General features: G+C 36.1%; 7 protein-coding genes across 10 annotated transcripts; 6 read left to right on the forward strand and 1 right to left on the reverse strand.

The window, feature by feature from the left end:
* Positions 1-12,807: 12,807 nt before the first annotated feature.
* On the forward strand, positions 12,808-16,337 carry LOC114186056 (spindle assembly checkpoint component). Its single transcript, XM_085673664.1, has 9 exons — positions 12,808-12,934; positions 13,032-13,201; positions 13,410-13,472; positions 13,559-13,578; positions 13,671-13,715; positions 13,816-13,877; positions 14,780-14,916; positions 15,011-15,097; positions 15,576-16,337. Exons 1-9 carry the CDS (start codon positions 12,856-12,858, stop codon positions 15,705-15,707), a joined length of 795 nt encoding a protein of 264 aa, XP_085529790.1. The 5' UTR covers positions 12,808-12,855; the 3' UTR covers positions 15,708-16,337.
* A 21-nt stretch (positions 16,338-16,358) lies between these two features.
* On the reverse strand, positions 16,359-34,222 carry LOC114185529 (sulfatase and phosphatidylinositolglycan class N domain-containing protein). Of its 3 annotated transcripts, none has more exons than XM_028073295.2 (18): positions 33,916-34,222; positions 33,642-33,833; positions 33,176-33,331; positions 31,680-31,973; positions 30,479-30,696; positions 30,304-30,378; positions 30,011-30,077; positions 29,361-29,683; positions 28,492-28,725; positions 28,219-28,406; positions 26,699-26,840; positions 26,502-26,610; positions 20,289-20,391; positions 20,011-20,188; positions 19,059-19,157; positions 18,924-18,982; positions 17,672-17,777; positions 16,359-16,940 (listed from the first exon to the last, which is right to left on the reverse strand). In XM_028073295.2, the coding sequence occupies exons 1-18, from the start codon at positions 34,127-34,129 to the stop codon at positions 16,776-16,778; spliced, it is 2,922 nt and encodes a 973-aa protein (XP_027929096.1). In that variant the 5' UTR covers positions 34,130-34,222; the 3' UTR covers positions 16,359-16,775. The 3 variants fall into 3 exon arrangements, with proteins under 3 accessions (XP_027929096.1, XP_085529788.1, XP_085529789.1); XM_085673662.1 differs by having other exon boundaries at positions 33,920-34,207; XM_085673663.1 differs by lacking the exons at positions 33,176-33,331; positions 33,642-33,833; positions 33,916-34,222 and adding an exon at positions 32,797-32,977.
* Positions 34,223-48,397: 14,175 nt separating this feature from the next.
* LOC114184513 (uncharacterized) lies at positions 48,398-48,940 on the forward strand. Its single transcript, XM_028071821.1, has one exon. The coding sequence runs from the start codon at positions 48,398-48,400 to the stop codon at positions 48,938-48,940; it is 543 nt and encodes a 180-aa protein (XP_027927622.1).
* Positions 48,941-49,405: 465 nt separating this feature from the next.
* On the forward strand, positions 49,406-52,038 carry LOC146886267 (uncharacterized). Its single transcript, XM_085673369.1, has 5 exons — positions 49,406-49,528; positions 49,721-50,107; positions 50,602-50,756; positions 50,886-51,154; positions 51,680-52,038. The coding sequence occupies exons 1-5, from the start codon at positions 49,406-49,408 to the stop codon at positions 52,036-52,038; spliced, it is 1,293 nt and encodes a 430-aa protein (XP_085529495.1).
* A 19,327-nt stretch (positions 52,039-71,365) lies between these two features.
* LOC146886268 (uncharacterized) lies at positions 71,366-74,365 on the forward strand. The gene is made up of 9 exons (XM_085672881.1): positions 71,366-71,630; positions 71,717-72,258; positions 72,340-72,652; positions 72,741-73,042; positions 73,148-73,371; positions 73,449-73,610; positions 73,685-73,789; positions 73,865-73,940; positions 74,024-74,365. Exons 2-9 carry the CDS (start codon positions 72,001-72,003, stop codon positions 74,132-74,134), a joined length of 1,551 nt encoding a protein of 516 aa, XP_085529007.1. The 5' UTR covers positions 71,366-71,630; positions 71,717-72,000; the 3' UTR covers positions 74,135-74,365.
* Positions 74,366-84,239: 9,874 nt separating this feature from the next.
* LOC146886269 (uncharacterized) lies at positions 84,240-84,867 on the forward strand. The gene is given in 3 exon segments (XM_085673370.1): positions 84,240-84,403; positions 84,477-84,582; positions 84,799-84,867. Coding segments are annotated over 3 exon segments (339 nt in total).
* Positions 84,868-108,034: 23,167 nt separating this feature from the next.
* LOC114185203 (protease Do-like 9) lies at positions 108,035-120,016 on the forward strand. Of its 2 annotated transcripts, none has more exons than XM_085673731.1 (9): positions 108,035-108,685; positions 109,447-109,646; positions 109,748-109,928; positions 111,946-112,137; positions 114,221-114,453; positions 118,385-118,486; positions 118,587-118,637; positions 118,714-118,782; positions 119,460-119,890. In XM_085673731.1, exons 1-9 carry the CDS (start codon positions 108,151-108,153, stop codon positions 119,541-119,543), a joined length of 1,647 nt encoding a protein of 548 aa, XP_085529857.1. In that variant the 5' UTR covers positions 108,035-108,150; the 3' UTR covers positions 119,544-119,890. The 2 variants fall into 2 exon arrangements, with proteins under 2 accessions (XP_085529857.1, XP_027928594.2); XM_028072793.2 differs by having other exon boundaries at positions 108,038-108,685; positions 118,714-118,818; positions 119,461-120,016.
* Positions 120,017-139,079: the final 19,063 nt, after the last annotated feature.

Below are 139,079 nucleotides of genomic sequence, written 5' to 3' on the forward strand. Positions count from 1 at the left end.
ATCGTGCAGCCCCCACACGTTTTCTAAAAGAGAAATCGTGCACCCCCTTCACGTTTTTCCCTTGAATCAGCGGTCAAATTGTCAAATGAAGAAATCGTGTAGGGGCCACACGTTTTTAAGTATGAAATCGTGCAGGGGTTAACGATTTCTATTGTAATCGATTACAAAATATTCGTAATCGATTACAGAATTAATAAGGGAGTGCAAAATTTAAAAGGGAAAAAAGTGTGGGGTGAGGACGTTTTCTTTATTAGAAAACGTATGGGGGTGTGACAATTTCTCCCATTTCTAGTTGCACCCTATTTTCTCTTCCAAAAGTCATCCAGCAACTTCATTTGTGGTACGTGAATGACACGTGTGCACTATTGGTTAAGCTATACAAGTCCTAACCTTAGAAGGGACCCTCAAACCAAGCATAAGGCTTCCGGACAACCATCCACTACAAGATACATAACGAAATGGATTAATCAATTTCGTTATCCGGATTTGATTAATCAATTTTTTTATCTGGATACTAATCCGGATTTTCGTTATCCGAATACAAATCCGAATTTGATTAATCAATTTCGTTATTCGGATACAAATCCGAATTTGATTAATCAATTTCGTTATTCGGATACAAATCCGAATTTTCGTTATCCGGATTTGATTAATCAATTTCGTTATCCAGATACAAATCCGGATTTAATTAATCAATTTCGTTATCCGGATACAAATCCGGATTTTCGTTATCCGGATTTGATTAATCAATTTCGGTATCCGGATACAAATCCGGATTTCATTAATCCATTTCATTATGTATGTTGTAGGGGATGGTTGTCCGGAAGCCTTATGCTTGGTTTGAGGGTCCCTTCTAAGGTTAGGACTTGTATAGCTTAACCAATAGTGCACACGTGTCATTCACGTACCACAAATGAAGTTGCTGGATGACTTTTGGAAGGGAAAACGGGGTGCAACTAGAAATGGGAGAAATTGTCACACCCCCATACATTTTCTAATAAAGAAAACGTCCTCACTTTTTTCCCTCTTAAATTTTGCACTCCCTTATCAATTCTGTAATAGATTACGAATATTTTGTAATCGATTACAATAGAAATCGTTAACCCCCTGTACGATTTCATACTTAAAAACGTGTGGCACCTATACGATTTCTTAATTTGACAATTTGACCGCTGATTCAAGGGAAAAACGTGAAGGGTGTGCACGATTTCTCTTTTAGAAAACGTGTGGGGGCTGCACGATTTTCCTATTTTCGTAATTTTTAAAAAAATTGCCTATTTTCGTAATAACGGAGATGAATTTGCCTAGAAGTGAAAAGAAACCTCACACCTTAATATTATCCATAGAATGCACATCCATGGCGCACCTCCATTTTTTCAAACAATTAAATTTATTCAATAAAGGGACCACCAGTTCAACCATGATTTCAAATCCTATCTTGATGCATTAAAACCTCTCTCTCTTTTTTTTTCGTAGCTTCTCCTTTTTCTTAGAGACGTGAGGAGGGGCAGTTTATTTTTCATCTCTGGCGAACTCATGTTGTAACCGTTCATCACGTTTCCCTTCTCTCTCCTGGGAACAAAAACACAGCAACCACCGCAATGCGCCTCCGCCGACCACCGTCCTCATTCGCACGACCACCACGCCCGTAACACCGACACTGTTAGTGGCGTCATCCTCTCTAGTGCCTTCTTCATGTCAGTGAGAAGGTTTTCACTGCTGCATAACCGGCGCCTCTCCTCGTCTTCAGTCTGGAACTCCTAATTGGAAGCCATGGAAAACTCATACCAGCTTGCTGTCGCATACGAAAAGTTGTGCAACCGAGCACGCCGCCACGACGACACCGAAAGCACCAATCACGCCAACGTGACATTGCTGCAAAAAACTGTCGCAGCCCACGCCTGAGCTGCACGTGATTCGCATATGTTGGACGCTGTCAAAGATCTGGCGGGCTTCTACCAGCAGATGAAACTGAGAGGGTTTGAAGGAAACACAATAAGGGTTTGAGGCAAGACGTCGCTGTTTATGCCTGTGGCCTCAACGAGAGGTTTTGTTGTATTGGATTTGTGAATTGAGGAGGATAGGTTTGGTTGGGAATTGTCTTGGGTTTGGGGTTTATTCCCCTTTCGCCACCACAGTAAACCCATGCTTTGATTTTGGCTTCTCTCTATGCTTGTGCTGTGTTATGTGCTGTGTTAGGCTTCTCTCTAGGCAAATTCATCTCCGTTACTACGAAAATAGGCAATTTTTTTAAAAATTACGAAAATAGGCAAATCGTGCAGCCCCCACACGTTTTCTAAAAGAGAAATCGTGCACCCCCTTCACGTTTTTCCCTTGAATCAGCGGTCAAATTGTCAAATGAAGAAATCGTGTAGGGGCCACACGTTTTTAAGTATGAAATCGTGCAGGGGTTAACGATTTCTATTGTAATCGATTACAAAATATTCGTAATCGATTACAGAATTGATAAGGGAGTGCAAAATTTAAAAGGGAAAAAAGTGTGGGGTGAGGACGTTTTCTTTTTTAGAAAACGTATGGGGGTGTGACAATTTCTCCAATTTCTAGTTGCACCCTATTTTCTCTTCCAAAAGTCATCCAGCAACTTCATTTGTGGTACGTGAATGACACGTGTGCACTATTGGTTAAGCTATACAAGTCCTAACCTTAGAAGGGACCCTCAAACCAAGCATAAGGCTTCCGGACAACCATCCACTACAAGATACATAACGAAATGGATTAATCAATTTCGTTATCCGGATTTGATTAATCAATTTTTTTATCTGGATACTAATCCGGATTTTCGTTATCCGAATACAAATCCGAATTTGATTAATCAATTTCGTTATTCGGATACAAATCCGAATTTGATTAATCAATTTCGTTATCCGGGTACAAATCCGAATTTTCGTTATCCGGATTTGATTAATCAATTTCGTTATCCAGATACAAATCCGGATTTAATTAATCAATTTCGTTATCCGGATACAAATCTGGATTTCATTAATCCATTTCATTATGTATGTTGTAGGGGATGGTTGTCCGGAAGCCTTATGCTTGGTTTGAGGGTCCCTTCTAAGGTTAGGACTTGTATAGCTTAACCAATAGTGCACACGTGTCATTCACGTACCACAAATGAAGTTGCTGGATGACTTTTGGAAGGGAAAACGGGGTGCAACTAGAAATGGGAGAAATTGTCACACCCCCATACATTTTCTAATAAAGAAAACGTCCTCACTTTTTTCCCTCTTAAATTTTGCACTCCCTTATCAATTCTGTAATCGATTACGAATATTTTGTAATCGATTACAATAGAAATCGTTAACCCCCTGTACGATTTCATACTTAAAAACGTGTGGCACCTATACGATTTCTTAATTTGACAATTTGACCGCTGATTCAAGGAAAAAACGTGAAGGGGGTGCACGATTTCTCTTTTAGAAAACGTGTGGGGGCTGCACGATTTTCCTATTTTCGTAATTTTTAAAAAAATTGCCTATTTTCGTAATAACGGAGATGAATTTGCCTAGAAGTGAAAAGAAACCTCACACCTTAATATTATCCGTAGAATGCACATCCATGGCGCACCACCATTTTTTCAAACAATTAAATTTATTCAATAAAGGGACCACCAGTTCAACCATGATTTCAAATCCTATCTTGATGCATTAAAACTTCTCTCTCTTTTTTTTCGTAGCTTCTCCTTTTTCTTAGAGACGTGAGGAGGGGCAGTTTATTTTTCATCTCTGGCGAACTCATGTTGTAACCGTTCATCACGTTTCCCTTCTCTCTCCTGGGAACAAAAACACAGCAACCACCGCAATGCGCCTCCGCTGACCACCGTCCTCATTCGCACGACCACCACGCCCGTAACACCGACACTGTTAGTGGCGTCATCCTCTCTAGTGCCTTCTTCATGTCAGTGAGAAGGTTTTCACTGCTGCATAACCGGCGCCTCTCCTCGTCTTCCCTCTGGAACTCCTAATTGGAAGCCATGGAAAACTCATACCAGCTTGCTGTCGCATACAAAAAGTTGTGCAACCGAGCACGCCGCCACGACGACACCGAAAGCACCAATCACGCCAACGTGACATTGCTGCAAAAAACTGTCGCAGCCCACGCCTGAGCCGCACGTGATTCGCATATGTTGGACGCTGTCAAAGATCTGGTGGGCTTCTACCAGCAGATGAAACTGAGAGGGTTTGAAGGAAACACAATAAGGGTTTGAGGCAAGACGTCGCTGTTTATGCCTGTGGCCTCAGCGAGAGGTTTTGTTGTATTGGATTTGTGAATTGAGGAGGATAGGTTTGGTTGGGAATTGTCTTGGATTTGGGGTTTATTCCCCTTTCGCCACCACAGTAAACCCATGCTTTGATTTTGGCTTCTCTCTATGCTTGTGCTGTGTTATGTGCTGTGTTAGGCTTCTCTCTAGGCAAATTCATCTCCGTTATTACGAAAATAGGCAAATTTTTTAAAAATTACGAAAATAGGCAAATCGTGCAGCCCCCACACGTTTTCTAAAAGAGAAATCGTGCACCCCCTTCACGTTTTTCCCTTGAATCAGCGGTCAAATTGTCAAATGAAGAAATCGTGTAGGGGCCACACGTTTTTAAGTATGAAATCGTGCAGGGGTTAACGATTTCTATTGTAATCGATTAGTTTGACTAACCTAAGACCCTAGGACTCAAAATATGATTCAACCACACTCAAATGATGTTTAAAAACACTCTACAAATACTAATTCTATGAAAATGTGAAAATGGCCAAAAGTGAGGAATATAGCATAATATGCTCAAATTAGCTATTCTAGAATGGAAAAATGAACACTTTGACTAATGAAAAGTAACAAAATTCAAGTCACATCAACGATGAGGAGAAGCAATTACCAAAGCCGGAACATGCGAGACTTCTGAAGATTTTACTATAAGATTGACATCAGATATAACGAAAGTGTAAAACAGGGGTAATCTTGAAAAATGTGACATCAGCAGAAACTATATATCGTTGAAGTTGAGGAGAAAAACAATGATAGCCCTTTTAAATGCATGAGTAACCAAGGAAAATACTTTTGAGATATTTGGCAGAAAGTTTATCTTTACTTAGAGTAAGGTCATGGACAAAGCATGTTCAACCAAAGACACAAAGATAAATAGAGTAAAGATCTTGTTTAGGATATAAGAGAGTGGAAGGAACCTAATTATTAAGGAAATAAGAAGCAATGTGGTTGATCAAATAACATGTTATCAAAATGGCATCTCCCCATAATCGAATAGGAATATTGTGGTAAAGAAGAAGGGTATAGGAAACTTCAACGAAGTGTAATTCTTTCTTTCAGCGACACCATTTTGTTGTGGTGTGTGAAAGCAAGATGTTTGATGGAGGATACTATGTGAACTCAAAAAAGACCAAAATTAGGAAAACATATATTCATGAGCATTTTCAGTGCGTAAAATTTTAGTAGATGTGCCAAATTGATTTTGAATTTTAGTTGAGAAACCTTAAAATAAAATAAAAAAACATCAGAATGATTTTTCATCAAGAATAACCAAGTACATCGGGAGAAATCATCAATGAAAGTAATGAAGTAATAAAAACCCAAAGTAGAACAAATACAACTAGGACCCCAAATATCGGAGTGAACTACGACAAAAGGTGATGAAACACTTTATTAACTCAAGTACCATGGGTATGACGAGTGTGTTTACCTAAATGACAAGACTTGCATTGAAAAGATGAAATGTGTGAAAGATTGGGAAGCATGAGACTCATTTTGGTTGGACTAGGATGACCTAAGCGTTGACCACAATATCCATCATGACTTGAATGTGAGCTTTTGGAAGCCATGTGAAAAGTACCTGAAATGGGCTACAAAAGGGGCGCTTGTGTGTGTGATTAAAGGAGACAGAGGGTGCATCGACAAATGGGTTGTGTCGAAATAGTGAGCAAAATGTAGGTGGAGATAGGCGAGTGAGACAAATGCGCTAGGAGGAGACCGCACATTAGGACATGTATAGCAGCGTATCAGAACAACGAATGAAGCGTGATGGTTATTGGAGGAAGACGGTCCTGATCGCAGTGGGCACCAAAGGAAAAAGAAGCTCGGTGACAAAGCAAAGGGGCACACAGTAATTATGGGTATTGTTGACCCAAAAATTGTGTGTCTAATGCATACCACACAATATGTATTTATACTATTGAATAAAATCAATTACAATAAAGATACATAATAATTTGGAATCAATCATTCTAATTTCTAAGATTATGTAATAGTTGATTTTCCAGAAATATGTAGCATCTGATTATATGATAACAATGATTTAACTCTCGTTTCTTATGTTTTCCTATTTTTATGAAATTATTACTTCTATTAAAAACTAAAATTAAATAAAAAACATGCAAACTTAATTGTTAAAATCTTTAAAAAAAATTAAGTTTATCATTTTTTAATAGGTAAATAACTTTTCTGATAATTTAAATAATTTTAAGTAATATTTATTATATTTACAAAAAATAAAAGAATTCATATTGAAATTCGATTACTAAGAAACTAAAAAAACTAAATTTCAATTGATTTTCCAATAGCGTTAACAATGATTGAAATTCAAGTTCTTAAACTGAATTTTGACGAGTCCAGATTTTTTATTGAGTTTTGTGATGTTGTTCTCTATTGAGCACTAAAAATACACTATGTTGGTGCTGGCAAAAGTAGGAGACAGGCTTAAAGTTAAAACAAGATTTTGATGATGGCAAAGAATCTCAAAGCCAATTGGAAGACAATTTGAAGACAAGTGTTTTTATGTTTAAAGTTATCTTGTAAATAAGTTAAAGTAGCTTAAATAGACTTAAAATTAGTAGCATACTCTTAAAGCTTTTGGACTCTCTTATTTTTGTAAAATTCATTGTGATAATTGATTATCACTTAGGATAATCGATTATCTTAAGTTGTGCTAAAATTTTTCAAAAACTCACTAAAATAATCGATTATCTCCCTGGATAAGTGATTATTTGTTCAAACTTTTGTTTTTATAAATCGCACTGGAATAATTGATTATCATAAATGATAATCGATTATCCCTAGCAGTTTTAGACTTGACTTTTCAACTTCTTAACTCAAGTTTCAAATGGCTTTAAATAGAACTCAGTTTTTCATTTGTAAAACTACATTTTTGAGAGCCAAAGTTATAGTGATGTGTTTTCAAAGAGTTCTCTTAGCGTTCTTAAAAGAGCTTTGAAAAGCCTAGTGTGAGTAGATTGGGTGATAACTTTTCCTAAGGGGGGTTCTTGGGAGATTAGGTGTTGTTGTTAGGAAAGCTGGTTAAGTTCTCTGTGTGATTTAGAGAAAGTTTACTTTCATCTCTTGGGTCTTCAAGAGAGGTGTTTTCTTTTTCTTATTCTCTTTAATTTGATTGTACTTTGATCATTATAGTGATTAAGTTAATCTCTTTGTTTAAAGAGATTAACAACTGGACGTAGGATCTTTTAATCTAAACCAGTATAAATATATGTGTTGAATCTTCTTCCCTATCTCTTTAATTTATCTGTTGTTGCATTTCAAGGAACTAAGGATTTAATTTAAACAGTAAAATTTGGAAAAATTTTAAAAGTATTAATTTTATTAATAAATCAATTCACCCCCTCTTGGTTTTTGTCCATTAACAAATTATTTTACTGCTTCATTACAACAGTTGGTACTTTAAAAATATTTTTAATATATCTTAAAATTTTATAATTATTATCCATCAAAGTGTTTTAATGATGTAGCAAAAGAACATCACAAAAAACTCAGCAGGAAATCCAATTTCAATTTTGACTTACTATAGTAGAGTGTTGTATGTATATAATTGGAACGTGTCATCTCTCAAAATGTTTGGTGCAATCGTGCTACTTGGAAAAAATTTCATCTTTTCATATCTTTATTTGTATTGCTTTCTTGTACACAATTAGAGATGTTAAAATAGGTTTCAACCCGTGAGCCAATCCGGCTAACCATGGGTTTGAGCCAGGTTGGGTTGAGAAAAAAATCAGTTTTTTCAAAAGTAGGTTGAACTCAACCCGACTCACTTAACCCACGAGTTAAACGGGTTCAAGCCGGGTTGACTCACTTAACCTACCAACATTTTTTTACAATTTTTTTTAATAATTATTTACTATCCCTAATTATATAGGTTCAAAATTTCATATTTTTAAATGCTAGAATGTTGCTCAATAATATTTGAGTAGTTTGAATGTTTAATTAATTTGATTGTAAAGTTATATACGTTGATACTTTAATATTTAACTATACTTTTTATAGTAAATTACTCAATCAATTATCTTATAAAAAAAATTCTACATTAGCATGACAAAAATGTGTAGTTTTTTAATTTATATTTTGTTGAATAGCATAATAGAAAATGTGTAATATTAGTCATGTTTTCTTGAACTATATAGATACTTCATTGAAAATAATTCATCATATATTGGTGGTGAGCATGATGAAGATATTGGTTCTTGATTTTATTGTAATTGTCATCTCATGGATTGCTTAAAAAATTATTTAAATATATGAATACCTAAAAATAAATATATAAATACTTTTTTATGTGGATTGGTGAGCCAACCCACTTAACCCACCAACCCGTGGTGGGTTAAGTCGGGTTACAAATTTTTTGGCTCACCATAAAGTGAACCAGGTTAGGTTCACTCTTTTTCAACCCGGCTCGTGGTGAGCCGGTTAACTCACTTTAACATGTCTATACACAGTGCTATAATATAGTTGCCAAACTAAATGAGGTTATTTTTCAAAATACAGGTAGAAATAGGTTATTATTAGTGAACAAAAGCAAAGGTTTATAAGCTAATTTAAATCAAACATAAATTAGAATAAAATTTTTCTAAGAAAATATACCAAACCAATACTTTCACTAAAGTCTGGTCAATTAAAAATTCAATTCAAATAAATCTATTTACCTTACAAATCAGCCTACTTAAAGAACCGTAAATGAACATTTACTATTTTTCTTCTTATTTTAAATTTGCTACAATGGATTCAAACCTTTATAAGGCCCATTTTTTTCTACATTATGATATAAGGGCTTAACCTTGTCTATTGGGCCTAAGACTAGCCCATAGGTGTTAGTTTTGAAATGGTTGAAAAGCCAAGAAGGGGGGTTGAATTGGTTAGTTAAAAATTTAGGCTATCTTTGTAAGCTAAAAACAACCTTTAATTGAATCAAATAGATCACCAAGTTGGGATGCAAAAGGTGCTGGACAATATACTTTCAGTCGATCAAAAGTAGAGTTAACAGATTGATTTTACTAAACAGATTATGTTCTGGTATAATCAATCGATTGAAACAGGAAAATAGTCGACTGAAATACTGGGAAAAATGCAGAAATGCGAATTCAAGTTTTAAACCATAAACAATGCACAAGAATGATCAAGACAGGTTCTAAATGATTATGCAAACATGCTCAATGCTGCAGATGTCATGAAAACATGCAAGATCATGAAAAAGATTATTAAAGCACAAGTTCTTTGAACTTTAAAATGAAAATGCAAGAGAGAAAGGTTAGAGAAGACAGAAGACACGTGATTTTTATACTGGTTCACTCAAACCTGAGCTACATCCATTTTGTCAAGGCAACCTGAGCTTGACTTTGTACTATTTCAAAAGATTTACAAAATATCCACCCTTACACTTTCAAAATATGCAAAAACACCACAAAAGACTCTTGAATTATACAAGAATCACACCAGCACAGCAAGAACCCTCTTGCAGACCTGGAATACCACTAGGCACACACACAAAGCTTGAGAAAGATAAAACCTCAGTGGTAGCACAACCCAGCCTACCACAAACCACTTTCTCCAAGCTTCAAACCAAGCCAAAAGCTCCAAGAATTGATCCAAGATCAATCTTCAACAACTACAACACGTATGATCACGAAGGAGAGACTTTCCACAATTTCCAGAATAAAATCGTGCTCTAAAATGATCAACAGACCTCTCTTTCGAGAATCACAGCTTTTATAGTTAAACTGTTACGAAATTCAACAGGTTGATTTTCAAATCAATCGGTTGATTTCACTTTACTTAAGTGAAATCAATCGATTAAAAACCAAATCAACTGATTGAATTTGTTGTAGTTTAAGACTACTGCAGCTAACCTTTTAACCTGTTGAAAAACTATTCAATAGACTAAAAGAGACATTTTAACTTGTTGAAAAACCATTCAACAGATTAACAGACACACCTAAGACCAAAAACATCTAATTTATGCTATAAGGTATACAACATGAATTACAAACTTAAAATACACTTTCTAAATTATGTAACTACATGGAGAGTACACGTTCCAGCCTTGATCAACATAGATATCATCAAATCTCTTTTCCTTCATCAATGTAGGCTTCATTCCAATGATAATGGTTTCAAGATAGTTCAAAAGAGCTCCATTCAATCTTCATCAAATCTTTAAGAAGCAAATCACCTTGGCTTCTCATGTCAACAATAGGGTGCCCAAAGCCCCTTACCAGCCCTTGTCCAAAGGCAAGGGGACCTTTCATTCCAGCCCCAATTCACTTTTGTTGTCTCATTTTCTAGAAACGGACCAACTCCCTCCTCCCTCTTAGAACTACATATGTGAGCTCTGCTAGGGCACAATCGGAGCACCCACTATTTCACTCTAACATCTTTTCCAGATAAGTTGAACTTGAACTTTACCCCTTTCTTTCCATTCCAGTGTTTGGTGTTGAAACCTTATGCTAGCCTTTGTGCATCTGTTTTTCTAGTTTTCCTGCACTGGTTGGAGTTACAGTACTCCTCTCTTCACCTAGGACTGTTATGCTTACGTTTTAGCTCCACTCCAACTAAGGGAAGCTAGGGTTTTCAAGTTTTGTAGCATATTGCTTGTTTTGTTTGTGATTCGTGTTTCAAATGCCTAATTGATGTTGTGCTTACATAAAACTGAGCTAGATGTACCTTGGACTGTATTTTTGGATGTTGCTCGCGTGAAAATAGGAGAGACCTACTAAGCTCGCCTAGGCAAGTGTGTTTTACGCCCAAATGACAAGCTCTCGCCTAAGGGAGGAGCTCTCGCTTAAGCGAAAATAGCAGTAGCTCGCTCCCTCCCCTGTCTCGAGTTGTCGCCTGAGCGAAGGTCTCTCGCTTGAGCGAGAGCAATCTCACCCGAGCGAGATGGGCTAGCTTGAGCGAGAAATCGAAGTGCCCTTTGTTTGAAATCTCGCCCAGGTAAGAGCTATTAGCTTAAGCGAGGGATTTCTCTTGCCTGAGCGGAAGCTGTTAGCTTGAGCGAGGTTGACAAGAATATGCTTGAAGGCATGTATGCTTCCATGTTTTCAGTTGTTGGTTGCATGATTTGTTTGGATTACCCTATTTAAAGCATGAAGTGGGTGCATATGCATGTATTATATTATTTATGGACTGGAATTGATGAGCTTGGTATGAATAAGTGCATGAATCATGATTGGTTGATTGGTTGGATATTGGCATGAGATTGTTATGCTTGATGAATCTATGGTTGGTTGGTGAGACATGGCTACGGTATGAGATTGATGTAATTCCATGAAACTCTTGGTGAGATTTCATGGTGGTGTTAGATGTGATGGACGTAATTCCATGAACCTCTTGGTGAGATCTCATGGTGGTGCCATATGTGATGGACGTAATTCCATGAACCTCTTGGCAAGGTTTCATGGTGGTGTCGTAGTGTATATGATTAGGTAAGCATTCAAGTAAGGATTGCATCCTGAAACTCTAAAGAGGCAATTAGTCTCACGTAGAGCAGACTGACTCTAATGGTGAGAGTAGTAGGAGGCCCTAGTCTTTGGCAGAATAATGGACTTAGATGTTTGAAGGCTAACATTGTGCGTAGTAGGGTGAAACACATTGGCAATGGCTCTACAGAGCAGTAGAGGCCACCACAAGTGCAAACATCTAGTGAATCCGACCGATTATATGTATCCGGATAAATTAAGTCTTAGAGTCTTGCTTGTTTGCTATCACATGCTTGGATGATTGATGTGTACTTACTTTTAAATTGCATGCTAAATTGTATGATAAAGATCTTTTTACTCTAGCTTACCCTCTTGCTTGTGTCTGTCTTCTTGTGTGGTTTTTCCTTTTTGCAATGATCACCAATCCTTGGTCTGAGCAGATATGGGAACCCCTGGTGATCGCAGTGATCATGGAAATGTTGCAGCGTAGTGGCCATGCGTTGATGTTGAGCTCATGTTTGGAGGACCTCTATTATATTGTAATCCCTTGCTTATGAGCAAGCTTGTAGGCATCTGTTGAACCTTTTATGTTTTGTTCCTGACATTGTGCAGTACCTTTATCTCCTTTGGTCTATTTGGAATATTTGGATGACTGTGGAATCCTTTATACTTTAAACCTCGTGTTCTTTAGATATTATAAAATATGCGATGTTTTATTTAATTAGATTTATCTATTAAATAGGAGGTTACAACCTCACTTTTTTTAATGTGTTAATAATATTTGAGTACATAAAGTGTCATGCTTAACACGTATAAATTTTTCTTATTCAAAGGTTTTGTTGCAAAAGTTATTTTAAAATATATTGCAAAATAGTATCATTAATTGTCCGGTTAAACCTTAAAAAAATGTAAACAAATAGCACTTGATTCTCATAAAGCCTAACATACTTTATTTTCATCTCTATTTTGATTTTAAATTATCACAAAATATACCCTTAAACAAACTTATTGGCCAACCTTGAGAAAAAAAAAAAATCTATTACTATTAAATAGGTCAAATTTAGTTCAGTCTCTCGTCTATTTACAAATAAATAGAATTGAGAAGCGTTTAAATTTGGTTTACGGAAGGTTCGGTAGAAAATGGCGGGAAGGGGAAGCGATTCGCAGAAACAACTGTTCAGCCTGATCCGCAATTTCGCCGCTGAGAAATCTCAAGGAGGTATTTCTGTCGCTTCGTTTTCAATTTCTCCATTTGACAGAAGAACAATGACGATGTGCATTTGATTCTATTGTGTGTTTGAAATTGAATGGCGAAGAACGAAGAGTGGTGACTCTGAGAAAGCAAATCGCTAAGCTCTCATCGGAACTGAGCGTGGCCTATGAGGAGCTGGAAAAGGCCAAGCGCTGCAAAGAAATGGTCGAACAGGATCTTAAAGGCTTCGAAGTTCAATTGATGTTGAGTGAAGCTTCGAATCAAACGCTAGAGGTTACTTAATGCTTAATCTGCCTGTTTAAACAAATTTTCTATAACAATTTTAGGACAAAAAATTGCGATGAGTTTTTCCTAGGTTAAAATTAACTTTTACGTTCTTATTTTTCTCTGTGAACTTCTTCTAGAGAAATTTATCAAATCAGAAAGTTTTTTCTCATCTATTCTCTTACTTTCTTTTAATAGAGTTCAGTTGAACATGCAGGCAAGGGTATCTTTAATTCAAGACCAGATCTCTGCCGTTGGATCTGATTCGGAAACTCTCAAGGTAACTCATTCGCGCCGTTCTAATGGATTTCAATTTGTTGCTCTATAACTTGTCACTGACTTTTTGTTTGTATGTTGTATGATCAGTGTGAAGAAGCAGCTTTGCGGTAAGACGTCGCCATTCTCGTGTTCTTTTCACCATTTTCCAAGTTAAATTGTTTTCTCAGTTGACCTACAAATCTTCCATGTGTGTTTGCAGAGAGCAATTCTTCCACAACATGCTTCATATGAATGGCAAGATAAGGTTGTTCGCGTTAATAAAAATATGGTGCATTAGTGAAATTTACCATTCATAATGGAAACAACTTTACCACATACAATTACTTATCCCTCACTAAATGCAGGAAATTCCAAGAAAGCATCATTACTTGCGACATTGATCCAGTAGATTGCACTGCTTCTAGAGGTACTGATATTCTTTTCACCGTTATAGTTTATGCTTTATATGTAAAGATACAAGTCATAAACACAGAGCTGCAGAATTCTTTGTTGTAGTCTTTCTAGTATGAGACTATAGTTTTTACTTAGTTTCTGTTCCTTGTCACAAAGTGCTCTTGTCATGTTTGGAAAAGAACCAAATTGTATTCTTTAGTACTCATATTGGTGACCTCAAGCAGTAGTCTCGTTTGTAAATCATTTTAATTCAGCAAACTTCTCTCGTCCAAAATTTCTGCCGATAGTTATTACTATCTTTCAATACAGAAGATATGGATATACTAAACATGAAATAAGATTTTATTCCACTCATTAAATTTTAATGAGCATATCAGGTAATATTGGCAACACAAATTGATATATATATATATATATATATATATATATATATATATATATATATATATATATATATATATATGCACACACACACGTTTGTGTGTGTATGCATTTATTTTTTATTCTGATTTTAGTGAGGATTTCTTCAAGCATTCACTTGTCTTTGTCTACTTTCGAGTTGTATCAGAACTGTTTGATCTTTGGCGGTTTCAAATTTTATTCCTGCCATCTAGTAAAGGGAAAAGTCAGTAACAATCTCCTGCCTGCCCATACTGGTAGTGGCCTCACCATAAATTTTATTCATGCACGCCTGCAATTTTCATCACATGTACGTCACACTTCCCCCTCCTAGTTTCCAATAATATCATTGATGATCCTGTTCCTCCCACTGGTAGCTTCTGGATCTGCGGTAGACATCCTCATTTCTTTGTTCTTTACCTTTAAATTTTAACGTAGTGTATTCTTATACAATTAAGCTTTTCTAGATAAAGACTTTTGCCTGGAAACTCAGGATGCAGTTTGATATTGTTTTAGATGAATCACAAGTAATAATGAAAGAGAATGACGCTGAAGTTTCTTTATGTGACCTCGAAAGTACACTGTCAGAGGTGATATCTCAAATTGCTAAAGAAAATGAGGAATACCAAGAAGAACAAAAAAATTATAAGAACGTAAGTTAAGAATCAAATACTAGAATGTCTTGTTTCCTTTGCTATCATTATTTTCTTAGATTTACCTCTTTCTCACGTTAAGGAGAACCTGCAGGTTCAGCAGCAATTGATTGATTGTGAAAGAAAGGTGTCTGTAATGGGCATGATAGTCATGGAAACAAAAGAATTGCAGGATCTGACCATATATCCTTACAAATATTCAGTTGTTTCAATAGGTTTGGCAATCTCTTCTTCATATGTTATGCAACCTAAAATCTTAAAATTAACTAACTGATAGAGTATAATCGCTATCCATCAATATGAAGGTGATGTAATGTTGTGAGTTTGTTTCATTGTCATGAAAGCACTACTTTGACGACGCACGATTGCACATGACGTCGGTCATTTTAATGGGAATGTTTCATTATCATATAAGTTAGAATGCTCCGTCAATAAAATCTTTTTCATCGTTTTTCATGTTGAGTTGTAGCCTAGAAACTATAGGAGGCAAATTTGAGTGATGCAACAGTGTAACTAACCAAAATCCAGCTGATCACTATCAAGATTTGCCGTTCTGTAAATCTCATAAAACATAAAATAGAATCGTAAATTTTATTGCCAAAAATACTGTGCATCCCTCTTATTATTGGATCATTTGTGTTATGTACTTAACTGGAAACAAGCAGTCTTCTAAATTGGAAGGGGCATACAGTTCACTTGGTGATGAGCTACAAGTGAGATGTATATGTCCGAGTTGTCGTGTGGACAATTTGGATTCTTTCAGTGAAATTCTGGCAAATATGGAGAGATGATATTTTGTAAGTAATCATCTACTTCACAATCAAACATTTAAAATGTTGCTAATATCTCATTGGAGTGATAGAGGAGCTGAACTCTGTGTGGTTTAAATTCGGATAAACCTTTCATTCTTAAGATAAATGACGACTTATTCCTGTCAAAATAGCATGCAGAACAACTTGTAATGCATTATACTAATTTTTCTCTTATATCTGCCTCTCGTTCTGTGTTACTACTGATCAATAATATATGTCAAATTTGTAATTTCTATGTTGTATGATGAGTTGGAATATGATTTTATTTAAAATTAAACCTAATTTTCCAGATTTCAAATAAATAATTCAAACTTGTGCATTCAATTTTTTTTTTTGATTATTTTAAATGTTTGAGCATTCAATATTTTTACATGATACAGTGCAAGTTTCAAAAGCACGATTCATTTCAAATTTGTTAGCACCTTACAAGCAAGTGATCCATCACATTTTCTTTTTACAATTTTAATTTGTATATATTATATTAAATAGTATAAAACAAAAACAAAAGTCATAATAAACTTAGTAAAATATTTGACAGATAGGAACGGCTACAGATATCTTCCCTACCTAGCCAAAGCGAATATTCATGATTAAAATTGGGAGACATATTAAGATGGATAACCACAGACGTACACGAACTTTTAAAACTTTTTTACGGGAACTTCTGACAAACTATTTCTTTTCAAAAAAAACAAGAATTCATTTTTAAATTGTCATCTCAAAGTTCAACCATTTTAACCATTTCTCTTTAGATAATCTCACTAATCTATCGATCTGGGTGAAAAAAAGAATGTTAATGATACATTGACCACAGTAAACCACATTAAACAATAACTACATCACCCGGATCTGGACATCTACAGCTCATATAACAAGAGGCCGTAATATAAAGAAGATGGAAACGAATAAAGCTATGGAAAACCAGTTGAAGTGCCAGTTTCAGCTCCAGTAAGTCAGCCAGGACAGGTAAGTTCTTCTATGGACCTCACAAAAATGTAACTTAGCCAATGTTGGTCATAAAACCATTCAGAGTCTCTCTGTTGAAACCTAATTTGCCTTGCGTGTCGATGGTACAGCTGAATTGCACTGGATGTCTTTTGTGTATGTATTTGTGAGGGCAAAGAGTAACAGAACAAAAACAACTTGGGCACTCATGATGCCAAAATGACTGATACTATTTCCAATTTCCATCCAACTTCCCTTATTCCTAACCTGTCAACCACCAAACTCAGTATTGGGAGACTGTATATATATGTATGAACTATTTAAAAAAAAATGAGACTGCTAAAACATCACTATGTTGTTGAGGTATGAATAGCATATCTATACTGTTAACATTTCAGGACTTGATTGAGAAAATATTCACGTAAGCAAATCAAGAAGCACACATTTAGAATTTTAATCTGCAGCAGTATTAAACAGGCACCCCAAATGCAATCCCTGTATTACACACATCCTCAAAAATCAGATAAGGATCATTTGGTACCACAAAATAGAACCTTCATAAAGTGTTGAATATTTATGGATTAAGGATTAAATATAGCTGACTTCAAAATATTTAGAAGAAATGTCAACTTAAAAAGTTTGTTTACTCATTCGGCACTTCTTATTTATGGATTACAATAAAAATATTACTTAGAAAAGTACAGTAAACCCAAGTCCTGACCTGAACCCTAAAATTAAGGGTGATTATTTTACAACATTACCATTGTATATTCTTTCCTTTATATGGACCAGAGAATAATATGTTCTTCATAGCCCAGCTTTTTACAATGTCTCTATATCTATCTATTCTAATTTTTAAAATTTTTAATTTACATTTGCCAACTATTGGTATTTCCTTTTTAAGCATAGTCATTTATACTAGAAAAGGGAAATTATTGAAGTGAAAACAGTCCTTTATTTCAATTTATAAGAAATTAAAAGGAACAGGGTGAGTTTACCAGGAAGAAGAAGTGAATGGTCATCATGTCTGAGAACAATATAACAAGAAAATAGCATCCCATCCTTGGAACTTGGTTTAGTTTGGTAATCGCACTAAATACACATCTGCAGTTCAGTCCATTGCAAGCAATATAAGATAGATAGTTCTATAAAAATGTTAGAACTACTACAACTATCATTGCTAATAATGTTAGTGAAAATAAAAAAGCCCAAGAAATTGCTAATATTGTAAAGTTCAATAACAAAGCAAAAAACAGCATTATGAATTATGGAATTTCGAATCTACAGATTATACCACTGAATATTCTTTCTCCCTCTACCTTATTTCGAAACAGAAAATGTTCAGAGATTTAGCAAGTTCTATCTATTTGGTTAAATAAAAATGAGATGTACTCAACGATGTGCAATATTTGGCTACTGATCAAACTAGGCAATGGTGATACCTTTAATGTCTAGTTATACATATTTAAGGCTTAAATATTTTTAGTCCCTCAAATTTGGAGTTTACTTTGGTCCCTCAAATTTAAAGTGCCTTGCTTTGGTCCATCTATCCCAAATAGCATTTAAGATTTTGCTTACACGCCCAACAAATTACAAAGTCATTTACATAACTGATCGGAAGAAGTGGCAGCAATGCTAGAGTTAGGTTAAACTAGTGAAATATAAGTAAAAGGACATATTAGTAGGATATGTTTCTTCTGGCCTGTACTCCAAATTGGTTCAAATAGATACAAGCAGGAAAACAACGTGTACGCTAGCTCCACCACTCTCAATCCCGGTGTGCTACAATTAAGCTTGGGTTGTGCTTTACACTGGGCACGGTTGCTATCAATAACAACCTACTTAGTCTTCTACATTTTTTTCATCAAACAACCAAACCATGCATTGTTTTCACTTTTACAGCATTAAGATAAGAGATTAAGCATAGTAAAACATTATTTTTTTCAAATTACAAGGACTGAAAAGACAAATTTTAAATTGGAAGTACTGAAAAAGAACTTATCCCAAATTTGAAGGACTAATATATTTAAACATATATTTAATTATGTGTATATCTTGCAAGATGTGATTCCTTCACCTCTTTCTTTTCAATCCTTGAAGGACATGTAAATCTATAGTGGGCATATCACTTGGGATGTTGCACTTATAGTAAAAGAAATAAGACACTGATTTTAAGAAAATCACGTCCCAGAAATAATATTGTGGAATAGTTATAAATAACATTACATGTAAACTTGCAAATGCACTTACATAACAAGCATGAAGGGTATAAATAACTTGAAGATAAGTAGCGCTGCCATAAGGAAGGGCTGCATTAGAGAAGAAACATATCAGGTCAAAAACTTTATTAATGATACTTAAGATTTCAAAAGAATTTTTACTTACACTAAAGATGGTAATGAACCGATAGACTGATGAAATCTCAAAACTCGCAATACTTGCAAAATTTCCCGTTCCAAAGAAGGCAACATTGAATAAAACCATCTGCATAATACAATAGTTCGTTTACATGTAAAATCAACCAGCAAACTATCAATTATATGAAATTATTAGTAATCACTTATTTAGAGCTCATCGGATTTACATTATGAAATAAAAACTATGCATAATTCTAGATGCATTAGTTCAACCTGAGTCTTAATAAACACTACAAGGTATCAGCTAAATGAAAACTACATTTTCTTTTATTAGGTTTTTGTATACGTCTATTACTGCTTATGCGGGTTAATGAACGTTCAGAGAAAACGCAAATGAAACAAAGAGAAGTTTATCATGTTCTAATAAAATCAATTTTACACACCTACCAGATTGCAACAGACAGCTATATATAGCCTTGAGCTAAGTATGTAACTAAACTAACTGACTAGAGATAAGTTAGGTGTTCAGCTGTCAACATAGAAAAATTTCTAACAGTAATGACTAGCGACAGTGGTGATCATCACATTGATAGCAATAATGACTGTTGTGGCAATAGTGGTATTAGTAATGATGGTGACAACAATAGTTGTGGTAGTACTAGTATTAAAAAGAACCAAGTAGTTGTTGTAGTATGGAATGCTCAATGGTAACAACAATAGTTGTATTGTAGTAGCCTTGATAATTGGTTTTTAAGGGTGAGTTCCCCAAGTACATGGGTGTTATTCTATTATCAAATGTCCTTAGTCAAAAAGTAACAGCGTGAACGAGGAAATGCGTGACTTTGGATGTAAATTGGTTTTTTGTTTCCTTATTTTTTTTGCTTTTGAAATCTCAAGAATGTTAACTAAGCTTTAAAACAAGGAAGTTAAGATTTAACTATATATTATAAAGGGAAAAAACAGGAAAGAACTAAACTTACAAAGACCAATGGGATCCTTGCATCAGATAACTGCAAAGATCTATAATCAGATCCATGGATAAGATCATTAGTGGAATCTGAAGACTTATTCACAATATTTAAGTTGAGAAGCGTATTTTCAAATAATATCCACGCCATAAGTACAAGAGCAAGAGCAGCATAGAATATAGCTTCATATCTGCACAAGTTTCAAGAGGTACAGGTAAATACAAAAGCATCAAGACATCAATAAGACTACAAAAGCAACTGAAGAAATAGACTGGTGAATGAGATAATACCCAATGGAGAGAAGAAGGAATGGAGGTGCAAATCCAAGAAACATGGAAGTAAGTCGAGATAATAGGCTATTTTCCGAGAACAGCGGGAGAACCATTGAAAACCCTGAAGAATTGATCAATATCAATCAACAACAGATATTGAATCAGCAAATTTAAATATCTCATGCACAGGTAATTTATTAATTAGAAACTATGTTAAATATGTAAGAATGTAAGTATCAAACAATCCTACAAGTTTCTAAAACTATTGTACTAGAAGAGTATTGCTTGTAGCTTTGAACATTCAAATGCCAAATTGTATTGTGCATACAAATACAAATAATAGTTGAAATCTATATCAATTACCCTAACCAAATAATCCCATTGAATTTTTTGATACCATGTTGAAATAAAAGAGAAAGTCAAAGGCCGAAATACTTTGAAAGCTGTTTTGGGTTTGCTAGGTATGTTAAATGAAACTGATTTCTGATATATTTGAACTCAAGTGAATATAGAACAGAATTTCAAGTCTGGTAGTCTCGACCCTAATTCAAGCGAAGGAATTTTTGTTCAAGTGAGAAGATACTACTGTTAGAATTATTACTTCTATTGTATCATTAACCCTATGTATAGGGTGTAGAGTGTGGGAAACTATCTACGGTTGCATCTACTGCTATATCTAATTATGCACCTAGGATCCTAGTGCAGTCTCTTCGTATTCCATGTACTTGTTTTATTATAAATAGATGAGAGGGAGAGTGGTCTTCCAAGTCCACTACTCATATATTTTCACTCTCAATCTTAAGTTGGTATCAGAGCGGTCGATCCCGCTCTGGTTTCTGTCTCATCTGGTCCGCCACCATCCGTCACCGCTGTCCGCGGTTGACCGCCGTTAGTCACCACCACTATCCGCGGCTGTCCAAGTTCATTTCATCTCGTTTTAGAACTACCCATTGTCTTTTTGAACTACCCAACACTGTCAAACAACATTTCAACACAGTCCGCCGCCATCTACAGTCCTACGGCGCCGTCAGCCACCGTCCGCCGTCGTAGTTCCATCCAGAAACCACGGGATCTGGACCGCCTCTCCGAGCGACAGCCAACCCCACCGGTGCCGAAGGCAGAGTCGTTGCCACGCGCCTCCACGCGCGCCATCTCAGTCCGCTACAGTCAGGCGTGTGTCGTCCACGTGCCGTCGTCCAGTCGCCAGTTCATCGTCGCACGACCTCCATAGCCGTCCCTGGAGCCTCCTCTACCCGTTTTGACCTTCAAAACTTTATTCCGGTGAAGTCCAGTAGCACCCCTTGTGGAAATCTCGCTAGGGTATTCGAAAATCGTCACTGTTTTCCGAGATCCTCTCTATTTTTTTTATTCTCTTGATCAGATACGGCCACTGCAGGTACTGGGAGTGCTATTTCATTCTCTGGAAGCCCCTGCATTACTTCCGAGAAACTAAATGGCCAAAATTACTTATTTTGGTCCGCTGTCGTTGAGATGTGGTTTCTCGGTCAAGGACATCACGACCACCTTGAGAAAGATGGCAGCCACGTACCTTTTGAAAAAGCTGAACAATGGAAACAAGCAGATTTCCAACTATGTGCTCTATTGTGGCAATCGGTGGAACCACGACTTTTGATGTCCCTATGGGCCTTCAAAACATGCCACTCGTTTTGGAAGAGAACTCAGAATATCTATGCAAATGATATCCAGCACCTCTATGATTCGGCGAACAAGTTGGCATCTCTGAAAATGACTAACCATGATATGATTTCGTTCATGAATGGCGCTCAATCTGCTGTGGAAAAACTTCGAATGTTTTTGGAAGTCGACTCTCTAGATGAAATAAAGAAAAAGCTTGACAAGTACTATATAGTGATGATCCTCCGCGTTATACATCCAGACTTTAATCATATCCGAGATCAGCTTTTGACCTCTCATGAGGTTCCTTCCATGAACACTTTGATCTCCCGCATGATACGTGTTCCAACTCTTCAAACTCCAGAAACTCTTGTTGTAATGGAACCATCATCTGTCATGGTCGCCACCCGAGGAAGAGGAGGACATGGAACTAGAGGAGGTGGACGCGGAGGTCGTGAGCGTCCTCAGTGTACGTATTGTAAAAGGATGGGTCATACCCAGGAAAACTACTAAACTTTACATGGTTTTCCTGCCAAAACAGCCAATGTCTCCCAGGCAGAGACTACTGACTCCAAGTTCACTGAGAACGAGTATCAAGAGTACCTACGACTCAAGTCCAACAGCTTGGCACAGTCATCTCAAGCTCCAAGTACATCAACTGCTTGCATCTCTCAATCCATGGAAGGTCACAATTCATGCGTAATTGACTCTGGTGCTTCTGATCACATTTCTGGTAATACCTCCTTGCTCTCAACCATTTCATTCCAAGAAAAATCTCATTTTATAACCCTTGCGAATGGTTCTAAAACATCCTCAAAGGGAGTCGGTCAAGCCATCCTATCTCCCTCTTTATATCTAAAATTTGTCCTTTTTGTCCCTAATTGTCCTTTCAATTTAATTTCCTTAAGTCAGTTAACCAAAACATTGAATTGCTCTGTAACCTTCGATAACAAATCTTTTGTTATACAGGAGCGTGGCTCGAGGAGACAGATTGGAGAAGGATATAAAGCGGGCGGATTATACCATTTTGGATCTCGTCCACGACTGTCATGTGCTGCAGCTCCCAATCCTAAAATGTTACATGATCAGCTTGGTCACCCTCACCTGTCCAAGTTAAAGAAAATGTTTCCTGAACTCAGTAGTCTCCAGACCTTAGAATGTGAGTCATGTCAACTAGGAAAACATGTTAGATCTACCTTTCCTAAAAGGTCTCAATCAAAGTGTACTTCTAGTTTTTTTGTCATCCATTCCGATATCTGGGGACCTAGTCGTGTCTCATCTTTTGGCTTTAGGTATTTTGTTACTTCCATTGATGAATATTCGAGATGTACTTGGGTTTATCTTATGAAAGATCGTTCTGAATTGTTATCCATCTTCACATCCTTTTTTGAATGAAATCAAGAATCAATTTGGTCAAGTAATCAAAATCTTAAGAAGTGACAATGCAGAGAGTACTTTTCGTCTGCTTTTTCTAATGTTTTGAGTTCTCATGGTATCCTGCATCAGTCTACTTGTCCTCATACACCACAACAAAATGGTATACCAGAAAGAAAAAATAGACACTTAGTTGAAACTGCTCGTACCCTTTTGCTTAGTGCCAACGTTCCTGTCCATCACTGGGAAGATGCCATCTTAACTGCAGGTTTTCTTATTAATCGGATGTCATCTTCCTCTCTCAATCATAAGGTCCCTTTCTCCATTTTGTTTCCAGATAATCCTCTCTTTCATACTTCTCCTAGAGTTTTTGGTTGTGTATGTTTTGTTCATGACATGTCTCCAGGGTTAGACAAGCTTTATGCTCGCTCTCTTAAATGTGTTTTCTTGGGCTATTCACGATTTCAAAAAGGGTATTGATGTTACTCTCCTGAAACCAAGAAATATTACATGTCTACCAATGTTACATTTTTTGAACAGACCCCTTACTTCTCTCCATTTGTTCAAGATGTCCATGTCATACAGCAGGTCCTTCCTATTCCCATGGTTGAGTACAATATTTCCAATGTCCCTGTCATTCCAAGTTTCGATCAAAGTCCTCCTAAGCCATCATCTCCACCTATTGATTCTCTCCAACACAGGACGCCCACGAATAGTCCAGTTTTTCAAGAACATGGTGAATCCCCTACTTCAGATTCTTCTCCCTCGTCTCTTGATCCCACGACTCCTAGTGAAGGTGATTCAGGTTGGCCCATTGCTCTCAGAAAAGGTACTCGTTCCTCTCGAAATCCACATCCCATTTATAATTTTCTTAGCTATCATAGATTATCGCCTTCCTATTGTTCACTTTTATCCTCAGTGTCCTCTATTGTTATTCCCAAAAATGTGAATGAAGCACTTGATCATCCTGGATGGCGACAAGCCATGATTGCAGAGATGTAGGCTCTTGAAAGCAATCATACTTGGGAGCTCGTGTCCCTCCAATCGGGCAAGAAGGCTGTTGGTTGCCGATGGGTGTATGCAATTAAAGTTGGCCCTAATGGGCAGGTTGATCAGCTCAAAGCCCGATTGGTTGCAAAAGGGTACACTCAAGTTTATGACCTTGACTATTGTGACACTTTCTCTCCCGTGGCCAAGATAACTACTATTCGCCTCTTCTTTGCAATGGTAGCAATTCGTCACTGGCCACTTCATCAATTGGATATCAAAAATGCCTTCCTTCATGGTGATCTTGAGGAGGAAGTTTACATGGAGCAATCTCCTGGATTTGTTGCTCAGGGGGAGTCTGGTATGGTATGCAAATTGCATCGCTCTTTATATGGCCTCAAACAATCACCACGAGCTTGGTTTGGAAAATTCAACTCCATTGTTCAGAAATTTGGGTTAAGACGCAATGAGGCAGATCACTCAGTCTTTTACAAACATACCTCTCCTAGGAAATGTGTCTACCTAATAGTATATGTTGATGATATTGTTATTACAGGAAATGATACTGCTGGAATATCTCAACTGAAGGAGCACTTGTGTAAACATTTTCATACCAAGGATCTCGGAAGCCTCAAATACTTCTTGGGCATTGAAGTAGCTCAGTCAAAAGATGGAGTTGTAACCTCTCAAAGGAAATATGCTCTTGATATATTACAAGAAACAGGTATGATTGACTACAGACTAGTAGACAGTCCTATGGACCCAAATCAAAAGTTAACAACAGAAGAAGGCGAATTATTCTCCGATCCAGAGAAATATAGGAGGCTTGTTGGAAAGTTAATTTATCTCACTATTATGAGGCTTCATCTATCTTTTGCAGTTGGAATTGTTAGCCAGTTTATGCAACTCCATTTCTTGGACATTGGAATGCCATCATCCGTATTTTAAGGTACCTCAAGAAGGCTCTAGGACAAGGTTTGCTATATGAAGATAAAGGAAATGTTCAAATCTCTGGGTACTGTTATGTTGATTGGGCAGGCTCCCCTATTGACAGATGCTCTACTATGGGATATTGTGTCCTCCTTGGAGGAAATGTTATCTCTTGGAAAAGTAAGCAAAATGTAGTGGCCCGATCCACCGCTGAAGCTGAATATCGGGCAATGGCATCTCTCACGTGTGAACTCATATGGGTAAAGCAATTTCTTCGAGAGCTTAACTTCTGTGAAATTCATACCATGAAGATGTACAGTGACAACCAGGCTGCTCTCCACATTGACTAAACACACAGAAATTGACTGCCACTTTGTTTGAGAAAAATTGATGACCAAGGAAATTTGTACTGAGTTCGTTGGGTCAAATGACCAACTTGCAAATGTGTTGACCAAGTCATTAAGGGGACCTCGGATTGAGTTTATTTGTTCCAAGCTTGGTTCATACAATTTGTATGCTCCAGCTTGAGGGGGAGTGTTAGAATTATTACTTCTATTGTATCATTAAACCTATGTATAGGGCGTAGAGTGTGGGAAACTATCTACTGCTGTATCTACTGCTATATCTAATTATGCACCTAGGATCCTAGTGCAATCTCTTCGTATTCCATGTACTTGTTTCATTATAAATAGGAGAGGGAGAGTGGTCCTACAAGTCCACTACTCATATATTTTCAGTCTCAATCTTAAGTACTACATTTGAGGCTTGTCTCTACCAATTTTTTCACTCAAATGGTAGATTTTTTCGCTCAAACGAGACAATTTTCACTCAAGCTATAAAAAAATTATTTCTTTCTTTTCTTCTTATGTGTTGTTTATTTGTTTGCTTTTACTTTAATTAATTTAAATGTGAATGTTAACAAATGTGATAAGTGATAAATGGATGAAGTGTACATGAACGAGAGTGTATGATATGGTGTGCAGTTATTTTCAAAGAGGGAATACTATGTTGAGATATTTAGGTAATGTATTGAATTTGAGATTTTGAAGGAGATGATCCAGATTTTACTTGGCACATTCGAAAATTTCCTTCCTCATTTTCTAAGTTTACATTTGTCCCATAATATATATATATATATATATATATATATATATATATAAACAATGGTAAATTAACATGTGAAAATTGTGTATTTTGGGATAGAACAACAAAATAGTGGGATGGCACCTCCGATGAAAAAATGTCTGCATGGGACAAACAAACAAATTCAAGCAAACAAGGAAGAATCAAAACTTCCATCTATACCAGCAACAGACCAATTTATCAATTGGTGGGATGCAAGCAACTCTTGCTTTTCAGCTCTGTGAACAGTTGATAAATACACCATGACTGAAGACAAACCAACCAAAAGAGCCTGGTGATGGACAATTAAAGGAAATTAGTCAAATTGTGATACATAACTAAGGTTCCAAACTCAATGGCACAGATGTTATGATATGCACCTGTAAGTAAAATAGAGATGAAAAATTGGAACTTTTCGACTTGCAATTGCATATGCTTTGCCAATACTTCCTGACGCCCGCATGATAATCTAGCCATCTTGCAATTATTGCAATAATGATAATAATAATCCCACTACAAACACTGCAAACATAATAATTTGATATGCTTAATTTTTTAGGTTGAGAATGTGTTGAAAAAAAATGGTGGGATGCAAAAACAACAAACTAAGCAGAAGAAAGAAAGAACCTTAACATGAGAAAAAGTAAAATGTTGTTCGAGATCACTCTTACAAGGCATTAAGGTAGCATGCTTTTTGTACTAGTGTTTGCACAGGATGAAACAGACCATATATGTTATATCCTATGTTTGGTATATTTTGTTAATAGAACAAAGTGGACGAGGCTTCCAAACGTGGTACTATATGGTTCAACGGAAAAGGTGGAACCGTGTGGAACAGAACAGTAGCATTAAATTAATTGTTTGAATGACAAAAGTACTAATAAGTTTTACTTCTCTTTTCCTTCTCGTTGTCTAGTAGAATGACAGAGATAGCACATCTATTTCATAATGTTGCAGTTAGAGAATGGATTACAAAAGTCTCAGTTAATTGCACTCTTTAAATAACTAATTTCAATAACATTTCTCACGTCCTTTTTGGTTTGTATATACAAAAACACCTCCACTAAACGAAAAATTTAAATTAGAATTCAGGGAGGGAGTGTGAAGATTGACTTGTCACAAAACATATTAATCATTTGATACTATATTATAATTTTGTCAAAATTTTATTTTATTTGGTTTTCACTATAGTTATCAAAGCCTTAGAAGATGTGAACATATATTTTTAAATTATAAAAATTATTATTCAAGGAAATATGAGGGCTGTGACCAAAAAAATTAATGGGCACCACCAGAACATTTTTCCTTGCAATGATGACTTGAAATGGGAGGAACTCTGAAAAACAAACTTCTGCAGTGTTTTGCAATCCTAAGAAGACACAATCCTCAATTCCAATGTTTTTCTTTTGCTTTCAAATAAATAAAACATTAATATATTTTTTTAAAAACTAAATAAGCAATTTATGCTACAAATGAATATCATAAAAATATCATGCGTAAGTTAAATTTAAATTTTTTTAATTAGTATCACAAAGTGTTTTAAAATTTTATTTTCACTATTTTTTTCCACTCTCTTTTCCACCCATACAAAACAAGTTAAGGGAAATTTTCCTACGCTTTTCCCTCTTATTTTATCTTCCCAAACAACTATTTTTTTACCAATAACAGTTTTATTCTTTACAATTATTTTCTTCCTAATTCCTTCTTAGTTTCATCTGTAATCTAACAAAGAAAAGATGTATGTGTATGTCTGTGTTGATAGACAATTTAGTAGGTACCAACATAAGACAAAACATTGGACCATGTTTTGCCTTATAGCCACCAAACAGTAACAAAACAAAATGTCCTTGGGACTTCTTTTGCATTATGGCAAAATATATATTCAGTGGAAGTGACTTACACTAATTCATTGTTGTCAGGGATTTCTGCTGGCATCAATGTGAAAAGAGACAAAAACCAGCACGCTATGCAAACATATATTGGTATACCAGATCTCCAGGGGATTGACTTAAAGAGATAAACTGAAGCAGTGGCCCCAGCAATCAAAAAACACCATGTATAGAGCTTCCTCTCTGTGAAGCTGTTAACCTACAAATGCAAGCCAAATAAATATTCCTTTATCACATAGATTAAGCATTACGAGGTTACAGAATACTACAACAAATGCTCGTACCAGGAACTCAAGAATGAAAACTGAGATAGCAATGGTGGCTAGAAGCTTGATGATATAATTCATTCTCCTTCTAGATACTTGCTTCCATAATGTTTTTATAAACTTGTATTCACTGATTATTTGAACCCATAAAAAAGAAGTCGTAATCATATATGCATGGTAAAGAGGAGGAGACTGCTCCAGCAACAAAAGCAAGCAAAGCATTCCCGTCAAGATAGACCCATATAGATATATCTGCAAAAGGTAATTTATTTATATATTTATATAATTAGTTGATGGAAACTAAAATAAAACAATTTATGCTCATGAAATCAATAAAATCAATCATCTTCAGCCAAGAATCTTAATCAACTGACTTCCATATAATTCATAAATATTCATATCCTTAGAAAGTGAACTCTAATGCTAACTCAATCTCACAAAGTTAGTTTGTAAGGTGAGATTTACATCCACTAATATACTATAATTTGGCCATATCTTTATTCGATGTAGAATCTTTAACACATCTTCATGCCGAGGACTAGACATCTCATGTGTGGAAACTAGATAGTTGTGGGTTTTTCGATAGTGGCCTAAAAGTGGTGGCATGATAAGCTCAACAAAACATTATTATAATTGACTTTGATATCATCTCAAAAAGTGAAGTATAAGCCTAATTATATCTCACAATATCAATTTGTAAGGTGAGATTTGCACTCACTTATATACTATAATCTAATCATATCTCTAGTTAATATGAAATCTCCAAAATATATAATATGTACATGCTTCCCCATAAAATATCCTTTATTTTCTTCCTCATGATGTAATATGCAACTCAAGAAATTAAGAAATATCATTTGGAAAATCTAAGCTTACACAAACATTACTTTTCCACGGTAATTTTTCTGAACTGTTGGCTCCATTCCAAAAGAATTTCCTGGCAATGACGTATAAGACTGCAGAACATGAAGAAGAAGATAGATCATCCAACCAACATACCCAAGGGTAATTACAGACATGAGCATCAGCCAGTCGTAAGTCTGAAAATAGTGAAGCCCTTGCAGAGCCAAACTTCTGAGGTTTTGGGAAAGATCCATTGCAGCTTCATAATCTCTAGCTGATATCAGACCCTCAATTTTGTCCAGTGTAGAAGAATAATGAGACAGTGGTTTGAAAGGTTTAAAATATAAAGAATTTGACTGCTTCATATCTGATGTTGTCAATGAAAAACTTTGGTAAGGAACTCTTCCATCCATTTTACTCTATCGTTTTGTTTGAAAGAGAAATGACATTTTTAGTTATCACTTTCATATTAACATTTTGCTCCTGAATTGGCTTTGTGAAAATCTTTATATTTTCCCATTAATAGTTAATGCATTTGGCACATTCTGTCTACACAGAAAACTATATCTATAAACACACACAAGTTTGCATGCTTCAAAATCCTTTGACACAACCGAAGCAGAAGAAACCATGCTGAAATCAAGGAGAAAATTGGTACATATCAAAGATAATAATTAACGTAAGCAAAGGATACATGATTTGCGAAGAAACTGGTTCAGTATTTCTTTTGTATTGGATAATACAGCTTCAACTTCATCAGCCTGAAACATAATAAAATTACATCTCAGATCATCCACCCATTAATAGTCCTTTTGTCATGTAGAGAATTTTTACTTTCCTATATGCTTTAGTACAACTATGACAATGAAAATACATAAAAGATTAAAACATTCTGATGAAAATAATTAATGAAACACACTAGTCAGCTATCATGAAAATTAACAATAAATTCTTCATCAAACACAAGTCAAAACAAGAGGAAGATACCTTGGTCATGTTAATGTAATCTAGGGGTAAACTTCCAACTGAATTAACAGGACATGGCAGACCAAGCAGTGTAGACTGTCAAAAAACCAAGTATATTAGATAAATGAAACCAAAGGATGGTTGAAGAAATATACACTACAATATGAAACCCTTAAGGAAAAATAAATTTTACAACCATGAGGGGTGCAATATCAGCCTGATTGACATCCACCCTTTCTATGTCATGCAAGCCCCATTCAACTGGTGTTGGTGCATCATGCACATGATCATCAACAAACTTAAATCCACAATCAGAATGGTTGCTGCTAGATATTGGCTTTGGATACTTAACACCAGCTCCCCAAGCAACAAGCGGAGTATCAGTGTTTGAAGGATGCCCATCTCCATGGCTTCCTATGATTAGAAGTTACATAAAAAAATACATAAAACCATTACTTTAACACACTGTATTTCAAAACAACAATCAAATAAGAATTATTATAGGAAAAGCCACAAAAAGAAACTCAAGTATTGAGAAAATGAAGATTCTATCAAGCCCAAGGCAAGGACTAACGCTGGAAGAAGTAACTCAATGCATCATTTCATGTCTGTCTCCATATGTGGGAATAAATAGTAAACAGGTGGGATGGGAAAGCATTTTAATCACATGGTTTCCAAATGTAAAACTAAAAAGAGCCATGCAAGTTTAGAGATAAAAATTGAAGATTGCAACATAACTCATGTTCAATAGTATAGGTATTTGGATCTACAGTATAAAGTTAAAAAAATAAAAAGAGCTGTAATCAAAGGATTTAAGCTAGGTGAACGAAATGGAGAAATGGTTTAGGTGTTTTTGGTTGATTTGTCAACAGGAGCTACATGGGCCAACCCCACATGGTACAAAAAGGCTTTGGTTTTTCCTTTCTTTTTCATTTTGTAAGAATTTAGAAAAGTGATAACAAAAAGCAATAAAGAAAAATGGAAGCTAAAAATAATCCAAGTGTCAGAGTTGTGTTTTAGGACATTATCTTTCCAATTTAACTCATGGAATAAAGAGCCGATTGGAAAAACCTGTTTGGGCTTATGAAAGCAGCTTTTTTTACCTTCGTCTAACCTCACTTTTAGCTTATTTAAGCAGGCTTCACAGTCACAATTACAAGCAAGCTCTTATTTGATTAAAATATGCAATCTTGATTCAAACTAAGCATGGTTATTATTCGTTTACTTGATGGTCAATATTAAGAAGCTAATAAGCGGTAGATATTGAGACATCCTTTTTACAAATAAATACTTGCTTCAGCAAGTCTCAACATCTATTATACTTAAATCAAGTTACTTTTGTTTGAGATGAGGTAAAATATTATCCACACACATATATGATAAGAATGATTTGCAACCTTTGTCACTCATCCCATGATCTGCAGTAAAAATATATGCTGTACGATTGTCCTTGAAATAATCTTGAACAAGATTGTAAACACTTTCGGCTACATGGTCAACAACCTTAACATTGTTGAGATAGATGGAAGAATAGGGCTTATGTGCATGGCCATTAGAGTCACATCCAAGCAAGTGGAGGAATACAACAAGATTATCCTGCTGAAGCAACTCCTTTAATTTTGGGTCTTCTCTGGAACTATTAAGAAGGCTTTGAAATTTGTCTAGAGACCACATGTCCAGGAATGATGCATCTGCGTGAAGAATCAACAATACTAAATTGATGAATGAATGAAATTAAGGATTAGAGAATTAATGAAGTACTTTTGTGAATGGTAAACATTTTATTTTCCAGTTAGTATACTACAACCTAGGATCCCGGTAAAATCTTACTAGCAGGAAAAAACTTTACAATATAGCATTTTGACCACACCAGTGAATATTTTACATGGTAGGAACAAGGTCAAATATTAGACCTTTTCCATATTTTTCAAGTACTTGCATGCATGAAATTATAGTAGAAAGACAATAAAGACCAAAAAGGCAATAAAATAAAAATACATGAATAGCCACATTTGATGTCAATGTCTATGAGGTGAAAATCATTAAGTAAAGCTGTAATGTTTAGACAAAAACTGAGTTTCTCAATATTCAATGCTACTGGGCCAGTCAACTGATGAGAAACAAAAGCTAGTTAGGGCTGGGAAGGCATCAACAACTAATTATTGGAATAAGTAGTAAGAAATAGCCAATAACACACCAAGCATCTGTCTAGTATAAAGCTCATATAAAATAACAAGAAGCAAAGTTTGAATATTTAGAAAGTCAGAAGCTCATAATCACCAACAAAAAGCATTTTATTTTAATTCAACAACAAGCAATCACATGCTCATAATCATTCAAAAATATTACAGACACTACATGCTATTTTATGAGTGAACTTAACGGAAAAGAATTGATAATCGAATAACTTCTGGTCACAAATTCAGTAGTCCAAATGTGAAGAAGCTACTAGCTAGACAAAAAAAATGCGGACAATGAAACTTGTAATTGAAAAAGACGTCAGTAGAGTCCAACCTAGGCAAATAGGTTTCAAACCCAGGAAAAGAGAAGGCAAACTGTGATGGACAGAAGAAAATGGTGTCGCTAAATGAATAACTTCAGTGACACCTTTCACGGCGGCAACAAGGTACGAAACACTAAATTCACATATCTTTCTGCGAAGTTTTAAGGACCAAATCATCAATTTGAAAATACAAAGACCAAAATTAAGATTGGAAAAAAAAAAAGTACAGGACCCAAAACATATTTTTCCCCTTAAGTTTCTAATTCCATTGTTTAGTAAGTTCGCACATTAAAACGAAGAAGACTAGGATGAACCAATTATCTTAAAAGCTTAACATGTTTAATATGTGTATTAAACAAAAAATAAAAACAGTGATCGATGACGTCAAACCAGTTGCAAAGTCTTCAAACTCATGGGGGTAAGTATCCCAAGTGGAATGCTCCAAGGCACTACAGAAAATGGGAACTATATCAGGACTCCCAAAAGAAATGGTATGCCGGCTTCTGTTAAACACCGAATCGAACTCAACAGGATTAGCCTTCCACCCTGCAAGGAGCCAAAACCACTCTTTAAGCACCCACACAAGCAATAAGAAGAAAACATAAGCCAATTTTAACTTCATACGCAAACTAAAAAATAAAATATGTGAGAAAGCTTATACAAATTAGCTTATAGGATAACTTCATTTCATTTTAATTTTTTTCTTCTTTTTTGTCTCTCTTTGAAGTCTTTAACCATAAGTGTATCCAAAACGACTCTGGTCGTGTTTAAGGTGACGACTGAAGGAAGAAAAAACTACGGAAGCGTTTTCAGGACAACAATGTCATGTCAAACAAAGAAGGAGAAGGAAACCAACCTTTTGTAACTGCACTGGGATCTTCATAGAAGCCAGCAATTATGGAAACATGACCAGGCCTGGATTCAGTGGGAGGCCTAGCATGAGAAACCCCCCAACGACCCTGCCTTTCGATTATGCCCCTCAGAAACGGCGCTCGGTTATTCCCTTCCGCGTCAAGCTCGAAAAACTTGTCAGCGCGCAAACCATCGGCTGCGTTTCGATTTGAATACGATAAGCATTTGATTAATCAATTTAGGTTAAAGCAGAGAGAAAATAATGGAGCTAACGGTACCAACGAGGAGGACGAGGCGTTTGGCAGGAGCAGCGAAGCGAGGAGTGACGGGATCGACGCCATGGACGATGGGAGTCTTGAAATAGATATCGAAAATGCTGAGCATGTAAACGGCGTGAAGAACGACGCCCAGCGCCACCAGCCATCTCTCCCTTCTCCTCAACCACTTTCTTCCCCTCTCCTCTCTGTTTCCTAAGATCCCATCGCTACGCATTCTTCTTTTCTTTTTTTACTACTTCCGAGAGTGATGAGTATACGAGCACTCACTGAACAGCATTGGAGGTGTATATGTGCAAGCAAGTGTTTTGCTTACTCGCAAGCCGAGTTAGAAATCCGACTTTAGTGGGTCCAGAAATAAAATATATGAAAAACAAAACATGTTTCCATGTTTGTAACTGTGAATTTTTTTTAAAATTAGAATATGTTTATAATATAAATTTAAGTTTAAAAAATATAATTAAAATTTAATATAAAAATTTCTTTTTATAAATTTAAATAATGATACTTTTATTTGACTTATTATTGTACTCGAATTTATTTTCATTTGAAATAATGAAACTTATAGAACCACCATTGATACAAATGTAAAAGGTAAAACATAGTTGAAGGAAAAGAAAGAGTATATATAGTTAAGTTCACATAATTTGAACATTGAAGATAAGGATGCTATGTTGTAAGCGAAAAGAAAAAATCTTTGATAAATATTGTGTGAACTTAAGGAAGATATCAAATATTGTGTTAAATCTTTTTTTTTTACCACATTTTCCACCTGATATAGAAGTGAAAACGTGTTAAAACGATATAAACAACTCAAATGCTAGCATGAGAGGTGTTTGACATGTTAAAAAAAATTAATGTAATTGGATTAAAAGAACTATAATCATTCATTTTTAAAACTTTGGAACATAAATGTATCAAAGTTTCAGATATAAACAAATTTTAATTTTGTATCAAAATTCAGGGACTAAAAACATATTTAACCCAATATATATATATATATATATATATATATATATATATATATATATAAACTTTCCCTTTCCATATAATATAAAGTAAGGTTAAGTATGTTTTTAGACCCTGAACTTTGATCCAAAATTGAAATTCGTCCATATCCGAAATTTCGATACATTTCGGTCCTAAACTTTATAAATAAATGAATATAGTCATTTTAACCTAATTATGTTAACTTTTTTTAGGTGTCGAACGCATTTCCCAACAGATATTGAGTCGAGAATGTGTCAAACGGTGTTAACAACGCGTTCAACACATCAAAAAAAAGTTAACGTAATTGGGTTAAAAATATTATATTCATTCAATTTTAAAGTTTAGGGACCAAAGTATATTGAAGTTTCAGACAGAGACAACTTCTATTTTTTATCAAAGTTCAGAGACTAAAAATATACTTAACCCTATAAATTATTATAATGTACATGATATATCACCACATAACAATATCATAAAGTATTATGATATAATAACCTAACTATATCCATATTTTTCGAAATCTTTCCCTCGTAACCAACACTACTCACTTATGGTATATTCAACACGACCGTTAAAAAATAGCTTTTTTACACCAATTAAAACAATATCAAAAGAAATCACAATAACCTTTTAATAAAATAATTTTCGACATCACATGCTCAAATAAAAATAAAACTTAGTTAGCTCCTTGTATATCAAAACTTAAAATTTCTTTTACCCATTATATCATATTCATGACAATAATCACATAAAAAAATAATAATAAATAGAAGTTAGTTCCCTAATTGCCTTTTCCCGGGCCTAAAGAAACAAATCTAAATTAATTAACCTTCCAATTTTAATTTTAGAAAATGTCTAAAACAAAAGCATTTCTTGTAGGAATTTATTCTAATGCCTTTCGTAAGTTATCCAAGTTTTCTTAGGGATGGCAAAAAGGGACGGGCCTGGCAGGTCGGCCTATCAGCCCACCCAAAAAATAGTGGTCAAATTGGAAAATGCAACCTACAAACCCAAATTAACCCGGCCCGACGAGCCCGCTAGCCTACGGGCCACAACGGGCCAACCCGTAGCCCGCCCCTAAAATAAAAAACCCATGTGTAGGTACAACTTAAACACCACATGCAACTTGCAAGGTAGAGAGAATTCAATTCATTTTGTTTTTGCTCGCGAACCTAGTGTAGTGCAACCACTCTCTCGTCACTGACTCACACCCACCTTTGCGAAAACCAGAGAACCTCCTTTGTCATCACCACAGTGTTTGCGTCGTGCCTCCTCTGTCGTATCGTCGATTTCTTTACAGGCCATGAAACCAAATCAACCACCACGCTACGACCTCAGCAAAAGGAGATCCACCACGCTATGAACTCAGGGACGACAAAGGGCGACCACCACCACGCACGACCACCACAAGTCCGTTCCTAATTGGCGTTTTCCTTCTAGAATAGTCTTATTTGTACCCCTAATTTGTCATTTTTGTAACCTTAATTTTCCCTAATACTCTGATTTCCCTAATTGGAGATGAAGGTTTGTGTTATCCAACCCCCAAGTTGGAGTCATTCTTTGATTGTTGTTACTATGATTGTTGTTGATGTCATTTCCCCCAATTTGGATTTGGTTACTGCTGCTACCATGAAACGCTTCCCTAGATTGGAGGTAACCAGAATCGATCCTACTGGTGTGGTGGTCAAGTTGTGGACATACCATTGCATTATTGTGTTTTTAGTTTTGTTGAATATGTGTTTTTCGTTTTGGTGGCTTTAATCTTACTGAATATGTGTTTTCTGGCATGGAATGGAAGCCTAAAACTATTGGTTATAAAATTGTTATAGTATGTTGGAAAAAAAAATTATGTTACAGATTATTTGGGCCTCCACTACTAAAATTGAGATTGAGTAAAAAGCTTGGAAAAAAGAGAGGCAAAGTTGGCGGGTTAGCGGGCTGAATTCTGACCTTTGCAGGTCTTTTTTTTTGCTTTCCAAATCGAAATTCAGTTCCCGAGGAACCAAATTCTGAACTGATTTTTTTTTTTAATTTTCTTTTTCACTTTTTTTAAATATGGAGGATATATAATTTTTTTAGTTTAATTTTTTATATTGTAAGATTTTATGTTATAGTAATTTATAATGTAGAAATGTTGTTTGAAAACAAATAAATTTCAAAAAATGGATATTTATATTAAAAATTGAATGTAACATAGTGATGGTTATTGTAGTAATTTATAATGCATTAATTAATTTAATTTAATGAAAGAAATTAGTATTGAATAATTTAGAAATAAATTAATTATGTTATTATTTGATATGCAACATATAGATTATTTTAAAATAATTTAATTAATTGATTCAAAAATTGTTAAACAATATTGTTTTGAAAATGAAAGCAACGAATATTGACTAGATTTATTAAACAATAGTGAAAAAGAAAAATTTAGAAGTATATTCAATACAATTGAAAATTAAACAAATAAAAAGGATATATCAAAGTAAAAAATAGGGTATAAGTATATTTAATAAAATTTAATTATGTGAAAGAATTGCAAAAAAGAAAAGCATTGAAATTTGTCAAAAATAATAAAAAAATTATGAAAATTAGTAAAGAATAGTAGTATATTATATTAATATTTATTTTATACTATTTAAATTTAATAATATTTTTTCTTTTTGGTTTAGGTAAAGTAAATAACTATGAGGTGGGTACAATCAAAGGTAATAATAAAAGATGTATAATTGAATATAATGAAGGCTAAATTCATTGAATACAAGTAATGGTACAAGATAAACTTAGTTGTTGGATGTGAACATCTAAGTCTAGAGTTGTTAGGACAATGATTTCTTGTGTGTCTTTCTGTTCTACAATATGAACACTTCGTGATTGTCGTCCTTCCTTAATGTCCATCTCAGTCCTTATTCTACTTGATTTAGGCTGACCCCTCTCGCTCCTTTTTGTGACAGGATAAGGCCAAACCTGTGGCCCTTGGTATGGTGGCCAATATTCTTCATGCCTTAACTCACCAAAGAAGTTGTCGTATACTTTCAGGCAAACATCCAGCCTATAATGGGGATTGATGTACATGTTAAAGTCGTGATGTGCATTTTGCAAGCTACTATAACATGAGAACATGATATATGTATTTTTTGAAACATCCCACAAGCCCACCACCTTTCATCTAATATGACCACAAATTTTCTTGGAGGGCGTACTTCTCTCGGATTCACCATCTCCTCCACTTTGAATCTTGTTGTATTTCTATCAAATTCAACCATCCTATGCATGTTTAATTTAGAGTTCGCATCTTGTAGGACCTTGGTCGCAAATTCAGAGTAGACATGACCAACACTTACCATTGTAGTTATTTTCTTGCCTCTTTTGGTGAAGTAGGTGTTGCATCTAGTGTACGTGGCCAGTACTATGGAAGAGATTAGTAAATTACTTGTCTTCTTCATGACAAAATTTATTGCTTCAGCAAAATTTGTTGTTAAGTGACCCCACCTTCTTCCTTGATCATACGTAAGACACCCCTACTCTCTTGGAATTTGGTCAACCTATGTTGTTGTTTCTGGCTTGTCTTCCCTAATGATGTCGTAGTAGTAGTTGTAGTGTGGCTCAGTCATTGTGTATGCTGCAAATATGATTTTGAAAACGAATTAGTTAGCAATAATGAGGATGGATAATTAACAACACAAAATAGGAAAAAAAAATATTTATATGTAAAAATGTACCCATGTTGATGAGGTCCTTTTTTAGGGTTGTATTCTTGAATCTTTTTGTTTAATTTTGTGCAATGTGTCGAATACAAAACACATGTATGCAGTTTCCTTTAGTCCAACCACTACTAGGTTCGTTGAATGCTACACTGATTGAGCTGTGGTGGTTCGACATTAAGCATAAATTTTGTTCGACATTAAACAAACTTTTGTCGTTTCACCCTTTACTATAGCAAATACAATGGGAAAAATGTTATTTCTCTCATCTTGTGTAACAACTACTAGAAAGGTGCCCCTATATCTTCCCTATAGGAAGGTTTCGTCGACTTGCACCATTGGTTTGCAATATGGAAAACCATCAATGCAGGGTTTAAATGTCCAAAAAACAATTTCAAAGTGTTATTGGTTTTCCAAGACCTCCTCCCCATGTGTAATTGGATGAGTTTACAGTTTGTATACAAACCCAGACATATAAGTTTGCATGGCTTGTAGGAGGCATGACAATCTATTGAAGGACTCTCCTTAGTTACTGTACATATCTTTAATTATTTGTTGTTTCACCAACCACGTCTTTTTATAGGTTGTGTTATACCTCATAGAGGTCTAGATGGAAGAAATGATAGTTGCAATTGTTGTGGATGGATCAGACTCCACCATTTGTCATAATGTTGGGAAATGATTCTTGATCTCAAGATCTTGTGGTCTTGTGTAATAAGTTGTGTGGCACATTTGTGCACACCTTCAATTTTTGTGATTTCTCAAACTTGGTCTTTTGCACGTAATATTGTTTGACACTTCCAAGGACACAACTAGTGTACATATTGCACCCTCAACCTTGTTGTGTTTGAGTGTGTGGTTCTATATGTGCAATGGTTTGTTATGTGGTATTTGATTAAAGCATATATCACTTGTTCCTTAGTTTGGAACCTCATTCCTTGGGTAAGTGTACTGACATCGTGCTCAAAGTTTTCATGGAACATTGTGTGGGAATTCTTGGTGTGTGTTTTGGATGTATTCTTGATACAATTGGAAGTGTTATGGTAGGTTGTATGGACATATGTATTAGGGTGTTATTCTTGTGTGGGGTGAATGTTTACATTTTGGTCATGCTCATTTGGTTGATCAAAAAGTAGTTCGTTCTCATCTTCACTAAACGGGCCTAAAGACGTTATGGGTAGGCCTAGTGTTTCAACTTCTACCGTAGTTGGAGGGGACAACCTTTACGTGTTATGATGTGCATGTGATTGAAAATTATTTAAGGTTGATAGACCGGTTAATAGTTAGGTATATGGCTCTATATCATTTCCCCATTCCCCTAGGTAGGTAGTGTTTAGGTCAAATGGTTGTTGTGTTGGTTCGGTGTCTGGTTGTGGATGATGTGCATTAAATTGTGTTAAAGAATTTGGTTGGGAAGGTCTCGTACCTGAGTTGTAGGTGGTGCAGACTTCAATAAATGTTAGAGTTGGAGTGGCATGTATCATGTCAAATGCCCCATCCAAGTCACTATCATCTTGGGTTTGAGTGGTAGCGTATGTGACATGCCTGCCACAAACTTTAGTTGGAAATTTGAAGTGTATAACTAGAAGTCCATCCCTTGGATCTTTATTCGCCTTCTCCATTATTATTTGAAGAAGTTATGACAAGCCGAAACCTCTATAGATGCGGATCATGATTGTCTTTGTAGATGCAAAGGAGACACCAGTTTCAGGGTCATTGGCGATTTCTCCATTGTCGTATACGCACACAAACATTGAACCTTCCATTTGAACTTTTGGTTGAAGATGAGTTTAGATGATTTTTCAAAGAGAGGAGAAATTTCAAGATTGAATGTGTGAGTTTTGAATGTGGTGCTGAAGAGAGTTTTTTATAGCATGAATTAAAGTTATCATGTGGCTTTCTCTTATGTCATCATGTGACTTGTACGATCTTCCTAGTCATCATGTGATGCACGACCTCTTATGTAAGCATGTGACTTGCTCGAGTTTTCATGTCATCATGTGACTTGTACAACCTCTTATGTAAGCATGTGACTTGCACTACATCTTAGGTGATCATGTGAGTAACACTACATCTTAGGTGATCATGTGAGTTGTACCAAATCTTACGTGATTATGTCTCTTGAAATAAACATTAGGTGATGTTGTACATCGCATGAGTTGGGACTAAGCCATTATATTAGATTACCATTTCACCACCCCATTATCCTACTACACCAAGTTAATACTTATACATTGAAATTAAAAACTGGTTACACATACCAAGAAGCACAACTTCATAAATAAAAGTACAAATTTTAAAGAAAAAAAACTAAACCTCAATCTAAGTTCAAGGACCTATTGAAGTTATTAGAAAAATCAAAATAAACTTCATCAGGGGCTGCGTTCTGATGCCTTGCTGTAACAAATGTCATTATCTCAACTGAAAGATGGACCGCTTTTGTTGTTGCCATATAAAATATGGACTCAACGTCATCATCTACACACATCATATAAGATTTGTATTGTGTAGTATCGCCATATATGAAGATTGATAACTTGTATTGTAAGTCTACTTCGTATTCATGTAGTGTTAAACTATTGACTGGTTATTCGTAGTATTTGTTATGGTCACCCATGTCGTGTTGGAGCTAATGTATTTACGAAAATAGTAATCTTTCTATATAGATGTTGCCATTGAAGTACACCAACACAGTAAATGTTGTAGATGTCATTGGGGGTAGGAGTGATATGTCACTAACTTAATTAGATTGGTGAATCAATTGATCAATGACATTATTTATAGCGTGATAGGCTCAGTGTGGGATACATGAATGACATTTGTTGTTTTTTTAGGTTAAGGGTTGAGATTGAAACTTGAATAATTTAACGCACAAGATTTATATCCACTTTGCACAAGAACCCATAATTTTTACTTAGTGGTATGTGCTTTAGTCATTTTCATTATGTACACCAGCTTTAATTATGTGGCATGAGATTTTTCAGGTTAAAATGAATGGACTGCATTCATTTTTCATTGTCATCATGAAAGGCACCACTGCTAATAAGTAGCAGGCTTTAGTCGTTGTCATCAATTGACACCCACTTTAATCGTTTTGCTCATAATAAATTTTTAGATGTTGACAATGATAGTTCATATACACACTGCACGATGAATGCCAACCATTAATAACACCAACAACAATATTCACTATCATGATGAAATACGCCAGGCCTGAAATTTAAAAATTAGGCTTTATTGTATCTTACCACATGAACTCACTTTAATCCATGGGTTCATAATCTCTTTGTCGACTACCGACAAACCAAGACATTTATAAATTTTGAATTGGTTTGAGTTCACAACCATAATTGGTTATTAGCAAAAAAACATAGTGATCCATCACGAAAATAACATTCAGAATAGTTTTCTCATTGTTGTTAACAATAAAGGTTGCATTAACTATGCTTTTTATGTGTCAACCACTATGAATCTATAAATGTTGAAGGAAGAAATTGCAAGCTATCATTGTTGGAGTTAGGGAAGAAGGGTAAAAGATATATGGTTTCACAAGCCTATGTTATGACGTTGGGACCAATATGAAATAATTCAGCTCCTTACGGATGACGATTCTGCGACATGGTTGCGTTTTTCCTTCTGTTACCTCATTATCTTCCAATTACGCTTTCAATAACCCTACATCCTGTTGAAGGAGACAATTCGGATGCAACAAACTCCCCTGCAACAACCATGTTGATGAGTGAGGCTTGGTTTTGAATGTGTTTAGACAAGTTTCATTAAGTTCTTTAGTAATTTTTATGACTTTGTTAATGTAACACATTTTTTAATGTATGAAAAAGTGTAAGATTGGTGTTAAGTGAATTTTATCAGCTTTTTAAAGTACTAATTACCTCAGTATTGGTCCCTTAATCTACAGGCGAAATCTATTTTTTAGGTTTGGAAGTTCTCCTAGTGTGTTTAATGGTGGGAATACTATAGAATTGAATGGTCATAATATTTTTATCATACCAATAAGAGGACTACTAAAATTGAAAAAGTCTTGGTATTAGTTTAATTTTTCAACTTTTTTAAGTAATAAGTACCTCAATTTTGGTCCCTTAATCTACATACGTTTTTTTTTGGTTCGGAAGTCATTTTAGTGCATTTAATGGTGGGAATACTAGAAAATTGAATGCTCATACTATTTTTATCACACCAATAAGAGGACTACTAAAATTGAAAAAGTTTTGGTTTTAGTTTAATTTTTAGCTTTTTTAACTTAATGTAAACAAGATTTTTTTTGGACCAATGTCTGAAAAGGTGTCTGCCATAGAGCACAGTTTCCAGCCTCCAATTATGAAGAACCCTACCCAATAGTAAGGTCTGACTCATACAAGTTGTGGTCACCACATGCTATGCAAATAACTTTATTTGAAGGGTTGAGATCAATTCTTTAAAGGTGCTTGCACATGAATTACTACAACTATTGCAAGATGTCAGATTCCCATTAATTACCCATTACATATCAATGGACCAACCTTAATCTAAGGGATGAGGGTTTGGACTCTATAATTTATCTTGAAGCATATTGGGACCAACTAATATGGACGTCATGCACAAGTTTAATTTGTTTTGCCATTATTGAATGGCACCAGTCGGACAAAGTAAAGTTACAATTTCGTCTATCACAAGACATCCCTGAACAACTGAATAACCTTGATCATCTACATAAATTAGACATGAAGGGGATACAAGATGAGAACTGGGTTACTAGACATGCACAATGGATAGAGGTATGGAAGAACAGGAGCGAATTAACTTTAAATGGATTACCAATGCTCGGGCCACTTGTTCACACATCAAAGTACATGTCCTGGTATATATCAAACTCATGTTTATTTTTATCAGTTCAACAAATGTTAAATGATCCTAGAATGCACCGTGACACGACATCGACATATGTCCCTCCTCTTGCATATGTGAATAGGCATGAATTAAATAATGCACAACCTTCACACCCAGATCCACCTAGACCTAAAGAGAGAAGGAGGAAGCCCACCAGAAACAAGCATTGACCACGGTGCGGAACTGGACACCACTACGAGGATTAAATGGAAAATAATGTATTTTAATGAAACACTTTAAACATGACAAAATACATGCCTATTGTAGGCCTCCTTAAAGCATCTAAGTAATATATAACATTACAATTTGAAAACCCAAAAACTGTACACCACCACGTTAAATTGAAGAAAAAAAAGTCAAAATGCTTTAAATAATTTGCATATGCAATTATTGCATGCACTCACACAAAGTGAAACCACAAAGATGTGACCCTTTTACTGTTGTGGTAGCACACACCTACAACCCATTCCAAAACAGCTATTAACTTCATGCAAAACCAATGAACTCCTCCAACACATTAAACATCACACCACGTAAACCCTTTTAGCACCCCTTTCCTTTTCGCATTAACTCTAATTATTTCTGCAGAGAACAAACAAGATAAGTTAGGCACAAGCGTCACCTTACCCATGTAGTCCGCTATCTCTTCAGTTGGCCTCTTCTCGGTTGGTACATGTCGGCTTGGACCCAGGAGGGGTTACCTGCAGAAGGGACTCCGAAGCTCAAGTGAGTCAAAGCTCTCAAAAGGTCAAATCAGATGATTAATGGAGTAATGAATGCGTCCCTTTAATTATTGGGGTCCACGTGTATTTATAGAGCATTAATTATGTTTGGTTACGTCATGGGCTGGACCCTAGTTTGGGCTGTAGGTGGGCCTGGGCCTTGGCCCATGCCCTTAGTTCGATTATTGCGGGCTTATTGGATGTCAGGGGGCTTTCATTTCGCTAAATCTTTAGGAACGGTCTGATCTGGTTACTTCTCCAGTTGGCTGATGTCGTCTTTGGCCGTGCACTGTCTTAGGTTGGCCGTTTTGTTATGAGTTTATGTTTATGCCGGCCCAAGGCGTGTACTTGGGTTGTTTCCGGCATATACGTGGGGGTCGTTATTTATATGGTTAAGTTGGCCAGGTACGGTACATTAACCAATCCCATGCCTATGTAAAACCTTCTAACGTTGAAACCCTAAGATAAAAAAATAGGCCTTTACGTAAAGCTAAACCTCCAACTACAAACCAATTTTGAAACCAAAAAGTTGTAACATGTGAATGGTCCAAAGGCAACCCCATGACTCATGCACTCATAGAGATCTCCCAACTAACAACGCTTCAGGAAATATTGGATGCATGGCAGCACAAAAAGAAACAAAACAGAAACAAGATCATCAATTAAAATGGGATTAACGCTGCAACAAGGCAAGTACAACTGCACCATCTTCGTTACTACCCTAGACAACCACTTACCCAAGGTTTTTCTCCAATATAAACTATACTCATATGAATGGTCCTTCATGATACACCGGAACGAAAGATATGCAGGTTAGAGAACACATGTGAAAGATAACAGACTCCAACATTCAAACCGAACACAAAAGTAAGGTAATAGCCATCACATAATGAAAAGAAAACATAGCATTCAAGCATCAAGGAAGGCCATATAAATTTAGAAATAACCTGAACAAACTTCATCATTATATATCTTACCGCATGCATACTCTCTCAACATTATTCATTAACAAGCTTCACCAAAATCAGGTTCAACTTCATCACATACATAACAAGATAATTAAACACACAAGGTTGGCTTCCCCTACCTCTTGTAGCAACCTTCAAAAGAACGTTTCTCTCTAAGCTTCAACCTACTCTTCACGGTTTTCTCCTATGCTTTGTCGTTTTCTCACTTCCTTTTTTATGCACTCCCTAAACCTATAAACCTATAGGGTTTTTATATTATCTCCCGAAACCCTAAATTTTAACCTAAATTAAATCCCTTCTTTCCTCTTTCAGCACTGTTTGATATCTAACACCTAGCGGTGAGAGGCTTCTGCCAGACACCACTTTTGTTGATGTGGCAAGTTGGCCCTTTTTCTTTTGTTTTTGTGAGGGGAAACTCATCTTGGACAGTTTGGAGCTCTAACAACACGTTTTGGAGCTCTTTGAGGTCTACTAGGGCTATTGGGAACTCCCTTTCTTCCTCTTTGTATCTCTTCCCTCTTCCACTTCCATTTTGTAAGCTTGGGCTCTCCATGATAATGGAGAGCTAAACCCATTTTTGTTGGGGTTAGATGTAGCCACTGAATTTTCATGTATTTATGGATGATTTGAATATATATGCTTCTTCCATTAATTGCTAGTATCCTTGTTTATTTACTTAAAGCTTGCTTTGTTTTAACCATTCATTGCATGATATTTGGGTCATTAGGCATTGGAAAATATCTCTTGAAACCTAGATGTGGAACAAGATACCTAATGGAACTTGTATCTAGGAATGAAACTTGGCCCATTAGTTGTCTTAAACCCTAGCTTGTAAAGCGAGTTTGCTTATTTAGGGATTCAAGGAATTGACTCTTAATAAGGAAACCTAGGCTCATTCAACTAAGGGATTAGGGTTTGAGTAGACTTGTGGGTTGACATTAGTAATTTAATGGAGAAGAGGTTTATTGTTTTGTATACATGAGAGTGAAGTCGATGAAGTCTAACCCCAACAATATTAATCCACTGCATTTCTAGTCTTTTCCATCTTCTAAAGTTTTCAAATATTCAAGTTCACCTTTTACTTGTTTATGCAATATTTACCTTCTTACACACAAAAACCCAAATTATTCATTTATTCTTTAGTTTAAATTAGTCATTAATTACGTAATTATTTAGTATACACGAGTCTCTTGGAAAACGATATCCTGGTCTTACCGGTTACTACTTGCGCAACTTGGTACACTTGCCAAAGTCTTAACAAGTTTTTGGCACCATTGTCGGGGACCCGTGTCTAATATTAGACTATTGTATGATTTTTGACTTATTTAGACTTAATTCTTTTGTTCATTTTTACTGTTTTTGTTTACTTATATACGCTATTTTTACTGTTTTTGTTTTTGGGCTAAGTTGTAGTTCGAGCTTGTTGTTGTTATTGTTCTATAGTTTATGCAGGATAGGATCCGTACAAGGAGGATTGTATCTTCAAATTCGCTCATTGTTGATCCTAAGAAAATTGCCCGCAGAAACAATAGTGCCACAAGGAGACGACGAGCTCAAGCACAATAAGTTACCCATCACTCTTCTACTTTAGACACCCTTCCGTCTACTTCTCAGAATTTTGATTCGTTTCTAGAAGAAGAAATGACTGAAAATCCTCATGGTGATAGTAGAGGTCGTGAAATATGCACTTTGGAAGATTATGCAGCATTCACAGGCCATATCAACTTCAACAGTATTGTTAGGCGAACCGTCAATGCCACCAACATAGAGATGAAGCCAACTCTTATTCATCTAGTTTAGAGTAATCAGTTCAACGACCTGTCTCATGAGAATCTATACACTCATCTGGCCACATTCTTAGAGATATGCAATACAGTGAAGATCCATCAAGTTCCTAGTGAAGCCATACGCCTGAGTCTCTTCTCGTTCTCACTAGTAGGACTTGCTAAAGCCTGGATGAATTCCTTCCTTGAGAATAGCCTCACTGACTAGGATGATGTGGTTACGAAGTTCTTAAGCAAATATTTTCCCCAGTCCAAGGTTAATAAGGGAAAACAGAAAATCTCGGCATTTCAACAAGATATGGATGAGTCCTTAGGCCAAGCATAGGATAGATCCAAAGGATTGCTAAGGAAAACTCCCATTCATGGGTTTGATCAACTTACACAACTTACTCTTTTCTTAGCAAGCTTTAAATCCCAATCAAAGCTAATGTTAGATGCCTCGGCCGAAGGAAGTATTAAGTGGAAGATGCTAGAGGAAGCTTATGAGTTGATAGAGAATATGACAGCTAATGATAATGAATCTTATACCAAGAGAGCTCATTCTCAAAAGAAGGGTATTTTAGAGCTTCAATCTCAAGATGCTTTATTGGCTCAGAACAAGATCATGACTCAGTAGTTGGAGACCTTCATGAAGAAATTGTCACAATTTTCCTAAGAGCTTTAAAATGCCTCTATAGCTCAACTCCAAAAGGTGCAAAGTTGTGAGTTATGTAGTGGAAACCATACCAATGGGAAATGTGCTATGCAAAGCACATCTTAGGAGGAAGTAGATATATGGGGAATCAAGGTCGACCAGGGAACTATAATCAAGGATGGAGACCTTAATAAAACAAGGGCCAAGCAAGACCTTCTAATAGACCCCCACATCAACAAACTCACCAACATCCCTCTTTATCCGATAAAACATCCAAGCTTGAAGACATGATGCAGCAATTCATGCAAATGTCAATTCAGAATCAAAAGAACATTGATGCCTCAATTAAAAACTTGGAAGTGCAAGTGGGACAATTGGCCAAGCAAGTGGTGAATCAACAAAGTAGTTCATTTTCTGCCAACATCGAAGCCAATCCCAAAGAGTAATGCAAAGTGGTGGTCACAAGGAGTGGTAAGGAAGTGGGGTTGAATGCTAAAGGAAGTGATAAAACCAAAGTCAGGCCTAATGATAGAGGAGAAGACAAAGACGAGGAAGAGATATATGAAGAAATTGTTCTAGAAGAGGAAATGGCTATAAATGAGAAAAACCACCACCAGCGAATAAAAGTGAAAATAAAGAAAATGAGAAAAAGAAGGAAGTGGCAATTAAACCACCACCAGCGAAAACTATCCCATATCCTCTCAAGCCTTCAAACAAAGACAAAGAAAGGCAATTTGCAAGGTTTCTAGACATTTTCAAAAGGTTGCAAATCAATATTCCCTTCTTAGAAGCCTTGGAGCAAATGCCAACATATGCAAAGTTTATGAAGGAAATCCTCACAAAGAAGAGAAGATATATTGGAGAGGAAACCATAGAGCTAGAGGCTAGATGTAGTGCTATCATTCAGAAGATTTTGCCTCCAAAATTTAAGGATCCTGGCAGTTTTACACTTCCAGTCACAATTGGGAGCCTAGTTGTGGGGAAGGCCTTACTTGATTTGGGTGCTAGCATTAACTTGGTGCCTCTTTCTATGCTCAAGAAGATTGGGGAGTTAGAGATCAAACCCACCCGAATGACATTGCAACTGACAGATAGGTCAATCAAATATCCTAACGGAGTAGTGGAGGACGTGCTGGTTAAAGTTAACAAATTCCTATTCCCAATGGACTTTGTTATAATGGAGATGGAGGAGAATGTTGAAGTTCCTCTCATATTGGGGAGGCCATTTATGAAGACTGTAAGACTGCTAATTGATGTTGATGGCAAACCCACCGTGAGAGTTCAAGATGAAGAAGTGAACTTCAATGTCTTTGAAGCCATGTCTCACCCAAAGGATGTTAAATGATGCTTTAGTGTTTATATGCTTGATGAAGTGCTCATGAGCTCCAAGAAAGATCTACACGCCTCATCCCCTCTAGAGAAAGCTCTAATTAATGCATTTGAGACTCTCAATGATGAGGAAGAGAAAGAGATTTATGAATGCTTGGACAATCTTGATGCCTTGAAGGAAATCCCTCCCCATGAAGGGTGAGAATGAAGTCAAAGAGGCAAAAATTGAGTTGAAGATGTTGCCCCCACATTTGAAGTATGTGTTTCTTGAAGGGGGTAACAATAAACCTATGATCACAAACAACTCCTTATCACCCTCAGAAGAAGAAAAGTTGATTGAGGTGCTAAGAGTCAACTCAGGAGCCATTGGTTGGTCTATATCTGATATGAAGGGAATCAGTCCTTCTACTACATGCATAGAAATTTCATGAAGGAGGATTTCAAGCTAGTGGCACAACCGTAGAAAAGGTTGAATCATGTTATGAAGAAAGAGGTGAGAAAGGAGATTTTGAGACTTCTAGATGCTGGAATTATCTACCCAATCTCTGATAGTGCATGGGTGAGTCCAGTGCAAGTGGTTCCCAAGAAGAGCGACATGACAGTGGTTTGTAATGATAAGAATGAGTTTATGCCCACACGAACCGTGATCGGCTGGAGGATGTGTATAGATTATAGAAAGCTGAACAAAGCCACAAGGAAGGATCATTTTCCTCTTGCTTTCATGGATCAAATGTTAGAGAGATTGGCGGGTCAAGCTTTCTATTGATTTTTGGATGGCTATTCGAGTTATAACCAGATTGTGGTGGACCCTAAAGACCAAGAGGAGACAACCTTCACTTGCCCTTTTATTATCTATGACTATAGAAAGACGCCATTTGGGCTTTGCAATGCACCAACCACGTTTCAACGATGCATGTTGGCTATTTTCTCTGACCTTGTGGAGAAGTGCATAAAGGTCTTCATGGATGACTTCTCGGTGTTTGGAAGCTCATTTGATCTCTGCTTGGCAAATCTGGAAGTTGTACTCAAGAGATGTGTTGAAACCAATCTCATTCTCAATTGGGAGAAATGCCATTTCATTGTGATTGAAGGGATTGTCTTGGGCCACAAAATATCTTTCAAGGGCATTGAAGTGGATAAGGCAAAGGTGGATGTCATTAAGAACCTCCCACCACCAACAAATGTGAAGGGAATCTGAAGCTTTCTTGGACATGCAGGAAACCGACGCTTCATCAAGGATTTCTAAAGATAGCCAAGCCATTGAGCAACTTGCTCAACAAGGATATTTCCTTTAATTTTGATGAAGAATGTTTAAATGCTTTCAATCTTTTGAAAACCAGCCTAGTCTTCGCACCTATAATCACTACACCCAATTAGGAACTTGATTTTGAACTTATGTGTGATGCAAGTTATTATGCGGTTGGGGCTGTTTTGGGGGCAAAGAAAGAATAAGTTTTTTCATTCCATCACTATGCTAGTAAAGTCCTTAATGAACATCAAGTGAATTATGCAACTACTGAAAAGGAGTTACTAGCAATAATGTATACTTTGAAAAGTTTTGTTCTTATCTCATTGGTTTTAGAGTAGTGGCTTACACTGATCATGCTGCAATAAAATACTTGCTCACTAAACCTGATTCTAAACCTAGACTCATTAGGTTGGATTTTGTTATTGCAGGAATTTGATCTTGAGATTAAAGACAAGAAGGGTTGTGAAAATCAAGTGGCAGACCATCTGTCAAGACTAGTGAATGAAGAGGTGACCATATTAGAGAAAGAAGTGTTTGAAGAATTTCCTGATGAAAAGCTGCTCCTAGTGTCTAATAGACCTTGGTTTGTAGAAATAACAAACTTTAAGGCTGCTGGAGTTTTTCCTAAGGATATGAGTTGGCATCAGCAATAGAAGCTCTTCAGGGAAGCAAAATACTATTTGTGGGATAATCCTCACGTTTTTAAGATTAGGGCAAACAATTTGTTGAGGAGATGTGTGTCTGAAGAGGAAGCAAGGAGTATCTTGTGGCATTGCCACAATTCACCCTATGGAGGACACTATAATGGAGAAAGAACAGCTGCAAAGGTTCTACAATCCGGGTTCTATTGGCCGAACATTTTCAAGGGTTCTCATGCATATGTGAAACACTATGACAAGTGCCAAAGAACAGGGAGTATCTCCAGAAGGAATGAAATTCCTTTGCAAAACATACTAGAGGTTGAAGTGTTCGACTGTTGGGGTATTGATTAAATTGGCCCCTTGCCTTCCTCATTTTCCAAGGAATATATCTTGTTGGTTGTAGATTGTGTAAGCAAATGGGTGGAAGTTGTTGCCATGCCCACAAAAGATGCTAAGACAATCATCAAATTTATCAAGAAGAACATATTCTCCATATTTGGTTTCCCAAGAGTCTTGATAAGTGATGGAGGTTCTCACTTCTGCAACGCTCGGTTGAAGAAAGTATTGGAGCACTACAATTGTCAGACACAAAGTTGCTTCTTCATACCATCCTCAGTCAAATGGACAAGCATAGGTGTCAAACAGAGAAATCAAGAGGATCCTTGAGAAGACAACTTCTTCCTCAAGAAAGGATTGGTCTCTGAAGTTAGACGATGCTCTGTGGGCCTACAAGACTACTTTCAAAACTCCAATTGGGTTGACTCATTCCAATGGGTATATGGGAAGGCTTGTCATCTCCCAGTGGAGTTGGAGCACAAGGCCTATTGGGCTATGAAGTTCTTGAATTTTGATTAATCCTTGTTAGGGGAGAAGAGAAAGTTGCAACTTCATGAGTTGGGAAAGATGCGACTCAATGCTTACGAATCCTCCAAGAGCTACAAAGAGAAAGTGAAGGCCTATTATGATAGGAAATTGGTAAAGAGAGATTTCAAAACCGGTCAACAAGTGCTTTTGTTCAATTCAAGATTCAAATCATTTCCGGGGAAGCTGAAATCCAAGTGGTCAGGCCCATTTACCATCAAAGAGGTGAAAGCTTATGGGGTAATTGAAGTTGAAGACCCATCCTCACAAAGGAGTTGGGTAATGAATGGCCAAAGGCCCAAGCCTTATTTGGGAAGTGAAGTTTTGAGGATTACCACCGTCATGCACCTCAGTGAAGCCTAGAGTCCTTACACGTTAGGCTCGTGACGTTAAGCAAGTGCTTCATAGAAGGCAACCCAACACTCTAAACTCATTTTGTTTTAACTTAGGGTTTTAATTTAGTATGATGTTTGTATGCATGTGTGAAATATGTTAGTATGATTGTTGTGTTTGTTGAGATGTTGAACTTTGTGTTAAATTTGCATCTATGAACCTATGGTAGCATAACTTTAAGTTTTGTCATGCATATTTAGTTTTAGGATGGTGATAGCATGTGCTAGTTGTGGCATTTTGAATTGAGTTCAACCTTTATGTATTATAGAATGTGGTAGTGTAAAATTGGTTGTTTGTGAGAATAATAGTAGCATAATTGTGTAGTAAATTCATGTCTTAAGTTCAGTTGTGCACGTGTTATGTGAATTAAATGTTTTGCTTGAGTGTGAATGCTTGATTTGAAGTTGGAAAAGCTTGAAAAAGATGTGTGCAAGAGTGAAAGGCTGGTGGGAGCACAATTGAGTCAAAGCCAACTTAACCATGAGCCAAAAACACAAAATTCCACCACTACAGCTTAACCGCCTAGCGACATATTCGCTCCCGCCTGGTGACAACTGCAAAATTGACCCCTGGGAGCATTCTAAGAGCAAGGTGCCTGGCGGCACACCTTCATCGCTTGGCGCCATAGTAGAAACTTAGAATCAACTTTTCTGTGTTTAAGATGTTTTCAAAGAAGAGCATGCATGAATGATATCTGAATTGATTTTGTGGATTTGTTGAGTTGGGAGACTATGACTGAATTGATGTCTTTTTTTGCCAAGTTACCCTCTTTACTTGAGGACAAGCAAGTTTCTAAGTTTATGAGAGTTGATAATGTTAATTTTTACCATTATCCAAGCTACATTTTATTAGCAAAATCATCTCTTCCAAAGCTTTTAACCTACTTAATCCTCAAATTTTACCTTACTTTTGTAAATAAATACATTTTGGGTTACATTGATCTAAATATACCACTAATCCCCATTTTTTTGTTTATTTATAGATTGGAAGCTTTATCCAAAAATCCAGACAAATGAGTGACCTGGAATAGCAAGGAGAAGATAAAAAATGTCATCAAAAGGAAGCAACAGGAAGTGCCTGGCGACACAACGCAAGTGCCAAGCGCCAGCTAGGCTTCCAATTGCTCACTGCCTAGTGGCATCTGGACACCGCCGGGCGGTACATGCAGGTTTCAGAACTGTTTGATAACTAGTGTAAGACCCGTGAAATTTAATTAATTAAATAAATAATTAATTAATAAGTGCGGATAGTGGGAGCCTTGATGACATTTAATTTTGACATGTATGACGTGGAAAAGTACTAGCTCAAATGGTTGAGAGTACTTGATTGTGTGAGAGAACTTAAGTTCAAGTCCTATGTATGCCAATTGTGTGTTATTTAATTTATTATTGTTTTAATAATGTCATGAATCATGATAATATAATCCTATATTTATAGGAATTATCACCAAACATGAATTGGTTGAATGGTTGTGCATTGATTTGACTTGCCAAAATTAGTTTTGCCATGAATGTGAAAGGGTAGAGGAAACCTTAGATGAATGGGCAACCAAGAGAGGCTGAAAAACCATCATAAAACAATCATTGACTGACCATTAAGCTAAGTTAAATGCCAAATTTCGTTTTATGATCATTAACCTCTTTTTTATACACTAATAAAAGTTATAATACATCACTTAATCAAAATGACGCAAAGAATAAATAATAAACATAATTAAATTTTAACATAGATCTTGTATCTTTTGAACTCCAATATATGTTGGATGGTGATAAAAAATATTCATTGCAATTACATTAAATTTGTATATTGTAGTAAATAAAAGTTATTTATATAATTATAGTGAAAAAATTATAGTATGATTGATAATGAGTTAGAAAATAAAAAATAATTAGATAAAATATATCGAAATAATATTTTACATGATGAAAATAAACAACAAATAAAAATATTAAACAATTAACTAATGTTTAGAAACAATTTGAGACTATTGAAAGAAATCACACAAAGAAAAACAAATGTACAATTAAGGGTATGATAAGATGAAAAATACCTTAGAGATCTAAGAAAACTTTTGAAATATCTACATATATAGAAATAACAAAAATATTTTTAGCGAAACAAAAAAGTTCTTCAAATGAAACAAAAATTAATAATAAGTAAAGATTTTTCTTTGTTATTACCTTGTAAAGGAAATGTTTGTGCTATTAAATACTTAAATTAAGAGTATTCAACATTCTCATGTGAAAGAAAAATATATAATAAATAAAAATATAGAAAAATAATAGAAATATTCAAATGTGAGACATAAAAAGAAATTAATTGACATACATCATTTTAACATAATTACATAAAGGTTATGATAAGATGAAAAATATAATAGAAATGTGAATGAACTTCATGACAAACCAAATAATTAGAAGAAATAAAAAATAGAAAGTATATATATATATATATATGTAGTTACTTAATTGATTGTGAATATTTTAATAATTTAAATGGGGACGGGTATTATGGCGGGGATGTGTATATCCCCATACCCAATTAAAAAAGTCGGGGATTCCCCATACCTATACCCATACCCAGACCCAGTCAATGCGGGGATTCCCCATCAAAACAGGGACTGTAAGACCCGTGAAATTTAATTAATTAAATAAATAAATAATTAATAAATGCGGGTAATGGGAGCCTTTATGGCATTTAATACTGACATGTATAACGTGGAAAATTACTAGCTTAAGTGGTTGAGAGTACTTTATTATATGAGAGGACTTGGGTTCAAGTTTTATGTATATCATTTATGTGTTATTTAATTATTATTATTATTTTTAATAATATGCTTATGTATGTCATTTATGTGTTATTTAATTATTATTATTATTTTTAATAATATGCTTGATCATGTTGAGTGATAATATAATCATAGAATTATATTGATCATCACGAAACATGAATTGGTTAAATGGTTGTGCATTGGTTTGACATGGGCATGGTTAGGGGTTTGAACCTTGGTTAAATCAAACTAAGCTTTCTTTTTGTTAAACTTATTTTTGGCAAAGAGGAGAAGGGTTGGGAACCCTGGTAGCCACGTGAAGGCAGCCTAAGAGGCTGGAAAAACAACTAATGATGGACTTTGAATGACAATAATACCACTTTTAATGTCATGTATAGGGAGAGGAGTACGAAAATGGAGAGTTTGGTGAGGATTAAGTGAGGAAAGGAGCTGCATTGAGATAGAGTCAAAGGAAGAGCATTGGTGATCAAGGAGGAACTCACAACAATTTCAAAATAAGCTAAGGAAACCAGTTTAGGGGAGTTATTCACGTTAAATTTTATGCTAATGCATGAATTGTATGATATATACATGTGTTTGATTTCCATGAACCTTTGTTGTTTGTTAAAATTTGAATTTCTAGAAAATTTCCAGAAACTGCCTAGCGGGCTATCCATAGCTGTTAGGCGGCTCATAGCGTTTGTGTGTTTCTGGGTTCCTTTGAGGAAACGCCTAGTGGTGAAGCCTGTTCCACCAGGTGACACAAACATGTAACCCATTTCTGGGTTCTCTAATCAAGGGCCTGGCGGAGGTGTTTGAACCGCCAGGCGACGCGAACCAAATTTTAGTTCAATTTTGGTGTTCTGAGTGTTGTGGGATGACTCCAATCGGAGGGAAAGCCAATTTTAATGGTTAAGGGGTGATTAGATGTCAAACATCATTGAAATTCATTTATTTGATGGCTAAATTGGATGAAACAATAGGAATATTATCTTAGGGTTGATGATTTGGGAATTTTTATAGTAGCAGCAATCTAAGGGGAAAATGTGAATGAATTCATGAATGGGAAGTGTTAGGGATGAACCGTAATCCTAATAATTGGGATCGTATCATATGGAGTCATAAATTGATGGAAATCAGAGTTGTAGTGAAGGGGGTAAGGTTCGCAGGTGCAGGAACCGCCTGGTAGCACCCAATTGGCCGCCAGGCGCCATACCAGAGTTACATGGTGTTCTGATTCACGAAAAACGCTGTTTTTCATACTTTTCGTGCAACAAGAACCGCCGGGTGGTAGTTTAGTCCCGCCAGGCGTCACCTTCCTCACTTCTAGGCACTAAGCACCACCATTTTTTTGGTTTGTGCAGTTTTCATAAAACTGCATTTTCTAGTTCGTTAACCGTCCGATTTAGGTGAAATTTTGACAGATGGTCCATAACATGTGGTTCTTCACTTTGAACGGTGGAGATTTGATATGGAGGTCAGTAGCTAGAGATATACGTTACTCAATATAGCTGATTTTAGGGTCTTTAAAATGCATGAATAACCTCTTGATAATTCCTAGTAACTTCTAATGAAGCATGATTGGGTTATGTGGTAAGTCTCTATCAATTTGTTAGTCATATATGGAGAATTGGTTTGGTGAAGGCATGGGTGTCAATATTAAATTGCATTGGGGCATAAGATTATGTGCTTAAAATTGATAGAGTGCTGCTACTTATATTTTGTTGGAGCATGCTTGGGATGGTCTATATGATTAGGAGATGAATGCACATGTTAGGTGCTATAAGGCCTGGAACATTATAGATGGCAATTCTTTTCATTAGGGTTACTCTAGAATGAGAGCAAATGAGAGCAACCGATGTGAAGTGTGTTTAAACCTGAACTAAAACCAGTACTGCGGAAGTACTGGTGTAGCGCCTGACGGTGGTGATCGACCCGCCAAGCGACAACGTAGAAATAGGGGGTTCTGGATCATGGTGGCGCTTGGCAGTAAGGAGGGGTGTGCTAGGCGGAGTCTGCAGTTTAGTAAATACTAAGGCACGTGGCGCCTAGCGGCAGAGGAAGTCCCGCTAGGCGATAGTTGTAGTGGCAGTGAAGACTAAGGCGCTTAGCGCTTGGCAGTATGTGTCTCCCGCCAGGCGATCTGGAAGCAGTAGCGCCTGGCGGTACGTGTCCCCTGCCAGGCGATTTTGCTGCAGCAGATTGGTGTTATGCTTGCTATGATGTGCGTGATCTACAAGGCTTCTAGGATATCTTAAAGGTCGGCTTGCTGGTGTTCCTTGAGTTGAGCTCGGAACGTATCCCATGAGTTGAGCTCGGGATAGGGGTTAAGCACGTGGCATTCCTCGAGTTGAGCTTGGAATGGCATCCCTCGAGTTGAGCTCGGGATGGCGGATGAACACGAGGAACCCTTGAGTTGAGCTCAGGTTGACGAGTGTTACCAGTGTGAGTGTGCTAGTTGTGGCTAGTATGAATGGGTCTAGATAGATTGCCCTCCTCAGTAGTTGACTGGCGAGTTTGGTAGTCTTGGGACATTACGAATTATGTTCGTATATGGGAACTCCACCTGGCGTTATGGTGTATGATCCGTAGCATGGTTTCCCGCACTTGCTCTATTGGTTGTGGCCGATAGGTATGGCAACAAGACACCTTGAGGTACTCACTAGAAGATGTAGAACATGAATAACATGGTGGTGGCTATGTGATGTGATATCAAAAGAGGGAATTCCTTTGGTGTGATTGTGTGATTGGTATATTTGTGCCATATATATATATATATATATATATATATATAATGTGTGTGTGTTTATTTTGGTAGCTCACCCTATCTGCTTGTGTTTGGCAATGATCGTGTACGCAATACACAAGAGCAGATGATGTTTATGGTGGATCTGGTGAGGCTTAGCAACAGAGCGGGGAAAACTCATGGGAACAGTTTTATAGAGTTTTATCATTTATGGTTTTGGAATAAAGATGTAATCTATTATGAGTATGTTTTGGTATTTTATTGAATTTTAAGAAGATTTGAACTTAGAGTTATCTTTATTATGGAATAAATTATTTGAAATTTCCTGCGTTTTTGGGAAATGGATTTATAATAAATTTGATTTGATTTTCTTATTTTATATTATATTTTAAATCTGTAATATCCGGTCGGGATGTTACAAGGACGGGTTCGGGCAATACCCACGAGGGCGAGTTTATTTGCCATCTTCAAAAGAAAGAGATGGTTTTTGGAGCTGCCAAAGAAAAGGGTTGTAAGGGGAGAGTATTCTGGATTTTTGAGAGGATAGCAAGGATTTGGTAGTAGGTTTGGAAGGAGACAATGGCTGGATTGTTTTATGGTGCGCAAGAGCTTGAAAAACATTCCAACGCTTAAGCAAGGAAACCAGGTTAGGGGACCGTATCTTTTGTTTTCGTATTGATAATTGCATGAGATGTATGATAAATTGAATGCATAGACTCTGTCAATTCGTGTAGTTTTGCAATTTCTAGAATTTTCCAGAAATCGCCTAGCGGGTGATGAACCACTATCACTCAACTCATCTTATCTGGGTAGTTGAGGGTTCCAGAGATGGAACCACCTGGCAGCACAAACTTATTTGCCAGACGACGCATGGCAGTATACCCTTCTAGCAGTGATGAACACCCGCCAAGCGATGCAAGCCAATTTTGGCTCGATTTGTATGTTTTTCGTGTTTTGGGAGTAGTTTGATCAGGGAGAAATCATGTTCTAATTGTTGTGAATGATTAGACATCATATATCCTTGAAAATTTGTGGAATATGGGATTAATTGAGATGAAATTTGTATGAACATTACTTTAGGGTTCATGGATTTGGGGATTTTTATGGTGGCACTAATTTAAATGGAAAATGTGAATGAATTTTCGTATATGGAAAAGTTTAGGGGTGAACCGTAATCCTAAACGATGGAGCGTAACCTATAGAGTCGTAATTGATTGAAATCAGGGTTGTTGTGTGTGGGATAAGGTTCGCAGGTGCAAGGAGAATTATGGGGTTCCTAGAACAAGTAGGGACCGTCTTACGGCACTTTAGTAGCCGCCAGGACCCATTCCAGAGTAGCGGGTTCTATAAGTTTTGTGCACGATGGTGGTTAGGAAACCAACTTTGGGTTTTGTGCAGTAAAATTATGGGGTTAGGAATATTATAGGGATTGGTCTAAATTGGAAATTTGTGGTATATGTTACTAAGGTTTAATGTTGATGTATTGGAATTGGCATGACTTAAAATAATGGGGAATTGTATCTTTGGAGGATTAGTTAGATGATACAGAGAAAATACTACAATGGACTGGTGAGATGAGAATTAAGAGTTCATGAATATATACATGTAAGATCTTAGATGAATAAACTTGTACTCATTAAGCTATAGATTAGGACAAAGTATTGAGATAAATGGGACTATTTAATGAATGGTATGGTATTCGTAATGTTCTTAATTGACTATGATGAGGTGTTCAAATCAATGGTATAAGACATAACATTAACTTAATGTTAAGGGTGGTTAAGTGGTCTAATAATACTATGATTTGAAGTGAGAACTCTTGACATAGTAATCATGATGGAAGTAGGGGGTTGTGGGCACTGTTATTGAGCTATGACAGAACGATTGGAATTGGTTGAGTGACTAAATGAGTAAGGATGCAAACAAATAGTGCCTGAATCCAAACCAGCACCAGTACTGCATAAGTACTGGTGTGGCACCTAGCGGCAATATAGAAGTCGCCAGGCGATAGCAATGATTCTAGTAGGTAAATGGAAAGTGTGGCGCTTGGCGGTGAAGGCAGTCCCGCCAGGCGATACTTGTAAAGGCAAAGTGTGCAAAGGCGCTTGGTGCCTGGCGGTACGTGTCCCCCGCCAGGCGGTCTGGAAGCACGTTGCGCTTGGCGGCTCGTGAGCAACAATAGGCGATATTGTCGCAGCGGAATTGTGTTTTGCTTACTTTGTGGTGTGTGGTCTACAAGGTTTCTATGATACCTTAAAGGTCGGCTTGTTGGTGTTCCTTGAGTTGTGGCTCAGAACGTATCCATTGAGTTGTGGCTCAGGATAGGGGTTAAGCACGTGGTATTCCTTGAGGTGTGGCTCAAAATAGCATCTCTTGAGGTGTGACTCAAAATAGCATCTCTTGAGTTGTGGCTCGGGATGGCAGATGAACACGAGGAACTCTTGAGTTTTGGTGAGTGTTGGCAAGTGTTGTCGATGTAAGTGTGCAGGTTATGGCTCGTACGGATGGGTCCAGATAGATTGCCCTCTTCAGTAATTAGCTGACGAGTTTGGTAGTCTTGGGACGTTACGAACTATGTACGTATTAGAAACTTCACCTGGCGTTACGGTGTGTGATCCGTAGAATGGTTTCCCGTAGTGCTCTATCGGTTATGGCCGATAGGTACGGCAACAAGACATCTTGAGGTACTCACTAGAAGACGTAGAACACGGTTAACATGGTTGTGGCCATGTGGTATGAAATCAAAGTATGAAATTCCTTTGGTGTGATTGTGTTATATATATAAATGTGTTTTATTCTATTAGCTCACCCTATCTGCTTGTGTTTGGCGATGATCATGTACGCAATACACGGGAACATATGATGTTACAGGTGGATCCGGTGAGACTTAGAGATGGAGCATGAGCTAGTCTTGGGAGATTTTATCAGACTTTTATGTTTTATGATTTTAAATTAGTTGTAAACTCTTATATTATCAGACTTTAACTTTATAATGGAAATTACCCATTTTGGGTTTCAGTTATTGTTATAGTGAAATAAAATTTGAAATTTCCTGCATTTTTTTGTGAAATGGATTTATAATCAATGAAATTTTAATTTCTTATTTTATTTTATTATTTAAATCTGTAATATCCGGTTGGGATGTTATAGCTAGCGCCTGGCGGTGAGAGGCTTCCGCCAGACACCACTTTCGCTGATGTGGCAAGTTGGTCCTTTTTCTTCTGTTTTCGCGAGGGGAAACTCATCTTGGACGGTTTGGAGCTCGAGCAACATGTTTTGGATCTCTTTGAGGTCTGCTGGGGCTAGTGGGAACTAACCCTTCTTCCTCTTTGTATCTCTTCCCTTTTCCACTTCCAATTACTAAGCCTTGGCTCTCCATACCAATGGAGAGCTAAACCCATTTTTGTTGGGGTTAGATGTAGCCACTGAATTTTCATGTATTTGTGGATGATTTGAATATATATATATATATATATATATATATATATATATATATATATATATATATATATATATATATATGCCTCTTCCATTAATTGCTAGTATCCTTGTTTATTTACTTAAAGCTTGCTTTGTTTTAACCATTCATTGCATGATATTTGGGTCATTAGGTATTGGAAAATATCTCTTGAAACCTAGAATTGGAACAAGATACCTAATGGAACTTGTATCTAGGAATAGAACTTGACCGATTAGTTATCTTAAACCTTAGCTTGTAAAGTGGGTTTGCTTATTTAGGGATTCAAGGAATTGACTCTTAATAAGGAAACTTAGGCTCATTCAACTAAGGGATTAGGGTTTGAGTAGACTTGTGGTTTGACATTAGTAATTTAATGGAGAAGAGGTTTATTATTTTATATACATGAGAGTGAAGTCGGTGAAGTCTAACCCCAACAATATCAATCCATTACATTTCTAGTCTTTTCCATCTTTTAGAGTTTTCAAATATCCAAGTTCACCTTTTACTTGTTTATGCAATATTTACCTTCTTGCACATAAAACCCCAAATTATGGGTTTATTCTTTAGTTTAAATTAATCACTAATTATGCAATTATTTAGTATACACGAGTCTCTTGGGAAACAATATCCCAGTCTTACCGGTTATTACTTGCGCGGCTTGGTACACTTGCCAAAGTCTTAACAACAATTTCGAAGATGAGTAATGGTAAAACTTAATCATTCTAAATGCTATATTGGCTAAAAAGATGACAAAAATTAACTTTAACAACATTTCCTTAACAACACTCAAGCGAATTAAATGATCATAATGACCATCTTGAAACAAAAAAATAAAGTTAAAGAAAACAAAATTGTCACACTTCTCAACCTTCATGAAGTTCACATAAAAAGATATTATCTTCGTAGGGACCATTATTGAGTGCTAGTGAATAGCATGCTAAATATCTTCGTCATTCTTTACAAAAGAAACTCATTAATTCCTTCCTCAACAAATTTAGGAGGGACATGGTACCACAAATGACTTAGTTGGGGCTCAAATGGTCCCATCAAATGACTTCATATAATGGTGTCCATATGGTTAAGAGTAACCCCATTTGGAATTCTACATAAGGAGAACTTTCCATCTTCAAAATCAATAACAACATTAAAGGAATTGAATGAATTGAACTCCTCATAGAAAACCATTTTTACTTATTGTACTAGATCATTCCACAAGTTTCAAACTTAGTAACCCCAACCTTAAATAAAACTAACTTATTTCATTAGGATAGTGTGCCACGAAAGATATTTAATTTCACCACTGTAAAATCTAACGCATATTTCAAATACATGGCTTCACATGCACCCTATCATTAGGACAAGACTTGTCAACTTTTTTGGGATAGTGTGCCAAACCATATTTAATATTTGACTACTATAAAAGCTTACTGATACTTCAATTGGGATAACGTGCCAAGGAAGATATTTAATTTCACCACTATAAAAAGCTTACAGATATTTTAAATACATGGCCTCACATGCACCCTTCATTAGGCCAAGACTTGTCAACTTTATTGGGATAGTGTGTCGTGCCAAATTTAATATTTGACCAGTGTAAAAGTTACGGGATACTTCAATAAATGGCCTTACATAGTGTAATCATTAATGATATCACATGCAACCTGACACTATGACAAGATGTGTGAACTTTATTGGGGTAGCGTGCCAAGCCTATATTAACTTTAATTGTTAAAGTTAAGTCGTCTTGCAATTACAATGCATGGCCTGATACACAATACATATTAATGGTCTCAGATGCACTTTGTGATTATGACAAGATGTATCACCTTTATTGGGATATCGTGCTTCATAGACCTTATTTGAATCCATACCAAGACCCATAACTACTTCCCCTATAAATATATAAACTTCGAAAGCAACCTAGTGTACTCTAATATTATATAACAAAACTACAAACTGCAACCACTATTCAAATGCCCACCTTGCAACTTTGTATTCCAATGGTCAAATGAACAATGTGAAGATGGTGTGAAGTTCCAATGTGAAAGTCCAAAACTCTTTCGCATACCAGAGAACTACACATTCAACATCTTGAGCCAGAAAGTATGCTCAACTCTAGAGGTTCCAACCACCATATCCATTAATAAGTTGTACTTTATAAGACCCACATTCAATAGATGATGACGTTGTAGAAATCATTCATTGTAAGTCTCATATACCCATTAACACAATAATTGAATTGTTTGTTACGTTTACAAGGTCTGTTGAGGAAATACTTAGTCTTCTACAACCAACTCTCTCATCCTCTTCCACGATCCCAAACCCTATCCCGCGTTCACCAACAAAGTTATATTATGGCGAACTTCATAGACGGGCAGGGTCACAGATAATCCATATGGTTATGGGCTATACTTTAGATCTCGCTCAGGCGAGCTCCTTTCGCCTAAGCGAGAGCTCAAAAAGGCAACAATGGTTTCCTGCGATTTCTTGCTTAGGCGAGCCCTCCTCGCTGGAGCGAGACTATAGCTCGCTCAAAATGGAGACTCGTTGCTTAAGCGACAACTCGAGCAAGAAGACCTAGGCGAGCCTCTATTAGTCTCGCCTAGGCGAGACGTGCTCGCTTGGGCGAGAATTGTGAGACCCAGGAACAACTTGAAATATTTCAGGTAAAATTAAAAGGTGATTTATAATTTGGTATGGAGCTATAAATAAATTTAGTCATGATAAAAGACTAAATTTAATTAAAGTGAGTAATTAGAGTTGCTATTTATCTACTTTAAGAAATTATTTATCTACTTTAAGAAATTATGGTTTGTGGAGTATAAGTGCTTTAATTCTTATAATGCATATTGTATCATGTGATGGCATGTAGCCTAGTGGCAGAAGGTTGTGTGCATTGTGTGCAAGAGTTGGGTTTGAACCTGGTTGGCTGAACTTTGCTTTGTGTTGGTTTTTAAAGTTCAAAATTTTGAGGCCCATGGAACGTGAATGGGTTTGGTGTTTTCAGCCACAATAGAAGGGCACGCTGCAATATTGGGTTCCAAAAACGCTGTAGCAACATAGAATCAATTTTTTTTCCTTTCTATTTCTCTCTTTCATATCTTTTGGAGTTAAATGATAAGAAAAATAAAATGAGCTAGAGAAATAATTCAAATTTAGAGAATCTTAACTGAATGATTTGGTGGGATTAGATAAATCTAAACCCTAGAAGTTTTCTTTAGAAAAAAAGGGTTAGGATGGGAGAAGGAAAAAAGAGGAAGAGTGCAAGTTGGAGTTTTTTAGTGGCTGTGGTAGAGAAGAGGAACCATCAAGAGAGGTAGGGGAAGCCAACCTTACTTTCTTCTATTATTTTCTTGTGGTTATATATAGTGTAATGTTAATGGGTTGTTGATGCAATTTTTTTTTTACTCGAATGATTCATGACCACAAATTGCATGGTTTTTAATTGCTAACCTGTGACGCAAGTGTACGATGGTTGAATGTTTCTTGTCTTTCTTTTTGGTAATTGTTATGCGTTCTTTGGGCCTTTGAATACGTAAACACATGAGCACGAATGGTGGTTGGTTCTTCTTAAAACTGTTGGGACGTGCATTGTAGTGGATGGTGAAATGTAGAAGGTTTGGGCGTCGTTGTTACTTACAGTGCAAAGTGCATGTTCATGGGGTTTGTATTTTAAAAGTTTATATAATCTGTTAGTTAGAGGGGGTTGGGCATGATGGTAATCCATGCAATATGAGGTTATGGGTGTATTTTGTTCATGTAGGTTTTCTTTGTATAACCTTAGGGCAACGTTTTGGTTCCAATGTTTTAGCTTATTACGTGTACAAAAATGTTGGTAATTCATTCCTTGCTCTTTTTCGTGTAATTGGGGGTTGTTTGTTCTCGTTCTGAATTTCAATGTTTTGTTGAAGGAAGAAGAGTTTTTGAGTGTTGGGACAGGTGGGGTGTTTGAGTAGGTTTTCATGCTTTTAGGTATGAACTATATTCAAGGAAAAAGATGTATGGGTTCTTAGAACATTGAAGGGTGGTTTACGCATTGTTTGGTTTGGTTTTGGGTTTTCTTCACTTTGCAGGGATGAGAATGGGTTCTTAAACTTTTTCTCTTTCTTCCCTTTCCATTAAATTTACATAAAGACATGTATTTTTTTTCTTTCACGTGTTTTAGTCGTTTCTCTCCTCTTAAAATCTTTCTCTTTCTTTTCTCGTTCTATTAATACCACACGTGAATGCATGGGATGGTGGGGCCCACGTGTTTCTTTTCTCTAAACCATTCATGCCACTTTTGATGGAGTTGTATTCCTTGAATTTTTGGGTGCAGACCGTGTCAGGAGTAGTGAAGTAACATTTCATGTCTAGTTTTTTTACCTTATTAATGAGACTTCTCTATTGCCTTTTTATTAAGAGAAATGATAGGTTGACACCCACATTTGACCACTTTTTTACCACCTTAAAATTAATTTGTAACTCAAAACAAATTAACTTGTAACCTATGAAAGTGGTAAAAAAAGTGGTCAAATGTGAGTGTCAACCTATCATTTCTCTTTTATTAATGATGCAAATTTTCCTTCCTTTTTCACGCCACATGCAAATTATTTTATCTCACATGTTCCTTTACTTGTCATCCGTGTTGCAGCAAGTGGTTGCATGATATAAAGTCATTAGTCTTCTCTTGTTTTTTTAATAGTTTTTTTCATGCGTAAAGAAATTGGGGGGTAGCATGTTTGAATTTGTTATACATGATAAGTTATTTTTTTGTTCTCTTTAAAAATGTTTAGGTGCAGGTTGAGTATTAATTTATTCTTTTTATTTCCCATGTATTTTATTAAATAATTGGTGTGTATTAAGTATACGTGTGATATATGAATTGGATTTTTGTTTTGAGTATACGTGTGTATTAAGTATATTGTTTTCAAGCATGATATGATGGTGTGTATTTGGTTGGCAATAAGAAATCTTTAGGGTTGCATGTTGAGAGTTGCTTTGCTTGAAAGCTCTTGGTGGAATTAAATGTTGTGTAAGGTTTTCTATACCTAGGAACCTAGTGAAGACTCTTTTGCCTGTGTGAAGTAGTGGAAAAGGGTCCTTTTCACATGTGTGAAGCAGTGATAGAGGATTGGTTCGAGTGTTGCACCCTCTCGCCTATGTGAAGCAATGGGGAGGGGATAGATGTTTCACCTTCACTAGTGCAGAATTGGATTTTTACCTCCCTTATAGGCCTCGGTTGGCCAGGAACCGAAGCCTATAATGGCGCGGTGGCAATTTTGCAATTATAGGCAACTTTTATGCCTCGGTTCCCCTAGAACCCGCTGCCAAAATCAGTTATAGGCCTCGGTTGTAAAAAAACCGAAGCCAAAAGCGTTGTTAGGCCTCGGTTAACAAGGCCCGAAGCCAAAAAGGATGCCCAAAATTTCAAAAATGCCATTCTCGTTTTGACATATAGGCCTCGGTTGGGACAATAACCGGTGCCAAAAGTGGTTATATGCCTCGGGTGGTAGGGACCCGAGGCCAAAAGTGGTTATATGCATCGGTTCTAAATTGAACCGAGGCCATATGTTTAATTAGGGCTCAAAGCTGCAGCCCCTTTCTTCCTCGCGCGCGCAGCTCCTCCATTTCTCTCCTCCATTTCTCTCCTCCATTCCTCGCGCGCGCAGCCTCTGCAATTCCGGCCACCATCTCGCGACTGCTCCTCCTCCATTTCGCTCCTCCACCACTGCCACCCCGTCGAGAAAACCACGTGAGCACGCGAGCACGCGAGCCGCCGCTGTCTCGCGTTCTCTCTCCGCGACTTCCGGCGAGATATCCACGCCAGCCCCCTGCCGCCGTGTCGTCTCGCCTCCGGCCACGCTGCTGCGACAATGGTCCCTCTCTCTGTCTCTCTGCAAGTGTTCCGGCGTCCCTCCACCACCAGGCGAACATTTTGGTTCTTTTGCCGCAATTGTCGCGCCGCGGTTTTTTTTAAGGTACATTTTCAACGCGTTTTTGTTTGATTTTCTGTTTTTGTGTATGTTTGATTTTCTGTTTTTGTGTATGTTAATTTTAAATTTTAGTTATTGTGAGTGTTAATTTGGATTGAGATAGAAATTGTTTAGAGTGTTTTGATTAATTTTGTGAAAGGATTGAGTCTCAATTTAAGAGCATTGTGTCTTCTGACGTAGAGCATTAAGTCTGAATTTAATTTAAGAGAATTGTAAAAACACTATAATTAAATAGGTAATATATGATGTTAAGGAAATTGTTGTTTTTGCTTTTATTTGTTACTTATGACTTTCTCTTGTGTTTTTTGTTATCTCTTGTAGCTTTCGAACGCGTTGAATTGCATCATCTTCCAGTGTCATCTGCTCTTTTTACGCGCTCCCAGGTTCCTAATTCTAATATTTTCTTACGATGCCAATCTGTTGTTTGCTTTATATATTTTATTAATTATTTGTTAAAACATGTTGTTTGTTTTTCTTATATGTGAGTTAGCCTTAGTTTCCCGTTTGAGATTCAATACGTAAATTATGTATTGTCCCCGAGTTTTCATTTTGAAAAAATTACATTTTTTTAAAATTAGATATAAGGGGATACAATACTAATATTTTAAATGTATTGAATCTTGAATTGTCCGATTGGACAGTTTAAGAAGATTAATCACTTTCTAGTAATTTATTAGTGCATATATATTTAAAATACATATTTTAAAATTCATGAATATTTGTCAATTGTGTTTTGTATTGATCTTCGGGTGCATATTTGATTGTGGTTTATAATCACTTTCATTTCGTGTATCCTAAAGGCCAATGCGAAATGCTGGCAAAATTTCGTGAAATTTAAGATATGTATTTTAAAAGTAATATGTACCAATAAAATAAGGAAAGTGAATCTTCTTAAATGGGATAGGGTCACACCTTGATTACGACGTGAGCATTGATTCAAAGATTACTGAAATTGTTCACGCAATTTCAGTATGGATCGAGATTGGATTAATTTACCACGTATTAGCGCTGAGTATGAGAATGGAGTAGAAGAATTTATAAAATTTGCGCAACGTTATGAGGGGAGAAGTGATGATGAGGTGAAGTTCAGATGTCCGTGTGTCAACTGTTTGAATGGAAGAAAATTGAATGCAACTCAAGTTAGGGAACATCTTATTTGTGATGGTTTCCTTAAAAGTTATACAATATGGACATGGCACGGCGAATTAATACACATTCCAACTGTTTCTCGATCTGAATATCTTGCCAATTCCTCCATGAAAGAGCGACGAGAAGAGCGACGGGAAGAGCGATGTGAAGAGCGATGTGAAGAGCGAGTAGAAGAAGACAATATAGAGGATATGATACGGGATGTTGGCGCAGAAGCTTTTGCACAAGCGCATGTGTATGAGACGATGTCTGCTGATGCGGAAACTCCGCTGTATGTTGGTTCAACTAAGTTCACGCGATTATCAGCGGTTTTAAGACTTATGAATTTGAAAGCGACCAATGGTTGGACAGATAAAAGCTTCACAGAATTGCTCGTGCTCTTGAATGAAATTCTTCCCGAAGGAAATACTCTACCCACTCGAAACTATGATGCCAAGAAAATTCTTTGTCCGATGGGTATGGAGTATAAAAGGATACACGCATGTCCTAATGATTGCATATTATACAGAAAAGAATTTGAAGATTTGAAAAAATGTCCAAAGTGTGGGTCATCACGGTACAAGCAGAAAAGAAACAGTGAAGATAATGGTCAAATAGAGAAGGAAGGATCTGCTTTGAAAGTAGTCTGGTACCTTCCAATCGTGCCTAGACTTAAGCGTTTGTTTGCAAATCCTAAAGACGCTAAAAACCTTAGATGGCATGCAACTGAGAGAAGATGTGACGGACTCCTTCGTCATCCAGCTGATTCAATGCAATGGAAAAATATTGATCAGGAATTTCCCAAGTTCGGTGAAGAATGTAGAAATATTCGTTTTGGCTTAGCTACCGATGGAATGAATCCATTTGGTAATTTAAGTACAAATCACAGTTGTTGGCCTGTTATATTATTCATTTACAACTTATCTCCTGGACTCTGCATGAAGAGAAAATACATGATGTTGTTTATGATGATATCTGGTCCAAAGCAGCCTGGAAATGACATAGATGTATATCTCAATCCTCTAGTTGAAGACTTGAAGGTGTTGTGGGTTGATGGTGTTGAAGTATTTGATGCTGTTGCTTCTGAAGCTTTCATGATGCATGCAATGTTATTTTGCACCATTAATGACTTTCCAGCTTATGGTAATTTGTCAGGGTACAGTGTCAAGGGTCATAAAGCATGTCCTATATGTGAAGAAACCACTGCATCTCATCAATTGAAAAATGGAAGGAAGACCGTGTATCTGCGCCATCGAAGGTTTTTACAAGCTAATCATCCTTATCAAAGGTTAAAGAAAGCATTCAATGGACATCAAGAGAATGACAAAGCACCAACTCCATTAACTGGCATTGAAATTCATGAAAAAGTTAATAAAGTACATCATGTATTTGGTAAAACGTCCAAGAAGTCATCTGCATCAAGCCCTTGGAAGAAAAAATCAATATTCTTTGACCTTCCATATTGGTCGAAGTTAGAAGTTAGGCATTGCATAGATGTCATGCATGTAGAGAAGAATGTGTGTGATAGCTTGATTGGTACACTACTCAACATTCAGGGAAAGACAAAAGATGGAGTAAATGCTCGTTTGGATTTGGTTGAAATGAAGATCCGAGAAGACTTGGCACCAAGGGAGGTTGGTAGGCGCACTTATTTGCCCCCTGCATGTTACACTATGTCAAGACAAGAGAAGATAAGTTTTTGCTTATGTTTAAAGAGTGTCAAGGTACCTCAAGGATACTCTTCAAATATTCAGAGTTTAGTGTCCATGCAAGACTTGAAGCTTGTTGGCCTCAAGTCTCACGATTGCCACATCTTAATGCAACAATTGTTACCTGTAGCTATTCGTGGAATTTTACCCAAAAATGTTAGACAAACTATAACGCGTTTGTGTGCATTCTTCTCTTCAATTTGTAGCAAAGTCATTGATCCTTTAAAGTTAGATGAACTTCAAGCCGAAATTGTTATCATCTTGTGTCAGCTAGAGATGTTTTTCCCTCCATCATTTTTTGACATCATGGTACATTTACTTGTTCATGTGGTGAGAGAAATCAAGTTTTGTGGACCAGTATACTTAAGATGGATGTATCCCATTGAACGTTACATGAAGATTTTGAAAGGGTATGTGAAAAATCAATATCGTCCAGAAGCTTCAATGATCGAAAGATATATTGCTGAAGAAAGTGTCGAGTTCTGTTCAGATTACATGGCAAAAGCAAAACCGATAGGAGTTCCTCACAGATCATGGTTGAACAGGTGTTCTATAAGTAACAGCATACGAGGTGTGAGTGTGGTTACCAAAAATCGCGAAGAGTTGATGCAAGCACACCTATACATTTTGAACAACACAAATGAGGTAATGCCTTACTTATCTGCACACAAAGTCATTGTGAAAGAGAACAATCCAAGACAATCAAAGAAATGGCATTTGATGGAACATAATAGAACATTCATGCCTTGGTTTAAATCTGAGGTTTTGAAAGATGCGCAATCTCTGAGACTTTGATGTGGTTAGCAAATGGGTTGAAATTTGATGTCATCTGTTGTACAGGTTATGAAATCAATAATTGCACATTCTATACAAAGTGTCTTGATGATAAAAGCACAGTACAAAATAGTGGAGTCAGTCTTGAAGCCGAGTCGCTACAATTTTCTACATCTAAAGATCAAAATCCCGTAGTAGGATCAATGACATACTATGGTGTAATACAAAAGATATGGGAGGTTGATTATACCATGTTTACTATTCCACTGTTCAAATGTAAGTGGATTGACAATAAGAGTGGTGTCAAAATAGATGAATCAGGAATGACTCTAGTGGATTTTCGAAAGGTGGGTTATCGAGACGAGCCATTTATCATGGCACAACAAGCATCTCAGGTTTTCTATGTTAAAGATCCTGCGTCTGAACATTGGTTTGTCGCTCTTCATGGAAAAAAACAAATTGATCCTAATGAAGAGAATATGAGTGATCTTAATATTGCTGTCACCCACCCATTTAGAAGAACGACAAATGTTGATGAAATCCATCTAGTTGATGATGTACATGCAATTCGAGAAGATCACGATGAAGGAATATACATATGACCAATCAATAACTTTATGTATGAATTTCATATTCTTGTTAACATTTAGGTGTTTTGTTAAATAATGTTTTATATATTAATTTGTCAGTTGCTTATTAATGTTTTTTTATGTTTTCATTTCACAGATACATGGCTGAACATACTTCATCAGAGGATGAAGCACCTACTAAGAGACCCACTAGAGGAGCCACTAGGTTGAGAGAGCTCTTAATTAGAAGAGCTAAAGGTTAGAAAACACATGTTGATATTAACGTCGACACTGGTGAACCTAGTGGTCGTTATGGGGACGTCTTCAAAAGCTATTTAGGAATGTTGGCACGAGAGAGAATATCAATCCTTACGCCATCTTTTGATCATGTCACTGAAGTTGATCGGGAAATGATATGGCAAGATTTATTGGTAACTAATATTAATGTTATTAAAGTTATACTTTGACTTTGTTGATAATATGATAAATATTGTTGATGACATTTTCTATATTGCAGCTAACATTTGATATTCCAAACGTGCCGACCTTAAGACAAAAATGTTTGTCATCGGTGGCTGAGAAATTTCGTGGTTTTAAGACCAAGTTGACGTCAAGGTATGTCTTTGGACATAAAAAGAATGAAAATCCATTGTTGAAATACACTTGGATTGATGAAGACACATGGCGTCAGTTTCTTGAGCTTCGGACATCTGAGGGATGGCAGGTATGTTTATTTGAAATCATCAATAGCACAATTGATAATTATGCAAAATTTTAACTAATTCATAAAATGGGTTTTATATGGTACAGGTCAAGAGGAAAAAGGCTCAAAGCATAAGTGCTCAAAATAGAAACCCGCACATATTATCTCGTGGTGGGTATAGAAAACTTGAAGAGAAGATAATGACAGAAAAGAAAAAATCTAGGCCCCCACCTTCTGAGGGTGAAGATACTGAGCCTCCTTCACCACCATCACGTCATCAGAAGTGGAAGTTAGCCCGTTTACGCTCATCAGGCAACTACACTTCTGACTCTGCACGAGAAATCTCTAAGAAAATTGTAAGATACAATTCTTATCTAAATTGCTCGTTCATGTTTTATATTGTATTTTGATTTATAAATGTTTTTGTTACCTTGTAGGATTCGTTGGTTGAGCAGACCTCCCAAGGAGGATTCATTCCAGAAGGTCGTCATGACATACTTGCTGCTGCAATTGGACGACCTGAGCACCCTGGACGTATGCGTGGTGCTGGATCAGGAGTCGGCATACACCAATTTTTTGGTTCCTCCTCTCGTCAGTCTTCATGTAGTAATGGTGTTGATTATGAACAAAGACTAAAGGAAATGATCACGGCGCAAGTGAGAGAAGAACTAATGCGCCAATTTGAGCATTATGGCATTCGTTCGCCAGTGGATCATCCGCCAGAACTAGACCCATTTGTGCCTCCCACGGGTAAATTTGTTTTCTATAAGTTATGAATTGAATAAATGTTATTTAATAAAGTAATTGAATAACATTAATAAATCGTTGGCTCTAACAGGTAGAAGCGGAAAGGGGAGTTGTTCAGCTCCACCCGGGGATGACATGGATGACACTCATCCATGTCAGCTATATATTTGGGATGGTACAGAGAAGACACTAGTGGCTCGTGGAAAAGTATTTGAGGCAGCCACAGTTCTTCATGGCATGGAGTTATCAGAGGATGAGGTTAAGGTCACGGTAGAGGAGGTTCTCATGCCGTATGCTTTAGTTCCTGTGCCAACAGATGAGGTGTATACTGTGGCACAGGCATTCCAGTGTTTCCTTGCCTGGCCTAGAGATTTGGTTGATACTGACCCCCCGGTAAAGACTCTTAAACCCACAAATATACTACATTTTTAAGTTTTCATGTTTATTATATTCAAACTTAAATTATATTCCATTTTAACTGAAATTGCATCAATATAGGAAAAACCTCAATCAAAGAAGATTCTTCTCTCTTTGGATGATCCTCTTGGTGCATTGGTCCAACTTGCAGAAATCATAGCTGATAAGCCGATGCAGGTTCCTTGGGATGCTAACATTTTTGGGAGAGATCTTGACATCCCACTTTACTTGCATTCCCAAGATGTCTTGGAGCTTGCACGAGGACAAGAAGAACTCAATATTACCATTATTCAATTATGGATGATGTAAGTCTTTTAGTCATTATATATAGTTATTTGATATATTTATGTATTTACTTATATCAAATCAATTTTTGGTTTAGGTATCTGTCTGGTGTCACTGAAACTATGGGGCTGAATGATGTATATGGGTTTATAGACCCCCAACTCACCCATGAAGGCAACAAGTTTGATGACATTCAAGCATATGTGACCAAATGCTTTCAACGTGGAAAAGAAATTTATTTTGTCCCTTATGTTGCTGGGTAAGTCATTTTTGTTAACTTATGAATATAATAAGTCATTTTAATGCATAACAATGAATTTATTTTCTTATCAGGCGTCATTGGCAGTTACTTGTGGTTTCCCTAAGGGAGAACCTTGCTGTGTGGTTTTGCTCTTTGCATCGCCCTCCCCCCAACCATCTTAGACAAGTGATAGATTGGTAAGAACCTCAATATCAATCTTATGAATATGACATGTTATATAAAAATATCCTAACTTATTCCCTATATCATAGTTCAATTGCTGCACATAACATGTTGTTAGGGAGATCAACGGCTAAGGCAAAAGGTCTTGTATGGTGTTCTCTCCAGGTTTGATATTTCTATCCATATCTTCATGATTGTTTGCTTGATTTTCTTCATTAATTAATTGTAACGTTGTTAATATAATGTAGTGTAATAGACAAACCGGCTCATATGAGTGCGGTTACTATATAATGCAATGGATGACAACCACTGTGCGTGCTCGTATTACAACAAATTGGGAAACGGTAATATATATTTGAATTAAAATGAATACTTTGCAATATTTCCTTTTTATATACTAACTTAACTTAATCTATTATTTTGTAGACATTCAAGAGTCCTGCAGCAATTCCCGCAAAGTCCATCAAGTTTGGTAGGATAGCATGTGCCAAATATATAATTGAAATGTACCATAGTATTGATTAGAACATGTATGTTGACATGTATGTTGATTACAAAAGATTTGTAATTGTCTTTTAAATGAATTTGAATTGTAGATGTGTTTTAAAATATTATGTTCTGGTCTATTCTGGTCTGTGCTGGGTGCTGAATAAAATTTGCAGGTTCAAATGTGGGAATAACACCAAATCAGAAACTGCATTTAAAAAAAAAACAGCGTATTAGGCCTCGGTTCATACCAAAACCGAGGCCAAAAAGGGTATCGAATTTAAAAAAAAAAAAAGCCCATATGGCCTCGGTTCATACCACAACCGAAGCAAAAAGCAAACTTTTGGCCTTGGGTGCCACCAAAACCGAGGCCAAAAAGGGTATCGAATTTAAAAAAAAAAAAAAAGAAGCCCATATGGCCTCGGGTGCAACAAAAACCGAGGCCAAAAGGGTATCGAATTTAAAAAAAAAAGAAGAAGCTTATATGGCCTCGGGTGGCTCAGAAAACCGAGGCCAAAAGGTTGGCTCTATGGCCTCGGGTTTGTCTGAACCGAGGCAGAAGGGCACTCTATGGCTTCGGTTCTTAACCGAGGCCAAAAGCTGTGCTCTTTTGGCCTCGCCCCAATATGTTTCTGTTCCCGAATCGGTGCAGAATATGATAAACAACCGCTGCCAAAGGCCCTTCCTGCACTGGTGCTTATTTCGGCTTGTTGCGAGTATAGTGCCTGATGTGCGATGCATCAACGTTTTTACTCATAATTCCTTGAGGGATAAGGGAGATAGTCTGACTACGATAGTGGGACACATCAAACCATATGTTCTAGGAAAACTAGATGTTGTTGTGGGGTGAGAGGCCGCGAAAAACAAAAATTTGATTATGATCTCTATATTTGAAGAGTTTAGATGAATGTGATGCTATGTTTGGTTTGGCATAATTGATTGAATTTTGATTAAGTGTTACTTGAATGCGGTGTTGAATATTATTGGACATGTTTTGTTTAGAAATTTCTTTTATGAATATAAATGTTTATGTTTAGCTTACCCCTATTTGTTTGTTATTGTGTTTGTTGCATGTGCGATTATCGTATAACGTGTGTGTTATACGGGAGCAGATGGTAATGCAGATGTTCTGACTCGAAGTAGATTACGGAGAGGATGGAGTGAACTCAGGGAATTATGGTTTATTTAGTTATTTTCCATTGAACAGTGAAGACTATGAAATGTCTTTTGATTCCTAGTATTTAGTTGGAACTTTGTTTTTTATACTACTATTTCAAATCATGTTTTGGATTATTTATTTACATTTAAATTTTAAGTTTATTATAAGTGTCTTTTTGTGATATAATCGTTTTACTTTTAAACAAAAAGGAGCAATGATAGCTTCTCGTGACATCCTAAATTTGGGGTCTTACAAGAATATTAGTTCTCGCCACTGTTCATACTTGCATCAACCACATTTGCATACCCAAAATACCAAACATAGCATATCATACAACCACAACAATATACACTTCATATAAACTCGAGACAAGTCAAAAATAAGCAATTATTTAGAAAATATGAGGAACCCTAGCTTCCCTTACTTGGAAAGGGGTTGGCAAAGGACTTCGACACCAGACTCAATGAACCCAACAGCTTCAAGAGCGGACTCGAGAGCTGAGAATAGTGGCAAAGGAAGAACAATAGGGTTACTACAATGAACCCAATAGAACCCATGAAAACTAACTTAGAAAGAGAAGAGCACGGTTCAAGAACTAACTTACGTGAAGGGAGAACGAATTTGAACTAGCTTGAATGGGACAGAGGGACAAACCATAGCATAGGTTCTGTGGAGAGAAAAAGGAGAGTTAGGGCACTGATTTTTTCAAAGTGAGCTGCAAATGAGAGACCTTGGCTGCTTTAGGGGCCTTGGCACTCTATGGGCCAACCTTTAGGCCCAATAGTGTGGCAGCCCTTAAACATTAGGACACTAAATAAAAGTGGGCTTTACATTCTTGTGTAATCTGAGGCTTTATACTTGTTATAAATATTGTTTGGAACAAGTCTTGTATTTATAAGATTGTTGATTGAGTTGAATTTGCGAATTCTGCATTCTGCATAAATCTCCAGTATTTTAGCCGACTAATTTGTCTTTTTAATCGTCTGTTTCATAGCTCCAAGAAAAAATTAGTCTGCTAATTTATATTTTAATCGATTGAAAGTGTACTGGTCTACTGCTGCTGGTTCAACTGTGAAAGTATTAATGGATTATGAACGATGGTGAAACAGAGAGGATAATGGTAACGTATCTCTGAATGCAGGTTGAAATGGAATCTTGATGTTAAAGGAGAATGAGGATGAGACAATGGTGAAAATAGGTTATGGGAATGTTCATTGCTTTGGGTATTTCGTTGGTTATGGAGAATGGTGAGGATGGGTGGTTTTGCAAATGGGGAACGAAGTTTAATAAGGGTGAATGTTATGATTTGTGATTGTGGATGGGCTTGGTGTCTGCCACGGTCCTTTTGCATTTTTGTTGTTTTTGTTTTGAGCAGGTTGGCTAGGAAGGAAGGATTATGATGGCCATGATGGATGTATGATAATGGTGAGGAGTTACAGTGATGCCTGCGGTTTTGATGAAGTTTATAGTTAAGGCATATTTCATTTTCCAGAATCGAACAACAACAGGGAGCATAATATATTTGACTCATGATCAAACTCAGTGTATTCATCGTGTTCACAAGTAATGCTCGAGTATTAAGGATGAAACACAACAACATATCAAGATCAACACAACAACATATCTAGCTCAACACATGAACACGTCATGCTCACTGAAATATTCATTTATTTTGGAGTGCTTACCTCTTGCAGTTGCTTATCCCAATATCACTCCTTTCCTTTTATTCCAATTCTTCCCTCGGTGTGCCGAGAACCTGCACTCTAGAATTGTGTCCCCTCCTCCAGTTGCTCTCTCTTTCTTCTCTTTTCTAATGTCTATATTTATGAGGTTTTCTCCTTTTTGTTCATGGTCGTGAGACGTAGAAAGTGGAAAATGGCGGTTGCTTTCTTCCATTGCTTTATCTACAACTGAGCCACTTTTCCCTTTTCAATCAATCCATGTAGATGTAGCTAGCCAGTCACCATAGCATCCTACATCCTTCGCTGATGCGGTTTTCTTTTTTGTATGATAAAAGTAATAGCAGTTCAGCTGATGCACGAGCTAAGGGTACGAAATGAGGAAAGGGGCTAGTCTACTAAGTGCAATGATCCACACCTTCTTTCTCTTTACTCTTGTTTTTGTCAAATATCTTTTCAATTTTACCTTTTTTCTTTTTTTTCTTTACTTTTTTTCAAATCCATTTTTCTTTTTCTTGAACAATAAAAAGTAAATATAAATACGAAGAAAATTGAAAACACAATATAAATAAATAAAATAAAAATAAGAGGATAAAGTAAAACATAGTAAAATAAGATAAGGAAATATATATATATATATATATATATATATATATATATATATATATATATATATATGTATGTATATATGTATATATACATACATATATGTATGTATATATATATGTATGTATATATCTATACATATATACATACATATATATATATATATATAATACATACATATATATACATATATATATATATATATATATATACATATATACATATACACACATATATATATATATATATATATATATATATATATATATATATATATATATTATAATCCAGATGAAATTGGGTGTTGACACCCTACAAACTGTTAAACGACATTGTCTCAAAATACATAGACTATCCTAAAGCCTTTGTACTTAAAAAATCCATAATCACTACTTGATGCCTTATTTCACGTTTACCATACTATTTTACATGACCATAGAAACAAGCTCAAATTATATAATCTTCCAATTTTAATTTGATACAATGTCTGGATTCACCTTTGTTAGTTTTGAAATGGTTGAAATACCAAGAAGGGGGTTGAATTGGCTAGTTAAAAATTTAGGCTATATTTGAAAGCTAAAAACCACCTTTAATTGAATCAATTAGATCACCAAATGCAAAAGCTACTGAAGTGTATACTTTCAATAGGTTAAAAACAAAGTTAATAGATTGATTTTACTAAACATATTTTGTTCTGGTATAATCAATCGATTGAAACTGAAAAATAGTCGATTGAAATACTGGGAAAGATGCAGAAATGCATATTCGAGTTTTAAACCTGGAACAGTGCACAACAATGATCAAGACAGGTTCTAAATGATTATGCAAACATGCTCAATGTTGCAGATGTCATGAAAACATGGAAGAACATGAAAAAGATTATTAAAACACAAGTTCTTTAAACTTTAAATGAATATGCAAGAGAGAAAGGTTAGAGAGGAGATGAGATCACGAGATTTTTATACTGGTTCACTCAAACTTGAGCTACATCTAGTTTGTCAAGGCAACCTGAGCATGACTTTGCACTATTTCAAAAGATTTACAAAGTATCCACCCTTACACTTTAAAAATATGCAAAAACCACACAAAAGACTCTTGAATCACACAAGAATCACACCAGCACAACAAGAACGCTATTGCAGACCTAGAAAACCACCAGGCACACACACAAAGCTTGAGAAAGATCAAACCTTATGAGTCAATAGGCCTTAAGGAAGATGGAGCAACAAATGAAGGAAAAAATGAACTAACGCATGGGAATTATGGAGCAATGCTTCATGGAACAACTTCAATAACAACAACAAATACATTTCTTGATTATATCCTTTAGCAATGCCTTCTTCTTGATTATATCCTTTAGCAACTAGTCTAGCTTTGTTCCTTACAATGTTACCATCTTCATCCATTTTGTTTCTAGAAACCCATTTAGCTCCAATTATATTCTTATCACCAGTTTTAGGTACTAGAAACCACACATCATTTCTTGTGAATTGATTGAGTTCATCTTGCATAGCAACAATCCAATTATTATCATTCAAAGCATCATTCACATTTTTAGGTTCAATTTGAGATACAAAAGCAACATGTTCACAAAATACAATCCTACGTCTAGTAGGTACTCCCTGTTTGATATCACCTATGATGTTGTCCTTTGATAAACCTCTAGGCTGGATCCAATCCTTGGGCAAGTTGTTGTCTGCAGCTTTTTCAGTCGGCTGTTTTTCCTTTTCAAGCGATTGATTTCCTGCAGTACAGGGCTTTTCTACAGTAGAAATTTGCTCTTGTAGTAGATCTTCTTCATCTACATTTTTTGGCACTTGATCTTGCAACTTTGGGTTAGCTTCATCAAATACAATATGCATAGACTCTTCAATAGTCATCAATCTCTTATTATGGACTCTATATGCATGACTTTGTGTAGCATAGCCTAGAAAAGCACCTTCATTCGCTTTTGCATCAAATTTTCCAAGACTTTCTTTGCCATTGTTTAAGATAAAACACTTACATCCAAATACTTTTAGGTGACTTAAAACATATCTCCTCCCTTTTAGAAGCTCATATGGTGTTTTCTTCAAAATTGGCCTAATCAACACTCTATTTAAAACATAGCAAGCAGTGTTGATTGCATCACCTCAAAAATACTTAGGTAGTGAGTTTTCATTCAACATAGTTCTAGCTAGCTCCTCAAGTGACATGTTTTCCTTTCAACAACACCATTTTATTGTGGGGTTCTTGGTACAAAAAAATTATGCTTAATGCCATGTTTTCACAAAATTGTTCAAATCTTTCATTTTGAAATTCCCCACCATGGTCACTTAGAATAAACACTATCTTGGAACTCTTTTCCTTTTCAAGCATCTTGGCAAGTCTTTTAAAAGCATGAAAAGTGTCATTTTTGGCAGCTAAGAACAAAGTCCATGTGTACCTAGAAAAATCATCAACAATGACAAATGCATAAAGGTTGCCACCAAGGCTCATGGTTCGAGATGGACCAAATAGATCCATGTGAAGCATCACTAAAGGTCTTTCAGTTGAAACAACATTTTTGGGTTTAAAAGAGACCTTGGTCTGTTTACCTTTTTGACATGCTTCACACACTCCATCCTTCTTAAACTTGAGTTTTGGTAGTCCTTCAACCAACTGTTTTCTATTCAGCCGATTGAAATGCTGCATATGTATGTGACATAGTCTCCTATGCCATAACCAAGTGTCATCCTCTTTTGTAAGCAAACAATGGATGCTAAATGATGCATGATGCAGATCAAGTAGATATATATTATTGACTATTTTGCCTATCAAAACAATACTATCATATGCATCATAGATAAAGGAATTATTTGATTCAAACATGACTTTAAAGCCTTTATCACATAGTTGACTTATACTTATCAAATTGTGTTTGAGTCCTTCTACCAGCAGCACATTCTTGATGTTGAAAAAGGATCCATTGCCTATGACTCCATTTCCATGGATTCTTCCTTTGTTGTTATCTCCATAGGTTACAAACTCTTCCTCCTTCAACTCCAACTTTGCAAATTTGGTCTTGTCTCCTGTCATATGTCTCGAATAGCCACTATCAAGGTACCACAAATCTTTCTTATCACCTTTTATGCCTTGCAAAACAGTTTTGGATTATTTGGTACCCTTTGATAGATTGGGTCCATAATGGTTATACCTTTCTAGATCCTTTTGGACCCATTTCATAACCCTTTTAGGAACATCATATTTTCTAGCATGACAGTTCTCAATAACATGACCTTTTTGCATACAGTAGTTGCATGAAATGAATGGCATGTCACTTGGCAAACTTTTTGAAAAGAAACTAGAGAACTTCTTGGTTTTCTTTTGAAAAGAAGGATTGTAACCAAGTCCAGCTTTGCCAAACACAGTTTTGAGAACCAAGAACATCCCCTAAGTTTGCTTCCCCTCTTGTGAACCTTGCACAGGTCTTTATAAGGTATTTTACTTGATTTTTCAAAACTGTGTAGTTTTTACAGGGTTTTTCAGACAGTTGGTTTCCAAAACAGTCGGTTGAATTACTGTAAATCATTTCCAAATGTTCAAAATCAGTTTTTAAATCAGCTGTTTCTTTTTCCAGTTGACTAACTCTATTTTCCTGCCAGTTGTTTAAGCCTTGCAACCGATTGTTTAATGCAAAAATCTTGTTTGCTTCATTATGCAACTCTTCAAAATCATGCAACAAATGATTATAGTCATTTTTTCTAGAGAACTTACTTGGCTTGATAAGGATTACTCATAACCAGCCATGAGGCACAAGTTAGCTTTTTCACTCTCATCTTGTGAGGAGTTACTTGTTGAATCATCATTGTCCTCCCATGTAATGTATGCACGTCTCTCCTTTGGCTTCTTCTCCTTTTTCCTATCAACACTCTTCTCCTTTTCGTTGTTAGCATTTAGACATTCAATTTTGATATGTCCTTGTTTTCCATAGTTATAAATAGTAAAATTACATGAGTTTGATTCATTATGTTTGGAAGTATACCTCATGGGATTACCTTTGCTACCTTTCCTTTTGAGATACTTACCAAACCTTTTGACAAGGAGATTTAAGTTCTCACTTTCACTTGATTCAGCCACCTCATCCTCGGGTTCCTTATTCTTCTTGGTGCTAGTCTTCAAGGATATGTTCCTCACCTTTTTCTCACTTGACTCTAGCTCATTAAGCCTTTGCATCTAAATTTCATGCTCCCTAAGCTTACCAAACAATGCAGTTGTAGTCAAAGTAGATAGATCTCTTGTTTCTGAGATAGTTGTGACCTTTTGGTTGCCAAGATCTATCAAGACACTTCAGCACCTTGATGTTTAACTCTTTTTTGTACAAATGTCTTACCCAAACCCATGAGATGGTTGACTATGTGAGTGAATCTCTTTTTTACATCCGTTATAGATTATCCTTGTTTCATCTTGAATAGCTCATACTCTTGAATCAAGGCATGCTTCCTTGCTCTCTTAACATCATTGGTTCCTTCATGAGTCACTTCAAGAACCTCTCACATTTCCTTGGCACTTTTGCATTGTGAAACACAAAAAAACTCATCCATGTTGAGAGATTAAGTGAGGATATTCTTTGCATTGCAATCATATTGAGCTCTCCTCCTTTCTTCCTCAGTCCATTGAGTCCATGGCTTATCAACCTGCACATTATCAACAATATGCTTAGGAGTATATGGTCCATTTATGATTGCATCCCATATCCCTTGATCTATTGACTCAATAAAGATTTTCATCCTAATTTTCCAAAATTGGTAATTAATGCCACTAAACATAAGGGGTCTATGAATTGAGGCACCTTCAACAAAGGGTAACTTGTTTTCAGCCATTTCAAGTAGTTCAAAAACAGATTTAGGACCTTACTTGAGCAAATTTCAAGTACCTAGCTCTAGATACCAATTGTTAGTTTTGAAATGGCTGAAATGCCAAGAAAGGGGGGTTGAATTGGCTAGTTAAAAATTTAGGATATCTTAGAAAGCTAAAAACCACCTTTAATTGAATCAATTAGATCACCAAGTTAAGATGCAAAAGCTACTGAATTGTATACTTTCAATAGGTCAAAAACAGAGTTAATCGATTGATTTTACTAAATAGATTTTGTTTTGGTATAATCAACCAATTGAAACAGAAAAACAATCGACTGAAATACTAGGAAAGATGCAGAGATGCAGATTCAAGTTTTAAACTAAGAATAGTGCACAAGAATGATTAAGAAAGGTTCTAAATGATTATGCAAACATGCTCAATGCTGCAGATGTCATGAAAACATGCAAGAACATGAAAAGGATGATTAAAACACAAGTTCTTTAAACTTTAAATGAATATGCAAGAGAGAAAGGTTAGAGAGGAGATGTGATCACAAGATTTTTATACTAGTTCACTCAAACTTGAGCTACATCTAGTTTGTCAAGGCAACCTGAGCTTGACTTTGCACTATTTCAAAATATTTACAAAGTATCCACCCTTACACTTTCAAAATATGCAAAAATCACACAAAAGACTCTTGAATCACACAAGAATCACACCAGCACAACAAGAACGCTATTGCAGAACAGGAAAACCACTAGGCACACACACAAAGCTTGAGAAAGATCAAACCTTATGAGTCAATAGGCCTTGAGGAAGATGGAGCAACAAATGGAGGAAAAAATGAACCAACGCATGGGGATTATGGAGCAATGCTTCATGGAACAACTTCAACAACAACAACAAATACAACGAGCACTTGAAGAAAAGCTTATGTCCATGCAGCAGCAGAATATGGAGATCCCCACTCAAGCTCCTACAGAACATCGTGTGAGCACAAAAGGCTCATGCTCTGTTATAGATCATACTAACTACACAAGTCAATATGAGCTATTGGTTGATGGAGATCCTTTGTGCGTAGTGGCCACAGGACAACAACTTCAAGGGGGAGACTATCCATGGTGTTCCTCTACTGCCTAGTACGTGCGTGTGACAATTGATGAAATTTGAGATCCCCATGCTTAATTGTCTTTGCCAACTTTAGAAATCCAATTCAATGGGGAGGCTTTAGGCATATTTATAACTTGGCCTAAAGCATTGATGATGCCATACTTTGGCCCACAAAAGGTATCATGGCATCATATTCTTAGTAGTTCAATTTTACAATTTATAACTTTTTGATCTTATACCTTTCAAAAATATTTATTTCAGCCCACCCGTCTTCAAAAGCAACAGGTCATGCGTCAACGTGTTATACGTGAAGATGATGACACGGTAGAAGCAGAAGATGAACCTGTAGGGAAGCTGCTCACAAAATTACACAAATTGAAGAGAGGAGTGATAGTGCTAGAGTGGGAGTCAAGAGTATTTGGCCTCCACTATTATGTTCCATTGTACACCAATCTGAATGATGCACTAGAGATCGTTGCGGGGGACAAGATGTTAAATATTTTAATTTTATAACTATGGTGCATGTAAGATTTTTTATTGTATTCAACATTTAGAACTTGGCTTTGGTACTTTTTAGTTTATACCTAACTGTTTTATTATAGGTACATGGACAAAGTAATTGTGGAACAAGGCCGAGCTTCCATGTATGGATTCATTGAACCTCAAACCATTCAAGCTTCTGGAAACACACCTGATCATGTGAAAAGTTATTTGCAAACATGAATGACTAAGTCAAACTAAGAGATTTACATTGCGTCGTACATTGATGGGTATGTGTTATTGCTTGTAATATTTTATGAATTATTGTTGATTATCCAAGTAAGTACTTGTGATTGATGATAGCTCTCATTGGAAACTATTGGTCATCATTCCAAATCAATGCACGATTGTATGGTTTTGTTCATTGCATTGGAAGATTAAAAATGCTTTGAAAAAATATGTTACAAGAGTCAGTGTTACTTTTTTTTTCATATCATGTATTTAGTTATTAAAACTAGCCTATATTTTATGTTTCCAAAATTTCATTAGAGTTGTGGGTAAGCCCATAGCACAACAGATTAAAGTATTATACCCAAAGGTTGTAACTCATTCATTTACCAAGTTATTAATTCTCGCATGTCAACTTATGAACTTGATATGTGATTATTTTCTTTGTCATCTTTAGTGTAACAAGCAAGAAGATTCATGGGAATGTGAGTATTATGTCATGTCTTGGATAAGAACAATCATTTGAGCTGTAGTTAAAGATGAATGGATAGAGGTAATAATATATGTATATATCTTTAAGATATTATAAATCATATCAAACTTTAAACAATGATATTCATGCATAATGAATTTGTATTATCTTTTCAGCGCTTTTGTAACATCCCGACCGGATATTACGAGTTTTTAATAAAATAAAATAGAGATAATAAATAATCGTCATTAATTTAAATATCATTTCCCAAAACGTGGGAAAATTAAAACTTATTTATTCCAATATCAATTACTCCAAATTCACCAAAATATAAAAAGTCGAGTACAACTCAAATTATGATAACATCAGTTATTTCAATTCCTTAAAATCTGTAAAAACAATAAAGCTCTATAGAAAATTCCCCAAGCTAGCCCACGCTCCGGCTCTACGCCTCACCAGATCCACCTACAACATCATCTGCTCCCGTGTACTGCATACACTATCATCGCCAAACACAAGCAGATAGGGTGAGCTAACAGTTAAAAATAATCATATATATCACAACAGACCAAAGGAATTCTATCCTTTGATTCCACACCACATGGCCACCACCATGTTACCCGTGATCTATATCTTCTAATGAGTACCTCGAGATGCCTTGTTGCCACACCTACTAGCCACAACTTGTAGAGCACGTGCGGGAAACCATGCTACGGACCACACTCTATAACGCTAGGTGCAGTTCCCAATATGAATAACATTCGTAACTTCCCAAGACTATCAAACTTGTTAGCTTAATATTGAGTAAGGCAATCTAATTGGACCCATCCGTACGTGCCACAACACGCACACTCACACTAGCAACACTCGCCAACTCAAGCCACATCTCAAGAGTTCCTCGTGTTCATTCGCCATCTTGAGCCACAACTCGAGAGATGTCATTCCAAGCCACAACTCAAGGAATGCCACATGCTTAACCCCTATCCCAAACCACAACTAAAGGGATACGTTCTGAGCCACAACTCAAGAAAAACCACCAAGCCGACCTTCGAAATATCACCAAAGCCTTATAGACCACGCACATCCAAAACAAGCAAACACACTTATGTCTCTACAATATCGCCTGACGCTGCTCACAAGTCGCCAGGCGCTACATGCTTCTAGATCGCCTGGCGAGGGACACATGTTGCCAGGCGACAAGCACCTCAGTGCCCACCTCACCGCCAGGCGCCACTCACTCCAGGACCCCCACTACTTTTGTAGCTATCGCCTGGCGATCCAATCCTTGCCGCCAGGCGCTATACCAGTACTCGCGCTTTACTGGTTTATAGGCACACAGAGCAGATTGCAACTTTAAACTAAGCACCAAGACTCATAGTGAAATTCACCCAATTAATTACATCAACTCTCATGTGATAAACTTGTTACCAATGTTTTTAATTCCATTTAGGTTCACCAACCTAAGTTCACCAATAAATAGACTTGTTTAAGTTCAACATTACTAAATCACAATATGCCACTGTTAACCTCATACTCCTTATACTCTATTATTTACCCAAATAGTAACTAAGTCTCTACCAAATTTCATATCACATAACAATCATACCTTAACAATATTTACACCACACTTCCAACTTGGGCAAATCCAACTAACCTTACTATCCTACATTTCAGTCTGCCCTTCCACAAAATAGAACTCTGGTTTAATTAACCTGAGATTTACTATTATAGCACCCAAATCTATCCAAGACAATCATAGCTTAGTATTCTTGCATAACCCCATCTCACTCATTTCTTATCCTTTTAATCCATTTCCAGCATAACCAATTTTGTTTTAACACTCTAATTACCCTAGGTTCACTTTTCCAATTCCACTGTACCCAAAACACACCAAGCCTACTACTCTGGTATAGCGTCTGGCGGCAAATTGGGTGCCGCCAGGCAGTTCTTGCTGTTCCAGGAACCTAAAACTTCCCCTTGCACCTACGAACCTTAACCAACCCCAGCTATTCTGATTTCAATCGATTTACGACTCAATAGTTTGCACTCATATGTTTAGGTTCACAGTTCATTTCTAAAATGTCAAATATACGAAATTCCATTAACATTTTCTCCTTCATTTAGTGCAACTATAATAATCCCAATTCATCACTGTTCATACAATTTTCATCCAAATTAACCTTCAATTACATATAATTCAATGCCACCTGACTTCTAATCATTCACAAACAGTTAGTACTGTCTTTTTCTCCTATCAGAATCATCCCAGAAATCCCAAAACACTAAAATCGAGTCAAATTGACTTGCGTCGCCTGGCAGGTGTTCATCACCGCCAAACCGTGCATACAAACCCATAAAGCTGGGTGTAACAGGCAAGCGTCGTCTAGCGGTCAGGATTGTGCCGCCAGGCGGTTCCTCTTTAGGAACCTAGAAACAACACATAATAACATGAGTCACCTGGTGACAGTTCATCGCCCGCCAGGTGGATTCTGAAAAATTTCCAGAAACACAGAAATTTAGCGATTTGCGAGAAGTAATCATTCATACAGTCTATACATTATGCAATTATATTCAAAACATGAAATCTGTGAGTTTCAACTCCCCTAACCTAGATTCCTTACTTAAACTAATTATGTAAGAATTCCTCCTGTATCAACTATGGTCTCCTTTGTTACCACTCTCACGCCTTGCTGCAATGTCTCCCAAATTCCAGTTTATGTGCTCAAAAACCTTTCCTCATAACATTCATTATTGGTAGTCTCAAAACCCTCTCTTTCCTCTTCAATGGTTCTTTTAACTCTACCTTAATCAAGCTTAAGGTCAAAAAAACAAAAATTGACATTAAACTTAGCTTAATGATCATTTAATGGTTGTTTCACGATCATTTTTGCAGCCCTCCTATTTGACCTCTGACGGCTATGATTTCTATGACCTTTCCCCTCCATGACAAAAAGATTTTTGGCAAAAAGAAAGTGTAATTTGGTTCTACCAAGGTTCGAACCTATAACCATGCCAGTGTCAAATCAATGCACAATTGTTCAACCAATTCATGTTCCGTGATAATTCCTATAATTCTAGGATTATATTATTACTCATCATGATCAAGCATATTACTAAAATAATAATCAATTAATTAACACATAATGGCATACATAAGACTTAAATCCAAGTTGTCTCACACAATCAAGTACTCTCAACCACTTGAGCTAGTACCTTTCCACGTCACAACAATCAACATTTAATGTTATAAAGGTTCCCATTACTCACATTTAATTAATTATTTATTTATTTAATTATTTATTTAATTAATTAAATTTCGCGGGTCTTACAGCTTCAAGAATCCATCACCTATATCGGATGACACTATCGAGACACTAAGACAAGAGTGGGCAGCATATTTATTGGAATAATGGAGCTAGGCCGTAAAACAACATTAGAATTTTATTTTAAAAACTTTGTAGAACAATTTCTTGATTAAACTTTTAGTTTTGTGGTAATTGTAAGAGATTAGACAACTTTACAATTATGAGTTAAAATTACCACATTGCTGGAATATAATATGAACTCTGTTCTAGGACTTTTCTATTTTTCAAGTGCGAGAATATGTAAATACAGTGAAACTTTTAAAAAACCTGCTAAAATTGACATTTGTCCTTGCACTGACAAACGTCAAAGGACGTCGGCTATAGCATTACCCGACGTCCTTTGACGTTTGTCAGTGCAAGGACAAACGTCAATTTCAGCAGTTTTTACTCTCCAGATGGTGCGAGTTGAACGTCGGGTGGGGTTCGAATTGACGTAAAGGGATGTTAGGCTCTTATTTTCTGATGTTAGGTAACATCAGTTTTTCTTTCAAACGTTAATTTTAACGTCACCATATATGATGTCGGTATTTTTGTAGACGTCAAAAGCCAAAAATAATAAACGTTATAAGGAATTTTTATGTTAGTGGCATGAACTCAATGTGTCTCAACATGCACATCACAATTATTGCAATAAGAGGTTCAATGCATTGTATGGCCTAATCCATGATATCTATGATTTGTTGACTTCATTCCAAACCAGAAATGATCTATTAGCTTCTAAGATCATGAATTGCATCCATGTGTTTGTGATATTTCAGTTCCTTGTTGGTTGTATCGTGCTTTATCATCAATGAAATATTATCCTCTATTTGTTTTCTTAATTCATTACTTCTATTTGATGAATCCAAAGGGGGACAAATATGAAATTGATCAAATTGGACAAAATTGGAAGCATTAAAAGTGGAATTAATAAACAAATCTTGAATTGAACCCATATTATTGATAGTAGGAACATGTGCATCTATGTGTGCTTGTTATCTTGTGTGTATTGCTCTTGGAAACAATTTTCAGGTTCACAAGTTCAAGCTTAGGTGGCACTTCCTCAACTCAATGGTATCCAACCAAATGGAAGCAATTTGCAATGGAAGTTAGAAGTTGGCTTCATCAAATATGGGGGGATGTTGACATGTGTAGCTTGGATGGTGTGTTACTTGAGGATTTGATGAAGTTTTGATGAAGAAGCTTAAAGCCATTGCCTTGGAACCATGCCTACATTGATTAAGACATGGAGATTTGAAGTCACTCGAGTTGATCAAGCCTTATAAGCATGCCCTCTATATGAATCAATCATGGGACAAACAAGCTTAAAGATTGTAATTCACTTTGTAGATCATTTAGCATTTATTAGATGTATAGAGTCTTTATTGTGTCTTTTAATCTGTTGAAATGTTTTTCAACAAGTTAAAAGTGTCTTTAATCTGTTGAATGGATTTTTAACAGATTAAAAGGTTAGTTGCAGTAGTATTAAACTGTGACTTATTCAATCAGTTGATTTATTTTTTAATCGACTAATTTCACTTAAGTTAAGTGACATCAACCAATTGATTTGAAAATCAACTTGTTGAATTTTGTACAAGTTTGACAATAAGAGCTGTATTTTTTGAAAGAGGGGTAAGAAGATCATTTTTTAGCGCAAAATCATTTTGGAAACTTGGGAATTCTCTCTCTTTCGTGATCATACAGATTGCAGCTGGTGAAACTTGATCTTGGATCAATTCTTGGAGCATTTTGCTTGGTGTTTTAAGCTTGGAGAAGGTGTTTGTGGTAGGTAGGGTTGTGCTACCATTGAGGTTTGATCTTTCTCAAGCTTTGTGTGTGTGCATGGTGGTTTTCCAAGTCTACAAGAGGTGTCTTACTATGCTGGTGTGATTCTTGTGTGATTCAAGAATCTTTTGTGTGTGTTTTTTCATATTTTGAAAGTTTTGTAAAGGTGTAAACTTTGTAAATCTTTTGAAATAGTGCAAAGTCAAGCTCGGGTTGCCTTGACCAACTAGATATAGCTCAGGTTTGAGTGAACCAGTATAAAAATCTTGTGCATTACTCTTTTCTCTAACCTTTCTCTGTTGCATTATCATTTAAAGTTTAAAGAATAATGATCTAAACCATCTTTTTGACATTCTTAAGTGTTTTGGCATCATCTGCAGCATTGATCATGTTTGTATAACTCATTTGAACCTATCTTGACTGATCTTTCACATTGATCTTGCTTTAAATCACAAATTCACATTTCTACACTTTGCCTAGTTTTTCAACCGACTACTTTTGTGTTTTAATCGATTGTTTCTATGAGTATTGGTTCTGTCTATATCTGTTTAATGAAATCAATCGGGTAACTTTGTTTTGATCAATTGAAAGTGTCCAGTCTAAGAGTGTTGCATCCATACTTTGTGGTTGATTTGATTCAATTAAAAACTATTTTAGGTTTTTAAAAGTAACCTTATTTTTTAACTAGCCAACTCAACCCCCCCCCTCTTCTTGGCATTTCAACCATTTCAAAACTTACAATAATGATATATGTTGAATGATTTGTAAAATTTTGATAACATGAATATGAATGATAAATGGTGTGGCATTGTTTGTCAATAACCAAGTTTATGACTTAGTAGCTTTATTTTATTTTTATTTAAAACTTATAAGTTTAAATTATCCCTAGCTTACCATGTATATTTTATTAATGATATTGTTATCTGCTTGTCGTGATCATGATAATTTGTGTGAGTATATGATAATGTAAGTGTTATGATGTATTAGTTTTGATCTTAATTGCTTTTCTTTTGAATTACTTTTGAAATTTTATTAGTAGTGGTATGATTGTACATCATCTTAAGATTTTTTGTTGTGGCCATGCCATGATATGATTATGTAAATGTTTTCTTATTAGTATTTGTAAAATGTTAAAACTAGACTGTTATATTTTTTGTATCAAAGCATGGTCTAGAGGTTTGTAGGTAGGGAAATTGTTAAGTTGTAAGTTGTGTAATGTGAGAATATTGTACTCAACCTGTTTTATCTATGAATAAAAGAGATATAGCACGTAGGCCTTCAACCCCTCCACCTTCTCCCTCACATGATATGCCAAGTTTAGCTAGGGCAATAGAAGTGATGGTTGTAACTTTACAACAACAAAGTGCATCAATGGCTCAACAACCATTGCATTACAACAAACGAAGACTGCTAGATAGGTAGTTGATGCTTCACAACAACAACATCTCACTACCATTCAACAATTGGATTCATCACGAGTAGCGGCTGAAGCTTCCCAATCAAGGGTGTCTCCAAACATATGGAGTTTGGAAGACTTTCTTAAGCACAATCCTTTAAATTTTACTGAGAAAGTGAGTGCAAATGAGGCCAATCAGTGGTTAAAAGACTTCGAAAACTTTGGTCCCTTTTAAACTTGTAAAAGTACCTTTGATTGAATCAGAATAAAAAAGAAGTCAGTATACAATTACCGTTAAACCATGCATTTTCATCGATTGAAAACAGAGTTAACAAATTGATTTTATTAAATAGATAACAAAGCAATATATTTTAACAATTCAAAATATAAAAACAGCTGATTGAAATATTGGGAAATTCTGCAAAAATGTGAATTTGAAGATTAACTCAAAAACAATAATTGAAACTCGTCAAGACTGATTCCAATCAACCATACAAGTAGAAATACAGTCTTAGATTAAGTCAAATCACTCAAGAACCACTAAAAGACTATTAAAAGCAGATTTCTTGAAACTTTATATTAAAAACCAAGGAAAGAAAGAGATACAAACACAATCACACAAATTTTATATTGGTTCACTCAAAATTGAGCTACGTCTAGTTTATCAAGGCAACTTCAGCCTAACTTGCACTATTTCAAAAGGTTTACACAATCCATAAGATTACACTCTCAAAATATGAAAAAACAACCACCAAGACTCTTGAATCCCACAAGAGTCTCAACAAGCACAACAAGATCACTTACAAACTTGAAAAACCACTAGGCAACACCTAGAAACCTGAGAAAGATCAAACCTAAATGAAGGCTCTCCCTAACACCTCTTTCTCTAAGTTCGTAAACCAAACAAAAATGTTCCAAGAAGATTAAAGATCCTTAACGAACAACTGCACTTCTATATGATTCAGAAAGAGACAATTTCTCAAATTTTGGAATGATTTCGCGCTAGAAAATAACAAGTGTTACAACTCTCTCTAAAAAAACCAGAACTTACAGCCTATCTGTTAGCATATTCAATAGGTTGATTTTTCCATTCAATATGTTGATTTCATTTAACTTAAGTGAAATCAGCTGATTGAAAGTTATACTTGAGAAATAGTGCTTAGCATTTTGAGAGAAAAGCATTTATATGCTAAATTGTCAAAGTGTGAGCATTGGACGGAAGAAATATGGTTTTTGGGACATGTTATATCAGCTCAAGGAATCTATGTTGATCATAGAAGAGTAAAAGAAGTTATAGAGTGGGATCACCTAAATACAATGACTAAAATCAAAAATTTTGTGGGTTTAATAGGGTATTGAAAAAGGTTTATCAAAGGTTTTTCACAGATTGTGCCCCTTTTAACGCATCTAACTCGGAGAGATCAACCTTTTGTTATATCATGACAAACTATATCTTTATAACACGCTAATAGTTTTTCCACTTGAGCTTGTGGTACGAGTTAATCCTTTGATGATCCAATATGAAGTTTTTCCTATTTTTAAATTCTTATTTTGGAAGTGAAAGCTATAATGAGATTGAAGACGTAATGACTCATATGGGACACCATAAGACCCTGTGAGAATTCTAGCATTGGTATCGCCTTTAATTGCAACTCAATCCATGTTATCCTCTATTTTGCATCGGTGGTGGATCTTGCATAGAAGGTTAAACACAAGTAGAAAAAATGCAGAGGTTGTGTTGTGCCTCCACGATGGCAACCGTGGGAGCTCCTCCCACTGCAATTCTTTCTATTTCTTGGTTTTTTGGAAATGTCCCAATTGTAAAAAAAACCTCTTTTGCGAAAACTACGCACTACAATGTGTTGGGTCACTATGGGAGTCATTCACTTCCAGTGCCAATGTTTCAGGTTGGCGTAGAGGTAAGTTTGAAGAAAGGCAAGCTCAAAGACAACTTCGATGGTCGTGATGTAGGTGATGCGACATTGTTGCACTTGTTTTTTGTTCTATGCCAACCAAGCGAGACCGTTTTGGTTGTTGCTAGTGTCGGAGGTGTACTAGAACAATTAATACCGACGACATTTCCCTAATCCGAGGGGACGTGGAGGGAGGATTCTCAAACACTCTTGGTGATAAGATGCTCGATATTGGTGTTGCAATGGGTACTATAAAAACATGGATTAAGTTCCTGACAAAAAAATATCTTTATGGATTCTATTTGAATTAAATTATTGGTGTAATCCATGACCATTTTATCTTCTTAGACATGGATTGTGATGGCTCTGTCAATTCTTCATCTTATGAGATAACTTAAATCTAAAGGGAGGGTCCCTTGTAAAAGTTAACCAAAAAAATCATTTCCACGATAGTCTCCTATATTTATATGTACGTACCACGACGCGTGTGATCTTCAAATTCTTCCTCAAATTTATGTCAAAAGTGAGGATGAAGTACCTTCACGGAAGGTAATGATTCGGAGATCATGGGAGGACCACTAAAGGTTGTTGATGCACCTAGAGATAACTATGAAGTACTTCAAAACAAAGTCATTTTGCATGTCCCCGATCTTGACAATACTGGAGGTGAAGGCGGAGGCGACCCACTCGTTGTTAGGGGAGAAGCGAGCGATAGTAGGGTATCAAAATCCTACGGCTGCGATCTGTCACGGGCATGCATGCGTATGTCTCTTTCAGCTGTGGCTTATCTTCTCTTCTCAAAGAGATTATTTTGTGGCTTTTGCAATAGTGAAAATATAAAGAGGGACACATAGTTGTAAAGCATGATGTTGTAACTTCTGCCACTATGGTAATTCTCTGAATATCACCAGCATGCAAACTTGAAGCCTTAGAGATGCCTAGAAAATAAATCGATTTTGGTTGCCTTTGTAGTCACCAAGTACAATGTCATTTGCAAGTTGTCCTAGTTGCTTATTATTTGGGGTAGGTGTTATCCGAGACTACCATCCACTTAGAATTGAATGGAAGAAAAAAAGACACACACACACACACACTCACACACAACACACAAACACACACACACACACACATATATATAGATAACATTTTTGCAGTAACAATTTGATGAGTTCGGGAAAATTCATTCATAACCAAATGAATACCTCAATAAATAATTATGTTGAAATGCATATCTATCCATGTGAATATCAAGAAAATGAATCAAAGCCACATTATGTGGTTTTTACTTAGTTGTGCATTATGATTTACGTTATTATTCTAAATGCATGTAGTTCAAAGAAATCATTGGTCAGTTTAATGAAATATGCAAATCATAATGCACAACTAAGTATGGAATTGTGGGACCCATGACCTATTTGAATTGGTGGGTTAGTTTTCCATTAGTGCATGGAATTGTGTAGAGCATGGACCTTTGTACAAGTGGTAAGATCCTAGTGGTGGCTTGAACATTCCTCATTGTTGGAATCAAATTCCTCATTGTTCAGTTGGAAGATCCATCTGCAAAATATTCTCCAACGCTCAAGTAAGTAAGAGATTTTTGAGTCTTTATGAATAAAAGAGGGAGTATGAGAGAATTGTGTGTATTTCCTAGTGAAATAATATGTGTGTTTACAGGGGGTTTATGAACCTTATGAGGTTTGTTGTAAGAACTAATAATATCAAATAATATCAACAAATTTAACGATTTACCGTATACATGATAATTAGCATAATAATAACGATAATGTGATACCTTACTTGATATACCACATATTCTGTAAATATATGGTACTAAGGAATATATTGACATAATCAAACTATAGAGATTTGGTCACATATACTATTAATATATGAATATTTTCAGCAATAAATATATCTCATAATATTTTCCAACCACTTTAGGTTAATAAAGTTGAATGAGTCTTGTTGGGCCACATCACTTAGCATATTTGAAGGGCCGAGTATGTACAATTTTTTATAATTAGATAATTTATAATTATTACTTATGTCACAATTTTCATCACTAATTTCAACAACAAAACTTTCTCCATTTTTTAGCACCGATAAATCCTCAATATCACATAATTCTTTATTGAAAACAAAATTCTTGATCACCTATTCACCTATAGAGAACCAATAAAGAACTGATAAGAGGTTATGGACCTTCATCGATGTCATCACGTAAGTCAAATACAATATCCAAAGGTAGGTTATGTGAATGAGATCAGAGTCTGACCAAAGATATTATACATTCTACAACATTCCCATATAGCCAAGTATTATTCCACTAAACAAATTTTAGGAGAGGTTGATGAGTTAAAGTTAAGATTTAGATGCAAAGAGAAGGCATTTTTAGGGAGATCTAAAAAACCTAGGGAGGCAAAGAGGTTGTTAAGAATTTTTTCGATGAAGAAATTGTAGTCGAAGTTAAGAATTTATCATGATAGATTAAAGAAGAAAAGGGGAAATTGTAATCGTTGAGGTTGGTGATGAAATAGAGACATAACTGATGATTATAAAATTATAAAGTCATAAATTATAAAATGAAGAAATAAATTATAAAATTATAAAACTCCAAATTAAAAAATTAAATGTGACGACAGTTAAGCAAAATGACGAAAAAAACACATAACTCTACCACATTATCCAATTAACTAATACATAAACTTAATTAAAAAAGTATAATTTTTTTAATACTCAATAAACACACAAAAAAATTAGTAGAAACTTACCTACAAGAAAATGTCTCGTTAACAACCAATTTCAATGACCAAAAGTTGTTAGTTATCATAGTGACCAATTTAGATACTAATTTACAAAATAAAAAATTATTGGTTACTAAAACAATCATTATTATGAATAAAAAAATATAATTGGTCTGTAAATTGATTTCTAAAATTTAGCCAGTAAAGAAAAGGCTTAAATATACATTTGGTCCCTATTTTTGTTGATTTTATTCAATTTGGTCCCTATTTTGTTTTATGTTCAACTAAGTCCTCATTTTCGTTAAATTGTGGTCAATTTGGTCATTTTCACTAATGGTGTTTAAATAATTAACGTTTTTGAACAGTACATGTCACGTGTCAGCTCCTATTTTTTTTTATTTTTTTATTTTTATTTTTTTTTAATTTTTTTTAATTTCAAAAAAAGTGTCCACGTGTCAAGTCACAATTGTGCCACGTGTCAATGCTAATGCCACATGTCAGTTTGTAATTGTATTATTTATTTTTGTTCATTTTAGTCCCGATATTCGTTATTTTTGTTCAATTTAGTCCCTATATTCGTTATTTTTGTTTAATTTAGTCCCAAATTTTGTTAAAATAAAACCATTTAATTTTTAAAATTGACATTATTATTAGTTATTTTTTAAATTTAATTATAAATTATAATATTTAGTTATTAATTGAATATAATTCTTAAATTCAATTGTTAAATAGAATATAATTATTTAAATATTATTAAAATATAATTATTAAAATTTTAAAAATATATATTAACATTTGTAAAATTCACATTTAAATTTAAAATATTTAATATTTTTATTGCATTTTAGATATTAAAATCTAAAATATTTTATATGTAAATGTTAATTTTACAAATATTAGTTTATTTTTCTAAAATATTTTGAATATTTAAAATATTTTTATATATCAATTTTAAAAATATTTTAGAATATAAATATTAGAAAAAAAATTAATAATCATATTCTTATAATATTTTAAATAATTATATTCTATTTAGCAATTAAATATAAGCATTTATTCAATTTATAATTAAATTTAATATTTTATAATTGAATTTAAAAAATAATAAATTCAAAGATCAATTTTAGAAAAGATATTAATATAATTTGTATAAAAGATATTAAATTTAGTGTCAATTTGAAAGGGACAAAATTGATTAATTTGAACAAAAATTAGGACTAAATTGAACAAAAATAACGAATATAAGGACTAAATTGAACAAAAAAAATAATACTACCACAAACTCATGTGGCACTGCATTGACACGTGGCATAATTGTGACTTAACACGTGGACCATTTTTTTGAAATTAAAAAATTAAAAAAAAATAAAAATAAAATAAAATAAAATTAGAAAAAAATAAAAAAAAAACCAAGAGTTGACACGTGGCATGTACTGTTAAAAAACGTTAACTATTTAAACACCGTTAGTGTAAAGGACCAAATTGACTACAATTTAACGAAAATGAGGACCTAATTGAACATAAAACAAAAATAGGGACCAAATTGAATAAAATCAACAAAAATAGGGACTAGATATATATTTAAGCCTAAAGAAAATTAGTCACTAAATACTAGTTACTTAAGGTTTTTGCTATCAAAGGAGTTGGTTTCTAAATTAGTCTCTAATTAATAGTGACTAATTTAGCTACCGATTATAATTTTTTATTCATAATGGTAATTATTTTAGAAACTAATAATTTTTTATTTTGTAAATTGGTATCTAAATTGTTTAGTATAGAAATTAATAATTAAAGGTCACTAAAATTAATTATTAATGAGATATTAAAACTTAGTGGAACCATGCTGCTAATTGTATTAATCTTCCGAAAAGAGTTGTAACAATTGTGAATGTCAAATTACTATTTCAAATCGTACAATCTAAAATAATACAAAAATTAGTTGACAAACTCCATTATTACTTGAAATGCCTTGCAGGCTTCTAACTTGAATACTTTGTGCACATTTGGTTCTATCAAATGCTGCAATTTATCACCATCACTAAACACCAAGCTCAATATTGTTATAAAGGGAAAGGATAAACATTAAAAAAAAAAAAACTTCCTCATACACCTTCGTATTTTTTCCCGACACCTCCACGACCAAAGCCAAAAGGCATTTTTGCCTTTATCTTCTTCCTCCATCCTCCAGGCACACACCTGATTCTCTTCTTCTTTCTTAACGTTAACGGAAACCTCGTTGCATCACGACACGTCGCACCATGGCCCATTGAACCGCAACTCAATCACACCTTAACCCTACCACATTACGACTCAACACGCACCATAGTGTGACACTTCCTCCTTCTCCGTGTACCCAACAACACTTCCTTCTCCTTCCTCATATCGAGTGACATTTATGGTGTCAAATTGAATGCAGAAAGTAGAAAAGGCGATTGAATGGTATATTTGAATATAAAATTTATAAAAATTTATGAAAGATTTGATGGATTTGATTTAATAAAAAATATTTTTTAATATATTAAAATGTAAAATTATTTTTTTTATCTTATAGTTATTATTATTATTGTTCTTGCAGAAGATAGTCTGAGGTGCACAGTGGTCACAACTCGATCTCTTTACCAGATGATTTTATACCAAGGATGCTTTTGTTTCTCTCTAGACATGCCTTTTCTTGGTCCTTTTTTCCTCGTCCTTGGTGGAGAGCATCCTCTTAGCTTTATAGAGGGCTCCAACTCATCCTTGCTTCAGTCCTCTTAGGATCGCAGGAGGTAGTTGACGTGTGTGGGGGTTACCTCGACCTTTGCGGGGATATGGTTACGTTACTGTTTTGTCGTTATCCTGAGGAGAGAGGGGTTGTAGTTTAAGTGAATTGGGCCTTCCGGATAGGTTGGATCCAAGTCAAACCCAATGAATTGGAGTACATAGGTTGGCTCTAGGTTGGGCATTGTACGTCCTTGCAATGAGGTCGACTCCAGTCCAAACCCAACATGTCCACACACCTTAGTCTGCCCTGAGACTAGCCCAATACGCACATACACATAGGTCATTTTGAGGTCGGTCCACCGCGTTCATATACATAGGTCGTCTTGAGGTCGGCCCACCACGTGCATACACATAGGTCGGCTTGATGTCGGCCCACCACGTGCATACACATAGGTCAACTAGAGTTTGGTCGTCAAGGTGTACACTAACCCTCTGACCTTGAGCAGCCTCAGGCAGGGGGGCGAGGAGGTCGTTTAAACTTCCTTGACACGTGTCTTTATATACGTGTGTGGCCAGTGGGTGACCGACCTTGAGGTAGCTATACATCGGATGGAAGAGGAAGCTGCTGAGAAAGAACGGACTTGGAAGGCAGTTATACAGCGGATGAAAGACGAAGTTGCTAAGAAAGAGCGGACTTGGAAGGCATTGGAGGAGAAGCTAGCTAATAAGGCTGCCTCTACCTATGGCCTTGGCTTTAAAGTTGCTTTAGAACATGTGCGATTGTTGTGCCCCTCTACCGATGTGTCTGCTACCGATGCTGGCAAGGTCGTTGTGGATGGATAATTGGTGAAGGAGTGATGGCGTCTGTAACATCCCTAGGGAATATTACTTAAAAATAAATAATAAAAGAAACAATTATATTAATAGTTATATTTATAAAAACCCTAACGCGGGAAAATTTCAATTTATTAAAACAGCGCGCCAAAACTCATAACTGAATTCATAAAATGTTACAAGTTCCTAAAATTTGCATTTAAAACGTAAAATACATATGAGCAAAACCCTAGCTCTAATCCCATGCTAGCCCTCACTCCGCCATCTGAACATCCTCAGCACCACCTGTATCAACATTTGCTCCCATGTAACGAATTACACGATCATCGCCAAACACAAACAGAAAGGGTGAGCTGAGAAAAATAAAATAACAAGCATAAACAAAACGAGATGAATCATATACCCATCCTATTCATTATATAAAATTCTTGGCCAAGACCCTAACCCCAAGACTTAGCAGTCTTCAAATCATACAATTGGTTAGCCTTGGACTCAGGAACATGATGCTCACACGAACATGCCCGCTCGTGGTCCTGTCTCTACGAACCTCCCCGCTCGTAGTCCTACTCTACGGACCTGCCCGCCCGTAGTCCAACACATGTGATCCACCAGCCCTCGTACCTCCCCGCACGTGGCATCTCTCAACGTGAGCATGGAACATACGAACCTACCTCGCTCGTATCCCCATGTGACAGTAACTTGATATGAACCTCCCCGCTCATATCATCACATGTCAATCACCATCCATGAACCTACCCGCTCATGGCACAGCATCTCCCGATCCAAGCAAAACATCATTATCAGTTAAAACAACACACACAGCTCATAACCTGCCACGCAAGCGCCTGGCGCACCCACCAGTACCGCCTGGCGAAACAGGTTCAGGCCGCTTGGCGGTTTACGTCCCGCCGCCAGGCGCTATGTCCTCAAACAAAAGCTCGCTGCCTCGTGTCTGCCTGGTGGATCTCACCTCACCGCCAGGCGCCAGCCTCTGCAGACCCCCTGAATGGGTCTTCCACCGCCTAGCGCACCCAATCCAGCCGCCAGGCGCCGTGACAGTACAGTACCATTCACTGATTTCACCTCTCTTTCAGAGTAACTCACACTCTCCTGATCTCTCCAAGGTAACAAAACAACCTTGGTTAATCCCACTCTCATTCTGAATTCCTCACCAGCCTCATGACTGATCGTAGTGCCTATAACTCCCATTCCCAATTTCCCTATCACTCTTACGATTCATCAATTTCCTCCAACTCTATACCATAAGTTCTCCAAATTCCTAATGAAACCACACAGTACTTTTCCTCATACCACATTCCCTGCTCAGGTGGCATTATCACAGTACCACACTCTCTACTCAGTTAATTTTATAATTCGTTGTACGCAAATCATGGTATTACCTCGAATTTTAATCTCACTATCTCGTATTCCAGCGATACGACCCCAACAAGTGTGTTCATTCAGACATGTGACTTGTCATTAAATTCTTATTCTTCTTATTACAAACTAACCTTCTTACAATCTTCCACCTCATACTCATACCTTCATGATTAATCCAATTTCCCTAGTTATATGCTACAACTTAATTATCTCATGCAATTTTATCAATAGTTGACTAAAAAAAAACATGACTCGTCCAAGTTCTATTCTTTTCCATCATTTTCTCCCTCTTTTAAACACACACAGCCAGACCTGCACCCATCGCCGCCTGGCGGCACGTAGCACGCCGCCAGGCGGTACACCAGTGTTCTGCAGCAACGCAGACTCCCATTTCCTATGGCGTACCCAATCTAGTTTCCAGTTTCCATTCCTATCAATTCCATCCATCAGGACGCAACAGACCTGCATTACGCGCTAGTTTCTATTCTCAATTTGATTCATAAAGGTGTCTCTATGTTTACACTCATGTGTAACCCCAATCGATTCATACCCAATCGTCTCTCAACCTTGCCATACTCCAAATTGGTATTCAATTTCGGTCCAGCAAAGTATTCAATCACACCCACACACATCAATCACAGAAACCACATACACACTTGTACAAATAACATCAAAAACATCAAAAGGAACGCGAACACTGTCGCGTCGCTTGGCAGGAATTCATCGCCGCCAGGCGGTTCAAGCCAAACAAGAACAGACGCCCACCTCTGATGAGCCGCCTGGCGGTAGGGATCAAACCGCCAGGTGGTTTCTAGGAAAAACCCAAAAACCCAATCGAACAGTGCAGAAAAACAGGTGAAAAGCATGTAGTTTCAATCACCAAAGCACAATACGATGTATATGTATCTAAAGCATCGAAAACAACTCCCCTTACCTGGATTCCTTGCTAAATTCGGGTTGATATGCTTATCCCTTCACCAAAACCTCCCTAGCCTTTGCTTTCCACTCCAACCTTTATGATTTCAGCCTCACTACCTTACTCTATCAGCCCCAATCCTCTGGAAAACCTTTTCTTATGACTAACACGAACCCCCCAATGCTATTTTCTCCTCTTTTAACCTTCTCTCTCACTATAACTTTCCCTTAATTGCTCCTTTAGTGGCTTACCCGAATTTTAATTAAAAAAAATGATATTAAGATTTTAATTAAAAAAAATGATATTAAGGCTCACCAAGTGTTTAATTAATCCCTTTGTTTTCCAGCCCTTAGGTTACCTCCCCCTTGGCTGATAGGTTTCTACCTTTCCACATTCATTCAAAAGGAAAATTTGACAAAAAGACATTATTTAGTTCTCACCAAGGTTTGAACCCACACTCCTGTACATACCAAACCAAGATAAAACCATTCAACCAATCCAGATTTCATGATAACTCCTACAATTCTAAGAGTTTATCATGATGCCAAGCATTCAATATATAATTACATAAAAATGCATAATTTAATAACATCCAAGTGACACACATAGGACTCAAACCCAAGTCCTCACACATAATAAAAGTGCTCTCAACCACTTGAGCTAGCACTTTTCCACGTCATTGTCCCTCACATTTATTGCTTTAAATGTTATCGCTACCCGTCCTAATTAAATAATTAATTAAATAACTATTTAATTTTCCCGGTTCTTACAACGTCACTATGCTACATGACCCTTTATTTTGTGTAGACCCTTAAGAGACTTTAATTTATTGTTGATACGTATCGTGGCCTCTAGTGCCATGCGAACTTTGTTATTTCATGCATTGTCTTGATGTTTTAACTTTTGCTCTCTTCGTGAGAATTGCTAATTTGACTTTTGCGTTAATGTCCCATTGTTGTGGTGCCTGTTCTTCAATTCATGAAGTAGTTTCTCAATCTTAGTCCTATGAGGCTGAGGTTAGGGGAATCATCAAGGGTGTTTACATAACTTTCAACCCACCTCCTTCCCGGGTACTCTTCTTAGCGGATGTAGGAAAATCATCAAGGGTGTTGATGTAACCCTTAGCCAACCTACTTCTGAGGTACTTTTCTTAATGGATGTTAAGGAAATCGTCTAGGGTGTCGACGTAACCATCAACCGACCTCCTTTCGAGGTACCTTTCTTCTTAACAAATGTTAGGGAAATCGTCAGGGGTATTGACATAACTTTCAGCCGACCTCGTTCCGAGCTACTCTTCTTAGCGGATGTTAGCAAAATCATCAAGGGTGTTGATGTAACCCTCACCCGACCTCCTTCCGAGGTACTTTTCTTGTGGATGTTAGGGAAATCATTTAGGGTGTCAACGTAACCCTCAACCAACCTTCTTCCAAGGTTCATTTCTTCTTAACGGATGTTAGGAAAATCATCAAGGGTGTTGACATAACCCTCAGTTGACCTCCTTCCGAGGTACCTTCTTCAATAGATGGTAAGGAAATCGTCCAAGGTGTTGACGTAACCCTCAACCGACCTCTTTCTGAGTTACCTTTCTTCAACAGATGGTAGGGAAATTGTCCAAGGGTTGATGTAAGCCTCAGTGAACCTCCTTCCAAGGTATCTTTCCTAGCGGATGTTGGATTTGTCGGTTTACGAGTTTTTCCCGACCTTTAGCCGAGCTAAAGGATTAGTCGATTGACGGTTTTTTCCCGACCCTTAGCCAAGTTAAGGGATTTGTCGATTTATAGGTTTTTCCTGACCCTTAGCTAAGCTAAGGGGTTTGTCGATTTACGGGGTTTTTCCTAACCCTTAACCGAGCTAAGAGATTTGTCGATTGACGGGTTTTTCCCGACCCTTAGTCGAGCTAAGGGATTTATCGATTTACAGGTTTTTCCCGACCCTTAGCTGAGCTAGGGGATTTGTAGGGAGATACTCTTTGGAACGAAGGCATTACTAATGAGTTCAAATTTTTGCCCTCATTTAATGTTTAAATTTGGGGATTTAATAGAATTTTTGTGCTTAAGGATTGATTTAATTAGGATTTGGGATTATTGGATTTATTGAGTACGTAAGTAAAAAATGGCATAAAAATTGATTTTAGTTGCATAAAATATTATTGGATATTCTAACGTTTGTTAATGCGGCTGAAGTTTAATTTGGGTCATTAAAAGTGTGGATTTGAAATATTCAAAGTTACAAAATAAGTCCAAAATCAAGAAATTCTGGAAAAGAATAATTCAAGAGCTAAATGCACCCCAAATTTTTATTTACACACTCCTCCTGCAAGTGGACCATAAAAACCTGTTCTGCACCCCCAATTTTTACTAAGTTACACCCCTCCTACCACTCAAACTTCACTCAACCAGATTATGCCATGTGGCAATCCTCACCTTCTAAACTTGTCCAACCACATGATGCCACGTGTCATAATACTCCACTTATTAAACCACCAATTAGAGAATGACACGTGGCGGCATCCAAGCACTCAAAATTCAGCCAACCAAATGGTGTCACGTCATCATCTTCATCTCTCCCATGAGAAACCCTAATTTCTACTCAAACCCTAGCCGCCACCATGCCGGCAGCCACCACAGATCTGCTGCAGAAGCACCGCCTTCACCACCTGCACTAGCCACGGCCACCACAGTTCCGTCAACCTCCATTGCTTCATCCTTCCTCACGCTTGCGAGAATCCAGAAGCGGTAACACTTGTTCGTCACAACTGCAGGTTTCAGCCTTCACGAACCAACAGCGGTGCGGCCACCACGTTCAACCATAGCCATTACAACAACGCATATCTGCACTGCATCCAACCTTTCAGCCACCACCATGCCCAAGCCAGCACAAGTTCATCACGCACCAGCAGATTCTCGCGAAACGCGAGCCATACAGAAACGCAAACACCATCTTCACCGCAACGAACCATCGCACCTGTGCCATTCACGGACCTCACCTGGAAAATGCAGCGCTTGCACCTGTGGACCACCATCTTCACGCATTCACAACACTGGAAACTGCACCAGAACAAACTTATTGACGCTCATTGCAGCAAACAAGCAAACGAGCAACCTGCGCGCCAGATTCGAACCACCATTTTTGCATCACGTTGCACTATAGTAGCTTGTGAAAACTGAAGAAATCGTGAAGCAGCAGCCAATCTCGTCAGAATTTGCATCGCACAACTGTCAGCCTCATTCTTCCATTGCATTTGCATAAACCCTAATTCTGGAGAGAGAGTCTTTGTGCCATGTGTCAACATCTGATAGGGCAGTCAACTGGTCAAATCTGGTCAAATGGTCAAAGCAGCAGTCAGCTCTAGTCACATTCTGGTCAAAACAATAAAAACGGTCAAACAAGAGGGGCAAAATTAGAAATTAGACTGAAATTAAGTTGCTAATTAATTAAATAAAGATAAAATATTTTAGCAACCGAACAGATAAAGTCCAAGTCCGATTGAAACCTATATAAAGAGGCTTAAGGGAGCAGAAGAGGTACACTTAACAATTTTCTGGTTTTGGCAGATACCCTCATCCACCACATCTCTCATTCTTCCTTTTCTTTTATTTTCTTTCCTTCATCATATTATCATGTATTCCATCCAAGCCATGGAGGGCTAAGCTTTTAAGGGTTGATTCCACTGTAATTTGTTAACTGGATTCTAAGGTTAGATGGATTTATGTATTTGTTATTTTGATTATTGTTGTAGTTTTTGTTTATCTATGTCCTTTGCTTCTTGATTGAATAGAAAATAATGATTTTAAATCTACACACACGCTAATCATATGAGTGAAAGAGTTTTTAAATTCAATTAAGACTTTACTTTGATTTTATTTAGAAACTTTCATGTGATTAAATAAGTTTTTGCCAATAATTGAGACTTTACTTTGAGACTTTACTTTGATTAAAGGTAACCACTTTAACTAAAATTAGTCAAGACTTTACTTTGATTAATTAAGTTTTCTATTTGGTGAGGAAACAAAGGAATAGACATGATTAGGCATAGTAAAATTTAATTGAGACTGTACTTTGGTTGAATTTACTATGAATAATCTAAAAATTCTCACTTTTAATTGAGATTGTACTTTGATTAAAAGTGAGAATGTCAACAAATGAATTGAGAATTTACATTGATTGATTTGTAAATCAACAACAATAATTAATTTAACAATAATCTCTAGATAACCAATGAAGAATCCTATTTTGAAAAAGTAGTGGAATTGACCTATTTACTATTACTGTGTTTACAATCTTTAATTTGTGTGACATTCATTCTTTGCATATAAAAACCCCATATTTTTATTGTTACTAGTTTTAATTGCATTTTTATAAGAATCAAATATTTGAAATCAATTCCGTATTCATTGAGAGACGACTCAGGGCTATCTTAACCCTAACTAGTTTGTTCACTACTAGCTTGGCAATACTGAAGTTGCTAAAGTTAAGTAGTGGTAATTTGATCGCTTAACGACAACGTTATCAGTTACATTGATGTCCGCCCGACCTCATGAAAAAACCCTTTTGTTCATTTCACAACGTCACTCCCGTATGAAATCAGCATTTAGGCGTTGAAGCCTTTCAAGTGGGACTCGAGGTTCGCATTACCCATGAAGGGGGATAACTTAAGTATGATATACTGTAGTGAAACTTGTTCGACCGTTATGGCTGTGGGGAAAGGGTGTCCCTGGTCCTCCATATTGGTCAAGGGACGTTCTTGGTTTCACTTCTTCTAATTTTGTAAACGACATAGGAGATCCCCATTTGCACGTTGCAGGTCTCCTTGCTCTCAAAGCATATCCTCTATCCCGCGCCTTGCTTCTTCCTCTTCCCAAGGTACAACGAGATGCTCCTCTCGAGCTTTATTTGCCCGGTTGTGGGGCTCATCTGCTCTCTGGTGTATCTGCTCGTTCTCATCCCGCAATTCTAGGATTTGCTGCAATAACTCCCTAGGAGTAGGCTCTAAATTTTTGTGGTTTGATTGGTGCTCTGCCATTCTTTTAAGACTTCTCATCATTGGGTTAGCTTTTGTTAGGGCCTAGGAATCAATTTTACTAGGGCCCTACGGTGGGCGCCAATATATTCTTACAAAAGAGAGTCTGAGGTGCATAGTGGTCACAACTCGTGCTCTTCACCAGATGCTTCTATACAAGAGATGCTTTCGTTTCTCTCTAGACATGCCTTTTCTTAGTCCTTTTTTCCTCGTTCTTGGTGGAGAGCAACCTCTTAGCTTTATAGAGGGCTCCAACTCATCCTTACTTCAGTCCTTTTAGGATCGCGGGAGGTAGTTGACGTGTGTGGGGTTACCCCGACTTTGTGGGGATGTGATTACGTGATTGTTTTGTCGTTATCCTGAGAAGAGAGGGGTTGCTGTTTAAGTGAATTGGGCCTTCCGGATAGGTCGAGTCCAAGTCAGACCCAACGAATGGAGTACGTAGGTCGGCTCCAAGTCGAGCATTGTACGTCCTTGTAATGAGGTTGACTCCAGTCCAAACCCAATACATCCACACACCTTGGTCTGCCTTGAGTCTATCCTAATACGCACATACACATAGGTCGTCTTGAGGTCAGCCCACCGCGTGCATACACATAGATCGTCTTGAGGTCAGCTCACCACGTGCATACACATAGGTCGGCTTGATATCGGCCCACCAGGTGCATACACATAGGTCAGCTAGAGTCTGGTCGCCAAGGTGTACAATTATTATTGTTCTGGTATACCAAATAAGTTTCACATCGTTTAGGAGTCAATGTCAAGCGCAATTTAAATATTCTTACCTTTCTCCACTCTCTGAGATGCTTTTAAAGGATAAAATTATGAGGAGCTTCATATTACTCCAAAGCGGACAATACCTCAGAAACGCAGTGATCATTCCTAACATTAGTAACTAATAATTTTGAACTCTAGATTGTGTAATCTGGAATATCTATAAGTTGTACTATCCGAAAATACAATTAAAACACGAAACAAATCTTAGGTAGTCCTTTTCTATTAATTTCACAAGGGTATATTTGAAATTTTAAAAAATATACGGGTACAGGAAGAAATTTCCTTTGAAAAATTGGAGGTGCAAGAAAAAATGTTAGAAAAATAATGGGGTTACAAAAAGTAAAAGACTGGATCCCATTCAAACTACTGAGCCCGGAACTATTACCAACTCATGGGCGTCGCCTTCTCCGATTTCCGAGGAAAAGAATTCCACTCAATTCTCTCCTGCGGTACTTAATCCCCTAGACTCGTTTTCTTAACAATCCTCTTTCTCCATCTTCGTCAGTCCCTTACTCAAGGAAATACATGGGCAAAACGAGAAAACGTGGCCGAAAGCCCAAGCCCGCAACTGAAGAAGAAACCGCGTCCCAAAACTACAGCACCGCCTCCATAAAGGACGCCGTTTCGCTTCCAGCCACCACCGCCGAAGCCGTTGAACCCAACGATCCGGATTCTCAAGGGTGCCGCCGCGGACGCTCCAAAAAGATCAAGGTAGCATCGCCGGAGCGCCGCAGCTCTCGGTTGGCTGATTCGAACGGGGATTGTGCGACAGCGGCGGAGACGCCGCTGATACCGAAGTGGGAGGGCACGGTGAAGGTGGTGCCATCGATGGACGCGGTGGTGAAGGTCTTCTGCGTCCATACAGAGCCGAATTTCTCGTTGCCGTGGCAGAGGAAGAGGCAGTATAGCTCGAGCAGCAGTGGGTTCATCGTGGGGGGACGGAGGGTTCTCACAAACGCGCATTCCGTTGAGCATCACACGCAGGTCAAGCTCAAGAAACGCGGTTCTGATACCAAATACCTGGCGACCGTCCTCGCCATCGGGACCGAGTGCGATATCGGTATTTCTATTTAACTTTATCTCATCCTTCTTAATATTTTGTTCTCATGTTAGGGATGGAAATTATGAACAGTGCATTTTTTGTGCAACTTTTATTCTTTATTTTTTAGCTGGTGCCTTGTTTTGCTCTATGTTTGTTATATGTGAAGATCACTGCTAACGTGCTTTCCTATCTGAAGAGAGGGAGGGGTGGGGGGTAATATGACTTGCATGCCTAGCGTAGGAAATTAATGGATTATTGAAGGAATTGAGATATCGATTTGCACGTAAACAAGGTTTTAAATTGCAGTAAGGGTTTCCTTGTGACTCTTGATATTGCAGTAAATTTCAACAAATGCAATGCGGTTGATGCAACTGCAATTGTGGGTTTACAGCTGTGAAGACTCTGGGGATTCCAAAACCCTTAATGTTGTAACTGAATTTTTCAAACCTTGCATGGAAATGATGTTGATGGTTATTCCTTATTTGGATTTTAGTGAGTTATGTTAAGGGAAGGAAAAGTGTTTTGAGGTGTGCATGGTTTGGAACATAGTGGAATAAGGGAGAGATTTTATGTTTATTCGTTTTAAGCACTTTTAGGTGTCATTTTTCTTTTATTATGATGCAGCCTGTCAAGATTTGGGTGCTTTCTTTTATATTCTTAATTTCACCACATTCCTGTTTTTTTGGCCTTTTCTTTTGAGATCTGAAGATGTTAGTTTACTTTACACATACGCTTGATTAATTAATTTTGTGATGTCTGTTATACTTCTAATGGTTCAGCAATGTTGACGGTGAGTGATGATGAATTTTGGGAGGGAGTTTCACCTGTGGAATTTGGTGATATGCCTGCCTTGCAAGACGCTGTAACTGTTGTTGGATATCCAATTGGAGGTGACACAATCTCTGTGACAAGTGGTGTTGTTTCACGTATGGAAATACTCTCTTATGTTCATGGTTCAACAGAACTTCTAGGACTGCAGGTAACATAAGTTATAAGACATCCCTTTTTACTTTTCCATCTTTGTTCGAGTTGTCCATTTGTATATGTTAAGCTGAAGTGTCTCTTCAAATTTTTCTGCAGATAGATGCTGCGATAAATTCTGGGAATTCTGGTGGACCTGCTCTCAATGATAAAGGAAAATGTGTTGGGATTGCATTCCAGTCTCTTAAACATGAAGATGTGGAGAATATAGGATATGTGATACCCACCCCAGTTATCGAACATTTTATCCAAGACTATGAAAAGAATGGGGCGTATACAGGTATCTAAAACAGTTTGGTAATTTTGTATTTTTTTTATGCTTTGTTATAATAAGTATAGAAATAAGGAACTGATCCTCTATAATTAAGAATATATAGATTATATATGTATTATTAGGAACATTTTTGTTTATTCCTATATCGTATATTTGTTATTAGAGGATATCAATTGTCCTCTGTATTGTACTGATTCTATTCTCAATATAAATAAAGCATATGTACTGTCTCTGAAACACATGGTTTTAGCTCATGTTTCTCTCTTTCCTAGAGTTTAACATTGTATCTAGAGCCTATTTCAAAATTGTGTTGTCCTGGAAGACCCACCATCCCCAAAGGAATTTTCTTGTAAACCTTTCTCCCAGATTTGCTTCACTGTTCTAGTGAAACTGTGTTGGGATTGCACCACACAATCTATCCAATCATTGACGTGAGCCACCATCCTCATCTGGTGCTCCAATCTACTTTTCCCTCTCTTTAGGTTATTTTTTTGCCACATTTCGGGAAAGGTGGTGCTCCTACACTTCATCAACCTCCAAAACAAATTCTCCCACCTTTTGTAAACCATATTGTTAGTATTGAGAATATGAACGAATCTAACTATTCCACTTGCACTTTTGAAATCGGGTTATGGTTAAGTGGTTGGGCTATAAATCCCTTCTCACTACCATTGGTTAATTCGTTTCTACAAAAAACAGAGAACAATGGATAAAGATTGATAATCAATTACATAGTGTTATTAAATACACTATTCACATCTCAAACCTATTTTTCATCCCCATGAGATGTGTGCATCAGTTTGGAGTGAGGCCTGCACCCTTTATACCAATGATGCAATGTTTGTGTGGTGTGTACCAAGATCTCTTAACACTTCTCGCTTGACGACATTTTTTGGTCCTATGTTTGCTTATCTTGAGTGGCTTCATGCAACCTTACATGATTTTAATGTGCTCCTCCCACCATCTGCAAATGTGATGAAGGATTTTGAGAACCACAATATGTTCTTTATGACCTTGGGCTTGTATGGCATATGATTTTCACTCTTTTGTATTCTTCAAAAAGTAAACACAGACACATACTTCGTTTGTAGGGGAAAACCCTACCTTTGCATCATAGAGTAATAATCTCATACGCTTTTGCATAGGTAATTCTAAAAATGGTCCAAAATGCAAACATTGCCATTGCATTCTATATATGATTAATAGGTGTTGGAAGCTTCAGGGGAAACCTCCTTGTTCGCATATTGCCTAGACCTGTATTGTTGAGTCACCTATTTCTCCCACCTTACAGTTATTGGAATAGGCATTAAATACATTTAGGAAGTAGTTGTATTGGGAAAATGCTATATACTTATTAGCGATACCTATCTTTGTATGTAAGTGTATATAATAATTATATTTGATCTTCCCTATACTCATTCTATGAGGATCCTATCAATATAAATGAGAATATATGAGGAGAGTTTTCAAGCTCTCTCAATTACTCTTAAATATGGTCTCTTTTATTTGTCTTAACTCCAACTAATCTATCTTTGACATCATTTGGAAACTGTCAAATGGTGTGCAACACTCCAATCCACTAGTAACATTGTTTTGTGTCATATTTCTGTTATTAGAGGTATCATCTATTTATTGTATTGATTCCTTTTTCTCAATATAAATAAAGCACTTGTGCTGTCTCCAAAAAAACATGGTTTCAGCTTATTGTTTTAATCTTTCCTAGGGTTTAACAAGCTTAAAAGTTACTTTTTATGTTGAACTTATTGGAAATGTGTTCTTGGATCTAGGAATGGAATAAAGACTAAGAAAGAAAAAAGTTCCTAAAGTTAGTTTATCTAAAAGAGATACACGAAATATAGATAGGTTAAGTGATATAGAAAGATAACTGGACAATTCTATTAACAATATTGTTTATTGTTCAGAGTGGTTTCCTTATCTTATGGCCTTTACTTTTTTGTGTACTTTAGTTTGTCTGTTATAACACGACTTTAAATAAAGTTGTCTTTAACTTCTTGGCTTTTAGGATTTCCAATCCTTGGAGTTGAGTGGCAGAAGATGGAAAATCCTGATTTGAGAATGTCAATGGGTATGGGACCGAACAAAAAAGGTGTGCGTATTAGAAGAATTGAACCAACAGCTCCAGAATCTCATGTTTTGAAGCCATCTGATATAATTCTCAGTTTTGATGGGGTCAATATTGCCAATGATGGAACAGGTAATCTGCCTTGTTTTTGATTCTGAAACAAATAGTGATCTTATTAAGATGATTTATGCACGTTCTTGAACTATAAGAAAGAATTGAAGTGTGGTTGAAACTGTGCGTTTAGCACAGGTAATTTATTTATATTTATTTATTTATGTATCAAATATGCATAAAGGACTTATATGCAAGCAAATGAATTTTTCAAGAACCCATTTACATGAAAAGTTTAATCAAGAACCTATCAGCCAACACTCATCTTTCATAGACCAATTTGGGTATTTACTCTATTTGTAATCATAAGGCTGTAATCTCTATTTCTGTAATCATAAAAAGGTCTTTATTGCTATAATTGTAACACATGCCATGTGCTTTTCTTGTAAATAAATAGCTGACTGAGAATTCAAGTTTTTCAAACATCATTGGACTTTCAAGAAATTTAATTAATTGGTTTAAGATGGTACTTTCCAGGTGGTTACAAGTGAGGATTTTTTCTTTTGTTGGGCATAATATGATAAGATAGGACAAAGTATAGCATATGATAAGATAAGATGGACTACGATGATAGGATAAAAACATGACAAGTTAAAAACAAAATAAGTATTAATCCTATCCAACGTTTGATGTGCACCATGATTATGTTCTGATAATAATAAATTGTGTTGGTGATTGATGATGGTGCTAATGATAGTGATACCATTCGTGGAAGTTGTGGTGTTTGTTGCAGTAATGATGGTAGTTGTGGTTACAATGACGATGACATAAGTGATAACAATATTGGTTGTGATGGTTGTTACAATAGAGATACATGATGATGGTGATGACAAAAGAATGATGATAACAATGGTGAAAGTGATGACAAAAGTTTTGGGGACAATGGTGGTGGTTGTTATAACAACTGTGGTGTGATGGTCTTTGCTATGTTGGAGATGATGATTATAGTAGAGGCAATATCTATGAAGGTGGTGGCAATAATAACAAAGATGGTGGGAATGGTGGCGATTACAATGTTAGAGTTATGTTTATGTTTATATTCTTTGTCATAATGACTGCACAAAAGTCCTTTTTTGTTGTGAATTATGGTTGTAGCTCGTTGCCTTAAATGGCACATTGTTTCTCTTACAGTACTCAACTTGACTTTTTAATACACACACACAGAGCTGAGTGCTCTGTCAAGTAACTTAGGCTTTTTTGAATCCTAAACTAATATTCTGAACTGTTATTGTATTTCTTACAGAAACTTTTCTCATTTGTGACAGATTTCAACCTAAATCAAATATTTATATGTCATAGAGATATAGATGTTCAATACAAAATCCAGAAATAAAAATCTTACTTAAAGTTAAAAAGTATATTAATATTTAAGTTATTTACTATAAATAGCATTAGTATTTACATTATAAAATAAAATATTATTAAATCATGATAATGTAACTTTAGTAACTGGAAATATATCAAATTCATATGAACAATTATCATAGCCTGGTGGTGATATACAATTACCTCAGTTATAAACACTTAATATTTACTCACAAGTCATAACTTATAAAAAGTTCTGATGTGATGAAAGCTGTCGATCTGTATGATTCTGGTGTCCACTCGCATTTGAGACATTTGAAAACCTTATACAAGATTGGAAAACTATTTTTGAAAATATAATAACAACACTTAATGTGATCAGATCCTTATTATTTAGGGATATAATTGGATCCATATGGTTAAGAGATATTGATGTTATACACTTCAACTACAATTTGCTAAATATGGAAGAATAAAATATGATTGCTGACATTACTCATACATCAATTGTGTCAAGTGTAATGGTTGTTTGTGGAACATTTGAAAACCTTGTTTGCAATGCAAAATAAGATATTAAAGGTATCACTAATTATACTCTATGTTAAGAATTGATGTTGAAAAAGATATTTATATTAATGTATTTTCCATAAATTTTAATTCATTGCACCAATGGAAACCATTGTTGTGTTGTGCTAAACTTCTCTTGAACCTTGTTTTTAACACAATCAACTATAGCCTAAGTACTAGTAGTTTGTATAGTTCTTCAGAGCTAAAATCTAATTCTGGGATAAATTTGTAGTTCCATTCAGGCACGGGGAGCGCATTGGTTTCAGTTACCTTGTTTCACAGAAGTACACTGGGGATAGAGCTCAAGTAAAGGTTCTTCGGAATTCACAGATACTCGAATTTAACATTAAACTTTCAACTCATAAGCGACTTGTTCCAGCACACATCAAAGGCAGGCCTCCCTCGTATTACATCATTGCTGGATTTGTTTTTACTGCTGTTTCTGTCCCCTATCTTCGTTCTGAGGTGAGTAGTTATCTTTAGTGCATGCTGTTTCTGCTTTTGTATATACTGTTTGTACGAATATGCTGAATCCCATATCCTTCTGTTTTGTCTGCCACATATCATATCTTCTCTTTCTGGCTAATTTTCTTCTGTTTTATTGGGTGCTGTAAGCAAACAATTGTTTGCTATTGTGTGGATTGAGTTCACATTTTTTCTTTTGTCACTGCCATAATGAAATTGTTTGTTTTGAACATATGACACTTCTGGGGACTTTTACACTTTATGAAACTCATAGCTGATGAATTGGTTATATATGTTGAGAGAAATAGTACACATTCATGTAATATAAACCCCTTGTGTCTAAGAAGTGCCGAAGAACTAATATTCATATATTGCACAAAGCATTACAATGGGTTGGACCCAAGATCATATACAAAATATATCTATAGTATATCTAACACTTCCCCTCAAGCTATAGCATACCTAGTCAATCCTAGGGCCCCACAATGGTTTGGTTAAGATGTCTATCAACCGATCATTAGAATTAACAAATTGAGTGGCATCTTGATGTGTTTGGTCTTGTGAAATACTTAATTTGAGGTAATATGAAGAGTAACTTGGCTATCACAAATGAGTCATATAAGAAATTGTTTGAGCCAAATAAGCTCACAAGGTAGAAGCCATTGCTATGTGCTCTAATTTTGCAATAGATCTTGCCACCAAATCTTGGTTCTTGTTTTTCCATGAGATCAAGATATTACCAATAAAGACATAATATTTGGAAGTGGATCTCTTGTTAGCAAGGTGAGCACATCCAATATGCACAGTATCCCAAAAATTGAGTATGACTAGTGTTTGTATAACAATTTTTCTTGGTGCCCCTTTAATGTACTTCAGAATGTAAATGATTGCATCCCAATGTCCTACACATGGAGAATTAAGAAATTGGCTGACTACATTGATCGCGAAGGAGATGTTAGGATGAGTGGCTAAGGTAGTTCAGTTATCCAACTAGTCTCCTACATCGCCTAGGATCTGAAGGTGCCTCCCTCTTACTTGATAGAAGTTTGGCATTGGGAACCATGGGTATGGCAATGGGTTTGGAAGGCAATTATCCCAATTTCCTCTAAAACATCTAATGTATACTTCCTTTTGTTTTGGTTGATTCAATTGTTGGATTGTGGTACCTCAATCCCTAAGAAGTATGAGTGTGCCTAGATCTTTTGTTTGAAAACATTGCAAAGGTGTTGTTTTGTTTGATGATGCCATGTTGATTGCTAACTTTAAGAACAATGTTCTCTACATACACTATCAAGTAGATACTTCCAACAATTGAATGATGATAAAAGACAAGATGGTTAGGTTCACTTTGGGTCACACGTAAGTGTTGGACTGCCTAGGTTCACTGTAGTCTGCTTGTTCTCTACTCTCTCCGTAGTCGACTTGATCTTCTCTTTGGCCAACTTGTTTTTCTATTTGGTTGACTTGTTACTCATTGGGTTCCTTACTATCTTAATAGCCAAGTTGTTTTTAACAAGATTCTTGTCAATAGGTTGACCTCCTTTTAAGGGATAGACAATTCCCACGTATTGTTGCGCTTAGTGGCATCTATCTACTCATTCATTGCAAGTTGTCACTCCTCATCTTGCACCTCTAATGCAGCTCTCAGATCCATCTCTACTTGCAACTGATCTTGCAAATTTGAAACATCTTATTCAAATTCCAAGCGTCGCTTATGCAAAATTTGTTTCCTTCTATCTAAGCTTGTTTGTAAAATTGCATTACCTCTAACCTCTTTTTCAACTTTGTTGCAAATCACTTTTTGCAATCTCTAACCTTTGGATTACAAACTCTTCTTCGAATTTCGAGCTACTCGAGCTTTTCACATGCCTCACTTAGCTATCTGACTACTCCACTTGCTCCATTGACTTAGTCGAGCTGTGTAGGCGTCCACCAAGCTAACTGAGCTTGCCTCATACTCCACCATGTTGTTTAGGGTATCTACACGCTCCACCACCCCGTCCGGGCTATTTGCATGTCTCACTAGTCCATGCAACCTACTTGGTTGCCTTGTCGACCTATCCATGTTACTCGACTGTCTTGTCGAGGGATCAACTATACTTAGCCTTTGTCTTGAGTTCTCCATGCTAATTAGTCTTCTTGTCGAGTACTTTGTTTGCTTGTGCTCGACCCCCGAGCTACATTTCTTCTTCTACGAGGTTGGTTGTCTCTTTTGTTCCATTCCCATATCGACAATCTTTGACAAAATGTCCAACCTTACCACAACTAAAACACTTGTTTGAGTAACAATCCTTTGCATAATGAACATACTTGCCACACTTGAAGCATTAAACATTTGAGTTGCTCGACCAACCTTCTCTCCATGGACCTCGTCCTCTTTTGTGCCAATTTTTTTGACCGGACTGTTTTTTCTCTTGTCCTTAGCTTCTACCACCAAGAACGCTTCCTATACCTCCTTGGTATCATCTTCTGCCTTGAGTGTTCTGAGCTTTCTCATCTTTAATTAACATCTTCGTTTGGAGTAATTGATCAAGTGGCTCCTACTTCTTCTTTCGTTGTTCGTGTGCCTCAAGGGACCCGACAAGCTCTTCAACTGTAAGTGTTGATAGGTCCTTGGACTTCTCAATCGCACACGCCACATTCTCAAAGTCGTTTGTCAATGACCTCATGATCTTCTCCATAACTTGGCTTAGGCAAAGTCTCTTCGTTTCTAGCAAGTTGGTTCACCACGCTTTCTATCCGGGTAATGTACTTGGCTACTCCTTTAGTCTTCTTCATCCTCATGCTCCTTAACTTGCCCCTGAGTGTTTGAAGCCGACTTGTTTCACTCGGTCATTCCCTTTATACGCCTTCTCTAAAATATCCCACACTTCTTTTGAAGATTTGGCATTTGTAATCTTCTCAAAGTTGGACTCGTTAATAGCTTGGTAGAGGATGAACAAAGCTGCCTTGTCCTTCACACACGCTTCTTTCAATGCTTTCAATTGGGCATTTGACCAATTTGTGGTAGTGTTGGTTCATCAAAACCATCTTCAGCCACCTCCCAATTTTCTTGGGAGCCAAGAAGAGCCTTCCTTTTGAGACTCTAATTGTCATAGTTGACTGCCTTTGTCAACTTGGGCAAGTGTACACTATTTGTAAAATTGACCATCTCACTATTGATACCACTTTGTAGACAACAACGCTCTATTCTTGTGGAAAAACTTGATTCCCTTGTTGTTGTTCATTCATATAATTTCACAATACAATTTATAGATTCATAATTTTGATCATTGTACCTAAAACTGTTATAAACGGCTAGTACACTAATTACCCACAACGGGTAGTACATTAACCATTCACACGACCAACTCATTAACTATCCACGGTGACTAACTCATTAACTACTGCTAAGACTCTAACCGCTAATTCATTTAAGTTTATTCTAAGCCTACCAGAGCTTTTTAGTGAGTTGGAATTGGGACCTGTTTTTAACCTAAATTTTTAGCCCATTTAGTTTAAAACATTTTAAAGCCCAGTTAGTAAATGGTGACTCCCTCTAAAACTACCATTGCACTGTAAAAAAGTGACTCTAGAAACCGTCATTGCACCTAAAAAATTAATATGCAACCTCTTTTTTTAATGTGGTTGTTATTATTAGTTACATTTTTACATGTTTGTATGTCTTATGTTGAGTTTTTTAAATGTTTATGAATCTTTTGATTCGCGAAACAAAAAATAAGTTTTTCGATATGCGATACGATATGCGATACGATTTGCGATAAAACTACCATTGTTATAGATGCATTGGGTTTTTGGCTGCACAAATTGTTTGTAAGAATGTGAAACAGATATGTTTGTTTGTTGTAGGAATTTGTATGTTTTGACTATCTTGTATTTTAGTTTATAATCATTATTATTATAATTTCTGGTTTGTTTTACTTATATCCAGTATGGTAAGGATTATGAGTTTGATGCACCGGTGAAGCTTCTCGAAAAGCATCTACATTCTATGGCGCAGTCTGTTGATGAACAGCTTGTAGTTGTTTCTCAGGTTTCTGTATTGATTTCCCTTGATGACCTTTTTGTTTGTTTATTACCATTCTATCACCAGCTTTAGAGGTGCTCATACTTGAAATGTGCTATATTGCTAGGTTCTTGTGTCTGACATCAATATTGGATATGAGGAGATAGTAAACACTCAGGTTAGAGAATATCATGCAGATATTACCTTTTTATATTATTGTAGTGTCTATTAAGTTTTGTTCTTTGCGTGTGTAGGTTCTTGCTTTCAATGGTAAACCTGTGAAGAATCTGAAGAACTTGGCCACGATGGTAGAGAGCTGTGATGATGAATATCTAAAGTTTGATCTGGAATACCAACAGGTTTTTCCTCACCGACATATTCCAGTCGGTTCATTGTGCCCCTCATGTTAAATATAGATATGCCCCTAACTTATTCTGTTCGAAAGAAAATTGTTTGTTTTTATGGTCTTAGAATTTAGGCTTGGGATCTAAATCTTAATTGTTCAAAATCAACTTGTGAAGTTAGGATTGTCTAAGTTTTATTAACTTTATTTTAATCACATATCTAATATCTAGTGGGTGTGAAACTAAACACTGCCCTTGAGGTTGCAATTGGGGCCTTAACCTAGGCATGCAGGTGACTACGATTAATACGGCTATTTAACATATGGTTACCATACTTACTAATCCTAACGAGTTAAAGAACTATTATAAATAAAAAGGTACTAATTCATATGAAGATTACTTTATTAACCTTGCGTGTGTTGTTTTCTTTCTTAACATTGCATATAAGAAGATCTTGTGAAACTATTCAGATGAGGAAGAGAGATGGAAAGATTCTAATAGTCTTTTCTTTTTTAATTTCAAAGAAATTGGACATATCTATTATAAATTATATTCTCTTCTGCTTATTCAAATTAAATCTATCAAATGAATATAGTCTGCTATAAAGGTTTTGCTGACATGACTGATTTGAAATTCTGAATACCCTTTTTCTGCCAGATAGTAGTGTTAAAAACCAGTACTGCAAAGGCTGCAACCTTAGATATCCTCACCACACACTGTATACCTTCTGCAATGTCTGAGGATCTGAAGACATAAAAAGTTTTGCTGCATGCTAAAGTTACTCCTAATTGCCTCTGCTTATTCTTTTAAGTGGTGTTACACATTCACTACCAGATTGCGGTACTATATATTCTGCCCTGATCAATGAGATAAAGGCTTCTTCTCACGCTGAAAGGTACAGAAGCAGAAAGATGGGAGAAAGATCTGGCAAAATACAATATACGCTTCGTTAAATTTATCTCATTTCAAGTTGAGGTGTTCTGTACTGAACTTAAATTAATCATTCCATTTTTTATTCCTTTTTATGCAAAGTTTATGATATGCAAAAGAATGATTGGTGGAGGAATAGGAAGTATTATTTCATTAACGGATCATTTATCCGTAATGTGTTTTCACGTACGGAATTGTATAATTCGTAATATTAATTGGGAATACAATCTGGCATGCAAATATGCGTATCGAATTATAAAATCCGGTATGTGAATGAGTAAAATTTATTGTGTTATTTGAACTAACTTAATAGGTGGAGTAATATATTGGAAAAGTGAAGATTAATTAGTTAGAGGGATTGCCTTGTGCCATTTACAGCTGATGAGGTTAGTTGAAATGAATGTAAGTTTTAGAAATTAGTGACAGGAAATGTATTATGTTGTAATTTATGTGTAGGTATTTAGGACTTGAGATGATTAATGAATGGGTGTGTAGGGTTGCACTTGGTCTTGATTTTGTAATATTAGTTTTAAGGTTTGACACAATAGGCGGTGGAAAAGGAAAATTTATGTGTTGTTAGGTTGTGAAAGAAGAGGTAAGTATAGAAAATACAAATAGGGATTGAATATTACTATAACCAGTGAAAGAAGAGGTAAGTATAGAAAATACAAATAGGGATTGAATATTATTATAACCGGGACAAGAAAGTGTAATTGTCCCTTGTGGTAAACCGAATTGTAATGGAGAAGGTTGGGTTTAGAGGAGATTGAAGATGAATAAGTAGTTAATGATAATTGACATGACCAAAAGTATGATGAAACTAACCAACATATTACTCCCGTTAAAAGGAAATAATGACGTTTGATCAATTGTACAATGCTTGATATACATACAAGAGATCAATAAGAAGATGCATAACTGAATTCCAATAGCTAATGTTTTTGTTAGAGCGTGATAATTATAGTCACTACGGTAGATGTAGTGAGTCTTCTCAAGTTGTGAATGATATTTTTTGGACACACCCTTATTAAGTTAAATTGGTAAATGCTTTTAATATTGTATTGTTGATGGAAAGCATTTACAATACCAACAAATATAAGTTGCCTTTACTTGAAATTGTAGGTGTGACATCCATGTGATTGACTTTTTCTATTGTCTTTTTTCTATTGCCTTTATGTTATTAGCAAGTGAAAGAGAAAATAACTTTATTTGGACACTTGAACTTAGAGGGTTGCTTTTGTGTGTCTCCAGTCATTGTCATTAATAGAGATCTTGCTTTAATAAATGCAATTATCATTGTTTTTCTTGAAGCATCCAATCTTTTGTGTTGGTTCCACATTAATAAGAATGTTAGAGTTAAAATGCAAAATGTTAGTCAACTATGTTGATAATTGAGATGTTTTGATGGATGCTTGGGGAACTTTTGTTGATTGTGATGATTCTGAAGCTTTTCATAGGTGTTTGAAATGGTTTGTTCATCATGACCATTATTTTTTGAATATGTAAATGATGTATGTGTAGAAATTTATTAAGGCATGGACTGACCATGTTATGCATATGGGAAATACAACAAATAAGTATGTCAATATACCTTACTTGATCTTATTATTGGTGTAAATGTTGTAATTAATTTGGTGTTGTTGGATTTTGATATAAGCAGGGTTGAAAGTGTTAATTGGAGTTTAAAGTGAGTTCTACAAAATAGTATGAGAGATTTGTGCACATGTTATGACGTAGTAAACAACGTCATAAGACTTCAACATAAAGAAATTAAGACATTATTTGATCAAAGTCTACACCTTGTGGGACAAAAAACTGGTTGGATTTATTTCTAAACATTGTTTGATTCACATTTATGAAGAGTATGATCGGGTTAAACATGTTGGTTTTAATAGTTAACGTTGTGGTTGTATTTTGAGACGTATTCATGGATTACCATGTGCCTGTGAACATGTTAGATGTGTATCGGGTATGATACCATTGAACATAGTTCATGTTATGTGGACCAAACTAATTTTTTCTGATATGATTTCATCTTATACATCTTCAGAGTTATCAATTTAGTTGGAATTTGATGTCATCTTGAGTCGTTTCAAAGAAGGCTACATAGGTGGTAAGATTAGCATAAAAAACAAGTTACATGAAATTTCATATCAATGTGTCCACTGGTAGAGAAGGTTAAAAAATAGGAGCCCAAGAAAGCAGGTCCACAAAGCGCGACCCATCATATTTTGAGCATGTCGATGCCCTTCACTCTGTGCATGATAGTTCAATACATTGAAATCTACTAAGCAAAAGAATAAATTGAAAGTTGTCATGAAGCATCAAGGAATTCCCATGTTGGATCAATTTCATGACATTTGTCACCTTACATAGTTGATGTGATTGATGTGAAAGTTAATGGTCATTGTGGTTATCAATGTATTGCTACATTGTTGGGTATGGGTAAAGAGTTTTGGTTGCTTGTTCATATAAACTTATTTAAAGAATTATGATAATAACATGATGAATACCCCACAATGCTTAATGGGTTTGAACGGGTGGAGCAACTCAAACGATCGTTATTAGTTGACAACATGACATTGATAACTACTAATTTTAATACGCTTAAACAATTAATTATACAAATTTACTTTACAAGCAACTGTAGACAAATGGATGACTATACTTGATATGAGATATGACATTGCTAGTAGTTACAATGGTGTTAGTCTACAAGCATCCCTTAACTGGTCATACATATAGGTAAGTGTTGCAGCTCCCCATGAGTAGTAACCATACATTTATAGATTGTGGAATAACTGCAAGTAGGACATACTAATTGATATGGCACTTTATCTGCAAATATTATGCATCCGACTAGATGTAATATGTAAGCCCTTGTTGCAACAATCCCATCTTTGTTGAATAAAACTCTTTTCATAAACCTCTCGAAGCCAACTCAATCTCACACTACAAACACGAGAGTGTCTAATCCCTATATTTACATCACCAATATCTACCCCAAACAACTCCACTAATATGCTCGAGGCACTAGCAAAATCCAACATACCATACAAACAAAATTGTCCCACAATGGGAATACGCAACAATGTCGACATATCAGCCAATGTGATTTTCATACCGCAAATTAGAATGTGGAATGTGTTTGTATCACGTTGTCACCTCTTCGTAAATGCTAAAATCATGCCTTTATCCAGAACTTCGTAACTAATGTTGTTCAATGACAACAATCTAAAATCAACAACTACAAACTGAATTTAGGAATGAGGTGCCCCTAGCTTATTCAACATCTTTGATGTTGGCTAGCGGTCGCGGTGAAACTCCTTCATTGCTCCATCATCGCGACGCTAGGGAAGAAGGAGATGGCAAGCTATCATTACATGTGAGATAAAACAAGGAGCAACACATGGGTTAGTCATGGAAGATGAACACCCACAAAAGGAAAACCCTCTAGCGCAAGAAGAAAGGTCCAAGAACGATAACAAAGAAGAATGGCTCGAAACTTTTTTAGGATTTATGACTCAAAACCACGTGAAAGATGAACAATCAAGGTTTCCTTAAACCGGGTCTCGAAAATTAGAATGCAACAATGCTTCCAAAGCAAGAAAAGAAATAGTGGTTTTTACTCCCAAAAGCACACATGAATTTACGGTTCAAAACCTATCGGAGGTTTAAATTCTCATAAACATGACTAAATTTCTCATAACCAGTGAAACATTCACTATCAATAGTTCAATACAATTTCAAATTGCATCAACAAAAATTAAAAACTCCTCCTGCTTTCTTTTTGGTAGGATATGTTGGAAGTAATGAACAACAGAGAAATAATCTAAATCTTATAAAATAAGAGTATTGATCAATGAAAAATCATGAGTGAGAAGACATAAAAAATGAGAATGAATAGCAGATCTGACAGAAGTAATATTGAAAATGTTCTTATTAATTTGCATATGTCATTTAAAAAAGATAAAAATAGATGCATGATTTTAGAATATTTATTTGTTTCATATCTATTTAAATTAAAACTTAGGTGATAAACAGTTTAATTTTAAAAAAGTAATAATATATAACGAAAATGATATTTGAACAAAAATTTTTAAACGATTTTGACAAATCTGACATGGCCACTGAGTTTTAAAATTTGTATTACAAAATGCTTTAATATGGCAACTGTTACACGTGCGGGATTGGTTTATTTGTAAACTGAAAGAGAGAAGTGAATTAGAGAGAGAAAGGGTGAAAGACATAGAACAACAAGGAACTTTTGGAGACAGTGAGAGAGAAAACGAAGTGCTTCCACATTCTTGTCGGAGTAACACGAGACACAAAAAGAGCGAAAAATAGTAAACGTTTGGAGTAGTGTGGGCAGAAAGTGAGAGAAAGAGAGACCGAAATACAGAGAGTTTCGACCAATGGTGGAGATAGAGATGGAGAGAGAACGAGTGTTGCAAAGGAAGAAGAGAGGAACAACCATTGCAGACAACGAAAGAGTGAAAGAAGTGAAGTACTGCAGACTAGTGGTGGAAAGTTTGACACATTACAGCCATGTGGGTGGGTTACCAGAGACCGTGAGTACCGGAAGTCGTCGACAAAAACCATTTCATCGTGTCCACCGTACCATTGAACCCTTCTGTGAGCCCATTACACCTCTTATCCCCCTGCGTATTCGTTGAAAGGTGTTCCTCCTTCCAAAACCCTTATTTTGTTCGAAAATGTTTTGGAACAGAGTGGTCGAAAGTTAAACAAGCTTAAGTTTGTTTTTCATGACATTGAACATAAAGGTTGCAACATTTCATTTATTTAACCCAAAGGTTACATATTTCGGTAGTATAATGGATTGGAATGGGTAGAGAATGATGTAATTTAATTTTGAAAGTTTGACTCATTTGGGGAGTTTGATTTTGTTGGCGTGTGTGTATGCAAAGTTTATTGATCTGTGGTTAATGTATTGTTGGCTTTCCATGTGGTTGTTGGTGATGTGTGTTGTTTGTATGATATGTTTGGTCAATGAACACTTTTTCTTTGTGTTTGTTTAAATTTTGGTGGTTGATTTGGTTGTCTAGTGTGTGTAAATATTATTGTTGTGGGATTAATTTATTGTTGGCTTTCCATGTGGTTGTTGGTGATGTGTGTTGTTTGTATGATATGTTTGGTCAATGAACACTTTTTCTTTGTGTTTGTTTAAATTTTGGTGGTTGATTTGGTTGTCTAGTGTGTGTAAATATTATTGTTGTGGGATTAATTTATTGTTGCCTTTACATGTGGTTTTGTGTGATGCGGGTGGTGTGTTTGATATGTATGGTCGTGTAGGAGTACAAAATGGACAACAAATGTGATGAATATGTTGATTGCATTGAGGAGAAGAAGGTGTGTTAATTTGGACTGATGTATTGATCTTTCTTTAATTTTTCAGATGTTATTTCGTCATTGCTGCAAAGCGAAGTTTATCAATCTTGTCAATGATAGATTAAGTGTGCAACAGAAGGAGTATATTGCAGGTACTCCTTTTTGGTGGTTCACCATGTTAAATGATTCGGTCAAGATAAGTAAGAATCTTCTAAGTCATTTATGTTATAAATGGATTGAAAGCAGGAGCGATTTTGATGTTGGTGGTCAAGTCGTAGAATTTAATCTATTAGATGTTTGTTTAGGGTTAGGTTTGAGGGTTTTGGGTGAAAGAATTGATTTAAATGAGACAATTGTGAATAGTGACAGTTGGAATATTTTTGAGGGTGAAATAGTTAATGTTAAGTTGATATATGATTATCTTTTGAAATTTGATGATGATGTTGGTGGTGTAGAAGTCTTTTGCAGGATGTACATTTTGTTAAGGATATCAGAATTCTTGTTACCTAATGAAAAGGGTATTGTTTTCCCAATAATTTTCCAGATAGTTGATGATATGGACAATATTGACGAATATAATTGGGGTACATTAGTGTACGAGTATTTGGTTAGTAGCTTGTGCATTGATTTATTGGCATTGAAGAATGAATCAAGTTCAAAGCATTTCCATGTTGTAGGATGTGTTTATCTTCTCTAGGTAAAGACATTATTGTTTGTTATTGTCTTTAAGTTATGATGTTGATTTTTCTTAACATGACATTGTTATTTGTTTGGTTTTTTTGCAGTTATGGTCATTTGATTATTTACTTGTTTGTAACTCAAAGTTCACATGCAAGATGAACAAGTTCCCTCGACTATTGCATTGCATGAATGTGAAAGTCAGTGACAAAGTCATAAGGAGTGCATTTGATAAGAATATGGTGAGGTCATGCTTAAAAATATAATTTTTGTTTGTGTTTAAAGTTACATAGTGTGTTGGCTTTATAATTACTTGTTGTTTTGTACAGTGTGTTGTTGATGTGGTAGTGTCAGATGAAGAACATGGTCATGATGTTGTAAAAGAAGCATTTGAAGAATTTGGCATTGCCTATAGAAAACAAGATTTGAAGGACAAGGAAGAGGTTCTTCATCTTCTCGAGTATGAAGAAGGCGAGATAGTTGAAATGAAACATTCAATTTCTGAATTAGAAGAAATGGTTGCAAAATGTAAGGATGTGGTGGGAAAGGATGAGTACTAAAACGATGCTGGTGATGAAGTTTCTGTTGATGACGACGATGATGGTGATGACGAAATGTTTAATGAGCCTTCCGTTAAGGCGAATCATGATGAAGATGTTTTTGTAAACAATGACGATGGAAAACATAGCAACATGTATGACCTATGAAGGCCCAACCTCGAAAGCGGTACAAGAGTGGTGTGACAAGAACACCTTTCCCTGTTTATGGAAATAAGAAGAATTTGAAATAACTAACATTGGGATGAGTTTTTGGGCATTTAGAAATGCAAATATGTAGTAATAAATTTATGCTTTTTGTTTTATATTAAGGGAATTACAATACGAAGCTTTATATGTTTTTGGTTAATTAATGCAGGCATGATGACTTCTATATGGTTGTTATTTTTGCAATACCAATTCAATGTACTTTATTTTGTGTAGTTGTACATAAGAGTATGGAATTATTATTCATAATATTGAATCACACTCCCCACATATTTCGTTTGTGGTCCCCAGTAAATGAAGCTGAAAGCAAGTGTGATGGTGTATGTATAAAAGTGTGATGTGTACTTATATTTGTATTAATTATGATGTATCCTTAATGCATGTGATTGTGTTGATTGAAATGTTTATTTACATCATTATTGTTAGTTTGATATAGTTATGTTGAAGTAATAATTGATCTAAGATCTGGAGTGAAGCACAGTAATATTCAGCACAACTCCCCACTTAAACGATCTTCACTATCCATTTAATATTATGTTGGGACATTTTCAAAAAAAAAGGCTACAAGGGAAATAAAAAAGTAGTCAATGTTCATTTGTGTGAAAATAATTTTTGACCATGGTAAGTTCTGTAAGACCCACAAAATTTAAATAATTAAATAAATAATTATTAATAAATGCGGGTAGTAAAAGCCTTTATGACATTAAATTCTGATTGGTATGACGTGGAAAAGTACTAGCTCAAGTGGTTAAGAGTACTTTGATTATATAAGAGGACTTGAGTTCAAGTCTTAAGTATGCCATTTGTGTTATACTTTGTTTTTGCTAATGTTAGATTTGGATGGAATGGGAAGGGTTAAAGGAAACCCTAACTGATCTAGCAGCCAAGGGTGGCTGTAAAACAGCTCATAATGGGACAATGAATGATAATTAATCATAAATTAAGTTGCATTTTCGTTTTGCATTATTGACCTAACTTTAAAGCACCATTTAAAAGGCAAAATTAGAGTATTAGGAAAGGTTTTGGCAAGGCTGAAATTATATCAGAAACAGAGCACGAAATTGAGAGTTTTGGTGAGTGTTGGGTGAGGTTTTGGGTTTGAGTTGGTAGAAGAGCAAGAAGGATATTGGCGAACAAGGAGGAAATAGCAAATTTATCAAATTAAGCAAAGAATTCAGGTTAGGGGAGTTTCACTTTGTTCTTAATATTGATTCTATGATTGTGCTTTTAAATAAAGGACTGTATGATGTTGTGCTGCCATGATTTGCTTTGAAATCTCGTGTTTTTGGAAATTTCCAGAAATTGCCTAGCGGCGTTGGAGACCTGCCAGGCGACACATGTCACAGAACCCAATTCTGGATTTTTCCCTATGAACCGCCTGGCGGCGTTGTGTGTACCTCCAGGCGACACGTACTGGTTGGGGCAGTGCTCTCGTTTTGGTTGCGTGATGAGAGATTTTACTGATTAAATTGGGTCCTGGTACAAAAATATAAAATTGTTATGCGGTTATGTGTTTGTGGAACTGAGATTGAATGTATGTGTGATGTGTTTATGAACTTGGGAATTTAGGGTTCATGTTGGAGTTAAAAATGAATAAGCATGATCTGTATTTTGATGAGAGCGTTGTTTTGGATGAAAGGATGTTAAAATGGAAAATCTATGAATTATGCGTGAAGTGTGCAAGTGAAATCATGACAGGACAAATGTTGGTAAAATAGTTAGGGGTGTTTTGAAATCATGACTAAAATTAAGATTGGGTATGAATATAATTACATAGAGAATAAAGGAGGTTGAAACATGTGAAAGGGGTAAGGGGAATATAGTGTAGGGACTGTTTTAAATACTCTGTGGTATATAATAAACGGTAATTCTCGTATGTAAGCTAATGTGAAGATGGGGAAGGTTTGCACTGAATTAATAATGTTGTGTAAGGAAATAGGATAAGGACCGTGGTTATGTGAATTCTGTAATTAGGATACGGGGTGATGCAAATTGGATGATTTTTGCATTAGCCTAATAGTAAGATAAGGAATGTACAGTACAATGTGTAATTTGGTTGATGGGATTGGCTTGTATGAAGAAGATTGATACTTGGAAAGTGGGCTATATTGCATGCTTCACTGTTTAGGTGTGTAAGGATATGTGCTATATCGAAAAATTATTGGTTTCATGATTAAATTGTGTGGATGTTAAAGTAGCAATAGAACCTTGCTTGGAGTGCCATAATTATACTACAAATTGGTGTGTTGTGTGATTGAGATCCTTTGGGGTCTGTTTAAGTGCCAAGAAACCAGTAGCATTGCGCTACTGGTATGGCGCCTGACGGCGTGGCCAAGCCGTCAGGCAGACGGAACACAAATTAATGACAGTAGTCACAGTGCGAGTAGGGCGCCTGGCGGTAGGGATGGTTCCGCTAGGCGAAATGGTGCAGCAGTAGCCCTGATGGTGCGTGGCGCCTGGCGGCAGGCTGGAGGTCTGCCAGGCGGTGACGATGTAGCAGATTTCCTGATGGTGCTTAGCGCCTAGCGGTGTGAGATGCCTGCCAGGTGGTCTGGACCTATATCCCGCTTAGTGGCGTGAGATGCGCGCTAGGCGGTTTTGGTCCAGTAATGGTGCGCGAGGAAGAGTTTCTACACAGCTTTAGGTGATGTTCATGATGCGAGGTTTTGGCTGTGGGCCCAATTACGAGTGCATCTTGTATTGGGGTAACACGTGACCACTCTAGGTTGTAGCCTGGTGGTTTAGGAAGTCCAGTGGAGTGTGCGAGTTGTGGCTCGTACAACGAGGTTCGGGGCGAGTAGACATTCGTGCAGCGAAGATCGATCATTGATCTCACTTAAAGGGTATAGAAATGATAGACGTCTAATGAAATTGCTGGAAATGGAGAAGTAAGGAAAAGGGAGAAGAGTACTAACCCGGGTTTTAAATGTTGAGATATTGTATTTAATAATATTTTGTTTGGTTTTATTTAAATGAGCTCGCCCTATCTGTGTGTGTGTAGCGATGATCATGTAACTTGTTACATGGGAACAAATGTTGATGCAGGTGGGCATACAGATGTATAGAGACAGAGTGTGGGCCAACTATGAGAGTTTTAATAATTTTCTTCATAGAAGCTTCATGGACTATTTTTGTAATAATTTTATAAATAGTTTATGATTATAATAATTGAACGCCGCGTTTTATTTATTATTGGCGTATTAACTTTGGATTTAAATTTTTCCCGAGTTTTGGGAACTTGTTGATAATAAATGAGGTTATTCTATTATTTTTGTTTTTATTTATTTTAATAAGTAATTTCTGGCTAGGACGTTACAAATTCAGGCTGATCAAAATAGTTATATTACTCCCCACTTAATACTTGTTTACCCCCCCATTAACAAATACTCTCGATGATAAAAATAAGTCAGTTAAGTGTGATTATGAAAGTGCACGCCCACATGTCACATAAACCAAAAGTAAAAAAGTAAAGTCAATGTGTATTGGATATAGGTTGATATCATAGCATATTGATTTTCAACCAGTGGATTAGGCGACATAACCCAATTGGCGAAGTTGATTTTTTTGGGTTCATATTGTACTATATTAAAAAGTGGAATGCCTTATCAGAATATTCATGATAACTCCCCACTTAGAGGTACTTGTCTCCCCATTTAAAAGTCAATGTTTCTTTTGTAGCATTAAAACGTGGAAGGGCTTTATCGAATTGTCATCATAAATTTCCACTTACACGTTGCACATTTGAGAAAAGTATGTGTGATATTTGTGACATGTGAAGTACCCATTTAAACATCCTCCAGCCCACATTTGATAAAAATTGGTGTGATTTTTGTGTGATGTGAAGTTTAGTTGCATGAACATCATAGTCATCATAGGTACCCACTAAATTGTCCTACACTCCCCATTTTATAAAAAATACTGTTATATTTGTGCGATGTGAAGTTTTGTTGCGTAAACATAAGAGTCATCATAACTTCACACTTAAAAGTCGTTCACTCTCAATTTCTTATAGATTAATCTTATATTTGTGGGATGTTAAGTTGAGTTGAATGTACATAATAGTCATGATAACAACCCACTTAATGGTTCTGCACTCCCCAAATGATAAGGTGTCATTTGTAAAATGTAGGGCCATTGGCCAAATAACCCAATCGTGGATAGTGTTATTGTGGATCAATTTTGTTGTCATGTTTAGTTGATAGCATGCGCTTATGTTGAAGGAGTCATTGATTTGAGATTTGGAGTTCATTAAAAAAATATTGATCACAACTCCCCAGTTATTCGTGCTATACTTCCCATTTGAAGAAGAATGTGCATTGCCGACAAAAGCCAACAGTAAATGTTATTAACAGAGTAGTCATCATAACTCTCCACTAAAACGTCTTGTACTCCTCATTTAAAAAAATTGTGATTTCCGGGTCATGTGTAATTGATTTCATAGTCCAAATTGAATACCAAAATATTTACTTAAACTCCCAATTAATGGTGAATGACACCGTCAATAAAATTCATTCAACAAGTTTTCGTGATGAGCACAAAATATTGCTACACTCCCCACTTAAATTTCGTACAGTCCCCACTTAATCAATAAAGTGCAGTTTGGACTAAGTACTTGGAGAACATTGTTTTCTTTTTAGTTGGGACAGTTTTGAGTTTTGGAGGAATAGCAGAGACATAATTTTCCTCACGTGAACAAACCAACTTGACGTAGTTGATTTCATTGTCTTCGCTCCGTGTTGAAGTTCTTGTTCTAATACCAAAGCCAGATATAATAGCATAATTTCTATAAAATTGTTTAATGACAGCCAAGCTATCAAAACACATGTGCACTTTCGGTGCAATGTCATATGCGGTCTTATGTTCGACCCTTTCACTATTCACTTCTTCATTCTAGTTATGTGGTATTTGACTTTCAATATCTTCACCTAAAGAGATGTTATCTAGTAAGCCAAACAGTTCCATTACCATATTTCTTTGCTAACTTAGGTGCTTACAAATAAAATGACATACATTAAATCTTATTTTATGTCAACTTACGAACATGTGTGTAGGCTCTGTTTTTATTTTCAAATCATAATAAATTATCCTTTGATTTAAATCCTAAATAACACTTAACAGAAACAACAACCCATGTTCAAGTTATTCTCATATTTCACACAATATGGTTCATTAATGGGGAGATGAAAAAGGTATGAACGGAAAAAATTAATTTATTGACTAAAAAGTAACTCACTTACTTGCCATTCAGTTTGCCACTATAAGACCCGGGAAAAATTAGACTAAAGGAAAACATATGGAAAAACTTAATGACTTGATTAATATTGTTGATTTATTTAATTTAATTAGGTTATTAAATTATGAAATATGAAATAATTATTATTTGAGTGATTTAATTTTTTGTTGTATTTATAATAATTATTTAAGTGATGTAAGTTATTGTTTATTTATTTTTAGTTAACAATATTATATTTAAGGTCGATATGTGAGTTTATAAACGTGTGCTGCGTAACAAATAACAAAAATGCGTTTAGCTTAGTGGTTAACACTATGAAGTTTTGTGTGTAGGTACATGGGTTTGAGTTTGGCTGACCTGATGTAGTGGTTTTAATTAATTTTCTCTTTACTTCTTTATTTGGTTGTGGGGTCCACGAAAAGTTATAAATTTAAAATTTCTCTCTCCTCAAATTTTTTCGATACGTGAATGCATGCTACAGCAATTGCATTATTTTTTTCCTCCTTTATTTCTCTCTCCTTCGTTGGTCATGTAAATGTTGGTTGCTGTTTGCATTCTTTTATTGTTGCACCTGCAACTTTATAATCAGTTTTACGTGTTTAAACATTCGTTGCTGCCACCGAAAAATAAAAACGGCTTTTGGTTTTATTTCTAAGATTTTAATAGAAAGATTATGTTAGGGTTTATTAGTGGAGAGTGTAATATATAACCTAAGTTTTTAGGGTTTGGGGTGGAAGGAGAGGAAAGAAAGTGGCAAGTCAAAAATATGGAAGTTGTAGCCTAAAAAAGAACGGGTAAACGAGGTAGGGGAAGTTAGCCTTGTTTTTTTTTCTTATCGTTATGCACTTATTTTCTCTTTTGTTTAAGCTTTACAGTTTGTTGTTTATTCTTTTATTGTTTACGTTGTTGCCAAGGGTATTTCTTCCATAATGTTTCCAAGTTGACTATGGAGTGTAGGATTCATATTTATCGTGTTGGGGTTGTTTACCATGGGGTTTAAGAAGTATGTGCTTTGCTTTAAATCAATGTCGTCGGTGTTGTCAAGGGTGGTTAGTGGCCATAATGTACTCTTTTAAGCGGTCATGCGATAATTTTGGTGGTGTGGGCAACTTTGCAGTTTCAAACTTATCTTATAAGTGGTGGCAGTGGGTTTACGTACATGCGGGTATGCATGTTTGCATTGTGGGAAGAAACCCATTGGTTTGGTTAATTGGGTTCTTGAAACCTTTCTTCACTCATGCCTATTGGTTTATCGCTTGCCTTTCTCCTATCTTTGCCTTGCATGATTTCTCTCTCTTTCTACTATTTTTTTTCTTCTTAATTTTCTTCTTTCTTTCTATTCTCTTTCTTCTTTTTCTCTTTCATACATAAATGCATATAGTGCATGGGTTCCTTAATTTTTTTCTCTTTCTTTCTTTATAACCACCACACTTTAAAATGCTTTATGGAGGGACCCACGTATAAGTTTAATTCTTTCTCATCTAGACTTTATGTGCAGACATGAAGCATGTTCTTTCGTTCACTAGTTTTTTTGGTTTGGTGCCTTTCCTTTGTTTTCACTAATTTTCCCTGTTCACAATTGTGGGATGATTCGTTGCCTAAAAATAATTGCATTCTTTAATCTTTTGGAATGGTGCAGACCACCACAAGTAATTTCATATTTCCCTTTCTCTTTACTTCTTTCTATTTCTTTTCTCTTTCTATTTGAATCTCACGTGAATGCATGATATAAATTTGGTTCCACCTTGTTTCTCTTTCCGTTTGTAACCTCATTTTTTTCTCTTTCTATTTTGCAGCCATGCATTTATTTGCAACTTCGAAATTGTAACGGGAAGCATGGTAGTTTCTCGTTCCACTATTAATGTGTCAGGGCCTATGCATATTAAACACAAATTGTTTTATGAGAATAAAACTTTTCCAACTTAACTTCCGCATGTGGGGCTCGATGAGAGTTGTCAAATGTTACATTTCTTTCTCATTATAGACATAATTTTTCTCTTTCATTAGCTTTTGGTCTCTTCTTAGGGGTTGCAGTGGTAGTGTGCAATTGTGGTGTAGTCACTCCTATTTAATATTACACTTCATTCAAGTATTTTGTTTTTTCTCATTCACGTGAGATGTTGTTGTTCAGTGCTCTCTTTGATGTAGTTCTCTTATTCTCTAATAGTAGTGCATCACGTGTGTGAATTTCTAGCTATCTCTCATGTGTTGATTGGTTCATGGGTGTTTGATTGGATATCTGACATTTTATGTGGATGCATGGAGTTGTTTTCTTGTTTCATTGGCTTTTTGTAGTAAATGCCTTGATACATGATAATATTAAATAATGTTATGATATTATTTGGTTATCTATAATTATTAGTGTGACTTTGGTTTATTTGTATGGCATATGGGATTACATGGTATGGAGTTTAAGTGGTGGTTTGAGGATAATCAATTGAGTGTGATGTTATGTTGTGGTTGAATGAATGTCACGCGTTGGATTTAGTGTACGAATGTATTATTTGATAAGTTGATGGGTTATGTTATTAAACTTTAATTCCCATGCATGATGTGGTAGCGTGTATTTTGTTGGCAATATATAAATTCTCATGTGTTGCATGTTGAGAGTGTTTTGCCTTATTGAAAGCTCTTGGTGGAATTAAATGTTGTGTGAGATTTTCCGTACCTAGGAACCCAGTGAAGACTCTTTTGCCTGTGTGAAGCAATGGAAAGGGGTCCTATTCGTTTGTGTGAAGCAGTGGTAGATGATTGGTTTGAGTGTTGTACCCTCTTGCCTGTGTGAAGCAGTGGGGAAGGGAAAGATGTTTCACCTTATTTCGGCTCGTTGTTAATATAGTGTTCGATGTGCGATGCATCAACGTTTTTACTCATAATTCCTTGAGGAATAAGAGAAACAGTCTGGCTGCGATAGTGGGACATATCGAACCATTTGTTCTAGGAAACTAGATGTTGTTGTGGGGTGAAAGGCCGCAGAAAACCAAAGCTTGATTATGATCACTATGTTTGAAGATTTTTGATGAATGTGATGCTATGTTTGGTTTAGTATGATTGTTTGGATTTGTGATTTGTGTGTTCAAACCAAGGATGGATTGTGATCATAATGTTTCCGTGTTACTTGAATGCGACGTTGAGTATTATTGGACATATTTTATTTATGAATTTCTTTTATGAATATCATTGTTTATGGTTAGCTTACCCCTATTTATTTGTTTGTGTGTTTGTTGTATGTGCAATGATCGTATAACGTGTGTGTTATACGAGAGCATATGATAACGCATATGTTTTTGGCATGGAGTAGATCGATGAGAGGCTGGGGTGAACTCAGGAGATTTTATAATTTAATTAGTTGTTTTAAAACAGATATTCAAATATATGTAATTTTCTTTTGATCGCAATTGTCATTTGAATCTTTTTGACCAAGTGTCGTTTTGAACAATGTAATTTAAATCAAGTTAAAAGTTTTTTTATTAGTACATTTTCAACGTTAATCCTTTTCCATCAAATGCATTCATTTTCTAACGTTCTGTGACATCTCAAAATTGGGGTGTTACAGCCACCAACTAGCCTTTAAGGCGATGTCCGAAGTGGTGCAGGCGGGGTCTTTGTGTAGTTGGGTTTACCATTATGAGATATTAATGAACTGCATTGTCATAATGTGGAAGATGGTGCCATGAATGAGGAATCAGTGGTGGTAGGTGGGGGAGTTGGAAACAACTTTGGCTCTCACCGATGGAGCAAGAAGCACAACACTTTAACTACAAACTTACCCTACAAGAAAACTAAGGGTATTACGGTCATCACAACAAAAAACTTTTAGTATAAGTATTGGACCCGATGGTCCAACACTTTGCGGACCACCACCACACACAACTTTCTTCGTTTGGGCGTTGGTAAAGGATGTAAGAAACATGTTTTTGAATCATGAATTCATAATCATGAACTTCTGATTATCATAATCGTTGTATTAATTGTTAACTTAATAATCTCGATATAGTTATTCATTGTGTGATCATGGAACGGTGGGAGGGACTTGATGTAGAACACCAAGATTTGGACTCCTTCATCAAAAGATGCAACTCTGCAACAACACTTAATCCATGGCCTCCAGGGAATGTCCAAGCTGCAATGATTAACCGTGAGAAAGAACATGCTCAAAGCATTCAAGAATTTGCACAAGATATTGCCTCCACAACTTACGAACGAGATTTCAAATCAAATTCGTGGTTATGGGCTCAACAGTCCATCAAATTCCATGGTATTCGTTGTTCAAAAATTTTATATTTGTCCATATTTTTAGGAAGGCACTAAGCATTGATTGAAGTTGTTCTTTTTTGCAGGGCTTCTGAAGGACGGGAAGATTGAAAATGCAACGGAGTTAGGAAGTTGAAAATGCACCAATATTCTTCCCTTTGTGGCCTGCATTGTGAAACAAGGTAAGCCAAATTGGCTACGAGATATGCAAATATCTATAAAGGTATGACTGTAGCATAAACATTTCATGTTTTGTAAGCACATCCTTCAAATAATATTTCATATGTACTTAACAACAGGATACTAGTGCCACTGTATGGGCTAGTGTTCACAGGAAGGTGCTACTTCATCCAGAATATGGAAAAGATCTTAAAGTGGGACTGGTTTTGCTTTTGCACACCGTAAAATATATTTTACCTACCTTCAAGACTAGTTTAAAATTATCTGTCCACAACGCTATACACTATTCAGTTGACATGTTAATGCTTGTAATATGTTGCAGCTTTCAGGTCCCGTCCACGACTTTGCTATGTTAACATAACTGTCCAGAACATTGTCAAGGTGTGATTGACAATCCTAAATTATGTCAATGAAATATTGTCCCTTGTTTTCCACAAGCTGCATTTATATACAATTTTTATTTGTTTCAAATTAGATCTTCAAACCAAACATATGTGGACCAACGGATGAGCTTGTCCATGCTACTTTGAAGCCTGGCATTGTCCTCCATCCATCCATGGATCCCAAGGTTGATGACTTATTACGGAAACTTGTGGACCCGTCCACTCATACTCACAAGACTGACCATGGCGAACGTTCCTCTGACCCTCATGGTAGCTCGTCAAGCAATCATGGTCCACCAACAAAGAACCAGGAAATATAATAGACACTTTTGAGTAGTGTTGTGCTAAGTATTGATGCAATTACTATATTTTTGTTAGGATGTCGTTTATGTTGTTTCTTTGACTTTATATTTTGTGTCTGTTATTTTGAAAACGAAATTAAAAACTTAATGTTTGTTGCTATTGTACGTCCTTTCATAACTAAAAAGGTTGTTCAGTAAAGTGGGTGTCTGTGGCAGTTTAAAATTGTTAAAGTCATCATGTCAAACGTAAGTGGGGACCAACGAAAACATATGTGGGAGTCAACTTACAAATTATTAGCCCAACTTGCAGAAATTATTTAAATATGCCATTGGGTACACACAATTCATTGACTTATACATTTGTTCCAAAACTATTTTCAATCATCCAATGTCCATTCACTGACGTTGCTGTTTTCCTAATTAACAAATGCCAAAATACACAAGTCCAACAAAAGTGGAGAGTAAGGCATTAATATATGGGGAGTTATGGTCAACATTATGTTCAGAGGTTGCAGATTTTATTAAAGGTATATCAAATATCCTATTTGGATGACATCATTCATTCACTCACTCACTCACAAAGTAATTTCCATCAACCAATTTTCATTCAATGAAGTGGGTGGTAGTCTAACTTGACAATAGCCAAAAAACACAAGTCCAACAAAAGTGGGAGTAAGGCATACATATGTGGGGAGTAACGTTAAACTTTATGTTTCTAGATTGTAGAGTTTAGTAAAGTTAATTTAAATATCCTATTTGGATGACATTATTCATTCACTTACTCACAAAGTATTTTCCATCGTCCAATCTCCATGCACTAAAGTGGGTGGTTGTCTAACTTCACAACATACAACTCTAACGAAAGTGGGGAGTAAGGCGTAATTATGTGAAAAGTAACGTTAAACTTTATGTTTCTAGATTGTAGAGTTTAGTAAAGTTAATTTAAATATCCTATTCGGATGACATTATTCATTCACTTACTCACAAAGTATTTTCCATCGTCCAATCTCCATGCACTAAAGTGGGTGGTTGTCTAACTTCACAACATACAACTCTAACGAAAGTGGGGAGTAAGGCGTAATTATGTGGGGAGTAACGTTAAACTTTATTTTTATATATTGTAGAGTTTAGTAAAGTTAATTTAAATATCCTATTTGGATGACATTATTCATTCATTTACTCACAAAGCAATTTCCATTGTCCAATCTCCATGAACTGAAGTGGATGGTTGTCTAATCTCACAACACACAACTCTAACGAAAGTGGGGAGTAAGACATACATATGTGGGGAGTCACGTTAAACATTATGTTGATAGGTTGCAGAGTTTAGTAAAGTTAATCTAAATATCCTATTTGGATGACATCATTCAGTCACTCACTCACAAAGTCATTTCCATCATCAAATCTTCATGCACTGTGTAAGATCCGGGAAAATTAAATAGTTATTTAATTAATTATTTAATTAGGACGGGAAATGAGAATATTCAAAGTAATAAATGTGAAGAACTATGACGTGGAAAGGTACTAGCTCATGTGGTTGAGAGTACTTTATTGTGTGTGAGGACTTGGGTTCGAGTCCTATGTGTGCCACTTGGATGCTATTTAATTTATGTGTTTTTGTGTACTTATATATTGAACTCGTTTGGATGATGATAAACCCTTAAAATTGGGGGAGTCATCATGAAATATGTGGTGGTTGAGTGGTTATGTATTTAAATTGTTAATTGGTTGGTTATGGGTTCAATCCTTGCTAAGAACAAAACTAATTTTCTTTTTGGCAATTTTGGGTTGCATGGTATTGAAGGGACGTGGAAAACCTAGCTGCAGATGAAGGCAGCCCAATGGGTAGGAAATCATTCAATAGTGGTTCATGAGTGGTCATTAGCTAGGACACTTAAGGCATTTTCGTTTTTAGCACTTAGCACCTTAATTTGGGTAATAAGTGAGAGTAATAGTGAGAGAGAGGGTTAAAAGAGAGGAAAAAATAGCATTTAGGGTCGTGGTTGTCATAAGAGAAATCTGTTTCAGAGGATTGGGGGCTGATAGAGTGAGGCAGTGTCGAAATTGAAAAGGTTGGAATGGGAAGTCAGAGCTAGAGAAGGTTTGGTGAAGGTATAAGCACATCCATTCGAATTTGGGCCAAGAATTCAGGTTAGGGGAGTTGTTTTTCTGTCTTTTTAATTGTATTGAATCACTGCGCGAT

The sequence above is a fragment of the Vigna unguiculata genome, chromosome 5 (genome assembly GCF_037176805.1).
Source record: "Vigna unguiculata cultivar grain cowpea cultivar isolate G323 ecotype 2 chromosome 5, ASM3717680v1, whole genome shotgun sequence".
Taxonomy (NCBI): Eukaryota; Viridiplantae; Streptophyta; class Magnoliopsida; order Fabales; family Fabaceae; genus Vigna; species Vigna unguiculata.

Bases quoted from the DNA above. Each gene is read 5' to 3' on its own strand.
- LOC114185529 (XM_028073295.2), bottom strand. From the start codon at position 34,129: ATGCGTAGCGATGGGATCTTAGGAAACAGAGAGGAGAGGGGAAGAAAG. The intron at 18,983-19,058 runs GTAAGTAAAAAT...TCTCTAATGCAG, and splicing joins GGTTCATTACCATCTTTAGT to CCCTTCCTTATGGCAGCGCT. The intron at 16,941-17,671 runs GTAAACTCACCC...GGTGGTTGACAG, and splicing joins CCATTCACTTCTTCTTCCTG to GTTAGGAATAAGGGAAGTTG.
- LOC114184513 (XM_028071821.1), top strand. From the start codon at position 48,398: ATGCCAACATATGCAAAGTTTATGAAGGAAATCCTCACAAAGAAGAGA.
- LOC146886268 (XM_085672881.1), top strand. From the start codon at position 72,001: ATGGTACAGGTCAAGAGGAAAAAGGCTCAAAGCATAAGTGCTCAAAAT. The intron at 72,259-72,339 runs GTAAGATACAAT...GTTACCTTGTAG, and splicing joins GAGAAATCTCTAAGAAAATT to GATTCGTTGGTTGAGCAGAC. The intron at 73,941-74,023 runs GTTTGATATTTC...AATATAATGTAG, and splicing joins TTGTATGGTGTTCTCTCCAG to TGTAATAGACAAACCGGCTC.
- LOC146886267 (XM_085673369.1), top strand. From the start codon at position 49,406: ATGAAGAAAGAGGTGAGAAAGGAGATTTTGAGACTTCTAGATGCTGGA. The intron at 50,757-50,885 runs GTTTGTAGAAAT...TTTTAAGATTAG, and splicing joins CTAGTGTCTAATAGACCTTG to GGCAAACAATTTGTTGAGGA. The intron at 51,155-51,679 runs GTATTGATTAAA...AATCCTTGTTAG, and splicing joins TGAAGTGTTCGACTGTTGGG to GGGAGAAGAGAAAGTTGCAA.
- LOC114186056 (XM_085673664.1), top strand. From the start codon at position 12,856: ATGGCGGGAAGGGGAAGCGATTCGCAGAAACAACTGTTCAGCCTGATC. The intron at 13,202-13,409 runs GTTACTTAATGC...TTGAACATGCAG, and splicing joins CTTCGAATCAAACGCTAGAG to GCAAGGGTATCTTTAATTCA. The intron at 13,716-13,815 runs GTTGTTCGCGTT...CACTAAATGCAG, and splicing joins CATATGAATGGCAAGATAAG to GAAATTCCAAGAAAGCATCA.
- LOC114185203 (XM_028072793.2), top strand. From the start codon at position 108,151: ATGGGCAAAACGAGAAAACGTGGCCGAAAGCCCAAGCCCGCAACTGAA. The intron at 109,647-109,747 runs GTAACATAAGTT...ATTTTTCTGCAG, and splicing joins CAGAACTTCTAGGACTGCAG to ATAGATGCTGCGATAAATTC. The intron at 109,929-111,945 runs GTATCTAAAACA...CTTGGCTTTTAG, and splicing joins AAAGAATGGGGCGTATACAG to GATTTCCAATCCTTGGAGTT.